The sequence below is a fragment of the Hypomesus transpacificus genome, chromosome 15, assembly GCF_021917145.1.
Source record: "Hypomesus transpacificus isolate Combined female chromosome 15, fHypTra1, whole genome shotgun sequence".
Classification (NCBI taxonomy): domain Eukaryota; kingdom Metazoa; phylum Chordata; class Actinopteri; order Osmeriformes; family Osmeridae; genus Hypomesus; species Hypomesus transpacificus.
In genome coordinates this window covers 10,098,725-10,241,434 of record NC_061074.1, presented here as the reverse complement: position 1 = coordinate 10,241,434, position 142,710 = coordinate 10,098,725, and the positions used below count along the sequence as shown (strand labels likewise).

The 142,710-nt window shown below is 44.4% G+C and overlaps 8 protein-coding genes and 1 long non-coding RNA gene across 13 annotated transcripts; 7 read left to right on the top strand and 2 right to left on the bottom strand.

Annotated features, from left to right (window-relative positions):
- The first annotated feature begins 24,030 nt into the window (after nucleotides 1-24,030).
- Nucleotides 24,031-44,764, top strand: nyap2a (neuronal tyrosine-phosphorylated phosphoinositide-3-kinase adaptor 2a). The gene is made up of 7 exons (XM_047036671.1): nucleotides 24,031-24,178; nucleotides 27,660-27,893; nucleotides 32,764-33,056; nucleotides 33,812-34,927; nucleotides 38,391-38,603; nucleotides 38,967-39,079; nucleotides 41,875-44,764. The coding sequence occupies exons 2-7, from the start codon at nucleotides 27,691-27,693 to the stop codon at nucleotides 42,100-42,102; spliced, it is 2,166 nt and encodes a 721-aa protein (XP_046892627.1). The 5' UTR covers nucleotides 24,031-24,178; nucleotides 27,660-27,690; the 3' UTR covers nucleotides 42,103-44,764.
- A 3,656-nt stretch (nucleotides 44,765-48,420) lies between these two features.
- On the bottom strand, nucleotides 48,421-60,532 carry irs1 (insulin receptor substrate 1). Its single transcript, XM_047036545.1, has 2 exons — nucleotides 56,833-60,532; nucleotides 48,421-50,397 (listed from the first exon to the last, which is right to left on the bottom strand). The coding sequence occupies exon 1, from the start codon at nucleotides 59,970-59,972 to the stop codon at nucleotides 56,850-56,852; it is 3,123 nt and encodes a 1,040-aa protein (XP_046892501.1). The 5' UTR covers nucleotides 59,973-60,532; the 3' UTR covers nucleotides 48,421-50,397; nucleotides 56,833-56,849.
- A 1,788-nt stretch (nucleotides 60,533-62,320) lies between these two features.
- Nucleotides 62,321-63,440, top strand: LOC124478315. Its single transcript, XR_006957223.1, has 3 exons — nucleotides 62,321-62,477; nucleotides 62,708-62,732; nucleotides 63,213-63,440. It is a non-coding gene; the product is annotated as an uncharacterized LOC124478315 (long non-coding RNA).
- A 19-nt stretch (nucleotides 63,441-63,459) lies between these two features.
- On the top strand, nucleotides 63,460-67,366 carry LOC124477953 (zinc finger protein 271-like; the record flags this gene model as incomplete). The annotated part of the gene is made up of 1 exon (XM_047036031.1): nucleotides 63,460-67,366. A coding segment is annotated over one exon (1,167 nt), but the record flags the coding sequence as incomplete, so codon positions are not given.
- A 272-nt stretch (nucleotides 67,367-67,638) lies between these two features.
- LOC124478307 (zinc finger protein 271-like) lies at nucleotides 67,639-79,944 on the top strand. Of its 2 annotated transcripts, XM_047036556.1 has the most exons (3): nucleotides 67,639-67,786; nucleotides 73,141-74,127; nucleotides 76,519-79,944. In XM_047036556.1, the coding sequence occupies exons 2-3, from the start codon at nucleotides 73,411-73,413 to the stop codon at nucleotides 77,587-77,589; spliced, it is 1,788 nt and encodes a 595-aa protein (XP_046892512.1). In that variant the 5' UTR covers nucleotides 67,639-67,786; nucleotides 73,141-73,410; the 3' UTR covers nucleotides 77,590-79,944. The 2 variants fall into 2 exon arrangements, with proteins under 2 accessions (XP_046892512.1, XP_046892511.1); XM_047036555.1 differs by lacking the exon at nucleotides 73,141-74,127 and having other exon boundaries at nucleotides 76,287-79,944.
- A 1,167-nt stretch (nucleotides 79,945-81,111) lies between these two features.
- col4a4 (collagen, type IV, alpha 4) lies at nucleotides 81,112-113,622 on the bottom strand. 4 transcript variants are annotated; one of them, XM_047036541.1, is made up of 49 exons: nucleotides 113,351-113,498; nucleotides 113,134-113,213; nucleotides 112,276-112,423; nucleotides 111,828-111,870; nucleotides 109,379-109,450; nucleotides 100,560-100,694; nucleotides 100,098-100,142; nucleotides 98,960-99,076; nucleotides 98,078-98,146; nucleotides 97,942-97,977; nucleotides 97,772-97,834; nucleotides 97,644-97,679; nucleotides 97,512-97,553; nucleotides 97,018-97,098; nucleotides 96,884-96,928; nucleotides 96,703-96,765; nucleotides 96,266-96,310; nucleotides 96,040-96,093; nucleotides 95,879-95,939; nucleotides 95,542-95,550; nucleotides 95,162-95,266; nucleotides 94,773-94,928; nucleotides 88,870-88,959; nucleotides 88,393-88,553; nucleotides 88,224-88,296; nucleotides 88,034-88,140; nucleotides 87,745-87,928; nucleotides 87,552-87,620; nucleotides 87,349-87,456; nucleotides 87,030-87,248; nucleotides 86,700-86,861; nucleotides 86,423-86,590; nucleotides 86,070-86,213; nucleotides 85,877-85,984; nucleotides 85,583-85,764; nucleotides 85,412-85,475; nucleotides 85,225-85,302; nucleotides 85,028-85,135; nucleotides 84,790-84,897; nucleotides 84,227-84,298; nucleotides 83,759-83,887; nucleotides 83,559-83,666; nucleotides 83,290-83,445; nucleotides 83,049-83,156; nucleotides 82,812-82,946; nucleotides 82,618-82,734; nucleotides 82,304-82,492; nucleotides 81,920-82,203; nucleotides 81,112-81,824 (listed from the first exon to the last, which is right to left on the bottom strand). In XM_047036541.1, the coding sequence occupies exons 3-49, from the start codon at nucleotides 112,320-112,322 to the stop codon at nucleotides 81,567-81,569; spliced, it is 5,013 nt and encodes a 1,670-aa protein (XP_046892497.1). In that variant the 5' UTR covers nucleotides 112,323-112,423; nucleotides 113,134-113,213; nucleotides 113,351-113,498; the 3' UTR covers nucleotides 81,112-81,566. The 4 variants fall into 4 exon arrangements, with proteins under 4 accessions (XP_046892497.1, XP_046892498.1, XP_046892496.1 ...); XM_047036542.1 differs by having other exon boundaries at nucleotides 113,134-113,169; XM_047036540.1 differs by having other exon boundaries at nucleotides 113,134-113,622.
- Nucleotides 91,432-94,183, top strand: LOC124478310 (zinc finger protein 420-like). Its single transcript, XM_047036558.1, has one exon. The coding sequence runs from the start codon at nucleotides 91,447-91,449 to the stop codon at nucleotides 92,737-92,739; it is 1,293 nt and encodes a 430-aa protein (XP_046892514.1). The 5' UTR covers nucleotides 91,432-91,446; the 3' UTR covers nucleotides 92,740-94,183.
- A 29-nt stretch (nucleotides 113,623-113,651) lies between the features above and the next one.
- On the top strand, nucleotides 113,652-140,922 carry col4a3 (collagen, type IV, alpha 3). Its single transcript, XM_047036544.1, has 52 exons — nucleotides 113,652-114,073; nucleotides 120,048-120,104; nucleotides 121,635-121,724; nucleotides 121,843-121,887; nucleotides 122,255-122,299; nucleotides 122,452-122,514; nucleotides 122,641-122,694; nucleotides 123,003-123,029; nucleotides 123,122-123,196; nucleotides 123,315-123,377; nucleotides 123,505-123,540; nucleotides 123,627-123,674; nucleotides 125,040-125,114; nucleotides 125,200-125,244; nucleotides 125,822-125,884; nucleotides 126,046-126,090; nucleotides 126,222-126,275; nucleotides 126,386-126,427; nucleotides 126,531-126,612; nucleotides 126,941-126,976; nucleotides 127,341-127,505; nucleotides 127,601-127,687; nucleotides 127,776-127,871; nucleotides 128,272-128,342; nucleotides 128,442-128,630; nucleotides 128,764-128,932; nucleotides 129,027-129,119; nucleotides 129,224-129,328; nucleotides 129,422-129,516; nucleotides 129,614-129,764; nucleotides 130,168-130,281; nucleotides 130,777-130,944; nucleotides 131,293-131,382; nucleotides 131,709-131,843; nucleotides 132,079-132,177; nucleotides 132,765-132,854; nucleotides 133,098-133,237; nucleotides 133,588-133,714; nucleotides 134,054-134,134; nucleotides 134,247-134,348; nucleotides 134,648-134,695; nucleotides 134,829-135,014; nucleotides 135,414-135,544; nucleotides 135,687-135,759; nucleotides 136,036-136,107; nucleotides 136,229-136,354; nucleotides 136,437-136,535; nucleotides 136,655-136,867; nucleotides 137,071-137,248; nucleotides 137,577-137,691; nucleotides 137,790-137,962; nucleotides 138,054-140,922. Exons 1-52 carry the CDS (start codon nucleotides 113,978-113,980, stop codon nucleotides 138,130-138,132), a joined length of 5,001 nt encoding a protein of 1,666 aa, XP_046892500.1. The 5' UTR covers nucleotides 113,652-113,977; the 3' UTR covers nucleotides 138,133-140,922.
- Nucleotides 140,923-141,000: 78 nt separating this feature from the next.
- Nucleotides 141,001-142,385, top strand: sst1.2 (somatostatin 1, tandem duplicate 2). The gene is made up of 2 exons (XM_047036563.1): nucleotides 141,001-141,519; nucleotides 142,007-142,385. The coding sequence occupies exons 1-2, from the start codon at nucleotides 141,373-141,375 to the stop codon at nucleotides 142,214-142,216; spliced, it is 357 nt and encodes a 118-aa protein (XP_046892519.1). The 5' UTR covers nucleotides 141,001-141,372; the 3' UTR covers nucleotides 142,217-142,385.
- The last annotated feature ends 325 nt before the right edge of the window (nucleotides 142,386-142,710 follow it).

Genomic DNA, 142,710 nt, shown 5'->3' with positions numbered 1-142,710 from the left:
TCCCTCTCTCCTCTCCCTCTCTCTCTCTCTCTCTCTCTCTCTCTCTCTCTCTCTATCTCTCTCTCTCCCTGTCACTCTCGCTGTCTCTCTCCCTCTCCCTCTCTCTCCCGGTCACTCTCTCCCCCCCCCCCCCTCTCTCTCTCTCTCTCTCTCTCTCTGTCTCTTCTTTTTTTACCCTACCCCATACAGGAGAAGACAGGCACCCTACCCCCATACCACAGAGGAAGACAGGAAGACAGGAAGCACCCTTTAACCCACCACTTCTTTCAGCATTCCTTATAATTGCACTTTATCATACTTTGTCGTGGAAAAAGCAAACATCTAAATAAACCCTGTCAGCCATGTCGTTCATCAGATAAGATGGGGAGGAAAATAGACTAACCATGTTCCATAAACACAAACACGAGGTTCACAAATCAGCATTTACGGTTAGCACAACCATAAATTAGCCGAAGGGGAGGAGGGGGCAGTTCTAGTCTGTCCTGCAAGGAGAGGGCAGTGAAAGACAACCTACTCTTTAAATTCCCATCAGAACTGTCACTGTAAAGTCAACATAGCAAGCTTGGACATCATTTGAAGAAGAGAGAAAAACAATCAGTACTGTACGTGACCCTGGCAGAGTTACCAGTAGAACAGTACATGACTCTGGCAGAGCTACCAGTAGAACAGTACGTGACTCTGGCAGAGCTACCAGTAGAACAGTACGTGACTCTGGCAGAGCTACCAGTAGAACAGTACGTGACTCTGGCAGAGCTACCAGTAGAACAGTACGTGACTCTGGCAGAGTTACCAGTAGAACAGTACATGACTCTGGCAGAGCTACCAGTAGAACAGTACGTGACTTTGGCAGAGTTACCAGTAGAACAGTACATGACTCTGGCAGAGCTACCAGTAGAACAGTACGTGACTCTGGCAGAGCTACCAGTAGAACAGTACATGACTCTGGCAGAGCTACCAGTAGAACAGTACATGACTCTGGCAGAGCTACCAGTAGAACAGTACGTGACCCTGGCAGAGCTACCAGTAGAACAGTACATGACTCTGGCAGAGCTACCAGTAGAACAGTACATGACTCTGGCAGAGCTACCAGTAGAACAGTACATGACTCTGGCAGAGCTACCAGACAACACACTTTGCTTTGTGCGGAGCTCTATGTGCATCCCTTTGAAATTAGGTTGCTTTTATATTCTTACATTTCATAGCGGAATGCAAATAAATCTTTCAATTTGAGACAAATATTCTTTAAAACATTCCCTTTGTTTTGCATGTCCAAGACCCTTTGGGAAGACATTACCTTTCTGCACAAGGCACGGCAAAATAAAATAACAAATCGTCAATCGGCTTGTATACCACTCCCAGGAGCCGAACCTGTGAATTACATCCCTCTCCGGGTCTAAACAGGCATCTAGAATCTCAGCGCTAGATTTATCTTATTTTCCCAACTTATTTTCATATCTATTTCCTTTTCTTTGGGAATTAGGCAGTAAATAAAGGCCCAGGACCTAGTGCAGAGTGAAATCAGACGGAATTGCTACATTAAAGCAGGCAGGCGAGGGGCAGACTGAGCCATCCTCCTGGATTTGGGTAAATTCAGCTGATGCAAAACAAGGAATTAATTTGAGTGTAGTGGCCTGCGTTCTAGGCTTGGAGCTCTGACAAAGATGAATGGCATCATTCCAAGCGAATGGTAATTTCACTTTTTGTGACACTGCTTTAGAGCAAAAGCGACTCTGGCCGTACAAAGCATTTGCAATCCCATTGAGAGCCCTCTCGGTACGTACCTATCAGACACCGCACATTGTTTACCAATCATCTGATATTGATTGGTTTCAGACTAAAGTTTGAAGATGAATTAGAGTGAGGGAAGGTTAAGTCCTAACCTTGAAAGATTTAGTGTCTATTGAGCCTCGTGGAGGAGTGTCCTGGACTGGCGCTCAGAAAAGAGAACTTTTACATTCAAAAGGAGGTGGAAGACACAAAACGTGTCACATTCAGCGAGTGAATCCACTGGAAGAAACGCAGAGGAACACCCAAAAAGCATAATCTTTATCCCCAGTTGATAGAAATGGTAATTGCATGTGTGGGATAATACTTTGAAGCCAAGGCCTCAGTCGACAGACCGCCTATTTAGGTTCAAATAGGGGCAACAAAACAGTCCTTCTCAACGCTTTTGTTCCTTTCTGCACTCTTTTAAATGTTTACTAAAAAGAACTTTCAAATCAACTCTCCATTTCCTTGCTCTTTCATGCATGGACACATGGTGCAGTGTGAATAATTGGTATCTACTGACAATTGTCAAGAATCGTTTTTTTTTTTTTACATAAAAAATAATTATAAAAATATAGTACAAAAAATCTCAGAACAGAGGATTTGATCAAATGGATATTATAAGAGATTTGCCTCAATAAAAGAATTACAAAAAAATTGCCTACAGTAATTGTTCAACAGGTCGCAAAAACATTCTCGCTTAGAGATACTTGATAAACATACACTCAATAGAATATTTGTGTTTCCATTCGGTCAGGTACTGCAACATTCCGACCTCCATGTTTGGACAGAACGAGAAGCACCGAGCTACCAGGCCCGCTTCCCGAGGGCCTCTCATATCCTACCATGACGCGGCAGGGGTGGGGGCTCCAAATGGACTGGAGGGCTGCACTTCACAGCTGGGCTATACCACTTAGTACCCCCCTACCCTCCTGCTTTGAGACCCTCCAGCCCACTCGACCCCCGACCCAGCAGAGCAGAGGCGAGAGCGGCGCTAGCTCAGCAAGATGCCAGGGTCAGAGGTCAAGCCTAGGGAGAAGGCACATGGACAGCAAGACAGCAGAGGAGAGAAAGGAACACATTCCTCATGCGGAGAAACACTCAATTTAACCTTTTCTGGAAGTCAGTAAGAAATGTATGTTCTGATGAGGTGCCAACCAACAGCCCGCCAACTGCTCCTGACCCCCTGGAGCCAGAGTCTGATCAAGCACGACCACAAGTCATCTTCATAAGGGCGCAGCATTTACATCGCCCCCGCAGTAGATCTCACCTAATGACTGATGTTACCTTTGTATTGGGCTACACTATGTTCCTAACAGCAGAGAGACAGTGATGATCTGAGGGTTGAGGAGCTAGTGGATTTCTCTCATATTACCCCGCTCCTCATCTCCCTTCACTGGCTACCCATCACGGCCTGTATCAGATTCAAGACCCTGATACTGAACTCCCGTGCGGTACACAGGACTGCACCTGACTACATCAAGTGTCTCCTGCAGCCGTACACCCCCAGACGCCACCTACGGTCTTCTTTTGACAACCGTCTGGTGGTCCCACCGCTCAAGAGCGCCCGGTCCCAACACAAGCTCTACTCCTGTCTGGCCCCCAAATGGTGGAATCAACTCCCCACCTCCATCAGAGACACAGACTGTCTCCCCACTTTCAAGAAAAGGCTTAAGACGCACTTGTTCCAGGAGTACAACGGTACTTAGGAATGATTTGTTGGACCTGATGTTAGTTTCCTCCAGTATCACAATGCCTCTTATTGAGAGACATGTTGCTCTTGTTGGTTAGTTGTAATTGATTTAAAATTCTTGTACTCGCTGTGAAATATTTGACTGTTGCTTGCTTTTTTTTTTACAGGTACACTTTTTGAGGTTCATGTTGTTTAACTGTAACTTGTTTAACTGCATGCTCTTATGGTTCTTCCCTTTGGCACTTATTTGGTTTTTCACAATATACGCTTCATGTTTTGGCTACCTGCAATGTTTGGGGGTATCTTGTTGTTATGATCAGTGACCTATGCTCTTTTGTAAAGCTCTCTCTTGGAAGTGGCTTTGGAAAAAGCGTCTGCTAAATGAATAAATGTAATGTAAATCTAAGTCTGGGTAGATGTTCAGGGGCAGACATTGATTACCCCAGACAGGTTTACCCTTTTAGACACAGAGGGCAGCAGGGCATAGAGACTGATAGCACCCCTTGATAGGGGAAAACAAACTGCTATCCACAGGGTAACCAGCACACAGTCCCTTAGAATGAATTGTTGGGTAGTGCCAGCAATGCCAGGTGTCATCACCTGAGCCACAACGTCTTTAAACACAGAGGCTCTACAATGATCATATTGTGCCAAACATTTGGAATAGAATAGCTCATAAAAAATAAATTTTAAAAAGGCATGGCCTTTCTTTGAATAAAACAAATCAGAAAGTACACTTCAAGTTTAATGTCTGGTTTGCTGGCTTCACATGAGTATATAAACACGGCAAAAAAACACACTGACACTCTGTAGTGTAATACAGGCCAGCCTGCACACACACACACACACACACACCCCATGGCTTAACCCTCTCAGCGAGGCAGGCCCTCTGGCCCTCAATGCAGTCAGCACTTCAAGTTTTCCTTTCTCCACCAGGAGAGCACAAAGGGAGGGCCACATCAGCAGGCTCCGGCCCCCACACACACGGCTGAGCAAGGACAACAGCCAGGTCCCCGAGCACGTCCACACAATGTCTCCTGTCCCCTGTCCCCCCAGAACCCTCCACCCCGACCCCCCCCCCTTCCCCCACGCTCACACAGGGGCTGTCCCAGACGGGCTGAGCACCGCCTCTTCTGCAAGACTAGATACATGACAAGTCTTTGGAGACGGGTGTTAAAGGAACAGGACAGAGCCAGGGAGAGAGAGAGAGAGAGAGAGAGAGAGAGAGAGAGAGAGAGAGAGAGAGAGAGAGAGAGAGAGAGAGAGAGAGAGAGAGAGAGAGAGAGAGAGAGGGATAGAGAGGGATAGAGAGTGATAGAGAGTGAAAGAGAGAAAGATGGATGGAGAGAGAGAGATGGGAGGGTGAGGGGTGGGGTGTCTGAGGGGGGCGGTGGGGGGGGGGGGGGGGGGGGGGGGTTGCTGCAGCTGTCCCGCCAGCAGCAGGTTTCTCCCTTCAGTGAAAACACGCTTCATTACGTCCTCTCTCCCAGGAGCAGCCAGGGCCCTTTCAGCACAGATAAGCCTCTTAGACATCAAGTAGCGCTCAGCGCAGTGTTTGAGTGACAGCAGGAAGGTTTAGCCATTCAGCGGACAATGCTGCATTCTCCAGCTTTAATCTAGGAGGCGGACAATGATCTGTTTTTTAGGCCGCATCCCTACTCTTTTCCCACAGCCGGAGGTGACTGGCGGGAGGAGGAGAGACGACGGGTAGCTGGCTATCTCCACACGCCTCATGTTTCATCACAGCCCCGACTGAGGTGGGTGGGGAGGGAGCGGACAGGCATCGGGGGCAGGGTGGGTGTGTGTGTCTGTGTTTGCCTGGAGGGGACACAATTGGGCGGTGATGGTTCAGTGGAGCTATATGCAGGGGAGGCAGGTGAGCGGCTGGCTGATGGGTCTCTGCTCCCAGCCTTATCTCATCCCACTGATGTCACTCTGCATACCAGACCACTGCCTGGGACTCATACACCTACTGTGGAGAAGTTTAAGGAAACAGTGAATAGATCATGAATACAAGTTAATGAACACAGCTTTATAGAGGGAAATATACAGAGAAGCTTGACATGTCAGATTTGTGGACAAGGGAGGAAAGACATGATACAAAAGTGATGGATGCGATAGCTACACTGTGTGAAAGTGCTAAAGTACCTCAGCTGGATTATTTTAGAAGCGGCTCACACACTCCAGGTCGGTTTGTTTTGCTCTGTTCAGAGCATAAACACACACACCTCTTTTACAATAAACAGCAGCAGCTCTGTAGGAGTGAGCTGGCAGGGCCAGGCGACACACAGAGCCACGTGTGTGTCTGGAGAGGGCCGTGGCTAACGGAAGCAGGTCCTTCTGGATGCATGACCGTAAAACTCCCCAATGTTTGACTGAAGTGTCAATCACCAGGCTACATTTGACTTGACCTTTGACTACAGTTCTGCCCTGTGTATGGTTCCTCACTGGTAATCCTATCTGTGAGGGGATCCGTGCTGGAGTGACATGCAGTGATGTCATGTTCTTACCATCATGGGAAGTTGATGTATTTTTAGCCCCAATAGAAGAATGTGTTCTTGGTCCCAGTAAAACACAGTGTTCTGACTCACAGCTAAATGTACTGTGCGCTCAGCCAAAATCAAAGATTGTGTTTTCGTCCACAGTCGAAGATGTGGCGTTCCAAGCCCCCATTAAGGAGCCTCCATACCTCTGAACTGCTTCCCTTAAAACCCTCTCTCACACACACAGAGACCTGCAGAAACACTGCAGCATGTAGCCAGTACCTAGATCCCCTCAGATCCTCTCCTCCTCGTCACCTTCTTCTTCCCTGTACCTACAGTACCACTTCATCACAGCTTTCCCCACAAACCTATCTTCCACAACCCCCTACCGCTCCAGACACAAGAGGCCCCACACATGCCACTACCTGATTCCAGCCTGTACCACTGAGTAAGGCACAGACAGCACAGACACAGATGAATCCCACAGAATGTAAAAACAGACACACCTGCTCCCAGTCTCCCTCTCCCTCTCTCTCTCTCTCTCTCTCTCTCTCTCTCTCTGTCTCTTTCTTTCTCTCTCTCTCTTTGTCTCTCTCTCTCTCACCGGTCTCGTCTAAGCTTCCCACTCTTTCCTGTCTGTCTTGAACTACAACGTGTGCTTTGAACGCTCGCTTTCTGTCACCTCTCAAGGAGCAGATGGGGCCAGGAAACTGACCAAAAAGAAAATTAAAATGCTTTGGCCGTTGCTTTAATGATGTTATTTAGAGACGTCGTGTTTAACGTCAAGGAACGACAGCCCTGCTCTGGGGCCGGCCAATGAGAATGCTGCAAGTAGACCTGGTCTTGGGATCCCCCCCCCCCCCCCCCCCCTCCAACCATCTTGATCTGGTTTACAAGTTTTGGGGAGCAGTGGGGAAGGGGTAGAAGGGAGCGCAGTCTCTCTCTGATACCACCGTATAAAACACACTGAAAGTTTTCACTAGAACTGGGTAATGAGGCCGACCCTTGACCTCTGGCTGATGGGTTCCATACCTCAGCATGTGCAATTGTGTGTGTGTGTGTGTGTGTGTGTGCAGCTGGTAGTTGACAGGGACATGACTAATGAAGTCTAAGGACTGAAATAATAAGCAGGAACAACACCAACACAAGAGAGAGGGAGGACGAAAGCTAACAGCAGCTGAGAGAGGGAAGAAGTTGGAGAATTCGGAAAGGCAAAGAGAGAAAGTTGAGATGGAGATGATGAGAGAGAGAGAGAGAGAGAGAGAGAGAGAGAGAGAGAGAGAGAGACAGAGAGAGAGAGAGAGAGAGAGAGAGAGAGAGAGAGAGAGAGAGAGAGAGAGAGAAAAACACAACCAGCAGGAGAGAGTTACAGACATGGTGTTTCTGTGTGAGGAATCACAGAGGAAATCTCAATATGTCACAATTACCTTGTTACGCAGCCACAGGGAGGATATCCAGCCGTAGTAGCGTGGATAGTGCCTTTTAATCTCCAACAATAGACAAGTGGCCATTGATAGTACACCGTTACAATTTTATGACTAAAATCAATAGGGTACACTGTCGATCATAAAATCCATTCTGAAGTGACGAGTCCTGGGACCTGAAACCTGTACAGAGAGCTTACATCACATCGTACAGCTACAGTTAAACAGGACATGTCATTTTTTATCTCCATGTCTTTCTCCATTACCCTCAACCACACCTACACATCAAATGACACTCACTACAGTCAGCAAGCCGCAGCATTAACTAAATCATCACACCCCAGATACCGAGGGAGGTCATGGTAGCATTATAAATCAAACCTGGATGTAATAATAATCGGAACAGATCGCTATCAGAAGGACGTTTCTGTGGTCCCCAGGATCCCCAGAGTCATCGTGAGTGTCTGTGGTCATATGAAAACACCTGTCCCTCAGAGCCTGCTCTAGGGCTAGGGCTAGGGCCAGGGCCAGGGTTAGGGCTAGGGTTCCACGCTCCCCTGGCCTGTATGAGACCCATACTGTACTAGACTTAGGCCTTCCGCCCACTCCCAAATGCCTCTTTCCCAGCCGTGCAGACGAAGCCCCTACACCCCCACCCTGAGCCGACACACCTACTCTCTCCCCCTGACCAAGCTCCATGTTCCCTCAGCCCCTACTCCCCCACCCTGAGCCAACACACCTACTCTCTCCCCCTGACCAAGCTCCGTGTTCCCTCAGCTCCCAAACTATAGGCCAGACCAAATGATTCCATTACTCCAGTTATTACATTAACACCAAAAGTGAATGTCAATTGTGCCAACAGGGTCTGAGTAATGTTGTTTTCCCCTCAAAGACAGATGCACCCCTCACCTGTTTAAACATTTACACCTCTGGCTGAAACACACTCCTGGACTGAAACCCTCTCTTGCAACTGATCAAATCAAGACAAAGAAATTACTTTTATTGGAGGGACGATTGAATGTGAATGACCACAACAACAGTTTTAACACCCTGATCCATGAGGAATAGCCTTTGTACAGATTGAATTATCACAGAAACATCAAATCACACAGGAAGACGTGCAGGAAATAAAAGCTGTTTCTGTGCAAAGTCCATCACTAGCACGAGTATGATTTGGAAGAAAAAACTAGTTAAATCTGTTACAAAACACACATACAAAAAAAACTTAAAACACTTTGCTCAAGGTAACAATTATTCTTAGGGTAGGCTAAGCCTAGTCACTAGAGGGGATCCCTCTGTGCTGTTCACAGTGTGTCAGCTGGGCATTATCAGCCCACAGAACCAGGTTTGGAGGGTCTGAACTGGGGGGGGGGGGGGGGGACCCTGGACAGAGGTCCAGATCTGAAGCCTGGTGGAGAAAAAAAACAAAGAAAGAAGGCTGGTGGTAGGATGAGGGAGAGGGGGGCGGGAGAGACTGAGAATGAAGCCTGGTCCTGGGGGTGTCAAGCCGGGCGAGAGGCGAAGGGCCCCGCTTGAGCCTGGGCAGTCTGGCCTTGTCACACAGTCATGGAGACGGACAGCTACTTGGCATCGGGGGACAGGATTCTGCCAAAGACAAATCTATAAAGACTGGAGGGGTGTAGAGTTCACCCTCCTAGCAATGAGTCATCATCACTCAAAGGTGTCCACCCAGGGCAGGGAAGAGGGGCACAGCTGAGAGGGGGGGGGGGGGCCTGTTGATCTGCTGAGAGATAACGCAGGATAAACGAGCAGCTGGATCGCAGACGTCCTCAGGGAGACATCAATGTTGTTTTATCAGAGCCAAGGCCAAATCTTCGGCTGGGCCTTTAGTTCACTGGTAAACATTCCGAAAAATTAAGAACATTGGGGGAAGAGGTGAAATAGACCTTAATTAGTTAAGTGTGGTAAAGACATGAATTTCTTTATAAATGGGGCAGCGCAAAGATAACTGGATCTCCCTGAGTGGGTCAAAACCATGACTGGGTCTTACTGCTGGGCACCAAGGGGCACCAAGGGACACCGATAAGATGGGTGAATGAAGCTGTGGCATTTTCATAAACAAGCTTTTCAGTCACAAGTAGTGATTACACTGCACAGCCAGGACTGCAACCCACAGCATGACTTAAAACGCCATGTTGGCATTTAATTTTCAAACTACACTCAATCAAACTATATTGTGATGAGTATATGTGTGTGTGTGTGTGTGTGTGTGTGTGTGTGTGTGTGTGTGTGTGTGTGTGCTGGGGGCAGTATTTCACCGAGCACAACAGTTAGTTTGTGTGTGTGTGTGTGTGTGTGTGCAGCATCTGAGGATTATCTCGATCTCTCAGATCCTGACAGCATGTTTGTCACCTCTCCAGAACTGACCTTCACTTTCATAACTACCTATTTCCTAGTACACCTCATCCCTCCCCTCGCTCTTCCCCCACAATCTCTCTCCCTCACTCATTCCTTCTCTCTAGTACCCACTGCAGCCTTTGTCATTGATCGTTGATGCGATTGGCTGCCCACATGCTCAGTAATGGCCTGTCTGCTTGCTCAGATTAAACTGTCAGTTGTCATGGATTGATGGGTGGGCAGAGGTGGACTCCACACCTGCCCTGCACAGCACTGCCCTGTCGTGCCCTGCTCTACCTTGCCCTTACTTGGCCAACCAGACCAGGCCAGCAGGGCGATCAGGACACAGAGCAATGGGTCAACACCCCAACTCTCCAAGCTGCCAACGGCAAAGAGACAGACGGACAAACAGGCAGGCAGGCAGGCACAAAACGGAACGCGAAAAGAGAATATCTTAAGTCTGTGTAATTCTGGTTAAGAGTACATGGGTGTAGCTCCCCAGTGGAGAAATGAACTCGTCTGTGCCGAGACAGACCGATTCTCCGGCCCACGTGAGCCCGTCTGTGCCGAGACAGACCGATTCTCCGGCCCACGTGAGCCCGTCTGTGCCGAGACAGACCCGAGTCTCCGGCCCACATGGCCCGTGTTATGCTTGGCCGTCTCTCTGTTTAGTGTCAGCACAGTATCTCTTTACACTGATGAATGGGAAGTTTCCAGTCCATTCCAAAAGCCTTCGGTCCCCCATTCAGACACTTCATCAAGGGGGGACGTCAGGAAAACAAGGTCTCCTCCACCCAGCATCCCTAAGGGGCCATGGCTGCGGCTGGACAGGGGCTAAATTTAAACCCTGACCCTCAATGTGGGGAAAGCGGAGAGACAGAAAGAAGAGAAAGACAGAAAGAAAACGACCAAGAAAAAAAGAAAGTGAGAGAGAAGAGAGAGAGAGAGGATTTGTGTCTGGGTGTGTGAAAGAGAGAGAGAGAGAGAAAGAGAGAGAGAGGTAGGGGGGAGACCTGAGACGGAAAAAGAGGAAGAGAGAACTATGAGGGAAAGAGAAAGGTCTGTGTGAAACAGAGATAAATCGATTAGCCTGTCCACTGACCCGCTGAACACAGGGGGCATCGTGGCCCCAGCCTGCCACGGCCCTGACAGAGACGTCCAGGCCCAGTCCTGGGGGCCCAGTCCTGGGGGCCCCCGGCTGCTGGCTCAGTGGACATGACTGGAACAAGTGAAATCCTCCTATCAGGCTAAGCCCTCAAGCAGAGACTGAACAACAAAGCTTTCCTCGTCGCATCACTGCTCTCCCCGACTCCAAACAAGGGAAGAAAGACAGATAAGGGCTGGAGAAAGAGGGGCCAGAGTCAGACTGGTGCGTGCTCCTAAACTTGGACTGCAGTGTCTCTCCTGGCTCTACCGCACCCAGACCTGCACCTGCTCCAGATCCTGTTGTCATGACGCCCTCCGACTTCCTAACAGCCTCATTATCACTCGACTTCTTGTGCGATGGAACTCTTGAGGTGCACACCTTTCATTCCCGTCTCATCAGGGAGGATATTGTCCCAGGTCACAGAGTGGGTCACCACCACGCTCCTCTGTGTGTTAAAACAATATTTCTGCAGGGTCGGGGATGCTAACCTTAATCAAAACAGGACATCCTGCGGTGAGCCCCGGCTCCTGTTCCCCCTCGCCCTACGGCTGCTTTGTTTTTGTGTTTGCTGAGGAGCCACAATCCCAGGAAGCCCACAGAGCCTCTCATCAAAGTGGGTAACAGGGGCCCTGGTCGCGGGATCATCGGAATGTGCGGCAGAAAGGAATCTCCACTGTCCTATTGTTCCAGCCCTTCCTCTGTCTTGTTACGCCGCCTCAAGTCCAGCCAGCTCGCAGGTATGGAGCACTAATCAGCGCAGCATTCCTTTCAACAGGGACATTCTTTTCCACACTGTGACCCCCGCTGACCGACAACAAACACGCGGACATACACACACACATACACACCCCTGCAGAACGAAGAAGTGCACACCCAACTTCACACCTGAGACAGGCGAGACGCCCCCAACGTTCACATCCCCTTCGGCCCGGACATCAACCACTGAACATGGACAAGACAGGTGCCATCAAAAACAATCAGGTCGACGTTCCAGAGGAACTTCGCCAAGAAGGCCCCCGGCTTTGATCTGTCCCGTCTTGGGGGGGAAAGGTCACAGCTTAATGAGGTTCAGTCTGAATAGTGAGACTTGGTGTGGCGGAGATGAAAGGTGTACAGGAGCCCCTGGCCACTCCCCCTCAGTCCTCCCTGGCCCAGCAACAAATGGGCATGACCTGATCTCCCTTTCCTCCCCTGAGTTAATCATGAACAACGGATACACACACACCCTGACACAGCCCCACCTTCCCTCCCGCTCCGCAACACTGGAACACACTGTTATCACTAGCCTCGCACACTGATTGTTGGATAATTCCTGTTTGTTGCATAGCAGCGTAAGGATAGAAAAGACTGCCAGAACAAACACGTACAGAATATTATCGCAGCCCCATAATGGAATGAATGAAGTGTCCACCTCAACACGTCCGTTTGGTTATTACTCAGGGGGAGTGTGTGTGTGTGTGTGTTAGAATAACCAGGAGATCTGCTCTCCACCTGCTCCAGGAAGCTGATTCAGTTGTAACATGACTGAAGTACTGTGGCAGCCACACCTTTCTTAGACCAACGAGGAGCCCAAACATCATCGTGCTTCCGCTTTGTGGAAACAAGAAGCAATGTGTGGCCAAAACACAACATTTTACTTAAATACCGTGATTGTTTAACCTTTTAATGTAAGTTTTCTAACCCTATACAGATGTTCAGTAAATAACACATACGACATCCAGGAACAGAAATATTACTCCGTCCTGCACTCTGACATCCAATATACAATTAAGAATCTCTCTCTGTCCACCCCATGCCTGCCCTAACACACACTCTCACACAAACATAATCTACTGTATGAAAATATGCTTAGCTCACGAGTGCTGTGTGGAGAATGACCTCAGCCTTGGCTGGACAGCAGACCAGACTGAAGTCAGACTGCAAGCCTTTGTATGGACTCCCTATCTCTAACTCCCTGACCTGTCGGAAGAAAGCAGAAAAGACTTCTTATTTAGAAGGGGTAAGGTTAGCTCATTGTTCTGTGTTGGTGCTGTTTCCCTGTGGTAAACACACAGAGGTTCCCAGGCTTGACGAGTGCCCTCCCTTGGTGTTCCCACACACTGTCTGAGTTGCAGCACCCACCCCACCCCCACCCACCCCCACCCCCTCCCTGACCTTAACACTGCAGTGCCACATAGCAAAATATCACAATAACAAAGGCTTATTTTTCAAACACAGTTACAATGTAGCAATTTCTCTCATCTCCTCTCATCGCCTCTCATCTCTGGCTGGACACCAGGCCAGGGATGAGAGGCCCAGTAGAGTCAGGGCTGGACACCAGGCCAGAGATGAGAGGCCCAGTAGAGTCAGGGCTAAACACCAGGCCAGAGATGAGAGGCCCAGTAGAGTCAGGGCTAGACACCAGGCCAGAGATGAGAGGCCCAGTAGAGTCAGGGCTGGACACCAGGCCAGAGATGAGAGGCCCAGTAGAGTCAGGGCTGGACACCAGGCCAGAGATGAGAGGCCCAGTAGAGTCAGGGCTAGACACCAGGCCAGAGATGAGAGGCCCAGTAGAGTCAGGGCTAGACACAAGGCACCAAAGCCCCTGTCATCCTTCAACAGTGTGACAGAATCACATAAACAAACCCTAACCTAGTCACCAGAACGGTGTTAACAGCCAAATATGTGGTCATAGACTCAGTCATTAACACTAGAAACCTGATGAGAAGGCTGTGTGTTTGTGTATGTGTATGTGTGTGTGTGTGTGTGTGTGTGTGTATGGGAGGGGGGGCTCTTCCCAACGCAACACTAAGACAGTAGACACTCCAGCTTACAGGGGCGTTAATGGTGAGAGAGGTTGTATGAGAGTTGCTTTATACCCCAGGACCAACACACCTTACCATTAATACCTTCTATAGACAGCCCACACGCACACTCATTTCTGACAGATATTTACAATCATTTCCGTCTCAAAAATTACTTTCTTATTTCTCTAATACTACTTAATTATTTCATTATTTACATGTCAAATACTTTGTTATCCATTACTCAAATTCAAACTTGATAAACCAGACAAAATAACCAGTAAACAGTAACATAGGTCGCATTAGTGAAAACTTGGGTCGACAGAAACGGGTGAGAAAAAGGTCACGTGACTGTGCAAATTATGTTAGATTGCTTACTTATGCACCTGAGGAACATGTGTTTATTTTTTAAACAAGCGAAGGAAACATAAAAAGAGTGCTGCGCCAGGACAGTGGAACTTTTCCGCCTCCTCTCACTTGAATGGCCCTATCCATTAACCTTTTATAAGCGGTGCTGTGCACGGCTCTCTACGCAATGCGCTGTCTCTAAGCAGAATGCACTTAACATTCAAATCAGTGAGGAAAGATATTAAATACACGTTACTTCCGTTATTCCGTTATTTATAGGTTATAATATAACCTACCTATAGTGCGATTATATTTTCGCACTTTCTTTGGTACAACATGGTTAAATACCCGTTTACACAGTTGTGACAAACACACATTGAAAACACGTGGTTTATGAGAAGTCTGTGGATTTTAATATTCAGTGATGTTCAGAAGTTCACACCAGAGCGCTTTAGAACATTCTGTCTTTGACTCATGATTTAGAAATCTTCTTACATCTTGAATAAATAATACACTACCCAAACTCTCCCCTCCCCTTTTTTAGATTGTAGGTATGGACTTCCAAAAATGCTTGACAGAGTGATCCAGATTTCTATGTGACACAACCAAACACCAGTTTAAAAATAAACTCTCTCTCGCCAGCCTTCAATCTTGTTTGAATGTTTATGTGGGCAATGGTATAAAAAAGTTCAAGTCCTGATATAGTCAGTATCTGGGCCTTTAGACTATAGGTTGCCAACCACACAGTCATCTTGGGCTACTCAAAATCGTGTCAACATAGTTTCAGAAGAATTAATAGCCTACAGTCCATTATTTTGGACTGATTTCATCAGTTGTGTCTATTTCTCCTTTTTTCTGCATGCGTGGTTTATACAGATAAACTATCTAAATAGCCTATCTTAGACAATGTCAGGGAGCTCTGACAACAAGGCTAGGCAACAAAAAAACTGGTAACATGGTTGGGCTTTATGAAGTTTTAAAACAGGCCTATAGCCTAGTAGCCTACAAATATATTATCAACAGGGGCTACATTCTTCAACAACATGTTCTTAAGACTGAGGTGTACTTAAGACAATAGCCTACTAGGCTACATGTACCGGGAAAATTGTTTAGACATGCTGCGCGCATAACCGTTATTTAGCCTGCAGGGAAATCATCACAAACTTACCTGTGTAGACAATTAGCTACACTTTTTGGTTTAAAAAAATCATAAAAAATAATCTTACCTTTGGCTAAACATAGTTTTACAAACTTTTATTCAGCTGCCGTATTGATTCGGGTTGTATAGGCCTTGTAATTGGCTACGATAAAAATAAAAAAAACAATTCGAAACCAATCGAACATACGTTTCTCAGCAATCATGACGACTTTGATGATTAGCATCCCGTTTTTGGAAGGTCAAAATCAGCAGGCTACACACTTTACACCACCCCAAGATAATCTATAGGTTATGGGAAACACTCAAGAGAACAACTTGTAGGTTATGCTTCAGCTGAGCTATTTTAATAGCCTACCTAAAATTGATTTAAATTGATTTGATCAATGGCAAAATACGTTTAGCTGATCTTCAAAACATTAGCGTCACTTGCGGATTAGACTAATTACATTTATTAGCCTATTCATTTATTCAACATCTTTAAGAAACATTTATCACAGCCTGCGGTTCTGTACAACGACTAATAAAACGACAGATGAAAGTGTATTAGCCTACAACATAATAGCCTACAATGCACTGTATACAGAAGATTAATGTGACACACCGCACGTACCCAGCAAGCAATAATTTCAATGTCCTTTATTGCCATTTCAGACAAACGCGCTACAATGGTACCTGTATATATTTTATTGTCAGTCCCTGCTTTAGCATCTTTCGTTCCCGTAGTCTGTATGAGCGAACCTGCCTTTTCAAAGTTGCTTCTGCAAATTACAGTGGCCAGTCGAAGTGCGTGTAACCACAGCATAGAAGACGGAGGATTGTCCAACGCTACAGCGCCCACTACATGCAACATCGTTTCGTTAGATAATAGTTCGGTATAAAGTTAGGCTCCGCCGTCCGCACAACTACTTTCAAAGTTAGGCGACTAATAAGGACAATTAAATTGTTGTTATACTTTTGAACGGACCGGGTTGTCAGCTTCAAAATGCAAACCCTGAACCAACATGTCCTTTTAACTCATCGCAAGTGTACATTTCAATTGATATAAAAGGCAACTGTAGGCTATATTGCTTTACTCTTTCTAGATGCAAACGCACTGCTACCTGCGGTATAAAATACACACGTACAAGATGGCAGTTTCAAAAGGCAAAGAAAGGGATTTTGCACCTACTCGTGGCCAGTTTCCGTGCCCTGCCCTTGGACCTCATGATGCTAGTCTTTCGGCGTGGGTTTGTTTGATTTTTGCTTGGATGTTTTCCTCGTTTTTCTTTTTTCTGTGTCCTTTTCTCTGTGTTTCTCAATCCAGACTCGCTATCTCTCCAGCATTGTCAGTTTGGACACCTTCGCACATGCGCATAGCGAAACTGCCACCACCGCCAAAAAGTTTGGTACGATTTATCACTTGATATTAGCCTACTGGTCTTGTCAGACTGCAGTTGCACATAGATCCCTTCATTTCAGATCTTCAAAGATTACTGGCTCAAGAAAGGAGTCGTCACGGTCCTTACCTTCGAGAGACGCAAACTTAATTTAAAAAGAAAAATTCTAGGAGTTTTACAATGCTACATTTCGTATTGAAATGTAGTTACGTGTAAAATTATATTGTAAGCTTATGAACAATGTTGTGCTTGCTTTTTTCTGTTTGAGAGACCTCCCGAATTGAAATAATTGATAACTGTACCCCTCCACCCCCTTCACTTAGCCTGCACGCGCGCGCGCACACACACACACTCACAGCTTACTAGAGCGCTCGGGACTAACAGTGCTAAGGCTTTTCAGATGCTGGTGGCAATTATATGAGAATTATTTTTATATCGGCTCTTGTGCTTTGTTTCCAGCACCGGACTGGCTAGCCACAGAAATCACGTGCTATAAAATGTTGGGTTAAAGCCCACTGGAATATAGCCTAAGTGTCACAATTCACAAATTGATATGTTACACTAGGATACTAACAATTCAAATAATATACATCTTTCTAATTGATAGTCCTACACAACAGCATTGCCTATAATAGTCTAAATCCTTATTTTTATGTTTTCATTTCAAATGACACCTGCTCAAAACGTTGCTTGACTTTTATCTGCAAGAACTGTGTCGGACTGTGAATGAATTGAAACAATATAATTAAGTTAATTGCTCATTAATTAGATTTGCATGAGGTAATGCTGACCTACGACGTGAACCCTTTAATAAACTTTGTGAACTCAATTTATCGATTCCAAATGATCATCGAAATGAGACATTGAGACTTTAATGAATACATAAGTTACCTTCCCATATAATTTACCAAGTCGAGGCAGGTTCTCAGTTTATTGTAGTTTACCTCAGCCTACCTCGAAAGTAGGCTAATGACAAAATGTTACCATAGAGGGCCCCTGCCTGCACAGACGTATCGCGCGAAGCAGAAAAGCTACATTTCGGATCTACAGCTGAAGGAAGCGCGCTCAATTAAGTTAAATGGGAACAGAAATGTATTGTTTGAATGGTTCGAGATCACTTTCAAATCCATAAACTACTATAATTTGATACCCTGGTGACGCCTTGAGATCTGGACAACCCCGTGGGGATTGTAATGATAAATAAAATAGTAAATAAAATAATTGGGTTCAAGACCCTTAAAGTAACCTAGTTAAATTATTATCACATCAAAATAGGTCAAGCAAGTCAGAGCCTGGATCTGATGTTAACCTAATTAGATCCTAAATGTTTAATAATTGGCCATTGCTAACATTTTCAGAAAACAAGAAAAAACGATGTGTTGTGCCCATGCAATGGTTTGATGAAGAGCAGGCTTTGTATAGAGGTGGTTTAGAGGTTAAAATAAAAACATTATTTGTAGCATATAGGTGCCAGAATAAAAGTGAAGAGAAAGCCTCGGGCGCGAGGAAATTACTGTGCGCTCGTGTGACCCTTTGAGCAAGGTAATCAATCAAGTGATCAACAGGAATATTTATCAATGCTGCAGCAAGACATTATCAAAAAATACAAGAGACAGGAAAAAAGAATACACTAACTTATAACAAATAATTATAGGTCTATTATAATCATGGTCATGGTTTGCATAGTCACTTAACAAATGTGGCTATGAAGCTTAATTGTTTTAATTCTTTATGATAATCTTTGATGAAACAATGACAATTAGCAAACACATATAGATGCAATTATATAACAGCAATAATTATAACAATAATAAAAGTGTAATCATAAGAAAAATAATTAGAATATAAAAAACAAGCAATTGTGTTGTAATAATGTATTACAACATGGTAACAAAAAGCACAAAACAATAACAAACTCGAATATTTGATACTATAATTATTTCTTCAAATTTAGAAAATACAAAAATACAAAAAAATAATAAGTAAGACCATTTGACATATCGACAGTATCATCACGTCAAATATTTTAAATCCATATCAGATGTAATTTTGCAAATAGGCAAAAACGTTGTCATATTGTCATTCTATTATACCTCGCCAGTCCTTCATACTCAGAACAGAGAGGTAGGAGCTTCTAGAAATGCCGTTTATACCCCTGTACACAGTGCCCCTTTGTGGAGAAATGTAACAGCTTAGCCTTTACTCTTGCATGCGGGGAATGGTTTTGCAGAATGCTATCCAGTTCTATCCTTTCACATTCAATCAAAGCGCATGAACAATTACAAATTAATTCTAAAATATGAAACAAATGAAAAGCATAGACTGCTGAAGGTAGGCTAGGTAGATCTTCAAAGATAAGTAAAAAGATACAAGCCAAAGAAACGATCACACTCTCAAAATAAGAATGATGCTATACATTTCATCATGTCGTCTAGTTTACCAGCCCAGACATTTTTGATTGGCTTTTGTACGGTTATAATTCTCGTAAAAGTTGGAATACACTTAAAAATAAAGGACACAGCCAATACATGTGAGCAACCAACATCACCGTTACAAAATATTCACAGTAAAATATAAATAACACGTGCTTTTTCTGAAAATCATTTTTTTATTTTAATTAGTTGGTAACGAAAGGACTGATAAGTATAAAATCAAGCAATGACAAGAACTGTGATATTAATACTGTGCAAACGCTCACAAATAAACACAATAATGACATTATAGTACCACCTAGTGTTCATACGGCACTGCTACTCCCACTGCAGGAATGAAAAGACGGACGTTTGAATGACAAACGTCCTCCAGGCAGCAAAAGTGCATTTTAACAGCAGCTCTTTGAGAACTCCTAATCTCCTCTCTACGGACAGCAGATGCCTTTATGGTCTTGATGGGGCTGGGCTGTCTAGTCCACTTCATGACCTCTGAGGCCTGATGCATGTTACACGTGCTGGAGATACAGGGCCGTGCTCATTCATTCTGATTGACTTTTACATTGCTGTAGTCTCTTCAACAAACACTTGACGACTAATCAATGTGAAACGTAATCAGGTTTATTTATTTGTGCTTCCAGTATAGCCAGACCATGTGTTGATCTGCTTCCCGGTTGAAGTTCGGTAAATAGTTCAGAGGTGCTGGGCATTTTGAATAAGACGTATATGTTGAGTGACAGTTCATGTTCAAAAATGAACAAAATAACGACCATTCAACTAAACTTAAGATTTCACAAGACGACATTGTGAAACGAAATCAAATTCTATAAACATTGTAACACTATGTTTTGTGTGTCTGTTTCATGACAGTGATATTGGTCCTACAGAGTTTGGAGGGAAAAAATCCTCAACGTAAGCTGTTTCAGACAGTGGTAATATATTTTTGACAGACTCGTTGACGCATTACTGAGTAAGGTGAGAGAAGACAGCTTAAAAGCAAAGAAAGGATTTGTGGTGGTGAATACATAGATGTATCGTGGAAGTTCAAAACCCCGGATGACCCGAGGGAGTCAGGTGGCTGAGCGGTGAAGGAATTGAGCTAGTAATCTGAAGGTCACTGGTTCAATTCCCGGCTGTGTCAAATTGTTTCCTTGGGCAAGGCACTCCACCATACTTGCTTCGGGGGGAATGTCCTTGTACTTATTGTAAGTGGCTCTGGATAAGAGCATCTGCTAAATGACTAAGATGTAAATATAAATGTAAGATGTCAAACTCCTCAATAAACTTGCCGTGGATGTGTCCATGTGTCTTGGTAAATAGGCTTTCAATGAATAAAATAACATATAGAACAGTATTAGAGTCGGACATCACATGTGGTGAATGAAAAACACATGCAATGAATATGAATTGTATTCTTATAATACCTTAAATCATTTGGTTCACACATCAGCAATTGTGGTGCAGCAATTTGTCTCCTCTCAAATATGATGATACCCAGGTAGTGATTGAATGGATCTCGTTAAGGAGAGGAAGGGAACAATAGGTTAAAAGCACCCAAGGTGAATCACTTCCAAGGTTGCCCCGATCACAGTTCATGTTGGGCTGGACTGGATCTTATCCATCATTACTACATGTGCCTTGCTCGCTACTGGTGGATAGCTTGGATACCAGTAGATTCCAGCAGTGTATTTATAGGGGCCACAGTAATTTACAAAGAGGAGTTCGATTTGAGGTGTCATTCTGCTGTTTGGCAGCTTTAGAGTGTTTAGAGTCTGTATGGCCACTAGAGGGCGCACAGAGACGAGAGAAAGCTGTCTATGGTCCCTCTGCTCCTGGGGGAAACTGACTGTGTGTGTTTGGTGTGTGGCGTTGCTTGATGTGTCTGTAGTGTGTGTGTTTGGTGTGTGGCGTGGCTTGATGTGTCTGTAGTGTGTGTGTTTGGTGTGTGGCGTGGCTTGATGTGTCTGTAGTGTGTGTGTTTGGTGTGTGGCGTGGCTTGATGTGTCTGTAGTGTGTGTGTTTGGTGTGTGGCGTGGCTTGATGTGTCTGTAGTGTGTGTGTTTGGTGTGTGGCGTGGCTTGATGTGTCTGTAGTGTGTGTGTTTGGTGTGTGGCGTTGCTTGATGTGTCTGTAGTGTGTGTGTTTGGTGTGTGGCGTGGCTTGATGTGTCTGTAGTGTGTGTGTTTGGTGTGTGGCGTGGCTTGATGTGTCTGTAGTGTGTGTGTTTGGTGTGTGGCGTGGCTTGATGTGTCTGTAGTATGTGTGTTTGGTGTGTGGCGTGGCTTGATGTGTCAGAATGTTGAAAAATATTTTGGAAACAAAGTTTTGAAAAAAAAGTTTTGAAAGGTTAAAAAGTTTTTTAAAGTGTAGCCAGGCCGTGATCTAGTGTAACCAGGATGTGATCTAGCCAGGATGTGATCTAGTGTAACCAGGATGTGATCTATCTAGGATGTGATCTAGTGTAACCAGGATGGGATCTACTGTAACCAGGATGTGATCTAGTGTAGCCAGGATGTGATCTTCTGTAAACAGGCTGTGATCTAGTGTAACCAGGCCGTGATTTAGTGTAACCAGGAAGTGATCTAGTGTAGCCAGGATGTGATTTAGTGTAGCCAGGATGTGATCTAGTGTAACCAGGATGTGGTCTAGTGTAGCCAGGATGTGATCTAGCCAGGCCGTGATCTAGTGTAGCCAGGATGTGATCTAGTGTAGCCAGGATGTGATCTGGTGTAACCAGGATGTGATCTAGCCAGGCCGTGATCTAGTGTAGCCAGGATGTGATCTAGCCAGGCTGTGATCTGCTCCTGGCAGCTGCTGAATCTAGGCTGCAGCCTCCATGGTCATTATGGAGCGCATGTTCATGACCTAAAATGCTCTGTGTCCTGAGCTGCAGTTTACGTCAGTTGTTTACACGGATGTTTTGTGAGTACTGTGGTGCAGTTCACCACCTCGCCCTCAAGGGGTGCTGTAGATTGTCACAGTTCTATTTCAGTGCAAGTTTAGAGCTACCACAAAAAGCTTGCAAAATAGATTACGGAGTCCCTTTTGTTTACAGTAATGGGTGGACTGTTTATCCACAGGGGAAAAAAATCCAAGTGAAGTGATGGGAAAATATAAGCAGATTGTCCCCTTACTCATCTGTGTACAGTATCGTCATCATCTTTGCCACTGTAGAGTGTTACGTAAATACACTTATAATTTATATGCATGTGTAAGAGAAGAGATGGACAGATTGTGTATGTATGTTGGGGTTAACTGAATTTGTGCGTGGAGTAGATGATGTCATAAAGGGAGGGCGGGGTGTCCTTTCCTTGAATTGCTTGGAGTGAGTAATGTGTCTAATGGCCTAGACAGACAGCCTAATCTGCAGCTCTCTCTCTCTCACACACACACACACACACACACACACACACACACACACACTGCATCTCTCTCTCTCTCTCACACACACACACTGCATCTCTCTCTCTCACACACACAAACACACACACTGCATCTCTCTCTCTCTCACACACACAAACACACACTGCAGCTCTCTCTCTCACACACACACACACACAAACATACAGTCTCTGTCTGCTGCAGGAAGGAGTGGAAACCCAGAACAGGGAGTCAATAGAGTGTGGAGGAGAGAAGGAGAGAGGAGGGGAGAGAAGGAGAGAAGAGAGGGGGAGAGAGGAGTAGAGAGGAGGAGAGAGGAGAACTGAAGAGGAGAGAGGAGGAGAGAAGAGTACAGCGGAGGAGAGAGAAAGAGAGAAGAGTAGAGCGGAGGAGAGAGAAGGAAAGAAGAAAGACAACTGGATGAGTCAGTGGCAAGGATGGCTGGTGTGAGAAAGGCAGTGAGATAAGAAGCAGAGCTCCTTGCAAGGTTTGATGGTGGTTACAAGCAAAGCCAGCACAATGACTCCATCTAGCTTACTGACAAGGATGAAAATGATTATGATGATTGTCATGACGATAACAAAACATTGCACTCACAAATTCACAGGTTGGCATGTGGATGGGGGGAATCTCATTGAGCAATGGATCTGTGTATACTGCAGAATGCAGTTGATGTGTACATCTGTATATGTGCCCATATACTGAACGCGTGCATGTATATGTGTGCAATGTTAAGCAACAGACTATATCTGGCTGTGCAAAATCAGCTGCCAACGCAGCAAACCGGTTGTCACGGTGATGGACTGTCGGAAACGAGGTCACTTCCACCTCCAAAACCTCCCTCCCTCCCTCCCTTAGCGACATGCTCAGAGCTGTCCTTGGTCCTGATATACTGTGTGGTGCTGAGAGGGAGAGAGAGACAGAAAAGAGAGAGAGAGAGAGAGACAGAAGAGAGAGAGAGAGAGGGAGAGAGGGAGAGAGAGAGAGAGAGAGAGAGAGGGGGGGGGGGAGAGAGAGACAGAGAGAGAGAGGGAGAGAGAAAGAGAGGGAGGAAAACAGAGCAGGCAGGGAGGGAGGGAGTAGAGGCAAGAGGGAGATTTGCAGGGAGAGATGAGAGGGAGGTAGGAACAAACACACACATGGTCTGTCGTGTGTGCCGCTCAGAACCAGGGATTATTCAGCTGCTGTGATCCTGAGGCTGCAAGAGAGAGATAGAGACGCGTAGGACCTTGGAGCAACACGTCACCTTCAGACCAAAGGACCAGGCAACACCTCCAACCCTGACGCAGGGTGTATCCGCATGTCAGAGCGCTGTGTGTGTGTGTGGAGAAGCATGTGTTTGAGGAGGAACAGCAGAAGGAGGAGCCACCGGGAGAGAGCGGGATGCTGTTAGGTCGCTGTGGCAGCACTGCAGCCATTTCTAGCAGTGACTCGAGGATGTGTGCGTGAACGGGGGTGTGTGTGCGCAGGAGAGAGAGACAGAGACAGAGAGACACAGAGAGAGAGAGAGAGAGAGAGAGAGAGCGCGCTTCAGGAGTTTGTGTGAGCCGTTCTGAGGCGGCGCAAAGCGAGGGGATCCGCTCTGTCGCCAGCTCCTTCCTGTCCAGTCGCCCACCAACTGCGAGGTGGGGGGGGTGTTTTTCTGTCGCCAGACGAGACTTGCTCACACAAAGATGGCCAGCACGCTCCTCCGCCTCCTTGTCGTGCCTGGCCACGGCTGTCAGCAGCAAAGCTGGGCTCCCTCCTCCTCAGTCAGGCTCTGCATCAGGAGGTGCTCTCTGAAGGCTGCACGTTGATCGGACTGAAGCAGCTTCCAGAAACACGTAGCCCGTAAGTACCTCCGCTCACCGCCAGGCTGCCTGTCATGGGTTCTGGGTTCAGCTATGTTAAGTATTAGCATGTATTACAGTAAACTGGGTGATTGTTAGACTGGGGGGGGGGGTTTTCTCTTCCTGATGTGCCGTAATTCGCTATACATAAAATCAGTGTCCATGTAAACAATGTTTCTCTTCTACTGATCTTGCTTTACTACTACCTGCTCGGTTGGTTGTGTTCACATCCAGTCAACTGCCCATATTTACTGTGGATTTAATTTCCATTTGATCTGACTTCATTGTTTCTGCGTTCATCTTGACTGCGTTCTGTTAAGAGTCCATTTTACCGCTTTGTCAGTGTTCGCCTCAGCAGTGCTGTTACTGTGTTTTATGTGGTTACTGTACAATACGACTGTGTTGATAGTGTATTTATGCACTGGAGCAGAACAGATCACTGCAGATAGTGAATTTCATCTGGATCTCTCTGTGAGGCGTGACAAATGTGTCTCAAACAATGAATTAGGAACTCCCTCTGCATTATGTCATCACTTGCCGCGAGATGCTGTTGCCTGGATACAGCTCTGCTCTCTCCTGTTCCATTTTTAGAACGCAGCTGTGAGTGCTTCAGGATACAGGGGCATGAGAAGGTTTGAGGAGGAGGAAAAAAAGAAAGGGAAGAAAATGAAAAGGAGACGAGCAAACTGACCAATGATTAGAGCACATGAAAACACGGACAGAGATGATGAAAAGACAGAGATGATATGAGAAGCTCGATTTCATGCACCACCAGTCCTATTCTGTGTACACATACACACACACACACACACACTAACCCTCCCCTTCTTAGTCTACCAAACTCATCCCCCACACTCAGAGACAGGAGGGGTGCTGGGACAGTCAGGGTTTAGACTAAAGAGAGGCAGTGTTCAAGCAGCGGGGGGCAAAGGGAGGATGGGGTCAGATGGAGAACTGCCCTGCTCTGTCAAACTGAGGACAAGCACATCTTTGGTGTTCCTGGAAGAGGATGTCTGATCCCTTACACTGCCTCGGCTCCAAATAAGAAGGATGCAGAGGAGAGAGAAAGAGAGAGAGAGCAAGAGGGAGAGAGAAGGGGGAGACAAGAGAGCGGCATGATTAAATTGTCTCTAGCATGATGTAACTGCAGCTGAGGAGCGGCTGCTCATCCAATCAGAGCTCTCCATGGTCTCTAGTGTAGCTAACAGGATGATAACATGCCTCCCTAAAGTCACCCACAACACAATGAGTACTCACTCCCTCTACTGCAGAAGGAGTACTCACTCTCTCTACTGCTCTCATTTCATCTGGTGAACACACGTCACATCTGCCACTGTTCTTAATGAACAGTCATTTACTGGTGGCACACACACGCCCACAATATGATTTCCTTCTAAACAGAAGGTGATGTTGTCTGAAATAAGCGCTGGCCATGTTGCTCTTAACCAGAGGTTATTTAACCAATATTATCTTGCTAGCCACCTTCGCATGTGGTCACCACAACCAACAAAATACATTACGTTTACATTTACTCATTTAGCAGACGCTCTTATCCAGAGCAACTTACAGTAAGTACAGGGACATTCTCCCTGAGGCAAGTAGGGTGAAGTGCCTTGCCCAAGGACACAACATCATTTGGCACGGCCAGGAACCGGCAACCTTCCAATTAATAGCCCAACTCCCTAACCGCTCAGCCGTCTGACCCTAAATACATACATTGTGGTTAGCTTAATCCAGTGTAATAACAATAACTTCTGAGGAGTCTCATTGACAACCACAACCTATATTGTCTTCCATTTATATTGATTTATTTCCCACCCTAATTGCTCCCCTGTGTGCACTACATATAGACAAGGTCGGTGTCAAAATGTGCGTCTTGTTCCCGAAAGCGATGCTTGCATCGTCGTGGTTTCCGTTGCACGGTTTAGGCATATCTAAAGTTTTTGTGGCGAAAGGTTAAGCTAACGGTAGCTAATCAGCTAGCCACAAACACAAACGTCCTGACGTCACAAACCTGTGTGCGATTACCAACAGTAGAACATCAGTGCAGTAGCTTGTTAGCTGGGAGCAAAACGGAGCACAGCCGGCTTCTCCTGCTTCTGTACTGTCTACATGATAACTGGCATTTTTGTTTTTATTATCACGCTAGTAGTCGCAAGTTATAAAGCTAAGAAAAGGACGTGGACCTTCCTGACCTTCCTGGAATTCCTGATTCCGGTGCCAGATTTCTCAGTGGTGTTCTTACATTCAGGCTAACTTAGCATTCGATTCCATGCGTTTGCTACCGGCGTACCACATCATTTGACAGTTGGTTAGCTTTGGCCAAAAATGACGCGTTTTATTGTCCCCCCTATCTGTAGCTGATATTCCAGTTCTCCAAAGCACCGCATGTACTGGCTGGTAGCCAGCTAACTAGCAACCAGTTAGCTAATACTTTGTCAGCTTTTTTTCCCCATGTATTTCAGCTGTTGAGCTAATATTGTGATGGGACTGATGTAAACCAGGAGAGGGGCATCAAAGAGGGGCATCAAATGATCATAAATCCTGTAGAGCAATCGATGCCAATATCTAAACGATTGGAGTTGATTACACGAGGCGCAAGCCGCGAGGTGGCTCTGCCTACTTAAAGCGCGGATATCCTGTCACATGACCCCCAAGTCTTCAAACAGTGACATTGTTACTGACGCAAAATGATCATTCGATGGCGCTTCTGGCATTCCTCAATCTTTTATTTACATGACATTTACATTTAGTCATTAAGCAGACGCTTTTATCCAAAGCGCCTCACAAGAGAGAGCTTTACAAAAGGTTCATAGGTCAATGATCATAAACAGCAAGATAGCCCCAAAAACATTGCGGGTAACCTAAACATGAAGCATACATGAAAAGCAAATAAGTGCCAATGGGTGGAGCCAGGGTGGAGTAATTTCCATTTTGATTGTCGGTGACTATTTAATTAGAACTTTTGTTGTCTAACCTTCAATCATTCAGCAAAATATAATTTATTGGCTAAAGGATGCAGTCTATCCCACACATTGTGGGTTAGACTGCAGTTGGTCTATAAATAAGAAGCCTGACATCATCAACATTCTGTAGTCTGACTGATCGCATTGTTGTCCCCAGTCAAAAGTTTAAACACACAGGGACATCAGAAACACACAGGGACATCAGAAACAATGGCCTATAAGATCCAGTTAACCTGGCAAAACATGTAATGTTCTTCATTTATTGTCAAGATACGGTCCAAGTAGCCTATTGTAAAAATGAGAGCGAGTGTGTAAATAGTTTGGAAATTCTAGGCTATAGGATGCAAGCACACCTCACAGTTTCCCCAGAAATTGTACCCTCTTCAGTCTTGTACTACTCTTTATGCAAATTCTACACAAATCTAAAGTCAAACTGCTTTGCATGTGCTGCCTACCACTCCTATTCCTAACATCGTTAGTATTGACTGGACTATTCCTGTTATCGTCTGATTGCAGAGCTTTTCTACTCAACTGCCTTTGAGGAACAATGAACACCAACAAGGACGAGGCGTCTTTCAGCAGGTTTTTCCAGTATGTGGAGGACAGTGGACTCAGGGCGTATGATGGCCTGGTTATCCAGAACGCGTCGGACATTGCCCGTGAAAGCGACCGTGTGAGAAATGAGACCAATTGGGCCTACCTTCAGGAAAAACATGAGAAGAAAAGGAGGCAGGAAGAAGCCATAAAGAGGTAGGACAAGAAATGTTCTCCAAGGTTCTTACCAATAGGCTTGAAATAGGCTTGTTTCCTTGTGTTGGGGGCCACAACACGTGTGAGAGCTGAATGTGACTTTGGAGAGGAGATTCCCCCCCCCCCCCTCCTCTTACGATCTTATTAAGAAGTCTCTGTGTTAGCTAGGAAGCTAGGACGGAATTCTCAGCTATTGAACTCCCTCGTCTGAGATGTTTGGATTGGGAAGAGATACAACAACAGGAAAATACAATGCTGGACATGGTTTGCTTCGGTTTTATTTATCCCCTTGTGATGTGTATGTCAATTGGTGATTGGTGTGAATTCGCTGGAGCACATGTGAATAACCGAGCTGGGATAGGAATAGCTCAGAGGTTGAGCATTTGATTGTAGATCAAAAAGTCCCAGACGTAAACCCATCTCCACACAAATTGCTCACCTCTCCACCGCTTTCCTCGTCAACCCCCCCCCCCCATATTTCTCCCTCTCACGTTGCGTAGGCTCTCCCTCCTACCCGTCTCTCTTCTCTCACATCATTCTTTCTTAGTCCCTGTGGACACCGCTGTCTGCTGACCCCCTTCACAACCCACGCTGCTCACTGTCAACGCTGCAGAACTGAAACGTGAAGCTGTTTTGACAGCAAGCACAACACATGCTGCGCTAGTGCTGCCCTCTGCTCCTCTCCCAACATCCCCTCACTCTTTCCCCTTCCTCACCCTCACCTTCACCCTCTCCCCTCCCTCTCCCCTCCCTCACCCTCTCCCCTCCCTCACCCTCTCCCCTCCCTCTCCCTGTCCCTCTCTCTTTTCCTGCTCTCCTCTCTGGCACAGAAGTGGTCCTTCAGTCTCTAATGGGATAAATGAGATTCACTCTCCAGGATGATGCAGGCTTGGTCATGGACACCCAGTGACATACAGTACAGGCCTAATGGTTTACTTCAGACAATCATCACACCACTCTCAAAACGCATTGTAATACATCATACTAAAATGCACAAAAAAAAAGATCCAGCTGGATTTATTCGGCCTCTGTTGCCTAGAAAAGGATCAGAGGATAATGGGGGTTTCTGATCAAGCAACTTCCGCAATTCTGAAAAAACTCAGGCTTTCAAGCTGAAAATACTTTTGGTAATGAGTTTATTGTGACTTTTTCATTTAGAACAGCACCCGTTTAGATGTGAAGGTTATGCCAAAGATAAGAAATTTTGTTTTTTTTGACAAATGTTCATCATAGTTTTACAGTCTGAGTATGAAGAACATTTTAATATTATTACTAATTTAATGTTTAGGTTTTGCTAAATTACATATTTTGTAATTTTGTCTCATGGGCCAGTATCACTGTGTAATCTATTGGGCAGAACTGTAATTGGCCAAAGAGCCATAATGGAATGAGCTGTGAATACATTTAGACGTTTGACTTGGACAGGATGGAGGAAGAAGCCTGCTAGTGACCACAAACTGGAGTTTTGTCTGTGATTTTGGTGCGTTTGTGTGCAACAGTACGTGTGTCAGGCTGGTATTGTGACAGGGCTGGACCCGTGCTATTTCTGGAACATTATCCCTGGATACCAGCCTCGTCGTCTGCTACCAACACACTGTTCCGCTTCAGCTGACTGTCTCTCTCTCTCTCTCTCTGTCTCTCTCTCTCTCTCTCTCTCTCTCTCTCTCTCTCTCTCTCTCTCTCTCTCTCTCTCTCTCTCTCTGTCTGTCTGTCTGTCTGTCTGTCTGTCTCTCTCTCTCTCTCTCTCTCTCTCTCTCTCTCTCTCTCTCTCTCTCTCTCTCTGTTTCTCTGTTTCTCTCTCTCAAGCAAACAGTGGCTGCTTCCCCTGACACATACACCTCTACCTAGGTAAATGCATAGATGTCTCAAAAACATACCAGCGAATTCATTTCAAGCCCCTTTCAATCTGCAAGTAGCTGCTTACTCCAAGAACAAGCTGCCCGGATATCAGCAACATACATATTACAGTAACATGAACAGTTACGTAATACATTGTTTAAAGGTGGGTGGGGTGGGGTGGGGTTAGGGTGGGGTTGGGTGGGGTGGGGTTAGGTTAGGGTGGGGTTGGGTGGGGTGGGGTGGGGTTAGGTTAGGGTGGGGTTGGGTGGGGTTGGGTGGGGTGGGGTTAGGTTAGGTTAGGGTGGGGTTAGGTTAGGGTGGGGTTGGGTGGGGTTAGGTTAGGGTGGGGTGGGGTTGGGTGGGGTTAGGTTAGGGTGGGGTGGGGTTAGGTTAGGGTGGGGTTGGGTGGGGTGGGGTTAGGTTAGGTTAGGGTGGGGTTGGGTGGGGTTAGGTTAGGTTAGGGTGGGGTTGGGTGGGGTTAGGTTAGGGTGGGGTTGGGTGGGGTGAGGTTAGGGTGGGGTTGGGTGGGGTGGGGTTGAGTGGGGTTAGGTTAGGGTGGGGTTGAGTGGGGTTAGGTTAGGGTGGGGTTGGGTTGGGTGGGGTTAGGTTAGGGTGGGGTTGGGTGGGGTTAGGTTAGGGTGGGGTTGAGTGGGGTTGGGAGACACAAGCAGTAAGAGGAAGCTGCTGCCAGTTACTGAGCTGATAATCAGCCTGGGGCGGATTAAGCACTTCCATTCAGAGTGCCCATGCAGACAAGCCAATAGGATGCAGATATTTAGGTCACATGGATTTTACTGCTAGCATTTACTGTAGTGCTTTACTATGTGGCTGTTGGTGTTCTGTATGTAACCCTGAGCATTGTCACTGCTTTGTCAGTCCTCAGTCATAGGATTAAGAGACTTAGGTAGCATGTTGTGCACATTTGATGTATGTTCGGTTCTGTGATCTCAGCTGAATGTCCTGAACAACCTGAACAAGAGAACATCCTGTTGAGTTTAATTCCATTGTATCGTCATTTCTGAACATGCAGGCATTTGCGTACGCATATATTCGTGCACATTTCTCTCCCGGTTCTGTGTTTCAGGCAGCTACGTGACCTTGATGTGTGCCTGCTTATATTTGTTTTTTTTATTTAGTCCCCGGCACCCTCGTTCCCTCCCTACCCCTTTCATGCATCTCCCATGATGCTCTCTGCCAGGCTGCGGCAAGGCAGTGTTACCCCTGACTCGGTGGCACTGGGTTTACTTCACTATGTGTGCTGTCAGCTTGGACAGCCCTGCTTGCTGCAGCCCAGTTGTCAGAAGTAGGACCTGTTTGTGGATGAACCAGGATGAACCAAGCCTTGGGCAGGGTTAGGCTTAGGGTTCCATCATGCTGAGTTTAGTTCATGAACTGGGGGCTGACCCCTATGAAACACAGCTAGCCCAGGTCACCCCCCACAGACAGACAGTCCAGCAGAACAGACCAATGAAATTATCAGGATGTTTGATTCCTTTAAGCTAGCGCTAATATCCATAGACGGCCAACAGGGAGAGGTGTGATTCCCCACAAGCATCAATCAATAGATGCCACTCCATTTAACACACCTTGGGTGCAGTACCGCTGCTGACTAATTGGTAATGAGGGTATTTCAGAGTCAAGATTAAATGTATTATCCTACAGGGGAATATTCAGTCGGTCAAATAGTACACATCCTGTTTCATCGTAGCATAACTGTGGCTTCTGAAGAGTGCACGTGGTTGTGTGTTGCACAGGACATGCACGCGTGTGTGGGAGGGGGGATTCATGAATGTTTGTCGAAGTGTACATGCGCGTGTGTAAACGTCAATGTTTTCTGATGTAGTGGGCCCTTGCATGGTTTGTGGTTTCTGGCCACGTCTCTGAATGGTTGTTAGGTAATAAGCCCAGGAGGGCAGTGTGTCTGCAGCTGCACAGCTCAAATCATAAACAGATAACCATTCCACTCAATCTATTAGCTGGGCTCCTCCTGTCACCTCCCACTCCCGTAGTAACTGACCAATCACAATCTACGCTTACACAGACCACGCCCTGGCAGAGGTAACCATGGAGAACTGAGGTTCTCATGAGGTTAACATTAAAGGTTGAGTACTTGTTTGTGTGTGTTTACTCTTTTGATGGAGGTTTCCTGGTGATTTAACATGCTGTGGATGACAGTGGGAACAACAGTCCAGATTCTGAGTTCTAATGGCTCTAATTAGCTTCTTTTAGATTCTAATTACCTTAAGAGCAGAACTGGGCTATGGGTGTATCTACTGTATGAAGGCAATGTTTCCGTGTGTGTGTGAGAGAGAGACAGAGAGAGAGAAGGAGAGAGAGAGAGAGAGAGAGAGAGAGAGAGAGAGAGAGAGAGGTGTATTCGTAATTAGATGAAAATGATTTTGGTTGCAGGCAGTTTGATATTATTAGGTTTTTTTCGGTCCCCTAGCCCAACCTTTGATTATCAATCAGACAGACTCTTGTTCCTAGTGGAGGTTTTAACTCCATATCAACTGGAGAGAGAAAATCCCAATCATATGGTTCAAACCAAACATAATGATTGGATGGCTTTCGGACCGAATGCAATGATTGTACGGCCTACTTGTCTGTCTGACTACCTCCTGGCAGTACTCAGATGGAGGTGGAGTGGCTTTCCAAGGAGGGGGTGGCATATTTGGGTTAGAATCCTTTCAAACTCAAGCCACAAATGCTAGGTTCATAAAACGTACCTACCCTGCCTTTAAGAAACTGTCTGTCGTTGTCTGTGGTTGTCAGTGGTTGTCTGTGGTTGTCAGTGGTTGTCTGTGGTTGTCTGTGGTTGTCAGTGGTTGTCTGTGGTTGTCAGTGGTTGTCTGTGGTTGTCAGTGGTTGTCTGTGGTTGTCTGTGGTTGTCAGTGGTTGTCTGTGGTTGTCAGTGGTTGTCAGTGGTTGTATGTGGTTGTATGTGGTTGTCAGTGGTTGTATGTGGTTGTCAGCGGTTGTCAGTGGTTGTGCCATGTTTCCCATCCTCCTCACAGTGTGTGTGTCCTGGCAGGATCGGTGAAGACGTGGCTCGAGCGACAGAGGGAGGCTATGCGGGGAAGCACTTCCGGATGGGCTTCATGACCATGCCGGCCCCCCAGGACCGGATGCCCTCTTCATGCGGCCACGGGTTCACCGTGCGCTCTCAGTCCCTCCATTCTGTAGGGGCTGGAGACGAGGACGGGAGCCCCACCTCCCGCAAGCAGCCCCCGCCCAAACCCAGGAGAGACCCCAACACCAAGCTCAGCATCTCCTCAGAGACGGTCAACGGCGGCTCCGTCCCTAATAAACTGGACCAAATCGATGGTGAGTGTTTTAGAGTGTCAGGGACAGAGCGATTATCCCGCTGTTTGGGTCTGATCAAGTGGTCTGATCTGGTGGTCTGATTTGGTGGTCTGATCTAGTGGTCTGATCTGGTGGTCTGATCTAGTGATCTGATCGGGTGGTCTGATCGGGTGGTCTGATCTAGTGGTCTGATCGGGTGGTCTGATCGGGTGGTCTGATCTGGTGGTCTGATCTAGTGATCTGATCTGGTGATCTGATCTGGTGGTCTGATCTAGTGATCTGATCTGGTGATCTGATCTGGTGGTCTGATCTAGTGATCTGATCTGGTGGTCTGATCTGGTGGTCTGATCTGGTGGTCTGATCTAGTGATCTGATCTGGTGGTCTGATCTGGTGGTCTGATCTGGTGGTCATACAGAGAACACAATGAGGTGTACTGTGTGAGTCTGTGTGGGATTCTCCACCTTCAATAATGAATGTTTGCATCACAGCATAGGCTAGTGTAAAGGCTATGAAAGTCGTATGTTTACATATAGATATTTTACACACGTACACATTTACACAGATGTACAGATCCCGCTCTCTACCACAGTGGGGGGTGGGAAGCGTAAAAGCAGAACTCTGCACTCCCTAGAGTTCGGTACGACAATATACCCCTAAGCTTTCAGCACGCTTCTTGACCAGAGTGCAGCACATGCATTACATCTAAAGCCTTTTATGTGATCCGTCACTTGAGCTCCAGACAGATGACATCACAATGTGTGACTGTATCTCCCAGGTTCCAAGTCCCGCCCCTTCAGCGAGGAATACAAGAGGATCCCTCCTCCCAAGCCCAAGAGGAACCCCAACACTCAGCTCAGCACCTCGTTCGACGAGTCCTACATCAGGAACCACGGCAACAAGATGTCCTCCAAGAGGGAGAAGTCTTTCTCCCAGAGCCAAAGCCCCGCCCAGGACACGGACGAAGACGAGCCCGTTTACATCCAGATGGTGGGCAACATCCTGCGGGACCTGAAGAGTCAAGACGATGATGACCAGGGTGAGTCTGTGTACGAGGAGATGAAGTACCCCATGTTTGATGACTTGGTCCAGGACTCCAGATGGGAGCAGGGGGGCAGTGTCACCCCCTCCATCCTGGACATGGAGCCAGGCCACTCATACATACCCCGAGGCTCGTTCTGTGACATCCCCGCTCCCTTCCCCAACCTGCTGACTCACCGTCCCCCCCTGCTGGTCTTCCCCCCGGCCCCCGTCCAATGCTCCCCCAACTCTGACGAGTCCCCTCTTACCCCTCTGGATGTCACCAAACTGCTCATGCAGGACAACATTGTCTTGAAGCCTGGGGCCTCGCCTACCACTACAGAGGCTGCTCCCTCCTCCTCTCACCACCGGAAGGCAGAGAGGGAGAGAGAAAGAGAGAGGGAGAGAGAGAGGGATAGAGAGAGGGAGAGAGAGAGGGAGCGGGATCTCACATCCGCACACACCATCACCACCTCGGGACGCTCCTCAGCCCCGCCCCTGCCCTCCAACCTGTACAAGTCTTCTGCATTGGTCCACGGCTACCCACGCAGTCACTCGGCCTGCCCGTCCCCTGTCAGCATGGGCCGCTCTCTCACCCCCCTCAGCCTCAAGCACCCGCCCCCGTACGAGGCTGTGATGACGGGCAGCATGCCCCGCAGCGCCTCCTCCGTGGCCCACGCTGCCAAGGCCTTCTCGGGCCAGGAGGGCGGGGCCAAGCTCAGCGGCTCGTCCTCTGCTCATGGATCCATGCAGAACGTGTCGCGGACGCGGACCCCCACCAGCCCTCTGGATGAACTCACCAACCTGCTCAGCAGCGGCAGGAACATGCTGAAGAAGCCTCCAGCGGGGAGGAAGGCAAAGGACTCTGCAGACTGTGAGTACTGAGTTCATTGCGTTGACCGTTCATGACGGGTACATTATGCATCAGTAATAAAAAAAATAAACATATTAATCTAAAGTGCCATACACAGTTCACATAGGAATTACAGCAGAAGATCAAGGATCAGAAGTGCATACATGTACAGCATAGCATTCTGTTGTTCAGGGTCAAGGAACGGTGCGTCCCATTGACCAGTCTCAGAGCAAAGTAACCACATCTCAGATGTGCTTATAATGTGCAATGTGATGTGCGAATAAATAATGAATTGAGAAAATACATCAGAAAAACAAGGATCACAAGTGTGTAGATCAAACAGTATTGATTGGTAACGGTCAAGGAGTCTGTATTTACAAGCCACATCAAAAAGTGACCACATCTAAGCTAACAGGTACGGTAAACAAAAATAATACCTTAGTGCAACAACATCAACTACATTTTTGTACGTTAGATTGTCACGTTTTTTGAATGGTTGAATTAAATAAATGAGTGGATTCAAAAGATGCATTTCATTTGTGGGTATGACATAAAACAGCCTACACACAGCCTGTTCCAGCAAAGGGAAGGGAGGTCGATTTCAGAAGAGATTAGATAGTGACCCAGATTTTTTCCGAACCTCCTCCGCTTTACCCTCGGCTGTTAAGGCAGTACCGCGTCACTGATTTATGTTGGACGTTTACATCCACACGTGGTATGAATGGTCAGATAGAGGTTGTCAGAATGAGTCACTGAGACAACGCGAAAGAAGCTGACAAAGAGACCAAACCATTACAATACAGTTTGAACTGTGCACTTCTGATGCTTGATTATACTTAGTCTACTACAAGCTCTATTTGCATGTCGCTTTGGATAAAAGCATCTGCTAAATGACTAAAATGTGAATATAAAATATTAAAACTTAGTAAAACGCATTCGATTTAGTCCCTTTGCGTGTACACGATTTTGGTAGTAAAGGGAGAAAAGATAAACTGCTCTTTATTGTTTGAACTTTCATACTTTTACGATGGACTAAACAGAGAAAAAATTTCTCCATGTTTTACTTCTCCCATTCACAAACTTAGCTAGCTGCTCGGTTAGCTGGCCAGCTATTGAATTTTGATGTAATTATATTAGATGGCAAGTCAGACATCGACCCTGTTCATATCTGGCATAAACATGCGTCTTGGTGATCGATCACATGCCGACAACTCAGTCCAGGTACAGGTGTAAATGTGAATGCACTCCAGACGAATTGAGGACGCATTGAGATCCGATTAATAAAACCACATTCTGAGGTGGGCCGCATATGGCCACATTATTGTTGCACTGTGTACGTGATTGTGTCCTGTGGGTTGCTCAGTAACTTTTCTAGGTCAGTAGGTTTATTAATCTACCATAGCGGGGTAGTATTTTCGCTTAGCATTGTGACTGTGTGTTAGCTTAATGTGTAGTAGCTGATTTACTAGAGCCTGCGCCTGACACTGCTTGCTTCCTTTGACATACTGAAGACCAGTGTGACTACACCTGAATAGGAAGCGGAGCATACCCGTTTATGTTCACACAAGCACGGAGGTAATATGGTAGTTGCACGGCAAAGTAGTAGTTAATACCTCCAACGTGTTGTTCCCTGCATATTCTTTCCTTCCGTTTGCTTGTGGCTAGCAAAATTGGTGTTAATTCAGCAGGATAGCAGTGCAGACATGAAGACATGTCTGTCCGGGACATGTCTGTTCACCTAGCTGGGACATGTCTGTCCACATAGCTGGGACATGTCTGCCCACATAGCTGGGACATGTCTGTCCACATAGCTGGGACATGGCCTAACCTGATCAGGATCCTTATGTCCTCAGCCCCTGGTCCGTCCACTTGCCTGTCAACTGCTTCATGCTCAAGAAGGTTATTACAGATCATACACTCGCAAGCAAAAATAATTGAAAAGCTTTCATCTGCTAGCAAAGCAATTTTCTTAATGCCTGGAGTGCATTGAGTGTGATGAATGAGAGGGCTAATGGCTAGCCTACGAGAGCAGCACACAGCTCGGTGCAGCGGTCGACAGGAATGGAGTGATGAGGAGGACGAGGGGAAAATATACTTTATGAGCATTGAAAGGAAGGACGAGGTAAATAAGTGATGTGTCGGTCTGAACCACAACCAATGAATGCAGACCTGTTAGACTAGATTCAATATAGGAAGATCCCTAAGATTGTTGCTTATTGTAATATTTCTAGTACAGACACAGCATAGAGGATCTTGAGAACTATATATCTACGCCTGTATTTCTTCTCTCTAGATCAGGGGTGTCAAACATACGGCCCGCGGGCCGGAACCGGCCCCCAAGGAGGTTCGATCAGGCCCGCAGGATAATTTGAAAGTGGAAAAAATGCATAAAAGACATGGAATTAATATTTTTAATTCGCTGCAATTCTTTGCACTCTTTCCATCAGAGTAGAAGACAAGCCGCATCACTGAGACAGACTGAAAACAGCAGACGGTATCAATTAATACCTTGGTCTCTACTAGGGATGGGCGAACGATGCCTTGTGAAGCTTTGATGGTTTCTTCCGGATTGTGCCGGCCCAAAGAGCCGAACTATCGGCGCTTTGAAAATGAACAGCGTCATCTAGCAGCCGTTTAAACTGGCTGAATGAGGCGTAGTGGTTGTCTCCGACGGTAGACTACCCTACGTTATTCAATATTTAATTAAGGCTACATGTGTTCATTTTGATCTGATATTAGTGCTCACACATTAAAATGTTGTGATACATCCGTAGGCCTTTAGAATTATGTCATTTTCTCACAGTAAAAGTTAAAGAATATCGTACGAGATTCACTGGACTGGGGCGCGAACTTGGGATCCAGATTCGCATTAACAATATGTAATCGTACAACGCTTTAACCAACTACACCACCGAAGAGATCATTACTTGTTAAAGCGGTTGGACGGACTTTATACGATATGGTCTTTATATCAATTAAACTAGATAACACAGAAGAAAGACATGATATTTTGGTTATTTATAGCAGAGTATGGTATAATTTTAATGGTCCGGCCCACTTGACATCTCCCTAGGCCGTATGTGGCCCACGATGCGAAATGAGTTTGACACCCCTGCTCTAGATTGTTATAACGAGGCATCCTTTTAACTGAATCCATCAGAGGCATGTTCTGGTCTCCACCCGCTTCAAACACTGATGTGATCAGTCATACAGTGACACCTTGTGGCCAAACTGCCCTAATCAAAATGCCACAGTCATGGTACGGTATTTCATAGCTGAGGGGACTTAATTTTATTAAAATGCTTTATATTCATACCAAGACTCAGTGGAGTGTCACAGTGACTACCTCTTTCAATAGGATCCCACTATTGCACTTCAACAGTGGGCAAACTGTCTTTTGTTGATCTTCGCGGTAGCTATTTCTAAGGTTTTGTGAGGTATGCAGCGTACGCTATGACACAGTAACAAGCGCATGCGTTGGCAGGCTCAGCAGGGGAAGCTCGCTCCAGGAGCCACAGCTCAGAGCCCCTCAGCAGGCATGAGAGCAAGGAGCGGGGGCCCCAGCACGGAGGAACCAGGGACGACCACCACGAGTGGGACGGGCCGTCCGGACAATCATCCGCCAAGAGCTCCACACCCAGTCGCATCGGGCGCTCCTCTGCCAGTCCCACTATGATGCTGGGGGGCGGGGCTTCCGGTAATAGTCATATCATATGTTGGTGGCGTTCGATTCAAGTTCCTCAGGGTCCACTGTGCTGTATGTTTTAGATGTTTCCCTGCTCCAGCACACCTGATTCTCATGAACGGGTTGTTATCAAGCTCTGTGGAAGCCTGGTAACGACCATTCATTTGAATCAGGTGTGTTGGAGCAGCAAAACATCTACAACACACAGGACAGTGGACCCTGAGGACCGAGATCAAACACCCCTGCCATACATGCTTTATGATAATCACCCAAACCCATTATAATGCAGACGGCAGGGTTCAAACCACACGTACAACAGGGAGGGACGTCTACAAAGTCGATTGGTTGGTAGAACATGTGCCTGTTTTGTCCCAGCAGAGCCTAAGGTGGTGTGTAAGCTGGGCCGCTCAGCCTCCACCTCGGGGGTGCCCTCTCCTGGAGGAACGCCTCAACGCCAGACTTCTGAGCCCTACAGCGGCCTCTGCCAGGTACCGCCACGCACCGCTGAATGAAAGAGCAAGAGAGCGAGCGTATGGAACCCCGTCTGTCCGTATTTATGTGTCGTCCACCCCCAGCCCACCACCCCCAGCCCACCACCACCCACCACCACCCCCAGCCCACCACCCCCAGCCCACCACTCCCAGCCCACCACCCCCAGCCCACCACTCCCAGTCCACCACCCCCAGCCCACCACCCCCAGCCCACCACCCCCAGCCCACCACTCCCAGCCCACCACCCCCAGCCCACCACTTCCAGTCCACCACCCCCAGCCCACCACCCCCAGCCCACCACTTCCAGTCCACCACCCCCAGCCCACCACTCCCAGCCCACCACCCCCAGCCCACCACTCCCAGCCCACCACCCCCAGTCCACCACTCCCAGCCCACCACTTCCAGTCCACCACCCCCAGCCCACCACTCCCAGCCCACCACCCCCAGCCCACCACTTCCAGTCCACCACCCCCAGCCCACCACTCCCAGCCCACCACCCCCAGCCCACCACTCCCAGTCCACCACTTCCAGCCCACCACTCCCAGCCCACCACCCCCAGCCCACCACCATCCACCACCACCCCCAGCCCACCACCCCCAGCCCACCACCATCCACCACCACCCCCAGCCCACCACCCCAGCCCACCACTCCCAGCCCACCACCCCCAGCCCACCACCCCCAGCCCACCACCATCCACCACTACTCCCAGCCCACCACTCCCAGCCCACCACCCCCAGCCCACCACCATCCACCACCACTCCCAGCCCACCACTCCCAGCCCACCACCCCCAGCCCACCACCATCCACCACCACTCCCAGCCCACCACCCCCAGCCCACCACCCCAGTCCACCACCATCCACCCATCACCCACCACCCTCACCAGTATTCTGTCCTTCCTTGTCACCTGCTACTGGTGTATTTGTTTTGTCTTGTGTGCATCGTGACGGATGCATTCTGCTTGGTGTGTGTTTTGTGTATGTACGTTCTCAAGCTGCTGCTTCACAATACAGACATCTAACCTGTCTTAGCCCCGCCCCTCACATCCAACCTGTCTTAGCCCCGCCCCTCACCAGAGGAGCCTCACGTTTCAATAAAACATGTTTTAAAACTGGTGCTATTCTCTGGGACAGTTAGTCGTTCCCATGAATTAATTACTGAGTTTCAACTGAGTGGATTAGGTAGGACTCTGTATGGTACAGGATGCGTTTCAAACTGAATGTGAATCTGCACAGTCACCTCATAGCAGCACAGGGTGAATGGCTGTTCTACACGTCACTGTCTGAAGGCTGTGGACGGCTGTCTATTTCATTAGATAAGAAAAATTGAAAGTTTGTTTTGTCTAATATTATTTGTGTGAGCCATGCTAGCAATTTCAAAATAACTACAAATTTAATTTGAGTTGAATAATTTAATATCTCCCTGCACGCTGAGTTAAGTATTCAGTTTATTCCGTATCTACTGAATTTTATTAAGAGCATAAAATGAAGCCACAGACATTTCCTAGCATGACTAGCCGTTCTCTCTATAGCTTTCTGGGCTCCTGTTGGCTCTGCTTGCTCCTGTTAGTTCTGCTTGGCCCATCTACTTACCGTTGGAATTTCAGGAGCTAGATATGGCAGAGCACTAAAGCGCTTATACCATAACGCACATGGTATAGTTAAACGTATACCATAATGCAAATTAATACAGGTATACTGTCTCCCCCTAGACCCATCCCTTCTTGTCATTCCGTAAGTGTTTCACTTTCAACTGAGCCCTTACTTAGACCTTCACTGTGCCAGTGTCTTTACGACAACTAACAAAGCCATCAGTCTTTACAGCAACTAACCCTTTAATATACACTGACATGAAATAACTCTTTAATCTACATCGACATGAACTAATCCTTTAGTCTACGTAGACATGAACTTGTAACTGTTTTGTACTGTCCTTTCTAAAAAATAAAAATAAAACATTTGATGTATAAACACAGCATATGAGGAATGTTTAATAAGCCCATTGTGTATGAGGTGTTTAATTATCTAACATATCACATGTTGTATATGTGTCACTGGGGAGTCAGGATGTGGTCAGTAACCAATTGCATTTCACAGAAAGTCAATTCATCCTGACACTAGTTATTCCACTGGTCTCGAAGCCTCTAATTACACCCCAAAAAAAACAGGATCTTAATGTCAATTCGTAAAACAGATCAAAAAAATCGAGTCAATAAAATCTTGTCCAAACTGTATGTTCCTCCTTTATGTTTGTCTCCTTTTTGTGTCTGTGTCTATGTGAAACAGTGCAACCCAGTGATGATGTCATCTGATTGGCCGTGTGCATGTGTGTAGATGTCTCTGAATAAGATTGGGCGTATGTCACATTAAGAAAACAGCCTGCTTGAAGGTCTTGCTGAACTGAATGGTGCTGTCTGCTTAATTCATGGTGTTCGTAGTGTATGCCTTTTAAAGTACTCACATGATGTCTGGCATAACCATATCTATTACTCCTTAACACACTGTCCAAGGCAACACAGTCTCTGCTATGCACACACTACTAGGCAAAACATTGTTACGAAGATGCTCCAATATAACGCACAGTGTTTTACACAAACCTTGAAAACACTTAAAACATTAAATTTCCCAGGCACCAACCAAACATACTTTTCTCCTAGATATATTGAAAGATAGTCATAGACACACCCATTCTTACTGTGTAAACGCTACAGTGAACCTGTGACGATACCAATGTGGGCCCACTCCTCCTCCTCTCTCCCACCTCCTCCCCTCTCCCCCCCTCCCCCTCCCCCCAGATCCCACCCATGCCTTGGGCGTATGGAGACAGCACCATGATGGACATGATAGAGAAGAAGCGCAGTCTGTGCCGGGAGATCAAGGCCAGACAGAGGCCCGACAGGAACCTGTGTAAGCAGGACAGCATGCCCATCTTGCCCAGCTGGAGGAAGAGCAATGGGGGCAAGAAGCACGGTCCGCCCCCCTACTCCACACAGACCACCGTGTTCTGGGACACGGCCATCTGACCCTGACCTGTCCTCAGACTCGCCCTGCCCCCGCACACATACACGCACACACACAAGTATAAACTCTACGCACACACACACACACAGGTGTAAACTCTACGTGGCATAATAAAAACACAAACAGACATATACATAGTCTGTTTACTAAGGGCATTCAGCTGGCGGCCAATCAGAGCAGAGGGATCCATCCCATTGTAGCAAATCTCGGACATCTCCCTGCTTTCTAATTACTATTTATATTTAATATTTTTCTAAAATAATTGTCTTAATATTGAATATGCTTGTTATGCTTAGATATTTTATAAAAGAAAAAACTGAAACAGGACTAAAGAGGACATTGTGGTCTAGGGGTGAGCTGCGAAATGATTTCGCAAGCTTGTTTTGGCATCTACAGTAAGTCGCAATGACACTTATTTGTGTTGAAAAAGAAAAAAATGTTGAGCTAATTCAGTGATTGCACCATTGTTTTTATATGCAAAATCTAAACGATTAACTTTCTTATTGCAATGGGGGAAAACAATATTTTAAATTGAATATATTTTGGCATCTTGGAATTGCAGTAGGTGTGGTATTGGAATGCTGTTGTGATCTGTTTGAACCCAAATTGTGGGTGTGACCACAGAAAGTGTCAAGGATCATCCCTGTGTCTTCGATTGCATTCTACTGCATCATATATCAGACAAAGATAAAGGATGTCCCGTTATGTACAGTCTGATTCAAAACTGCCAGGAGGACATTCTACAGGTGGTAGCATCCACGATGCTTTTCAGAAAATTCTTCCCCACAACCTTTTGTCACCTGTGGAAAAAGAAATACAATAGTGGGCAAACAAATTGGTCCAACTGTCGTATATAAGGGTGACATAATTTTCTTCATCACAACCCATTTTAAGGTACACTGTGACAAGGTTGTTCCAAACAGATTGCATTTCAACACACTGGCTATAACCACAAGTACTATCTAAGCACATTGACAGTATCTACAAGCAAGTAGGGAAACATATTTTAGCGTTTGAGATGCAGGGTGAGTCAGTGTGTTTGTGAAGGAAGTCTAAGTGAGTCTAAGTCTAAGTGACATCATTAGCAACATGGGTACAGAGCTCTCGCACACTAGACCTAGAATCAGACACACGAGACTAAGAGGGTGAGACAGGAATCATACCATGTTAAAGGATAGGAACCCTTCCCTGCCCATTGCCAGGCACACCTCATGGTATTACCCCACTGACACTCTGGCCAAAGAGTGAAGAATAACAACCTAAATCTATACAGGAAAGAGTGTGAAAGTACGTAATGTCATGGCAGATGTTGGCCGAGGGGATTTCTCTTGCCAAACATAAGCAATTGTATTGAACTTGAACTCCCTCATGTGAAACTGAGGGCCTTGTTTGTGTGATTCATCCACATCGTTTTTGATCCAGGTGAGGAATCTGACAGTCATTGATGATTGGTGGACAGTGTAATTTAACGTTTCACAATTATTTGTTGCCCATTTAACTGATTGGCAGGATGTGTCATTTACGGTAATCAGCTATGGTGTCAGATATGGACATGGATAGGGTTTAACTGGCTGGTGGGAGTTTGTGGGATTTGTGAGACCATAACAGTGATAGATCTGCCTGCTAATAAGGATAGTATCTACTGAGCCGTAGGTGCCTGATGTGTCCTGTTCTCTTGTTCTTCATCCTTTGAGGCAGAATTATTGGGCCCACGTTTGATTTATCAATGACTTTATTATTATCAATTTATTATTGACTGATTGACTCCTGTAACAGTGCCCCCCCCCCCAATGACAAACACACTCACATAAACACTGTCCAGAAACAGACCTTACTTACACACACCTGCACACATGCACAAACGAGCATAGAGTATGTGCTAAAGTCATCAATTGATGAATCAATTGATAAATGCACTGCCTTGGAGACCAGTTTTCACTGTGACTAAGAAAGATGGTCACTTGTGAGCCGAAATGTTACAGATAATCTGATGAGATAATCAGACAAATCATGAAAGTTAGGGTGGGATGACAGGTTACATAAACACATAGCTTGTGTTTGAAGGGGGAACAACATTTATTTATTACATTGATGGCATAAAAATACATTTAAAAAATGCGTCCAGATGAAGACACATAGTTTATCTTACTGTTGAGATCTAGAAAGGCACAATACAGGTAGTTATGCACAAGGTTTGTTTCTTAAAAAATGTAATAAATGGAAAGGACACAGCATGTCAAACACCAAATGATACTATTTTGTGTCTGTAACATTCGGTGCATAACAGTTGGAAGTTTAACAAGTGACTACAATGTCAGTGATGTCCATTCCAACCATTTCAAACAGTATGTTTATCAACTGTAATGTATAAAGGAAAGTTCTGTTATGATTGTCTAGCTTCCACAGCTCCGCTCCCAAGAAGGTAAATACTGAATCTAAGGATGTATATATATTCTATTTTGTGTAAACATTCACACTGTGGATGAGATAAAAATGAAAGCACAGTGATGTCACAGTTTTGTCTTTCTTGCACTGAGAGTGTTTGAGTATTTATTTTTCTGAATATGTCAAAAGACAAAAAAAGATTATGATCATTGTAACAATGTATTCCTTTGAGGAATTAATTGACTATGGGAGAAATAAATGTTTTTGCATTTCAGTGTGGTGTGCTTGTTATGCCCTGGTAACCAGTCTCACTAACAGTACATGGAGAGTTTGAAGCTCATCTGGAACTTAAATCAACATACAGGTTGCCTTGCCAGTCTAAACGATAGCAGCTAGTGAGCACACATTCTGACGACTGCTACTGGACTCATGCATCCTGCCAAGGCCCCCTTTCTCCCTCATTTAGAAGGCTAAACAGTCCCAGGGAGAGTCATTCCTGCCCTATGAGATCACCACAGAAATACCACAAATCTTACAAACTTAAACACCAAAACACCTAAATTATCAAAAACTTTGTGGTCTTAGTTGTAGGAGAGACGTCCCATTTAACGGAAAATTGCATGACAGGACGAAAAACATGTGCAGGGATGTGTAGATTCACGGTGGGGTTGGAAGAGACTGGTAAATTCACAATCAACTGCCAACCACCTTTTGTCATCTTCAATCCTGGCCTTCCCAGCACTGCAAATATTCTGTTGGACAAAGCAGGCTTCCCCTAGGCCTTCTCCCCTGTATGTCCCCTCTCCCTACGCTACGTTTGTCAATAGGCTGAAGGCTGGCAGGCATCCTTTGATGTGTCTGGCCTGTTAAGACTCACTTGTTCCTGGCTCCAAGGGGGAACAACAACCCCCGAATGGGCTCTTCAGGGCTTCGCACCCCAACCCCCTCTTCTGACCAACAACATCTCACCTCACCTGCCCTCTCCCTCACACTCCCATGTCGTCAGGTCAGCCCAACACAGTCACCTAGACGCCAACGAAGGGAAGCTATCTATGTCTATTTGTTTCAACCATTTCCTTTAAATCTTTCACTTTCACACACACAAACACACATTAACACATAAATATGTGAGCTTTTGTTTTTCCCATGTGCAGAGAGAAATGGGTTTAGGGTTCAATATATATACAATATATGGTTTAAAGCCAGGCCTGGATCCTGATGTTGCATAAAAGTTTTTATTTCTCTCTGTGTCTCTGGTGCAACCGAATAGTGTGACCTCACTCCTCAAGTTTAAACACCCCCAACTAGGGCCATTGAAAACCTTGCTTTTCGGTGACATAGCTGGCTAAAGCATTGTTTATGAAAGGTGGTTGTCACATGCTTGAGTCAGAGAACTTAAGTTTTAAAAGACTCATGGAATGTGAATGGTTCGAGCCAACCAAAAAGCTCATTAATGCAATAAAGTTTTACACCAGACTAAGCCATGAATGTTCCAGTGATCATTTGAATGCAGCTTAACTCCCCCTTGAGGTAAAAACACAAAGACGCACCAAGCCAATGTTATGTTATGGTGCATTGCGTTACATTGGTACCCGTTGCGTCACGGTAAATGATCTGCAGCTTAAAAGAGAAACGTGTTATATGTAAGAAGTGTGTGTGTGTGTGGTGTGGCGTGTGTGACACGCATGAAAATGAATGGTAAGTGTTTTATTTTGAGTGTGTGTAAGAGGGTGTGATGCGTGTGAGGGGGGAGGGGGGGGCGTGTGCGCCTGTGTGTGGCATCCGTGTCAGTGGAAGTGGCAAGTGAAGGTTAGCAAAGGGTTAAGAAGCCTGGCTGTGTTGTCGGTATGGGGGTAGCCCTGGAAACGGGAATGGAATGTTGAGACCTGTTGTTCCTGGTGTGGGGAGAGCAGAGGCTTATGGGAGATCTGTAGTGTGTAGGGGGCCAGGATGAGGGCCAGGAGAGTCGCATGCCTGGCGGTCGTCGTGGTAACAGTCTCACCACCCAGAAGGGCCAGTGTCCAAAGAAACTGACCATGAATGTGACACAAACAATGCCGGCTGTCGACTAAATACTCCAGCAAAAACACAAGCAAAGATACAACAAAACACACAAGTAGGAAGAATGCCAGTTTTCTACTGAAAAATGAACTTGACTGGCAAAATGTTATTTGAAACTGGATATGTTTGATTGGTAACACTAGTAGACACCCCTCCCCCCATGTAATGGTGATAACCTACATTACATTTTTTCACTTCACTATAGAAAAACAACTTTTTCCACACTAACAGTCTCTCCTCTAATTCCACCCCCTTTCTCACTGTTTCTGTCTTTGCAACTGTCTCTATCCTTTCCTTTGTCTCAATCCACCATCTCAGAGAGGCTCTTAATCAGCCTTCCAGACTCACAGCCCAGCAGAGCCAAGTTTATAGCTGGACCAAGGCTAGCAGGCTGGTACTGTATGACCTAGCCAGGCTAGCAGGCTGTATGATCTAGCCAGGCTAGCAGGCTGCATGACCTAACCAGGCTAGCAGCCTGTATGACCTAGCCAGGCTAGCAGGCTGTATGATCTAGCCAGGCTAGCAGGCTGTATGATCTAGCCAGGCTAGCAGGCTGTATGACCTAGCCAGGCTAGCAGGCTGCATGACCTAGCCAGGCTAGCAGGCTGTATGATCTAGCCAGGCTATTAGCCTGCATGACCTAGCCAGGCTGCAGGCTGTATGATCTAGCCAGGCTAGCAGGCTGGTATTGTTTGATCTACCTCGGGGCTTCAGTGACTAGATGACATTATATCACAATAATAAACATATGAGAATACTATAATAGTACAGTACTTTTGGAGTGGTGGTGAGAAAATTAATATACGCTGAGACTAGCAGGCAGTTATTGGTTTTGATCCCAGAGCTGGCAGGGTGAAGGGGTTCATCAAGGCCAGAGAGGGTAAGCACTCTCTTTAGACTTCACATGAAGGTGTCTGGGGTAGAGTGCAACTGTGAGCTAATCAGGGTAACGCCGTCATTCCATACTGCCACGACATTGTCCAGGTCACTCTCTATGTGAAGGAGGATGGGGAAAACCATTACCTCTCTACCTCTTTCTGGTCCCCCCCCCCTCCTCCCTCTCTCAGTCTTTCTCTTTCCCTCTCTCTTTCTGTGTCTATCTCTAATTCTACACCTCACTCTGATGTTATTGACCCTCTGTGAAGTCTTTGATGTCTTTTTGTCTGATCAATAATTACATGCGTACAAAGTTATATAACTTGTGTGTTTGTGTTGTACATTGCTCCAGTCATTCTCAAATTCTGTTTCTGCCCACTGACACACGGTGCAGTTGTGTGGAGGTGTGGCTGGGTGCTGTGCAGATGCCAGGCTAAACTTAGACCGAGTGCAGTTGTCGTACTCCATTAAAAGCCAGTATATTATCGTGTGTGTCCAATAAAACTAGAATATATTGAGGCAGTATTAAAAAACAAAAGTTGATTTTGCAATAAAAGGGTGCATAGAGATTGTGATTGTTGGAGGAAAGGTAGATTAAAGAGAACAGAACATTGGGCTGAGATGACTCAGAGAAAATCTTCAAGGTTGACAGTCCTGACTCATGGCTCCACTGGTAGGTCAAAGCAGACATGTTTGTGTGTGTTGTCAGGTATCATGAATGCCCCCTACCACTGTTCTTGCCCCTGTGACCCTGCCTCTTCCAAAGTATGACCGTTTAATTCACTGTTAGCTGCTGCTGCGCCTGATGTTTAGAGCTAATTTGAGTCACCCTCATTCAAAGTGAATTAAGTACAAACTTCCTTTTCCACTTTGTGATCGATGTCTCATGACGGATGGTATTTGACCTTTCGTCTCTCAAGCTTTAAAGATAGAAATGCACACATACCTCCCCCGCACCCTTAACACCAAGCAAATACCGTCAAAAATAAAGACCTCAATGTGCGAAAAAGATTTTATTACAGAGTAAGTTCCAGAAAGTTGAATGAATTTCTTAGACTAAAAGAGAGGCTAGGGACAAGCAGAGCCCCATCTGCTGAATGCATTCATCGTTTCCCATATTTGTACATCCATTCAGTTGTTCATCATCATCTGGTCAGTCAATAGTTAATCCAATATTCATGCAGTCACTTGTCATCCATGTGGATGTTTCATCCCATTCATCCATCATTCAGTTTATCAACTCATCCATTCATGCATTTCACTGATCCATATTTTTTTTTTTGCAATACATTATTTACAGTGCATGATTCGATTGGTGGAAATTTTACAATGTCAATTAATACAGCTACTTGATCATGTGTGAGACCATCTAAACTGTAAGGTGATTCCCATGGTGAGGGGAAGCAGAGTGAAAAGCAAGCAGTGTCACTGCACTGTGTCCCAGTAAGGAGCTAATCTGCTTGTGAAAGTAGCACTGAGGGCAGATGTCTGAGCACAACTAAGCCTGTTGGGTGACAGAAACAGCCAGAGCCTATTAAATGGCACACGGGCCCAACTGCCACTAACAGATGACGTACACACAGAATCAGGAGTTCAAAGTTCCCAGGGTCTGGCCCACTGTGATGCGTGTATGAAATTAATTTGCACTCTATGGAAGCAGTACCTTGAATCAATTTGATTCTTCCAATAAAAAAAACTCAAAAGCAACCCAACTCTAAGTAGATAAGACAAGGCAAGCTTCTATTACATCAACATAAAAATATCAGAAACATAATTGTCATCAACTCTTAAAGCAAAAAAAAACTAACAATTTAAAGCAAGCACTTTTAAATATTGCAATTTGTTAGCAAACGTTAATAAAATGTTATGCAAATGTTGCTCAAAAGTTTTCCGCAGTAAGTATAATTTATTATTTTTCATACACCTTGAATTGTGAATCGGTTACCGTTTCTTTTCTCCTGAAAAATATTATAATAATTTAATTAATTTAATGTTATCACAGCCTTCAAGTCTCTCCAGATGTATCGCTATCGGAGAGACAGGTGGGAGAGACAGGTGGGATAGTCTTTGTGATTCTACAGTACCTTTGCCGAGTAATGTACTAGTGACTGGCATTGTTATAATTCAACTCATTTTGAGCTTAGCCTGAGGTTTCTTGTTTGATATGTCTAAAGAAAAGCAACGCAACACAAAAAGGAGCCCCAAATGGTTATTACTAGCAGTCATTCAGTCAAACACACAAGTCAGACTGACAAGAAAAGAGTTACAGTCTCGTATCATCATTAGTACCTCAAGTACCTTTGCTGTGTCATCCAATCTGTAGATTGGACCCTGATATGTCAGAGTTTAGAATTTACTGATGTAACATTGACATGCTGAGGTTTAGTCCCACTGGAACATGGAACCTGTAAGGCTGTAGATCAAGTACCTCATTTATTGAAAGATGGACTGGAGTCCTAGGCAAAGCACCTTTGTTGTCATGGTAGCAGCCGACTTACGCCAACTTGTTTTTCAATAAAAAGCTAAAAAAGGCAGACGTGACCATAGGGATAGGAGAAACAGTATTCATACTGATACAAATACCATAACTAAAATGGACTAAAGCCGATGTATGTGGAGGAGGAAGAGAACAAGGCTGGAAGGTCTTGGGGGGAGAGGGATTCCAGTGCGGTTCTGTATGGCAGCGATCTGTGTCCTGAGGTGAGGTTGGGCCGACAGTCATCTGGTTCCGCCGCTTCTTCTTCTTCTTCATCGAGGAAGTTGACTGCGGAGGCAGCGTGACATTGACCTGCAGGCGACTGCTACTGACATACGCAGCTCTGCTGCAGCTAGGTCCAGTTTGTGAGGTTGTGAGTGGTGATGGCTATAGATTAGATACGTGTTGTGACGTGTGATCAGCAACACCCAGTGGAAAGATCTGTTCAGGCGTGGAAGGATCTACAGCCTGGATCCATCTGAAGAGCTGGATTGTTATTCTGTAATGAAGAGGAAAACAGCATTAGAAAACGGATGGCACCTTAGATATGGACAACATTTGGGTGACATCACCGTTTGGCCTGACATCAAGAGGATTTGAAAGAATCTGTTGAGTGTGTGAGTGTAAGAATGTAGGCCTACTATTTCTGTCCTTGGCCTTTAGCACATCAGAGGGATGAGAGTCTATACAGAGCACATTTAACGTTTCTGTTATGCAATGACGTCCCTGCCTACAGCGTTATTTTACTGCCTGACGTGGGGCATCAGCAGGTCCACTGACATCCTTACAGACAGGAAGACACCCCCTGATCAGCTCTCCATTGTTTGTGCAGGAAGATACTGTGATGAGAACTACATAACTAACTCAACCTTTTATTTAGGGGTTTATCAAAACGAGTTCCCCTTGCCGAGGAAACAGACATCAGCAAACCTGATCCTTAAAATGTAAATGTAAAGTCAAATCAAAGCCTGTAGACTGAAAAGTGTGTCAGACCAGACCAGCTGGAGGAAGCTTCAACTCAAGAGCTGATTCCACACTGGATGGATATGAGAAATATACTGTAATGCAATAAGTGAAACTGTAAACCTTAGTCAAAAATACAAGATTTACGAGGAGTATTATAAAAGACATGCCCTTCTCCTAGTCTCAGCGCAAAACAAGGATCTGAAAAGACAGCAGCCCCATGCACCCAACCTTACTTTCTTTAGATCTGAAATTGATTTGGCTTTCTGCTCTTTACTTAGAAAACCAAAATGTTGCAGTACACTGCAAAGAATGAACTTGAAAGCCACAAGTCCAAACACATAACTGACAGTTCAGGATGACATTCCAACACTGCCAAAGTATAAAGCTCTAGATGCTGCTATTAGTACAGGAATTTTCCAGATGGTAAACTGTGGTCGCTTGGCCCGTTTCTTCAACTAAGAAGCTTTTCAATGACCACATGCTGCATGTGCCCCAAAATCATACACATACGTACACACACACACACACACACTTCATAATGTCTGAAATAGCCAACATGATTAAGCACCTTACGCTTGCATAGCAATAACAGCAGGCAGAACTGAGAGTAAAATCATGTATGCACACATGCACACGGTACAGTACATACAGTACACTCAATCACACATACAAAAAGGAACCTGGTCATAGATTCAGGAGCTCCTAATAAGGTAGTGAGCTAGGGGTGCTACCTAAGCTCCTCCTGCTGGCATTACAGTACAGCAAGAAGCAGGACCAGGGTTTTTTATTTTGTGTGTGTGTGTGTGTCTGTGTGTGTGTCTGTGTGTGTGTGTGTGGGGGGGGGGGGGGGAGCATGGGGCCACTTCAGCCAGCAGATCCCCAGTAAGAGGATAGCATTACTATTACAGATGAGTGACCACAAAGTGCGTTGACATTCTCTCCGACTTACGTCAGAGCGCAGGTCATGTTCAGCGACAGAACACTCAACGATCCTCTCTCTCTCGTCGCTCGCCCGTGTAGTAGCGTACTGTGATTAACGCACACACTAAAAACAGATGCCAACACGCGGCACTTTGCAATTCAAACGCCCTTTTCAACTACAAACAATACACTGCAATATAAAAAAAAATAGAATATTTTGTTAGCGTAATATTTTATTAGTATTAAACCCATAGAGGATTACATCTACAATAAGCTTTCATACATTTTGTATGAGAATTCTCCTGCGGAACAGGTTTTGTTCTTAATACCATCACTCAGGGATTGTATCAAACAATAAGTTGATTAAAAGACAGCAAGCCTTCATGGGTGAAGAGGAGGGACAGCCAATACGATGAAGAACCAGGAAATACAACCGGAAAATTACTCAGGCAGACAAGACATTTCTGTATTTGGTTTACATCTCATTAAATAATAAGAAAAAATATCTATAAAATCTCTCTCCATTTGATCTCTCACTCACAAGAAACAATAGAAAAAGACATGCATTTTCAAGCAGGCTGTAACGTTAAATAAATATATATATATATATATATATATATATTGAAAGGGGAACTACTTTGGCAGGGAACATAACCCTTCCCTCCACACAGGCTTGCACTCTGTCTGGGTTAGGGTTAGTGAGTATGTGGGCATGTATGTGACCCTTTAACTGACTCCCTTTTCCCTTGCACAGCAGAAACAAACATATTTTAACACCAGTGACAAACACAGACCACACCTCAGCCAAAACCATCACATAAAGGATCACACTGTTTGTTAGGATGTTTGATGCTACTGAGATGTCCCAAACTTAGTTAACACCAAAATTATATAATAATAATATATTGTAAAACGGCACACCTTCTCAATGGCTTTCATCAAGAGATCCAAACACTGGTATCAACATGTGTCTGATGTGGAAGAGAACTGCATGCCTAATGTCATTCTTTTAAGCAAAGGAAAGAGTTCCCACTCCCACACAATCCAGATGTTTTTCCTACTTAAACAAGTTGAGACTGAGACACATACTCTCCCTACTTGGCCCCTTTCCGCAGCAACTCCCAAATACTTCCACAGAGAAACCAAGATGGCTAATCAAATGCCTGAACTGTCCTCTCAAAGCTACAAGTTATTAATTAGTTCAACAACTACATTCTTATTAGGAACCATTTGCATTCATCATTGGCACCGTTTTCTGCATCAGCTGAATTCAGTCTATACAATAATAACATGTAGCATAGAACTGAATAACTCGCATGCGTCTGTGATCCTTCTGAGATCACTTGACTTAGCAGGCAAACAAAAGGCAAAACAATGTGTCTTGTACTCGCTGTGAAATACTTTACTGTTGATTGTTCTTCCACAGGTACAGTCCTGCACTTTTTGTGGTTCATGTTGTTTTAATTTGTAACTTGTATAACTGCATGCTCTTATGGGTCTTCCCTTTGGCACTTGTTTAGTTTTTTCACAATGTATGCTTCATGTTTTGGCTGCTTGCAATGTTTGGGACTACCTCGTTGTTATGATCAGTGACCTATGCTCTTTTGTAAAGCTCTCTCTTGGAAGTCGCTTTGGATAAAAGCGTCTGCTAAATGCATAAATGTAATGTAAATGTAAACAGAATGGGAGAGATTGATGAAAGGGTCACTAACAGCTTTGTGTGTCAGTCAAACAGCTTGAAGTACCTGAGCACAGACATCACAGATCGACATAGCGCTGTGATGTAGTAAGAGCACGCAGAAGAATGCCACGGCCGGCAAACGTCACAAAAACTTTCCACTCATGTTTCTGTGACCTCAAATAGGACATACGCACTTCTCGAAACCTTATACACTGGCAGGACGCCATGTTAGGGACTGCTGGGAACCAGACATAGCAGCCTAGAGGGTAGATCATGCTGAAAATACATACTTAAAAAATGCATTTAGTATAATATACTTTTTCTAGACACTCTAGATCCAAACATCTCACCCACTACTTGTGCTTGGCTTCCAGTTCACCATTATTGTGGTTACTGTTATGAGGGATTCAGGGAGCGGCAAGGATATAAACCAAACTCTTTCAGCTTGTGCTCCAGTCCTGATTAAGGCCACAGGATGATCTCAGAGCTGATCAAACAGCCTCTGTGTGTGGGGGAGGGAGGGAGGGAGGGGAGGGGAGGGGAGGGGAGGGGAGGGGAGGGGAGGGGAGGGAGGGAGGGAGGGAGGGAGGGAGGGAGGGAGGGAGGGAGGGAGGGAGGGAGGGAGGGAGGGAGGGAGGGAGGGAGGGGAGGGGAGGGAGGGGAGGGATGGGAGGGGAGGGGGGGTCCACATGGTTCACTGTCAAACCACATACCTGAAGGACATCGCTGATTCTTGTTTGTTTCCTTTGTTGGACAAGAACTCAAACTATTTAACGAAAAAGGGAAACACTGATCCAACATATTAATTTAGTTATCAACGTTATATACCCATTAAGTAGGAAAGGATTGAAGACAGAAACCTAGTTTACGAAGCACAGCCTGAGGCTGCAGTCTGCACAATTATAAAAAGCCACGACACACAGAGACAAACGCCTGTGCTCAATATTAAGAATCACTCAATAACCGAGTTACAGGAACCTAATGGTGAGCATGGTGGAGACATGCTGGACCTCACGACTCGCAGGACCTCACGGCTAAACACTTAATTGTAGTGTACAGTACGTGTAACAGACGTGGTCTTGCACGTTCCGTCAGAGGTTTACGGGCCTCCGTCCGCTCCCACGGGGAGTCGAACTCACCACCTCTGACTTCCCAAGCGCCACCACTACCAACTACGCCAACGAAAAGCTAGCAATTCGTTGACGCGGGTGGCCTACTACATACTTGAGGAGTGAGTTTCACCACACACCGGCTACATACGCAGTCCAACCAAGCCACCGTCAGCCCGGCACTGCAGGCTGAGGAGGTGATGCGAGGACAATGCACTCTGGGACTTGGAGTTGGCCAGGCAGAAGCATGGCTGCATGGAAGTGAGTCAAGGAGAAAGGTGGGACGGGGTGGGGCCGAGCCTGCTCCCGCCGCTGGCAGTCAGTCCCCTGGTTTAGCAGCTCAACTAACCCTTCTCAGAGCATCAGGTTCACCAGGCAGCAAGCCCTGAGAGCTGAAATGCATGCAGTCTCTATTATGGTCTGTGCTTTGGCACCACATCAAAGCAGCTCTATGTTCAATAAGCTGTATAGCTGGAGGCTTGATCTTACCGTAGAAAACACAGAGTATACAGAAACAGACCAGACAGCATTATACTGTACACCTACTGAGGTATCAGAGGAGAAAGATTAGGTGCTCTTTCCCTCTCTGTTTGTTGTCTTACCTATCCTCCCCCCTCCTCTCAGCCTCGTGCTACTCCACCAAGAAGCTTTAATAAGCCCCATGTAAAACAGGTACAAAAGCCGGTGTAAATTCTAGAGGCAGATTTCCAGCCCTGGAGCTACAAACAATGTGCTCATTTAGCCTTTTACACACATTCCACTGGCTATTTCACTCCCTAAATTTTTTTTACGCGCTTTCCTATGTCCACCGTTCCCCCTCCTGGTTTGCTTTGCGTGTTCTTAAATGAGTGTCATGGCCACCCGATTTTGAGCAAGTTTAGTACAATAAACAGACAGGACTGGGCATAACAAAGGGAGGGCGCCGCAAATGCCACCGTGAGAAGATTCAGCGTGCAGAGCTCAAGCCTTGCAGGAGCACAACCCGTGGCCAAATGTATAAAAGCATTTGACAAAACCAAAAAGTGCACAATATTAATAGGATTAAAGTGATTAGTGCCTAGGGACTGTTTGTGTTTTACAAGACCCGTCTGATACAAGACATGCCTTGCAGGCTACATTCTCAAATACAAAAACATTTTTAAGTCAGTTTTGCATATACCAGGGAAGGTAATACACTTTACTCATACACTCTTGTTACTCATTGTAAAATCAATGACAGGGTGTGTGAATGAGAGGGAAGTTTATTCTCCCACTGGAGAGTGAGAGCAGAGGGTGGAACAGGACCCCCAGGTTAGAAGAGCAAGAACTCTTCTTTCCTCTCGTGGGGAATTTTGATTCATCGGTTTGTTTGTTTAGCATAATTCACTAGTGGCCCAAATGAAAACAACCTATTTTACCATAAATGGGTGTAAGCTATCAATATTCATTAAGAAATGGCCATTGCACGCCCAGTAAATTGTCTTTATCATTGATTAAGCATGATGTCTAAACCGTGCAAAGGTACACCTATTCTTGAACATAGGAGTTTTATTGATATACATCTGACCCTTAGTAGATACAGCCACAAGCATGTTTCAAAGGCCATTTCCTATATGTATGCACCTTTATAGATCTCACCCCTGGAGATCTTCCACTACGATACACAATTCCAAGCACTCATGTTCATGCCTGCACTGTTGCCAAAGATTGGTTTGTTGTTACTAACCCTTATGGACATTTCTTTGCTTTTCTGATCTAGTGATCATGTGCTAATAATGTTGAAACCACAGTCCATGTTCACTTGAACCAGGATCCTCTTTACCCCATCCCCAGACCTTGGCTTAGAGATGGTTATCTAAAAGATGGAGTTAGCTGCTATACTTCCTCATATACACAGTCTCCCCACATGGATCTCCAAACAAGGATGACCTTGTTTTCAGCATGAAGTGACACCCAAGTGCACCAGCCCAGTGGTCTGCTCACTGGTCTACAACTCGTGCTGTGCAGATTCGGACCGAATGTTAACATTTTCAAGTCACGGTTTCTCATAGAGTTGCGACGGCTAAGGCTAACGCAAACACGTGTGGGCCAGCTGCACAGATGACATCCTGTGACCAAGTATGCTTCTTCCGTCAATGAAGTTTACTCACGGGATACATTTCCTGCCTACACAACGACACTGAATGCATCACATCTTGACACTTATTTGTGGTCCAATGATACCAAACAGTTTACTGTAAGCCCCACGAAGCCTCGTGAAGTAAAAAAAGTCTCTCACCTTGTCTGTAGGAGTTGTTACTCTTCAGCTTTGTTAAAGCTGATGCTGGCATAGGCACTTAAGTCGTCCGGCCCACTTCTACCCAGGTGCTCCTGCCACCTTGTCTGGCTACAACCCCACCAAGGAGGGGGCTGGTCTCTGTCCAGGTCCAGGTCCATGTAGTTCAGCTCGTTAGGATTCTTGGCACCGGCGCCGAGTGAAGACTCCCTTTTCCCGTAGGCAACTTGCGAATCCTCCAACTTAAACCACACGTTTTCAAATGAGGCAGAGCTGTGACGCTTCACTTCCTGCGTGTTGGTCGCGGTCGAGCCGACTGTCCCCTTGTTCCCCTTGGAGGAGAACGTCTCTGAGCTATGACGACGCCGGCCCTGCTTGTCTGCCCGGATTACTTTGGCTCCCTGGTTCCAGTTGGGGCTGGACGTTACCCTGGTAAAAGCGCTCAGCCCCGACAAAGGGCCAAGAAGGCCTACATGTCCTGAGCAAGGACCCGCCCCAAGCCAGGATAGTTCCGGACCAGGCAACACACAGGATGAGCTGGCTTCATCGTTGGACACTGAGGTGTTTAGTATTCTCTGTGTGTCAGAGCGCTCTTTGCAGGAAGCCTCTGGATTAATAGTGCTGTAACCCGGGCCTTGCGGGCTCTCACAGACCAGAGCAGGAGAGGGAGGGGCGTAATCTTCTCTCTGTATTGCATAATCATCTGAGCTGAGTGGAGATTTGTCTGCGGTCCTGGGCATGCTGCCCTGGGTTCCCAGGTGTATGTTCATGTACTCTGACGGGGTGTTTTCTGAGAACACCTTGTCACTGAATTCAATATTAACATACTCCCCGGGGCTTTTGGGCTCTGAGGGTAAGGGGCCATCTTGGGCACTGGACAGAGTGCTAGACTTGGGTTCCAGAGAGAGGTGTGCTGGTCTATCCAGTCTTATCCGTTCAGCTGTCCTGGGATTGGCTGCAAACTGGGAGTTCCCGAGTCCGCCCACACTGTCAGTACTTGTGGATGACGAGTCGTCGCCGAAGGCCAGGCGTCCAGAGCTAAGGGAGAGGCGCAGGGGGCTCGCTTCTGCCTCCCTGTGACCCTTTTTGAGGGAGCGAGGCAGAGAGAAATAGGCGTACATGGACCTGTTCGGCTCATCGACAGAGTTAAAGTAGCAATCGGGCGGCGTGCTGGTGGTAGAGCCGCTGGCTGGGGACATGTTCATGTAATCTCCACACGATAACACCTTCTCGTCTATGCTGTCCACAGAGGGTTTAAGATGATCCCCGTGAGCCCAGATTTTACCAAAGGTAGTTATATCTGGAGAACAGCTGTCACTGGGGGACATCATCATGTAACCGTTAGGATCCATCCTGAGGTGCTGGCGGGGGTTGATGATGCGCTGGGGTGCGGACACACACGCAGGGCTCATGGGCATGTAGTCTGTGCCTTTATCGGAGGCAACGCTCACACCGGGAGACATGGGCATGTATCCATCGTCTTTCGGCACGTTTTCGTTCCCCTTAGCGAGGTCGTTGAGGCCCTTGTTTGCACGCGAGGCTGAGTCTGGTATGGACTCCTCCCTGTGAGTCGACCCCTGGCTGAAGGAGTTAGCAGGCATCATCTTCGTGTACTCCTTGACAGAACCCTCAGACGACTGAGACGGAGTGTTTCGCTGGTTAAGTGTCGGAGGAGGAGGAGGGGTCCCCGAGGAGTGCGTTCGCTTTCTGAAACACTTGTCCTGCTCTGGATCCTCCAGATAGTGGGATGCCCCACAAGGACGACTGCAGCCAGACCTCCCTTCAGGCAGCGCTGCCGGCTTGTCCATACAGATGTAGTTGTTCAGTTCTTCCTCCGTCGTGGGCGGTGTGTAGCCTAGCAAATCCGGTGTGACACTGCGGAAGGAGCTTGTGAAGTCATAGGGGCTCGAGCCGTACTCGTCAGAGGAGATGAACCCTCCGTCACTCGGGGAGCCAGACATGGAGGCGCTGGAGCGGCGGGGGTAGAGGCTGTCAGAGGTGGAGCCGTGCCCGCTGGTGCAACTGGAGGACAGGCTGACAGGGCTGATGGCAGAAGGGGAGCAACGGGAAGACCTGGGAATAGACCGGCTGTGATTCAGGGGAGGGTGCAGCCGGGATGCCCCTCGGTGTCTGTGAGATTGGGTCCTGGCAGGACTGGGGCTTCCTGGTCCCGTTTCCACAGAAAGGGGTCTGGACATGGTTCCCTCCCCATCACTCGATGCTCTGACTCTGAAAGACTGGCTATGCTTTGGACCTAAAGGCGAGGTAGCGGTGACAATCTCTGCCCGGGACCTCCTGCCCAGCCCAACCTGACTAGGGGGTGGGTTGTGGTGGTGATGTCGTCGCAAAGGCACTGTGATAGGGTTGGAGCAGTTTGAGGAGGACTGACTTTTGCTCCTGGGACGAAACTCTTCACTCATTGCCTTCATGGCCTCCAAAATTGTTTCATGCATATTTTGAGCAACTACAGAGTCATCCACCTGCATCCAGAACTCTCCAGGGCCGGTGACTGCTGATCTTCCCACTTCAATGAAAAAGAAATGCTCTGAATGTCCACACCTACGTATGTTCATTAGCTGGAGCACGACAGCTGCAGCATCTGAATTTAATTTTACAAAGCTGATATTTTTTTTTGTGAGGCACAATCTGTAAATCCCAATCAAATTTTTGGTTTGTCCAAGGCCCTTTGGTTTTAAAATAACTTGCCAGACTTCTGAAAAGGCTGGTCCTGGCATGTGTTCTCCAGAACTCTCTTCCCCAATCCTACTGCCAGCTACAACGTTGTGAACCTTTCCTCTATTATGTAGATCCACTAGTGCTTGGTACCATAAATCTTGCTCCTGCTCGCTGTCTGCAGCAATGGAAAAATACTCTTCCTTGGTGTAAAGGGCAACTAGGTGTTTGTTTTTAGAATCAGCCCTTTTGTTGATGTTGAAGCATGTCTCAAGAGGAATCACCTTTTTGGGCACTCCAGACTTATGTCTCCATTTCTTCTCGTTCTCGTAGTACTCGAGCCTCGAGGGTCCTGCATCACTAGCCGCGCGCAAGACAAAAAACCTCTTGTGCATGCTTTTAGGTTTCCTTAAATAGCCCACTTTTCTTACGTCTGAAAAACAGTTCTGCTCAGTAATAAGACTGGCCATTTTGGAAAAATGTAAATCCGGGTGGAAAAACAGGTATGTTTTCTCCAGATCATATGGTAGCCTGGACTACTAGTTGTACATTGAACGTAAGTTCGGTTGCTTTCTATGAACGTACCATGGTTGGAAATTCACCTCTCCACTAGGCTTCGGAGAATTTCTCTTAAGCCTTGTTATGCTATAAAGTGGTCCAAGCAGCCAGAAAGGACGCTGTCAAACTGTCGCCACTGATGTACAATCTCCAGGCTCCACATCTTTGAACATTATGCTCCATGATATATTCAAACAAATATATTGATGGTGTACACTTACACTTCAGTCCAGAGTTCTTATCAAGACTATCATTGTTATTTTGGAACCCAAGTTTGTTGTAGCTATTCTGCAAAACTGCAAGATAAAAAACATATAGCTATCAATGTAAGCAATCTCTTCCTAAAAAACAAGTCCATCGTAATAAAACTTGAGCGGGCGTGACGGATCCAGGTATAATTCGGCTACCGATTTGGCTGGCACCGTGGTTGTTTGTGTGGATCCCTGTCCACCGATCCCAGTCTGAGCTCGAGATTAGTGAGTGACAAGTCTAGGTATAGGTACACACGTTTTGTGTCACAGGAACAGCCGCTTTTTTATAGAACGAGGTTCATGAGATTCCACTCCCGTCAAAATCCAGTAGCCTACACTGGAGATGCCGGTGAAGGGTGTAGCCTACACCTAAATAAAATGTACAATACTAAAGAATGAAATATGCCTACCGATGCCACGTCAACATGTAAGCTACATAAATTACCTGTCCAAAAATATCACAACGAAAAGACATGATCTAGTTGTTATAATCTATACTTTTATGAATAGTATAGGATTAATATGATTGGTCCTCCTTATTAGTGTCAACACCGGTGCCTGCTGTTTCTCTGGGCGGGTCTCATCTATATTGTACAATGCACACGGCGAACGCCGGCTTACAAAACGTGTTGACTACATTGGAAAATGCCTGGGACACAACCTACCGTGGTACCAAAATCTTAGTAGCCTTTCCCTATAGGTAGAGAGACTCGGTGTAATGATCTCATTGGCCAAAAGTCAATCAATCACAATTGCAGATATGCGTTTTGTGTAAAAAAATAAAAAGAATAAAAAAACGTCCTACATAACATATATAATTTGAACAGAATGTGTGAACTAGTCCATAGACCGGAACTGGCAACACATGTGAGAATGTGGTCTTATATAGGCCTAATAATTAAATTATTTTTTATACATTTAGTCAAAATGTACCCAATTTGCATATGCCACCGAGTAGGCCTAGATCTTGACAGCAAGCCTTGTTGAAACATGATCAATTCGGGGACCACCGGCGTTAACGCATGGCAACTATTAAAGTCCTATGAAAACGCATTCATATAGCAGCCTATTATTGTACACTAGGCTATATGCTGCCATCTACCGTTCCATTTCCACGGGCTCACGTGTGACCAGTAACTTCAGTGAGAGGCGGCAGAATACGTTTTTTTCCCCCGGCTTTTGATATTCCAACCCAATCAAAGACACCTTTGGCGTCCCCCACCATAGGTATTGAAACCCTACAGTCACAGTCACCAGCACTACCTACAGACACCAGGACACACACACCTCAGTGTTCACCCCACACACTGCAACAGATGTGAGCGGTAGCAATGATGTGAGTGTGTCAAACGTAAATAGATCACTGACTGGAGACATATCGACTGAAATGTAAGGGAAAAGTTGTTTATGTGAATTTTTCCCATTTTATTTGGAACTGATGCTGTCATGGGAAAGATGGGGAGGCCAAAAGCTAACTTTGTAGGCTACTATTGACATGATCAATGACATGTACTAAACAAGGTGCATGAAAGATAAGTGAATCAATCAACAAACGAATTGATAAATAACAGAAAGTCACCTTTATAACCTGGTAACCCTCTACCACCAGGTGGACCTTGGTCTCCATCTTGTCCTGGTTCCCCTGGCTCTCCTGCTGTGCAGTAGGCCTACAGACCTGCAGATATCCCAGAGCACAGGCTATGGGTTCCCAAACACCAACTGAATGACCAGTAATCATTTTAGCAACCCATCCACCACATAAAATACATAACCAGTAAGGAACACATTTTGGTCAACTTTTTCTCAAATGTGGTTACCAAGGCTACCATCTTGACCCGCAAGAAAACCCCTTCAACCAGTATGAAATCTAAACTGATTCATAGAGCTATTGATATTGTGTATGAACAGTGATCTGTGAGAAGAATACTATCGTGGTAGCCTTTTTACCGTGCTGGTCCCACCTGGTGTTTCAAATGTGCAACTGCATATTGAGTGTTTGTATCATTGACTTTTTGCAGTCATTGGTTTGTATCCACGGTTACGTGAGCTCTGAATCAATGTAGTTTATCATGAAGATACCTAAACTTAGTGTCCTTACGTTTTAACATTTTGAGACCTAATGCATTTAAAGATTAAAGCTCTGTTGCAGTTCTATCCGCTATGAAGGTAAGTGCTAGCATTATATGCGTTGCTTTTGACGTGTATCTAGGATTTGCTACTTTGTGCTAGGTTTCGATGCTATCTAGTAGCTACTACTACACAGTTTTAGCTAGCTACTAGTAGTGCCTAGCTTTACTTCGATTGTGTTGTTAGCTATATTCAGTGTTTTTCTTCATTAATAGGGATATGTTAGTACGTTGTGAAAAGTGAATGTAATATTATTTCATGTTATTTAGATGCAGACAGTCGTGGAGTCTCAAGGTACGTACTCCAGATTTGTAAACTTTCATTTGACCGCCCTTGTCGGCAGCATCGAGATAGTGTGCTGTGTTCTGTATTGCTGCAGTCGAGCCAATATAAATTGTGCTCATAAACAGTGCTCATAAACTCAATGATTTATTTTCTATGTTTTGGCTACATTTACATTTAGTCAAACGCTCTTAGCGACTTACAGTAGGTACAGGGACATTCCCCCCGAGGCAAGTAGGGTGAAGTGCCTTGCCCAAGAACACAACGTCATATGGCACAGCCGGGATTGAACAGGCAATCCTCCAGAGATTACGTTGTTATCACAGTGATGTGTTTCTCCACTAAACATAAACCTGAGGAACATACACCTCTCACCAAATGATCAACATTACATATGCAAAGTGGATATTATGACAGACACATTATTTATATAAAATAATTATTTTACATGTGAAAGCTGAGTTGTCATTAACTTGGAACTGTTTCTTCCAGATCCCCTACTGGCCAATCATACTTGATGGGTGGAGGCTAGACAGAGAAGACACCTTAAGGCTCCAGAGAGACTACAGAGACTCAACCAGAGAGACTACAGAAAGGGACTCAACCAAAAACAGCAGTAACGAGACAGAGGATCAACTACATAAAAAAAGCTTCCAGAGACTAGATCCAGGATCCAGAGAGAACAGACAGAGAACAAAGAGAGAGCTGAGTTATGGAGACACATCACTGTGATACATGTGGAAAGAGCCTTTCCTCATCCAGGATCCTCAAGATGCACATGAGGATCCACACTGGAGAGAAGCCCTACAGCTGTGATGTCTGTGGTAAAACCTTTAGCAGTGTTGGCGCTTTCAGAGTTCACTGCAGGATCCACTCTGGAGAGAAGCCCTACAGCTGTGACCTATGTGGTAAAACCTTTAGCCATGCTAGCAGTGTCACAGTTCACAACAGGATCCACACTGGAGAGAAACCCTACAGCTGTGACCTCTGTGGTAAAACCTTTAGCCAGGCTAGCCATTGCATTAGTCACCAAAAAATCCACACTGGAGACAAGCCTTACAGCTGTGACCTCTGTGATAAAACCTTTAGCACAGCTAACCATTTCAGAATTCACAGCAGAATCCACACTGTAAAGAAGCCATACACCTGTGACATCTGTGATAAAACCTTTAACCATGGTAGCAGTTTGAGAACTCACTGCAGGATCCACACTGTAGAGAAGCCATACACCTGTGACATCTGTGGTAAAACCTTTAACCATGCTAGCAGTTTGAGAAATCACTGCAGGATCCACACTGGAGAGAAGCCCTACATCTGTGACGTCTGTGGTAAAACCTTTAGCCAGGTTAGCAATTACATATATCACAGCAGAATCCACACTGGAGAGAAGCCCTACAGCTGTGACCTCTGCGGTAAAACCTTTAACAGGTATGGAAGTTTAACAGTTCACCAACGGATTCACACTGGAGAGAAGCCCTACAGCTGTGACCTCTGTGATCAAACCTTTAGCAATGCTAGCAATTTCACAGAACACCGCAGGATCCACACTGGAGAGAAACCCTACAGATGTGACCTCTGTGGTAAAACCTTTAGCAGGGATGGAAGTTTAACGGTTCACCACCGGACCCACACTGGAGAGAAGCCCTACAACTGTGACATCTGTGGTAAAACCTTTCGCAGTGTTAGCAGTTACACAGTTCACCACAGGATCCACACTGGAGAGAAGCCCTACAAATGTGACATCTGTGGTAAAACCTTTCGCCATGTTAGCAGTTACACAGTTCACAGCAGGATTCACACTGGAGAGAAGCCCTACAGCTGTGACCTCTGTGACTATTCTGGTAAAACAAATGGCCATCTGAAGAGTCACCTACGTGTCCACAGTAGAAAAACCCCAAAGCAGTGATGTGTGGGACCAAGCTGTCCCAGCAGTCGCCACCTGAAAAAAACTTCTGTATGACCCACAGCTGGAAGAACTACCGGCCTACAACATAAAAATCTAAAATCCTCTGCTGTTAGACTGCTCCTCCTATGGTTTCTTCCATTTTGTTGTCTAACTTTTATTGACGTAAGACTGTTTAGCCTGTGTTACAAACCTTGTCTAGGGGGAAAGCCTGTAACACTAGACAAACACACAAGACGGAACACACATGCAAACAGAGCGAGGGACGTTACAGCCTGTGTTCTCTTTTACCAACTGTCTTTGGAGGAGGGGAGCACTAAACTGCTCCTCCCAAGGTTTCTTCTACTCTTTTCTAAAATTGTCTTTGTCTTCCTTGAAGGTTTAGGTTGGTTGAGGGGTAGTTCTATGGGCGTACGTGAAGCCCCTCTGTGACATTGCTTGTAAAAAGGGCTGTTCAAATAAATTAGATTTGAATTTGATGATCACTTGTGACTCGTCCAATGCAGAAAAAGGCAGCCTACAGAGAGGGTGACAGGGGAAGCGCAGGCTCGTACAACGGGAGCTGAAGAGGAGCCTGAAGCAGGCCAAGGAGGAATATATAAAGAAGGTGGAAAGGAAGCTGCAGCTCAACAACACCAGAGAGGTGTGGGGGGGAATGAAGACCATCACGGGCTACAAGCAGAAGAGCAGTCCGTCTCTCCTCCAGCAGCAGCCTGTCCCCCTTCACCAGCTCCCTCCACAGCTACAGCCCTAACTTCATGGCTGAGCCCCCTCCCCCACCAAGCCTCCCCTGTGCCTCACAGCTGACAAGGTAAAGCTGGAGCTGAAAAAACTGAACGCGGGAAAGGTGGCCGGACCGGATGAAGTGTGCCCAAGGGTGCTGAAAGTCTGTGCCGACCAACTGGATGAGCTCCTTCAAGAGCTCTTCAACCTGAGCCTACAGTCAGGGAGGGTCCCAGTTCTGTGGAAAACATACTGTCTCGTGCCGGTACCCAAGACTGGGCGCCAGGCCGTGCTCAACGACTACAGACCGGTGGCCCTCACATCACACATCATGAAAACACTGGAGCGGCTGTTTCTGCGCCACCTGAGACCTCTGACCGAACATGCACTTGACCCCCTGCAGTTTGGGTACTGGGAGAGTTTAGGGGTGGATGACGCTGTCCTTTCCCTGCTCCACCGGGCCTACTCCTACCTGTACGAGCCGGGAAGTCAGGTGAGGATTATGTTCTTCGATTTTTCGAGGGCCTTCAACACCATCCAGCCTCTCTTACTCAGAGAGAAGCTCGAAAGGATGGGGAAGGATCCCTTCTTCACATCCTGGATTACGGATGACCTGACAGGACGTCCGCAGTTTGTCAGACTGGGGAGTTGTGCCTCTGACATTGTTTTGAGCAGCACTGGGGCTCCGCAGGGGACTGTGCTGGCTCCGTTCCTGTTCACCCTCTACACGTCAGACTTCACCTACGACTATTTCTGGACTTGACAGGACTCATTCATTCGACACGGCTATAGTGGCGTGTGTGAGGAAGGAGCAGGAGGGGGGAGAGTACAGGGACCTGACGAGAGCCTTCGGCGACTGGAGCGAGAGGAACGGTCTTCTTTTTAACACCAGCAAGACCAAGGAGTTGGTCATTGACTACCGTAGGACTAAGCCACATCTGCAGCCTACATCCAGGGCAAGGACATCGCGGGGGTGCAGACCTACAAGTTCCTGGGGGTGCCTCTGGACGACATGCTGAACTGGTCGGCTAACGCAGGTGCACTACACAAAAAGGGACAAAGCAGGTTGTTCTCCCTGAGGAAACTCAGGTCCTTTGAGGTCTGCAAGGAGATGCTGCTCATGTTTTATCAGTTAGTAATGGCGAGCGTGCTCTTCTATGTAGGGGAGGCAATATGTCCAAGAGGGACACTGGGCGGCTGGGCAAGCTGGTCAGGAAGGCAGGCTCAGTGGTGGGGCAGAGCCTGGACTCACTGGGGACTGTGGTGGAGATACGGATGCGGGGCAAGCTCTTGGCCATCATGGGCAATGTCAATCATCCCCTCCACCATGTCCTGGCTGGACAGTCCAGCAACCTCTGTAGTGGGCAATTCGAGGTCATTTGTCCCAGCTGTCATAAAACTATACATGACTCCACACTGATTTGCATGACCTGATCTACACCACATAACCTTATTGTATTGTCTGTTTGTATTGTATTGTATCGTCTGTAATTATTGTAAATATGAGAGCTGTGAGGGGGGGCAAGTGAGAAACTCGCCCTGGGCGCAGAATGTGCTAGGATCTGTATGTCCTGAAATGTACGTCATCACGGTACAATTTTGTAGCACGGGCGGTAATGGTAGGCTAGTATGTATCACAATATGAGTTTTTTTTTACATAAAATGTTTAGGTAATTTGTTTAAAAGGAATGCAATCCGCACCGGCCATAATCTTCCGCACTCTGCCGGGTTTGGATGGAGTAGGCTACGGTAGGTTTGTTGCATGAATATATTGTCCATTTGATCAATTAAAAGTCTGAACTTTTTAGTTTCGAAGCATTTGTTTGAATGAGTAACGTGAGTTTCGGACAAAATTATACGATCAGTGAGCTACTATAAAGCCTTGTATTTTTTCAGATTTCTGCAAAACCTTTTAAGCTAAATATCTATTGTTTGTTTGGCAAATTTGATTGTGGACAAAATTATGTTTCATATGCTGTAAGTTTTCCTCTATCTTGTAATAAAAGTCGTTGAAAATGAAGTTGTACGGACGGAGAAGATCATTGTAACAATTGCTGTTTGAAATCTTCTTGATAAAGGAGAATTTTCTTTAAATAATCACACATACAATCATATAATTAGAAAAGCCTTTCAGTATGGTCTAAACAGTTCAAGTGTACGATTTAATACGAAAATTACTGAAAATATGATGATGCATGCCTAACATTGTAGCGTATTTACCGTGCTTGTGCCACCAGGTGTTTCAAATGTGCAACTGCATCTCGTGTTTGTATCATTGACTTTTTACAGTCATTGGTTTGTATCCACGGTTACGTGGGCTCTAAATCAATGTAGTTTGTTATACGTGAAGTGAAGTTTCCCTACGTTTCAAACTTTATTGTGAGACCTAATGTATTTAAAGATCAAAGCTCTGTTGCAGTTTTAACAACTAGCTATGAAGGTAAGTGCTAGCATTATATGCGTTGCTTTTGACGTTGTATCCAGGATTTACGACTTTGTGCTTGGTTTTAAACTCATTTCGGTGTTAGCTAGCTAGCTAGAGCTAGCTTTACTTATATTGCTAGATTCAGTGTTTGTCTTGGGTGTATGTTATTATCGTACGTTGTAAAAAGGGTATATAATATTATGTTAAGTTATTTAGACGCAGAGTCTTGTGAGTCTCAAGGTACGTAGGCCTACTCATGTTTTGTGAACATTAGTGACCGCCGTCGTGGGCAGCATAAAGATAGTGTCAGAGCCTGTTTAAGGAGAGCCTGCCCACTCCCTATTAATCCACATTGTACCGAATTTTGTTGCAGTTCCACAGAGTTCCACTGGGAGTGATCGCGGTCGAGTGCATGTTGAATGGGAGTCTATGGAGCTAAACGGCTAAATTTGCCTCTTTCGCCTGATTGTTGTTGATAAATCTCAGATTTGATTATTGTTTTTGCAAGTTCAACATGGATTACAGGTCAAAAGTTGAATGAACGAGTACTTATGTCCTTTCGATTTCTTACAGGGTAAGTCGTTGTTGCCCATAACACGCTAGCATTCTGCTAACGAATGTTGATTGGTTAGTGAAGGACTGACTACGACCAGAGCCATAGAAAAAGAGAGTTGCGACACTTCCATAGACTCCCATTGTCATCGAGGAATGCGGAAGTAAAGCGTGTCCCACGCGACCTATAGTTCCAAACATTGTATTTTCCACCGTTGAACCCCATTCATTTTCAGTGTCTCCGAAGTAAGTTAGCTGGTAAATTGATGAAAATCATGAATTTTTTCATATTTCAACCACCACATATCATTTGTTATGAGTAGTATTTCATATGGCCAACTTAAGATAAACATTTTCGTAAGATAATAGCTTGTTAGATTCTAAATGCAGTTAGAGTTAGACTGTAAGTCTAGTATCTTACGTACAACTAAGCAACACTTTTACTGTAGTTAACTAAAGAGCATTTGTATCAGAACCAGAAGTCCGTTGGTTTATAGTCTGTCAAATTAGTTCTAGTTATTGGTGTTCGTTGGCGTACAAAGTTTGTCTTCTCTTACTTGCCTATAGAGCTAGCAACAATGAATGGCAGATTATGGGGTCCGAAGCAAGTGAGCTGGTAAATTGATGAAAATCCTGCATTTTTTCATATTTCCACCACCACATATCAATTGTTATTAGTAGTATTTCATATAGCCAGCTGTAGAGAAAATGTATCGTAAGATTATAGCTTGTTAGATTCTAAATGCAGTTTGCGCTAGACTATGGGTCTAGTATCTAGAGCTAAGCAACACTTTTACTGTAGCTAGCTAGAGAGCGCGTGTATCATAACCAGAAGATCGTTGGTTTATAGTCTGTCAAATTAGTTCTAGTTATTGGTGTTCTTTGGCATACAGAATCTGCTCTTATTAGCCTATAGTACATCTGATTAAGCTAGCAACAATGAATTGCAGATTAAAGCCTTGGGTCCCATATTGTCTAGCAACGCTCGGCAGGAATTTCAGGTCCACTCAATAGCTAGCTAGTTAGCTCAACTAGATGCATCTACTACTGCTGCGGTCTAGGGGTTGTGAAAAGCAGACATTTAGATCACCTGCTCACTACAAACAAAAGGAGTGGAAGAACACTGGACATATTGTACAATAAAATGTTTTATTGAATTGCAGTTGGTTGCCTTGTAAATTCTGTTCTATTTTTTTCTAATGAACAGTTGCTGGTGATCATGGTTAGATTCAACTTGCATCAAGTACTACAAACATAAGTGTTGTTAATGTGGTAAATTGTAAGTGGGCTGATGAAGAAGAAAAAAAACAGTCGAAGGTTAAACGTTAAGTGGAACAATATAGGCTACTGCTAGCATAGCCATTTCTAGCTCTGCTTCACAATATTGCGTTATGTATTTTAAGTTAATGTTATACATACATGTTAATAAAGTAGCATACATACATGATACAACACACCAGTAACCAATTGACATTGTGTTAATATACCGAAAATATCCGTGAATCGAGATGGTGCTGCTGTCTGTCCCGCCGAAAACCATTCACACACGTTGACAGCAGTGTTGTTGTTTTTTTTTACCACAGCGAGCTACCGGAACCACGTGACAAAAAAGCTCTAGCTTTTTTCCTGCGTTTCACTGGCAGTGAGTGTTCACAATGTTGTAGTTCACTCTATTTTACACCAAAAACGTCAGGGAGGACTGCCTTATGTAGATACGAGTCAGCTGAAGATAGCCAGAATATCAGATTTCTTCAACCGAGCCTGTTTCATTTGTCATTTGCCTAAAAAAGCGACTTCCGTTGGCCAGCTCAATTGAAAACCATTCAAAAAAGTTGACAGCAGTGGGGCTTTTTGGAACTACAGCGAGCTACATGAACCACGTGATCACGTGTCGGCGAGATCAAAGCGTGTCGCAACTCTCTTTTTCTATGGCTCTGACTACGACTAGAGATCCCGCTTGATGGCATCCGCAGCAGAACCAGAATGTCAGAGCATTAGCAACATTAGCAACAACATTAGCAAGCCAAAACTCTTTCTAGCATGTGTATTGACAGGGAGAGCCTAACCTGTCAGCTGTGTTGTCGATGCCTCGAGAGTAAAGTGGAAGTAACCAGAGCTTGTCGTCAAGCAGTAGCTCTGGACGAACGATGTGTGTGACGTCAATGCCATTTTCAAAGGCTTTTTAGAGCAGAAAGGCGACTTCTAACACCCAGTGGTGTGTATTTGTTTTGCCTTCCCTTTCGATTTCAGAATTCAAATTACTAGACAAAAAATTATATCCTGAGAAAAGTGGATTTTGAGGGGTACAGGTCCATAGACCTCCATTCATTCTGCACTCGCCCGTTAGCGCCCTCATATGGAACTTGAGTGGAACTGCAACCAGTTCAGAACCCGGAAGTTTCCCGAGAGCGGGAGTTCTCTCTTTATTAGATATTCTCTGATAGTGTACTGTGTTCTTTATTGCTGCAGTGGAGCTATTATAAATTGAGTGCTCATAAACATTCCGTGATTTCTTCTCTATCTTGTAACTATCCGCTTTTATGTAGAAAATGAGACACATGCAATAGATATATTAATATTATTGGATTAAAAATTTTGTAATTCCTATTCAAAGTAATTTTATTGTTAATTTATATGTAGGCTTATGCTTATTGTGTAGTAATTAAAGGCAGGGTAGGCCATGTTGTTGAGAAGCAGTTTTTGTCATATTTGACGAAACTAACCATGTCTTGATAGCAACCAATATATCTAAAGGTTTGACCGTAATATGAAACCATTCCGACATCTGTGGGCGTCGTAATACTGTAATAAGCACGACCAATCATCAAGGGGTACACTGACTAGTGATTGGACGGATACCTGTCTCTCTACCTGTCTGTGCACTAGGGATGGGGATTTGAACTGATTTCACTATTCGAATTGTATCCGAAATTATTTTTGAATATCCGGATAATCTATTTTTCTTAATGCGGTTCTGTTATATAATTAGCCTGACATGACGCAAAGCAAATGTAAACACATGAGCCACCACACATTCTGGCAATAGTTGTGACTGTTAAACTATTATATTACATAAGGGTCAAATAAAGAAAACAAATGAAAGATCAATTTATTAACATGATGAAAAGACAATGAACTTGAAAAAACGCTGCGTTTTTAGACATAGGCTCTTAAATTGCGGAATAACGCTTAGCCTTTTATAATTACGCTTATTATTATGTGAAATAAAAAGTTTTTAAAAAAATACATTGGACGAAATTAAAACATTGGGTGGGCTATCCTCGATAAAAACGAAAGACGCATGGAAAAATAGCCTATTGCATATTAACTTGGAACCTGAATCCTAGAGGGTTTTCACCGACGCCACGTTCTGGGTGGTAACCCGGATGCGCGGCCATATTGGAGGCACTCGGTGTGAACAACTGAACGGAGTACAACCAAATAACGTATATTCTATACTCTTTGGTACAACTGTAGCCATGTCTAAACGACCAAAATTGTCATCAAAACAAGTCCAAGATCCAAAGGCATATAGGGAAGGACTTGGACCACAAGAAAAGGGTCGATATTTTGAGAAATTAGGATTTATCGGCGGTGCAGATCCCTACAAGTTAGCTCCCTCTACTTGGATCCGTGACGACCCGGTGATTCTGCCTTCAGTTGGATATCCAGACATTGTTTACTACCTGGTTTTCTCGCCGAACCCATACACATGCAGTAGTTTGATATGAATTATATTATGTCAATGTCAGCTTTACAGTCAAATAAGCGCACAGTAAAAACAATAAAAGCAGTAATAGTTTTTACTATTGACTATTACAAATATTATCATTACAATAGAAAATTTGTTTTGAGCCACTGAAATAAACATTTCACAATACCTGACAAGAAATGTGCAACAAATCCGTATGTTGTCCAGATTTTTCCCTTGTAGATCTTGGTTGAGCTTTGCCAACCACAAGTGCCTCCTTTCCTCTGACAATCTCTGGCATTCCTTTCCCTGGTTTTTAATAACTTTTGGAGGTCGATAATATACCAAATGTTTTTCACGATCTGTCCTATTTGTACAACCTGTAACACCGCAATAATTCACAATTTTCCTTGACGACGTTCGGGATATACTTCAGTGCCAGTGCTTTGTTGTGATGCGGAGGATATGGTGCGCCACCACACAATGCAAACATACATAGCCGATTACGCTAGCTCTACATGGCTACTGGTAAAAAATTATAATAAGCCACAACTGCATTAGCCATACGCATTTTTATTCACGAAAATGAGCATATAAACATGCTCAGGGGAGAGGCGAGTACGGAGTCGATTTACGAGCAGGCCGGCTTAGAAAAGAATCTCCGCAGGAACTGAGGTTGCAGGTATGCCTACTGCTTAGCCAGGACACTGAACTTCTTGTAGCGCCAAATGAAATGAAAGGAGGCTCGCAGCAGAACGTAGTAGCCTACCTTTTTATTGCCTGATTATTTTCATAATTTCTAACGTCACAACTGTTAGAATTCACAACACAACGCAACGGGTTTTCACAAAAAAATATATTTTTAAATTAAACTAGGCTCATAAGTATTTGAAAAAAGTATTTGAATACTAACTTACTTTAGGATATCCGGGTATTCAATTAACCACGCCCATCCCTACTGTGCACACTCTGCCCCTCCACTCAACTCTTTACTGTAGTTTTGTGGGAGTGGCTTTGAACGGAGGAGATGGGATATTTCGGTTTGAATAGTGTCAAACAGAAACTAAAATTGCTAGCTTTGCTAAACTTGCCTACCCTGTTTTTAACTTGGAAGTGTTCCTTCCAGATCCCCTACTGGCCAATCATACTTGATCATGAGCGGAGACAGAAGAGACACCTTAAGGCTCCAGAGAGACTACAGTGACTCAACCAGAGACTACAGACCCTCAACCAGAGAGACTACAGAGAGAGATTCAATCAGAGAGACTCAACTACAGAGAGACTCAACCAGAAACAGCAGAAACCAGACAGAGGATCAACCAGAGAGAAAAGAGCTTCCAGAGACTAGATACATGATCCAGAGAGACCAGACAGAGAACAAAGAGAGAGCTTAGTTATGGAGACACATAACTGTGATACATGCGGGAAGAGCTTTTCCTCATCCAGTAACTTCAAGAGGCACATGATGATCCATACTGGAGAGAAGCCCTACAGCTGTGACTTCTGTGGTAAAACCTTTCGCCAGTCTGGCCATTTCACACGTCACCTCATGATTCACACTGGAGAGAAGCCCTACAGCTGTGACCTCTGTGGTAAAACCTTTAGCAGTGGTAGCAGTTTCACAATTCACCGCAGAATTCACACTGGGGAGAAGCCCTACAGCTGTGACCTCTGTGATAAAACCTTTAAACAGACTGGGGAATTGACAGCTCATCGCAGAATCCACACTGGGGAGAAACCCTACAGCTGTGACCTCTGTGGTAAAACCTTTAGCCATGCTAGCAGTTACACATATCATCGCAGGAAACACACTGGAGGGAAGCCCTACAGCTGTTACGTCTGTGGTAAAACCTTTAGCTGTGGTGGCAGTTTCACAGTTCACTGCAGAATCCACACTGGAGAGAAGCCCTACAGCTGTGACCTCTGTGGTAAAACCTTTAGCAGTGCTAGCAATTTGACAGTTCACAGCAGAATCCACACTGGAGAGAAGCCCTACAGCTGTGATCTCTGTGGACAAACCTTTAGCCAGGGTTCCAATTTGAAAACTCACAGCAGAATACACACTGGCGAGAAGCCCTACAGCTGTGACCTCTGTGGTAAAACCTTTAACCAGGCTGGCAATTTCAGAGATCACTGCATGATCCACACTGGAGAGAAGCCCTACAGCTGTGAACTCTGTGACTATTCAGGTAAAACAAAGGACCATCTGAAAAGTCACCTACGTGTCCACAATAGAAAACCTCCAAAGCAGTGATGTCTGGGGCCAAGCTGTCCCAGCAGTCACCACTTGAGAGAACTTCTGTACGACCCACAGCTGGAAGAACTACCGGCCTACAACTAAACAATCTAAAATCCTCTGCTGTTAAACTGCTCCTCCTAACATTTTGTTGTCTATCTTATATTGATGTAAGACTATTAAGCCTGTGTTACAACCTTGTCTAGGGGAAAAGCCGTAGACAAACACACAAGACAGAACACACATGCAAACAGGGTGAGGGACATAACAGCCTGTGTTCTGCATCTCTTTTTCACCAACTATCTTTGGAGGAGGGTAGCACTGATTGTATGTTATATTACAATGTATTGCTCTCCCAGTATTTTGTTATGTTTTGTTGTACATTTTCGAAATTTTTATTTTGTTCATTGTGTTTAAATGTTTACTGTTTGCACCTGCCCACCAAAGTAAATGACTGGTTTGTGACCACTTACTTGGCGATTAAACACAATTCTGATTCTGAACTGCTCCTCAAGGTTTCATCTTTTTTTATGTTCCTTGTCTTCCTCGAGGGTTTAGGTTGGTTGAGGGGCAGTTCTATGGCTGTATGTCAAGCCCTCTGTGACATTGCTTGTAAAAATGTCTATACAAATCAATTTGATTTGAATTTGATGATCAGTTGTCCAATGCAAACTGATCTTACACACTTTTCTGTATTTACATCTGCAAGTCAAGGGTCAAGAGACTGGATGGTTCTGAAACAATAGGGTTTATTGTCCTATTTACCAGATGATAGCCTGATAACAGAGCAGTTTACACCCTTTTCTCCTACCTAACTGGAAGATGAAGGCCGAATCCCAATACTCCCCCTTACCCCTTCCCCTTAGTTTAGCGGGTTCCCGTGAGAGCTAGTGGTGTCCCAATACTCTTTTTGAGCTACGGGTAGGGCTAAGACTAAGGGGTATACACCCCTTAAAACCAAGTAAGATCTCGAGCTTTCAACAGTAGCCTACTTTTATGGGATCAGAAGAAAACTTTGTTCAATATTTGTAGTAAGGAAGTGGTAACAAATCTCTACAATAAACATTTCAACATTGACTTTTTACAGTCATTGGTTTGTATTCACGTTTACGTGTCAATAGACGTGTCAACTAATCAATGTAGTTTATCATGGAGATAAGTAAACTGAAGTTTCCTTACGTTTTAACATTTTGAGACTTAAGTATTTAAAGATTAAAAGCTCTGTTGCAGTTCTAACAGCTATGGAGGTAGGTGCTAATATTATATTCGGTGCTTTTGACGTTGTTTCCAGGATTTGCTACTTTGTGCTTGGTTTTAAACTCATTTCGGTGCTGGCTAGCGTTAGCTAGCTTTACATTTACGTTTTTACATTTACTCATTTAGAAGCTTTACTTCGATTGTGTTGTTAGCTAGATTCAGTGTTTGCTTTTATTAATGGGGATATGTTAGTATGTTGTGAAAAGTGTATGTAATAATATTTTTGTTATTTGGATGCAGACACTCTTGTGAGTCTCAAGGTACGTAGCCTACTCCAGTTTTGTGAAGTTTAGTTTGACCGCCCTCGTGGGCAGCATAAAGACAGTGTGCTGTGTTCTGTATCGCTGCAGTGGAGCTGTTATAAACTGATTGCTCATAAACATTCCGTAATTTATTTTCTGTTGTAACTTATCCTTTTAAAATAGAAAACGAGACACATACAGTTTGAGACCCAATAGCGTATATTAATATGATTGGATTTCAAACTTTGCAATTCCAATCCAAAGTAATTTATTGTAAATGTACATGTAATGCTTATTGTGTCGTAATTAATCGTATAGGCTATTATTCATTTGAAGAAAACCAAATTACTATGAGGAGTTGTATATGCCAGAGATAACGTTTGTATCACAGTGTTGTGTTTCTCCAGTAAAAATAAACCTGGGAAACATACACCTCTCACCAAATGATCAACATGCAAAGTGGACCGTATGACAGACAAAGGAGTTATTTTGTATGTGAAAGCTGAATTCTCATTCACTTGGAACTGTTTCTTCCAGATCCCCTATTGGCCAATCATACTTGGCGGAGACTAGACAGAGGAGACGCCTCAAGGCTCCAGAGAGACTACAGAGACTCAACCAGAGACTACAGCGACTCAACCAGAAACAGCAGTAACCAGAGAGGATCAACCAGAGAGAAACAAGCTTCCAGAGACGAGATACTGGATCCAGAGAGACCAGGCAGAGAAGCTGAGATATGGAAACACATCACTGTGATACATGTGGGAAGAGCCTTTCGTCATCCAGAAACCTCAAGAAGCACATGAGGATCCACACAGGAGAGAAGCCCTACAGCTGTGACCTCTGTGGTAAAACTTTTAGCAGTGATGGAAGTTTAACAGATCACCGCAGGATCCACACTGGAGAGAAGCCTTACAGCTGTGACCTCTGTGGTAAAACCTTTAGCCAGGCTTCCACTTTGACAAATCACCTCAGAATCCACACTGGAGAGAAGCCCTACAGCTGTGACCTTTGTGATAAAACCTTTAGCCGTGCTAGCAGTTTTACAGATCACCGCAGAATCCACACTGGAGAAAAGCCCTACAGCTGTGAACTCTGTGATAAAACCTTTAGCTGTGCTAGCAGTCTCAGAGTTCACCACAGAATCCACACTGGAGAGAAGCCTCACAGCTGTGACCTCTGTGATAAAACCTTTAGCCAGGCCTCCACTTTGAGAAATCACCTTAGGATCCACACAGGAGAGAAGCCCTACAGCTGCGAACTCTGTGGTAAAACCTTTAACCAGACTTGCTCTTTGAGAAATCACCTCAGGATCCACACTGGAGCAAAGCCCTACAGCTGTGACCTCTGTGATAAAACTTTTAGCAGAGCTAACCATCTCACTGTTCACCGCATGATCCACACTGGAGAGAAGCCCTACAGCTGTGACCTCTGTGATAAAACTTTTAGCAGTGGTAGCAGTCTCACAGTTCACCGCAGAGTCCACACTGGAGAAAAGCCTTACAGCTGTGACCTCTGTGATAAAACCTTTAGCCGTGGTAGCAGTCTAACTGTTCACCGCAGAATCCATACTGGAGAGAAGCCCTACAGATGTGACCTCTGTGGTAAAACCTTTAGCAGTGGTAGCAGTTTGTCAATTCACAGCAGAATCCACACTGTAGAGAAGCCCTACAGATGTGACCTCTGTGGTAAAACCTTTAGCCAGGCTGGCCATTTCACAGTTCACCTTAGGATCCACACTGGAGAGAAACCCTACAGCTGTGACCTCTGTGACTATTCAGGTAAAACAAAGGTCCATCTGAAGAGTCACATGCGTGTCCACAGTAGAAAAAAGCAGTGATGTCTGGGGCCAAGCTGTCCCAGCAGTCACCACCTGAGAGAACTTCTGTACGACCCACATTTGAAAGAACTTCCGGTCTACAACTGCTGTTAAACTGCTCCTCCCAAGATTTATTCAATTTTTTTGTCCAACTTTTATTGATACAAGACTGTTTAACCTGTGTTACAAACCTTGTCTAGGGGGACAGGCCGTAACACTAGACAAACACACAAGACAGAACACATGCATACAGGGCGAGGGACATAACAGCCTGTATTCTGCACCTCTCTTTCACCAACTGTCTTCGGAGGAGGGGAGCACTGATTGTATGTTATATTACATTGTATAGCTCTATTATATTTTGCAATGCATGCATCTTCTACATTTTTATGTTGTTCATGATGTTTAAATGTATACTGTATGCACCTGCCCACCAAAGCAAATTCCTTGTTTGTGACTTGTTAAACATGTGCAGGGTGGGAGGCATGTCCTAAAATTGACATCACAAGAAAAATGTTGTATCACAGACGGTAATGGTAAATCATTTGTGACTGAGTTTTTCAAAAAAAATGTAGTCCATTTGTTTCAATAGAATGCATTTGCACTGGCCATAATCTGCCCCACTCGGGTTTACATGGCGTAGGATACGGCAGGTTTGTTGCATGACTGGAATTGTTCTGCAGTGGTTTTCCAAGGAAAGAGACATGTAGATTTCAACAGTACTTTTATGTGATCAGAAGAAATCTTTGTTCCAACAAGTGGTAACAAATCTACAATAAACATTTCACAATTATAAGTAATGTCGGAAGTTGTGTCGTTTAAAAACCGAATGATAAAGGCAGAAAACGATGGTCTAATCTACCTCATCTATACAACACTGATTATGAGGATGCGGAAGATTGAATTTTTTATTTGTATAGCACTTCTCGCAGATAAAATCACTGATCAATGATAGCAACATTTGCGTAGATTGTTCGCAATTTGGGGGTTTATGTTCCGTACGGTAGTTTTATGCCATGCCCGGTGTGAATGGGGCTGTGACAAATACAATTTCTGGAAGGCTCTACTGCAGATTTCACAGTCTGGTCAAGATTCATATTGTAGGCGTAATTCATACCAGCATATTTCTATGATTATTTGGGGACTGTCACAACACAGTAGGATATGTGAAAACAAACGGGGTATTTCTAGAATCACACAAGGACGATTCATCTCGGGAATTACATGTATTTATTTACCCATAAAACAGTCCACGTATAATGTATTTAATAATACTGTTTGATTAGGAATATGTTTGTTAGTGAAAGGGTTATCCTATAAGGATTGAAGAGTGCTGACAGAACTGTCATCAATGGTTCAGAGATCAGAGTGTCTTGGGGGGCATCAGTCTGTGTATATTTGTCAGTTCAAATGAGAAAAGGGCATTAGCTGAACTTTTGTTACAACTCTTAAGTTTGGGGAAAGGGAAATAAGCTGTGAAGAACTCTGATTCGTAACTCAAACTAAACTCAGAGCTGCTGCGTGTGACATCAAATACACTCAGGACTCTGCTTTGTGAAGAGGAGGGTGTATTTATGTGATCTGATATGAGAAATCAGCTGAGTGGGTACACCAAGTACAAACTACATTCCAGTGACACTAGAATGCTCTAGTCCAGCCTTTTACTCTGCTGCTCTGAGGAACAGCCCAAGGAAGAGGATTAGAGTTGGATAACCCCTTCCCAGGCAACTATGGTTATAAAATACACCTGTAATCTCTAATAGACTTTCACAAATTATGTGAATGTTTTCATTTTTCTCATCCGCAGCCTAAAGTCAATTCAAACATTGTCAGTCACCTAACATTATACTTGATTTCTCTCGTCGTGAAATAACATCGTTCACCATTTTAAAAAATAGCACCACAATAATTCCTACCTAAATAAATACTCTTGACATTTACAGTAAAAATATAAAGCAATCCTGTACTTTCGACAGTTCAAACATATTTACATACAACAGAAAATAATGCCAAAACCTACAGGAAAATATTTAAAGACTCAAATTTCAGTCTCACTCCATGTTATGTAGAATATTGCAAAGTGTACTGAATTATGTGTGTGTATGATTACATATGTTGTGTATCAAAGGTCTGAATGGAACAGAATGGGGAGTACAATAAGGAGGATTTTTTTAAAGATGGGTAACAACTGAAAATAACCTAGTTAATCAGTGAGATGACTGAAAGCTAAATGACTTACTGACCACAGCCCTCTCATTAACAGCTTTTACAATCTAAAATGAAAACAGAATGGCAACTAATACATACATCTCTACATAATTATGAATTAATGATACTGAGTTAAGTACTATACACACATCAAGATAGTAAAATAAAGTATTTAAAAAGAGCATTTGGTGGCTACAACATGTTCACGTCTGACAAAGCAGGGGAGTGAGGTGACGTCGAATAATTTAGAATAAACTTTCTAAAATCCCCTGTAGATTTTCTGTAGATGCTCAAAAAGGAAACCATTTTTATGCAGAGACAGCAACTGTTCAGTGTTAAAGTTTTAGATGACTAATTAATACGTTTCGATAGTTAGTTGAGAATCTGCTGTATATAACATCTGCAGATGCAATATTATCAAATAATTTGATGATTCACTATTACAATGTATAACTGATCTGATTCAGCAACACAGCAGTGTAATTAACATGAGAGCAGAGAACTCTTAGTTTAGCTGTCTTTGAATTGTGCTGCTGAGGTATCAAACCAAGAGAGACTGAACATTTCATCATTTCAGCCACATGTACTACTGTTTACTTTCAGGATCAAAACCAATTCCACATGAGACGTTGTACATACTGCATGTAATAAATGATGTCATAAACTACATAGCACCAGTTCACTTCTGTTTTAAACAGTTATACTTTTTGGGATTCTTCAAGTCTTCCCTTCAGTTGACTTCAAGTTCTTCAATGAGGCACTGAAAGCCTTTACGTACTAAACTGTACTGATATATACTGCTTGGTGAAGTGTTTCCTACTACCAAAAGGTGGTTATGTGCACCATCCTTGGCAACAGACAGTTGAATACATTTTCGATAAGATCTATGAGTACCACATTTTGGAATGGCATTTCCAACCTGGAATAAAACTATATAAAATGTTACAAAAGATTCTTGAAAAAAAAATTGACTGCTGTTATGTAAATTATTTCCCCCATGTATTGTTCATGCATCCATGTTTTGTTTCACTCAGTGATATGTTTCATTACTCTAGTTCAGGAGTCCATACAGGCGTATCAACCAGTATTTCTCTCACAAATACAAGCACACACTTGCGCACACACACAAACAAACACTCTTGCACATAACACACAGAGTAATTTTGTAATTATATATATGTTGTTGCTGTTAGTTTGTCATCACTTTCATGTAGTCATATAATTTCTTTCTGTCCATAAATTTTGTGTACTCTGTACTATTGTGATTTATTTTGCATTATGTATGGGTATTCTGCCTCTCCCCGCACTGTGTAATATTGTTTGTTATCTTTGTCATTTTTGTGTATTTTTAAATCTGCTAAAGTTTGTAATCTAATCAACTTTTGACATATTATGATTGGCCACTTGTTTTAAAACCTTTCCATTTTGCTAATCTGACATAAATATTCAATCCTGGGTACATAATACATGATTATTAGCTTGTAGCCAATTTACAAAACAAAATACTGCAGTTGCTAAATCTAATACTACTGTATCCTTGTAAATGAATCAGCACAGGATAATATAAAGGATAATAATCAAGTATGTTTGCTGAATGAGCTTTGGATAAAACAAATATAATAGTAAATGTTCACAGACTTGCAGGTAACCAGCAAGCACGGTCACAGCCTCTGTGACCAGTAGGGTGTGAAATTGCCTCTTGTACCAATCGCAGTGCATTTTCAGTGCAGTTCTTGTTAGGATGTTTGCTGGAGCCAGACCTTAAAGGCACCCGACCAAGAAGGACTGGACTACTCCTTCATGCAGACGTTGCAACGCCCCACATTCAGGCGCTGCTGACTCTCATCCTTGAGCATGGCCTGTGAGGAGGAGCTGAACTGTCTGCTCCTGTCAACACGCGTCAGCCAGAAACTGTAGACGTTGGCAAAGTAGTGGCACGTGCCACGCGGTCCCTGGCATTCCACAAAAGGCTGGGCACGAAAGTCTCGAAGGCAGCTTCCTGATGATGTCAGAGACTGCCCGCCCCCCTCATCACCAGCACCTGTGTGCTGCAGGGTTCATTGCATATGCGTTATAAACAGGCACTTCCACACACATAAGGCGTCAGGTAGACATGTTAAGGCCAAAAATACATTGTACTTACCATAAGGAAAGAGTACCCCATCCACAAACTCCTCCATTTAGGGGGGCACTGAGGCGTGCTGGTGTCCTGACTGTGTATAGCTACGGCCGGGGAGGTCACTTCACACACCACACAGCGGCTGATGTGCTCCTTTATCGCTTCGCCAGCCACAGGCATCATGGGCACAGCTGCCGTAGTGGAAAGCCAGTAGGACTTGTCGTTGCGGCTGGCATAGTCACAGGTGCCCATGTTGCAGTAGGAGAAGGGCATGGTGCTGAAGAGGCGCATGCAAGAGCCTGCCTGGCCTGGTGAGGGGTACACAGGAAACACCTGATGACTCCACCTCGTATGGTTACTGGTTAGATACACTGAAGAGTGAGTGAGTAGTGCTGTAGGGCCACATACCAAGGTCCTGTGTGTGAGCTTTTTCCTGGCCCTCCAGGTAGAGGAGGCTGTAACCCGTCCACAGCTCTGCCATGTCAGCAGGACACGAAGGGAGACTCTCTGATTGGCTGTGCATCACTAAAAGGAAGCCAGCGTTGAAGACAGTGCTTGGTCCTGGGCTTCCAGGGTCTCCAGTGGGGCCTTGTTCCCCTGTGATGAAACATTGACTGAGAGACTTAAGACTCGAGGCCAGTCACAATGCATGTGTCAGGAACAAAAGCATGGTTATATGATGCTGTGATCATTTGTGAAATGCAGAGGCTCCTGTGACTCACCCTGTAGACCCAAGACCCCCCTATCTCCCTGACCTCCTCTGTCTCCAGGGGTTCCACCTGGACCTGGTGGACCATCCGGCCCAGGAAAACCCGGGGACCCCAAAGGTCCATTCCTCCCTGCAAGAGTATTATGCAAATCGGTGCATGCAGTCTTTTAATAGAGATTATGTTGATTCTGTTTTTTTAGACCTTACCTTTAGGTCCGTCTCTACCATTTACTCCTGGGGCTCCAGGAAAGCCTGTTTGGCCTGGTAAACCTGGGGCTCCTGGGGGCCCGGGAGGGGCAAGGCTATCCAAAATGATCACTGCCCCTACTTCTCCTTTTGGTCCTGTGGATAGAGAATTATCAGTCAGACAGAGTGGAGGGGGGTAGTAGTGTTTCGTTAGTTCACAGTTGTGTCCATTGTTCAAAATAACCACCATTGGCTCACCTGGGTCTCCCTTCTGGCCCTGGGCCCCCTTACATCCAGGTGGGCCACAAGTTCCAGAGGGTCCTCCTCTCCCTGGAATCCCCATTAACCCAGGACTACCAAGCTCACCTAATGCAAATGCCACACACATGTTTAGACATGATACAGTATATGTCAACATCAATATATTTGACAGCAATGGTTAAACTAATAGATGAGTAATTACAAACATAATACCAGTTGGCTTCAGAGTAAGGGTTACCTTTGAAGCCAGGTAATCCTGCAATGCCAGGTAGCCCATAGACTCCTAGAGACCCCTTCTCCCCCTTTAGTCCAGGAAACCCAGGGGCACCATTATCCCCCTCGTCTCCAGTCATTGGCAGAGCAAGACCAGGAAGCCCAATGTCACCAGGTGGGCCTGAATTAAAATAACAATAACATTGCATGACAAGAAAACGGTATGGGATGTTTGTTTATCGGGGGTGGGTGGGGTGGCTGGGTGGGTGGGGTGGGGTGGGGGGGAGTTCTGACCAGAGTTTCCATCTCGCCCAGGGAAGCCTGTCTCTCCACAGTACCCTGGAATGGGGTTGGTACAGTCAACACCTGGCTGGCCTGTGGCACCCATAGGTCCTGGACTTCCTGCAAGGGGAGATTCGGTTGTCACACCATGTCACAGAAGTCCACTTTACCGACACACACCTCTAGGTTGCCAATATGTTTGATATCTGTACCTGTGAATCCTGATTGGCCCTTTGGACCCAGTGGCCCAGACTGGATTGGCCCTTGGGGGCCTTGACAGCCTCTGGATCCCTTGTCTCCTTTTGGCCCCACGTACCCTGGAGGTCCTGGCACACCAGGTCCTGAAACGTGTGTGTGTAATTCAATCAGTCAGTAAGTTTTAATACAATTATGTCTTCTTCAGAACACACAAATGCTGACTCCTACTCAGAGATGGCAGAAGTACACACACATCCTTCACTCAATAGACGTCAAAAATAGTTTCAAAAAATTATTTTTGGGAAACTTTCTCAAAAATATTTTTAGAAACGTTTCCCAAATTTTCTTTCAGTAAACTTTAAAAAAAAAATGTTTTTGCCCCCCCCAAAAATGATTTGTCACACAGACAAGACAAAAAAAGTAATGTGCCTGGCTTGAAAATGTAAGAAGTAGAAAGTACAGATTTCTGTGCTCCTCCTTACCTCTTGTTCCAACATCTCCCTTCACACCCTTCAGCCCATCCAGCCCATGCAGGCCCAGTGGCCCTGGAGGACCTGGTGGCAAACACAACAACGGTCCAGTCAGGACAATGTCAAGCTCATTGAATGGGTATTTACGGTTGAGTTTTACGGTAGAAGTGCAACTTCCTGTTGACTGTACAGCTTCATTTGCAGAGATTTGTGAATGAGACTCTTTGAGACTCTTTATCAGTTGGCTTGACAGACCCATTTTTCTATCTGAGATTATTCAGTCTGTTGGCATCCATTGCTTTGATGCTTTTACCTGAGTTGATTTTGCTTTATGCATTTTCTGATTTGACAGTATGGCATATGTTTCAGTTTGGGCTTGTAATAAAAAGTAAATACCAACAATTAATAAAAAAAGTTTTTGTGTACTATTGTATCAGTTAATTTGATTGTAGTTTTAAATGAGTAAACTTTGAACTTTTGTATGTAAAATGTTTTTTAAATATGAAGAAAAAAAATGATTATGTGAATATAAATGATGTGATATTAAACCTCAGCTCAACTCTACTCAAACAAACCTTTGAGTCCCTGGGGCCCCTGCTCTCCCTTGGGACCGGGCACTCCCGGATTTCCTTGGGGGCCCTCGACTCCCGGACTCCCACCAAGTCCTGGTGGTCCGAAGACACCTGCCAGTGAGAAAGGAATGAGGACACTATTGCTGCTCCACGGGCCACCGTGTGTCTGTCTGTCTGTCTACCAGGCTTTCCAATGCATGTTCTTACCTGGAAGACCAGGTGGCCCGATGCATGTTCTTACCTGGAGGACCAGGTGGCCCAATGGATCCTGGAGGGCCAGGCAACCCTTTAGGCCCTGGTGCGCCTGAGAATCCTGGTTCTCCTTGATCACCTTTCTCACCAGATGGAGCTATGAGAGGGGACAGTTATAGATCCCATAGAGATAAAACTTCCTTGTTGCTGTCTATTTGTCATGTGCTTCTCCTACTTCTACATTACCAGGTATCCCGTCTTCCCCACGGGGTCCCCTGTCACCAGGTGCACCAGGTGGAGCACCAATGGAGTCCCCTCTGTCACCTGTAAAGGAGTGTACTCTGTGTGACCCTCAGCTAAGCACCCAAATCTTGGCTGATGATTCATTGTTGGTACATAAACAGTATTCCCAGTGTTGTAAGAATGCTCATACCTTTGATGCCAGTGTATCCTGGGAAGCCAGGCGTGCCAGATGGACCTGTTAACCCAGGGTCACCCTTTGGGCAGAAACATAGTTGCACAAGTTGCACAAGGCGAACCCTCCAGCTAAACGAACTCAAACAGGAAAGGAATGTGTTAACCACAGTTAACTGTGAGCATCTACCTGGTCTCCGGGTTCTCCAGGGAAGCCTGTGATGCCCCTCTGGCCCGTAAAACCTGGTAGGCCAGTGTCACCTTGCTGCCCACAAGAGCCAGATGGCCCGCGAGGTCCAGCCTCCACACCTGAGGGTCCACCAACCCCGGCATATCCTGGCTCACCCTGTCTTCCCATAACACCCTTACTCCCTGAGAGGGGAATGACAATGTTTAGCTACCTCAGACCATGCTAAACACATACAGTACATACTAATTAAACTGATAATTAATCAGGGTAAACAGATTTGGGTCTTTCTCTCACCTCGTTGCCCAGTGAAACCATCAAGACCAGGTGCCCCAGGAAGACCTGGTGATCCTTTGATGGGGATAACATTAGTGTTTCCAAGGTCCCCAAAGGCCCCTCTGCTACCTGGAAGATAAGCTCCTCACATCAGAATCCATTCTATTCCATTTGCCCTGATGCTAACTAAAATACTAAGATAAGATAAACATACCTTTTCCTCCTTTGACTCCTTCTTCTCCAGGGAAGCCTGGTTGGCCATCGAAGCCCCTCTCCCCTTTTCTCCCTGGAGGTCCTAGGGCCCCGTTCCTCCCTGGTTCCCCTGAGGATCCTTCTCTTCCAGGTGCACCTCTCTGACCTTCACGTTAGAAGTCACATTGGGGCAATCAACCCAGGCCTATTCTCCTGTCACGTTCTAAATGCACGATTGGTATGTCGCTTTGGATAAAAGTGTCTGCCACATGAGGAAATTGTGATTTACTGTGTATTATTCATAACTTTCTGCAGTTGTATGACGTTGTTGGGAAAGCAAGCTCTCTTCACTTGGTACAGCACAGTTTTTCTAACCTTTCTGCCCATCAGCTCCTGGTACACCCGAGTCCCCTATTGGGCCGGTGGGACCCTGTGCCCCGGCATACCCAGGAAAGCCCGGAGATCCATTTTTCCCAACCATCCCTTTAGGGCCAGTGCCCGGCAAACCTTCTGGTCCGACATCACCTCTCACACCAGTGCAACCTGAGACACCCATACACAAAATGACCTGACTGCTTGCCAACAGACCAAATCTTAGTTTTACTTCATCACAGGTGCTTGTAATGAACACATACATGTAGGCGGTATTTACCTGGAGGGCCGATGTCCCCTGCTGGTCCAGGGGGCCCTGCGATGCCTTTGGCCCCGCTTTCACACTCCACGGGGGGGAGTCCAGGAGATCCAGGTCTGCCTGTAGAACCAATCTCTCCACGCTCCCCTTTAACCCCTGGGTAACCTGGCAAACCTGCTTCACCTGTGCAATGGCAGTCCTTCAAACTATGCAAGTCATATAATACTATTTCGTCAATGATTAACAACTGACACAATCCTTACGGTATAATATAGTAACCAGCATCGGCACCTATAAAACTAAAGTTGAGATACCAGGAATAGGGATTTGCATATTGTCTGTTTCTGGTACCTGTTAATCCAGTTGGACCAGGTGGTCCTGGCACTCCCTTAGGTCCTGATAGGCCCAGTGGTCCAGTGAATCCTATTGGCCCTGGAGCTCCGGGGACTGAGTCTCCAACTGGGCCCTTGAGCCCCGTAGGGCCCCTTAGGCCAGGGGACCCAGGAGAACCATCATAGCTCAGGCCTTCTTTGCCTGGATCTCCTACGTCTCCTTCACACCCCACAGAGCCTGCATGGGGGTGAGAGCATAATGCATTATTTAACCATATTCCATCACATATTAAGTATATGTTTTATTTGTTTTATTTATAAGTATATACAAAATATACCTTTGATTCCGGTAGGTCCTGCCTGCCCTAAGTCTCCTTTCTGTCCCTTTGCGCCGTCAGGTCCAGTAAGTCCTCTGTACCCAGGGGGACCTGTCCCACCAGCAAGTCCTGGAGAGCACATACATTTTCTTTAGACACGGCCACTGGATTTAAATCAAACTGACCCCAACCCCAGTGAGAAGACAGTGGTTAGGCAACGTTACCTTGTTGTCCAGCAGCTCCCTTCTCTCCAGGCGCTCCGGGGTTACTGGGCACACAGGGCCGAGTATCTCCTTCAGTCAACAAGGGGGCCGGGGAAGGAAAAGACAAAATGGAGGACAGTCATTAGTACAGATGAGATAATCACAATAATATCACACATTTATTACAAAGTGAAGCATTGAGCAGGCTCCTGACCTTGGACTCCTTTGGGGCCAACAGGCCCCCTGAATCCTGGGGGTCCCGCATCCCCCGGAGGCCCCCTGAGTCCCACAGCACCTATGACATCCAAACCTGGGGAACCAGCGGGTCCGGGGAATCCTTTAGGACCATCGAATCCTGGATAACCTCTTTCACCAGGAAACCCTGAATAGCTATCCCCCTGTTTCAGTCAGACGGAGAACCAACAGAAAAACATTTCATTTTTGGTCCATGTACATTTGTAGACTGGCACACTGAACCCAGCTAACAGACCTGGGAGACATACCTTTAGGCCTTCGTCGCCAGGTGCACCTGGGAAACCATCTTGTCCCCTCCTTCCTGTGGCTCCCTGTTGACCAGGAGGCCCTCGGGAGCCAATTGCTCCCTTCTTTCCTAGAGACAATATAGACCAACATATTGCCATTCAAAGTCACAAAAATCTGTCCAAAACAAGATTCTTTCACATGTGCCCTTACCTTTGATATTCATTATGTAGAGGTCCCCTTTCGGACCTTTGAACCCTCGCGCTCCTGGAAACCCAGGCAGTCCCTGACAGAAAAACACACGGTCCAATAAACGTTTTTGTTCATGAACGAGAAAAGATTGGGTGATCTAAGGCACATGAGGAGCGATACCGCCACTCACGGCTGGTCCACGTTCTCCGGGTTCTCCTGACAAACCGCTGTCGCCTCTCAGTCCAGTCGGCCCTGAGATGCCAGGTAACCCAGGAAACCCCGGGGGCCCAATAGAACCAGGCTCCCCCACCAGAGGTATAGAAGCCCCACAGTCACAGTCACCAGCACTACCTACAGACACCAGGACACACACACCTCAGTGTTTTCCCCCACACAATGCAACAGATGTGAGCGGTAGCAATGATGTGAGTGTGTCAAATGTAAATAGATCACTGACTGGAGACATATCAACTGAAATGTAAGGGAAAAGATGTTTATGTTAATTTTTCCCAATTTTATTTGAAACTCATGGTGTTATGGGGAAGATAAGGAAGCCAAAAGCTAACTTTGTACTATATTGACATGATCAATGACCTGTACTAAACAAGGTGCATGAAAGATTAAGTGAATCAATCAACATACACATTAATAAATAACAGAAAGTCACCTTTGTAACCCGGGAACCCTCTACCACCAGGTGGACCTTGGTCCCCATCTTGTCCTGGTTCCCCTGGCTCTCCTGCTGTGCAGTACACACCTGCAGAAATCCCAGAGCACAGGCTATGGGTTCCTAAACACCAACTGAATGACCAATCAGACTGATCTCTCACAAGCCCATCCACCACATAAAATACATAACCAGTAAGGAACACATTTTGGTCAACTTTTCTCAAATGTGGTTACCAAGGCTACCATCTTGACCCGCAAGAAAACAGCTTCAACCAGTATGAAATGTAAACGGATTCCTATTTATATTGTCAGCTGTATCAACAGTGATCTGGTGAGAAGAATCCTATCATTGTAGCTTTTTTACCGTTCTGGTGCCACATGGTGTTTCAAATGAGCACCTAGTGTTTGTATCATTGACTTTTTACAGTCATTGGTTTGTATCCACGGTTACGTGAGCTCTGGAGCTAGCCTGAAGTTGTCATACTCATAATTCTAGTCAGAATCTGAGTCTGATAACTCTCCGTTGGGCTGTGAGTATGGGGCGTGTTTCAACCTAACTCGTATAACAAATGCCTCTTCGCTCAATTGGATAGACCTACAACCAATCAGAGCAACTTAATATGTTGTTTGTTGAAAACGAATTCAACCCAAGCCTCTTTGGTGACGTGGTTGATTACGTTACTGTTGATCATCTGTCCATCATTGTATAAAGCCCGCCCTGACAATGTCATTGGTCCGAACAGCTCCTGTTCGGACATAGTTTTTCCCCAACTGAGCTTCCCCAGACCCAACTTCCCGACCATTTTTTTAGTTGGCGGGGCTAAGTTGGGCTGGCAGCCAGGCTACTCTAGAACTACATCAATGTAGTTTGTCATACGTAAAGGGAAGTTTCCCTACGTATTCCCCTCAAAAAAAGGTTTTTCCACTTATTACTAGAATGGTCATAACTTTTAAACAAAAGGATATATTTCGAATCTGTCTGCTGTTCTACATTGCGCACATAATTATGTCATAAGGCCCGATGTACGTTTTCCTCTATTTTGTAATAAAAGTGGTTGAAAATGAAGTTGTACGACGGAGAACATTATTGTAAAAATTGCAGTTTAAAATCTTCTTGATAAAGGATGATTTTCCTTACATAATCACGCATACATTTATACAATTAGAAAAGCCATTTTCTTCAATATGGTCTAAACAGTTTAAGTGTACGATGAATACGAAAATTAATGAAAATATGATGACGCATGCATGCCTATCATTGTAACCTTTTTACCGTTTTGGTGTCATCTAGTGTTTCAAGTGTGCAACTGCATCTCAAGTGTTCATCAATGACTTTACAGTCATTGGTTTGTATCCACGGTTACGTGAGCTTCAAATGAATGTAGTTAGTCATGCGTAGTAGCGAAGTTTCCCCTACGTTTTTAACATTTATTGTGAGACCTAATGTATTTAAAGATTAAAGCTCTGTTGTAGTTCAAACAGCTATGAAGGTAAGTGCTGGCATTATATGGTTGCTTGTGACGTTATAAACACGATTTGCGACATTGTTCTTGGTTTTAAACTCATTTCGGTGCTAGCTAGCTAGCTCTACATCCATTGTGTTATTAGCCAGATTCAGTGTTTGTCTTTATTAATGGTGATATATTAGTACGTTGTGAAAAGTGTAGGTAGCCTAATTTTTATTTATTTAGATGCAAACAGTCTTGTGAGGCTCAAGGTACGTACTCCAGTTTTGTGAACTTTTTGTTTGATCGGCCTCGTGGGCAGCATAAAGTTCTATGTTCTGTAATGCAGCAGTGGAGCCAATATACAAATTGAGTGCTTTTAAACATACCATCATTTGTTTTCTATGTTGTAACTATCCCTTTTTAAATAGAAAACGAGACACAGAGTATGAGACCCAATAGAGTATATTAATATTATTGGGTTTCAAACTTTGCAATTCCAATCCAAAGTCATTTTATTGGTAGTTTACATGTAGCCTAACGCTTATTGTGTAGTAATTAATCGTATAAGTTATTATTATTTTGAAGAAAACCAAATTACTATGAGGAGTTGTATGCCAGAGATAACTTTTTATCGCAGTGTTGTGTGTTTCTCGAGAAAAATAAACCTGGGAAACATACACCTCTCACCAAATGACCAACATGCAAAGTGGACTTTATGACAGACAAAGGAGTTATTTTATATGTGAAAGCTGAGTTCTCATTAACTTGGAACAGTTTCTTCCAGATCCCCCACTGGCCAAACATACTTGGATCATGGGCGAGACTAGACAGAGAAGACACCTTAAGGCTCCAGAGAGACTCAACCAGAGAGACTACAGAGACTCAACCAGAGAGACCACAGAGACTCAACCAGAGAGACTACAGAGAGAGACTCAACCATAGAGAGACTCAACCAGAAACAGGAGTAACCGAACAGAGGATCGACCAGAGAGAAACAAGCTTCCAGAGACGAGATACAGGATCCAGAGAGACCAGACAGAGAACAAAGAGAGAGCTGAGTTATGGAGACACATCACTGTGATACATGTGGAAAGAGCCTTTCCTCATCCAGTAACCTCAAGAAGCACATGAGAATCCACACTGGTAAAAAGCCCTACAGCTGTGACCACTGTGGTAAAACCTTTAGCCAGGCTAGCAGTTTCAGAGCTCATAGCAGGATCCACACTGGAGAGAAGCCCTACAGCTGTGACCTCTGTGATAAAACCTTTAGCAGAGCTAACAATTTCACAGCTCACCGCAGAATCCACACTGGAGAGAAGCCCTACAGCTGTAACCTCTGTGGTAAAACCTTTAGCAGGGATAGCAGTTTGACAGTTCACCGCAGGATCCACACTGGAGAGAAGCCCTACAGCTGTGACCTCTGTGATAAAACTTTTATCCGGCTTGGGGAATTGACAGTTCACCGCAGGATCCACACTGGAGAGAAGCCCTACAGCTGTGACCTCTGTGGTAAAACCTTTAGATGTGGTAGCCATTTCAGATCTCATAGCAGGATCCACACTGGAGAGAAGCCCTACAGCTGTGACCTCTGTGGTAAAACCTTTAGCCTGACAGCTTTGACCGTTCACAGCAGAATCCATACTGGAGAGAAGCCCTACAGCTGTGACCTCTGTGGTAAAACCTTTAGCCATGCTAGCAGTGTCACGGTTCACCGCAGGATCCACACTGGAGAAAAGCCCTACAGCTGTGACCTCTGTGGTAAAACCTTTAGCCGGGCTGACCATTTCAGAGTTCACCACAGGATCCACACTGGAAAAAAGCCCTACAGCTGTGACCTCTGTGGTAAAACCTTTAGCCATGCTAGCAGTGTCACAGTTCACCGCAGGATCCACACTGGAGAGAAGCCCTACAGCTGTGACCTCTGTGGTAGAACCTTTAGCCGGGCTGACCGTTTCAGAGTTCACCACATGATCCACACTGGAAATAAGCCCTACAGCTGTGACCTCTGTGATAAAACCTTTAGCTGTGCTAGCAGTGTCACAGATCACAGCAGAATCCACACTGGAGAGAAGCCCTACAGCTGTGACCTCTGTGGTAAAACCTTTAGCCAGGCTTCCAATTTGAGAACCCACAGCAGAATACACACTGGAGAGAAGCCCTACAGCTGTGACCTCTGTGGTAAAACCTTTAGCCATGCTAGCAGTTTGAGAAATCACAGCAGAATCCACACTGCAGAGAAGCCCTACAGCTGTGACCTCTGTGGTAAAACCTTTGGCCAGGCTGGCCATTTCACAGTTCACCTCAGGAGCCACACTGGAGAGAAGCCCTACAGCTGTGACCTCTGTGACTATTCAGGTAAATCAAAGGTCCATCTAAAGAGTCACCTTTGTGTCCACAGTAGAAAAACCCCAAAGCAGTGATGTCTGGGGCCAAGCTGTCCCAGCAGTCACCACCTGAAAGAACTTCTGGACGACCCACAGCTGGAAGAACTACCGGCCTTCAACTAAAACATCTAATATCCTCTGCTGTTAGACACATGCAAACAGGGCGAGGGACGTAACAGCCTGCGTTCTGCACCTGTCTTTCACCAACTGTCTTTGGAGGAGGGGAGCACTGAACTGCTCCTCCCAAGGTTTCTTCTATTTTTTCTCAAATTTGCTTTGTCTTCCTTGAGGGTTTTGGTTGGTTGAGGGGCAGTTCTATGGGCGTATGTGAAGCCCTCTGTGACATTGCTTGTAAAAATGGCTATACAAATAAATTGTATTTGAATTGATGATTACTCGTCCAATGCACACTGATCTTTATCCATTGTTGAAGAATACGGACACACTTCTCTGTATTTACATTTACAAGTAAAGGGTCAAGAGACTAGATGGTTCTGAAACAAAAGGGTTTATTGTCCTATTTTTCAGATTATAGCCTGATAACAATGCAGTTTACACACTTCTTGCCTACCTCACTGGAAGATGAAGACTGGAACAGAGATGTGTTAAACATAGGGCTGGGCAGTAGGCATATGTCCTAACATTTACAAAACTGTATAATTTTGTAGCACGGACGGTAACTAGGCGGTAACTATCACGATAGATGAGTTTTTCTTATTTTTTTTGTCCATTTTTTTTCTTTAGTTTCAAAAGAATGCAATCTGCACCGGCCATAATCTGCCGCACTTGGCCGGGTTTAGATGGAGTAGGCTACGGCAGGTTTGTCACATCAAATGGAATTTGTCTGCAGTGCTTTGCTACGGAAGAAGAGCTAACATGTAGCTTTCAACAGTAGCCTACTTTTATGGGATCGGAAGAAAACTTTGTTCAATATTTGTAGTAAGCTGGTGGTAACAAATCTCTACAATAAACATTTCACAATTCTAACAAACCTTTAAGTCTCTGTAGACGTCGGAAGTTGTGTCATTTAAAAACGGAAAGATGAAGGTAGAAAACGATGGTCTCCATCTATACAACACTGATTATGAGGACGCAGAAGATTGATTGCAAAGTTTGCGTAGATTGCTTGCGATATTTGGGTTTAAGTTCCATACAGTAGTTTTATGCCATGCCTGGTGTACCCATTTCTATTTGTAAAAGGACACTGAAACGCACATTCATATAAGCACATAAAATGAATTATGTAAATGCTAGTGTTTTAACTTCAGGATTCATTTAAGTGGGTGTATACAGGTTCAACAGCATGGGCCTGGGGCAAGGCCCCCTGATGCAATCACCCATCCCTACCCCCCACCCCTTCCCGAGTACCATATCGCTGGTGTGTTTTAGTCAAAATATATATATATATACATATAGGTATTCAGGGGCCTTAAGCAAAATTGATTTGGGGGCCCCTCTGCGTCGCTTATCGTTGCCGATAAATTTTAGGGTTAGGGTTAGGGTTAGGGTTAGGGTTAGGGTTAGGGTTAGGGCTAACCCTAACCCAATATATATTTTTACATAATAAATTAAACTGTAATTTCATTTGCTCTTGGGGGCCCACTGGTAGCCACAGGGGCCCTAAGGAGCTGCTTAGTTCGCTTATGCCTTGGGCCGGCCCTATATTTATAACTGTATTACTCAAAATGTTAACTGTACCTGTCTCCACAGCCCCATCCCATCCAGGAGTGCAGCTAAATAATTTACCAGTGTAATATGGGGAGTCAGGTGGCTGAGCGGTTAGGGAATCGGGCTAGTAATCCGATGGTCGCTGGTTTGATTTCCGGCTGTGCCAAAATGACGTTGTGTCGTTGGGCAAGGCACTTCACCCTACTTGCCTCGGGGGGAACGTCCCTGTACTTACTGTAAGTCGCTCTGGATAAGAGCGTCTGCTAAATGACTAAATGTAAATGTAACATATTCAGGTTCACCATTTCACACTGAAGTCATGTAAGTATATTTTACGGAATGTGTATGTGAAACTGTGAGAGCCACTGTGAAAAAAGGAGGGGAAAAAAACGGAGTCAAACCTGGCAAGCCCCTCCGTCCTTTTTGTCCTTTAGCTCCTAGAAGGCCCTGTTTACCAGGCTCCCCCGCTGAAGGCCCTTCAGAATAAAACCTCCCTGGTTCTCCCTGAGACCCTGTTTCCCCAGGGACTCCACGTCTACCAAGCTCCCCATCGGGACCTTAGCAGAGTAGCAACAAACACTGGTTAAACACAAACCGCTGTTTGAATGCTGTTTTGTCCCATTTCATTGCACTGTTGTTTAAGTTAGTTTTTGTTTAGTTTGGTTTATTTAATTTTGATTATCGTATCTTATTTTATTGTATAGAATGTGCATCTTTTAAAATTACGTTTCATACTTCGTATCCCTGTACATGCTGCTGTACATGCTGCAGGTGTGCCTGATACACTCACCTGGGATCGATGTTCCTATACGTCCCGGGGGACCATGCATCCCCATCTCCCCCACGTCTCCTGGGAGACCAGGTTGTCCCGGTAACCCCGACTCTCCCATAGCTCCTGTGAGAGCGATGGTTACGACTGTTAGAATTTTGAGGCAGCTCACTGATAATGTTAAGATGTGAATGTGAAATGGTACGAAAGGGGGCTTTGTTTATGTGGCACAGCTATACACAAGAATAATGTTTTGGATGGCTACTGATCATCTGTTAGATGGGTACAGATCAGCAGGGACACAGTACACAATCAACAGTTATTCGTCCGCTGGTACATGTTATTGATTAGTATTGTACAGGTGTGTCTTAGGTTGATGTCAGGCAAAATGATGAGCTCACCTCTACAGCCTGTATGATGCCCAGGGAAGACACATCATGACACATGACACACATGATGGTGATGCCAGGGACAAACAACAACGACATCATATAAAGAGACAAACAGCCACATCATGCCAGCATGCAACACAAACAACATGAACATAAACAACCTGACGTGACAATGGAGGAAAGCTGATAGTGGGGTAAACAGAGGTAGGGAACAGACATACATCTACATGGACATGTCTCACACGAGTGCATGAGGTTCCATGCTTGATTATGTTCTAGCTACAAAGAAGAGAAGATGGTTGTTAACACCAAAGAGAGTGAGTCCCACAGAAAGGGGGCCCCCGACCTGTATCATTGATGTACTGGTACGCTGTGTTTCCTTTGAGGCCTGGATCCCCTGCAAAGCCCTGGATAGAACCCCAAAACAAGTCCTCTTAATAACCTGGGCATTAAAAGTTGGGGACTAATAGTGATGATGGAGACACCAGGGTATAGTTGTTTTTTTACCTTCGGTCCTTCGTTTCCAATCAGACCAGGTAGTCCAGGGCTCCCGAAAAGCCCCTGGATAAAATCACAGTTATTAAAGTATAAAGTATATAAAGTATAAGGTACAAATAGCTGTGTTTCCATAAGCTAAACATTTACATTGAATTTAGATCAATATTTAGAAATCATCTTCAGAATATATATGCATATGCAAGGGTGTTCAAGCGGTCTTGGCAAGGACAAATACCTTTATTCCAGGTAAGCCAGGTAGACCAGGGAATCCAGTGGCGCCCTAAACATTATAATAGTTGTGAAGATTTGAGGATGAGAATGGGTGCTGGGTACAAACATGCAAACGTGCCTTTATATCAAGCTTGTACAATTGGGAACATCTTGACAATTTGTATTGTACAACAAATTGTAATTCTGGCAAAGGAATAACAATCACCCCAACGATGTCTGAAAACACGGCCCTTAAGGAAAAGAAAATGTTCAACCATGCAATGCTAATGCTGGGAAAAAAACACACGATGGAGACAAACCATGTGCTTGAGTCAACTTGAGGGTCATGCATGACCATCTGAAAGGCATCCCATTGGTTGTGCCAGACAAGTAAAACAAAACTAGTCTTAGGTAGCTGAAAATAATTATTAAAGTATTTAAACCAAGGTTCACTTCTCTTACCCTGACTCCAGGAAATCCAACAATTCCCATTTCTCCTTTAATTCGTAGGAAAGAGTCACGTCCCTGGAAAATGAAAGGATAATTTACGAATATATTCGGCAATTGAACAGATACACCAACAAGTGAATCTATACACCCATGGACACATGCTCATTGTGTATCGTGTTGAGCACCTACTTACATTCATTCCTCTGGGACCACACTCCCCCTTCGCACCTCGGTCCCCCTAAAATACACACAAGCATCACATGAAAGCATGAAAGAAAAATGTGGAACAAAGCAAATAGGCATGTCTTTATGTCTTGTTATATTCACCTGGCTTCCTTTGATATACAAATCTTCTGGAGGGTCCACTACTTCAAATGGCCCCTGAAGCCCCTTCATTCCTTGTGCTCCCTGTCAGAGAAGAGGGGGATGTCAAACTACTGTCTTTGTCTATGATATCTTAACCGATACACTAAGAGACTTAGTACAGATGGCTGAGCGGTTAGGGAATCGGGCTATTCGTCAGAAGGTTGCCGGTTTGATTTCCGGCCGTGCCAAATGAAGTTGTGTCCTTGGGCAAGGCAATTCACCCTACTTGCCTCGGGGGAATGTCTGCTAAATGACTAAATGTAAAAACGGTCCAATGAAGAGCAGTGGTCGGTGTGCCCATGCCTTTGGGCCAGGATTTCCATCGTGTTTCCATGACTTGAAACATAATTTCCTCAATGTTTGTCTTATTAAAACAAGGTTTGGCAGTTCCATTACTATTCTGAGATTTTATTCCAGGACTTTACAGGCCTTTAACCACACAAACAAGGATTTACCTCTTCTCCTTTTTGTCCTGGTAATGATCTTCCTTTCTCTCCCTAGAAGAACAGAGAGATAAAGCACAAGGATGGAGCAGATCTTGGTATGTAAAACGTCAACCTAAACACAAAAGTATTTGGTGAACTTACTGGGGACCCCCTTAGTCCAGGTGCACCAATGAAACCCTGCATAGAGAAAGACATGAAGTATTATGCCTCTCAAATTCATGCTCCTGAACCAATATAGTTCTTGACTTGACAGTAATAGTACTACTCACATCTTCCCCATCATAACCAATTGGCCCAATAGAACCTCTTAAACCTGGACGGCCTTGTTCACCCTGCCAGTGAGATAGTTTAAATATAGTTGTGTGAAATACGCAAATGACCAACTGTGCATACACAATACAACGACAGTACAGTATCGTTAAGTGGTCCTCATACTCACAGGCAGGCCAAAGACTCCTGGAGGCCCAGGGTCACCCTATCAGAGAAGCAAGTTTACTAATACAGTATATCCTGGACATGTGACAGTGAAATAATTAATAACGGTAAAACTACAATATTTAGGAGAGAATGCTTACAGGTATGCCAGGGTACTGGATGAACTGAACAACAGAATCTCCTTGTGTTCCTTTAATTCCTGGAAAACCCTGTAGATACAAATGTCAAAATCCTCAGGTTAAACCACCGGGGCACAGTAAACCTACTCCAATGCAGCATTCATCGCTAAATTAAATCAAACCAATTTAAATAGATGAGTTAGCTTTTTAATTACTAGTGCCATTTTAGATTCGTACATTGTATTATTTTGTACTTTTTATTCAAGCATGTTTCCTATGTCACATAAATGGTAACCTTTTCTACGTATATCTGTCTGAAACCTGTAGCCCCTGAACCAGAAGAGGAAATATGCTTTGTTTTCTACTTCAATGGGAGTCAGATGGCTGAGCGGTGAGGGAGTCGGACTAGTAATCAGAAGGTTGCCGGATCGATTCCCCGCCAAGCCAAATGACGTTGTGTCCTTGGGCAAGGCACTTCACCCTACTTGCCTCGGGGGGAATGTCCCTGTACTTACTGTAGGTCGCTCTGGATAAGAGCGTCTGCTAAATGACTAAATGTAAATGTACTTCCACCTAGTGGACAAATGAAGCTACTGCACCTACACACAAACATTCAAGGAATGTAGAAAGAAGTTTCTTCAACTTCCCGGCCAAGTGATTTATCCAGTCCAGTGATGCATACTTCCTCACGATACCAATGTTAAACAACGGACATTTATGTTAGCCTTATGGACATTCATGTTAGCCTAGCGGACATTCATGTTAGCCTTATGGACATTCATGTTAGCCTAGCGGACATTCATGTTAGCCTTGTGGACATTCATGTTAGCCTTGTGGACATTCATGTTAGCCTTGTGGACATACATGTTAGCTTTATGGATTGAGATGGGGGTCTTAACTCACCACAGCTCCAATAGGTCCGTTAAGGCCAGGGATGCCTGGGAACCCGGGGTCCCCCATAGCCCCTTTACACCCGTCCAGCCCTGGAAGACCTGGGATACCTCCTGGCCCAGGATAGCCCTGCAACACAAAAACAGTAGACCTATCAGGATGAACCCAGGCTCCATTCCATGACCTTAAACACACCGAGTACTGATTTTCACAGTTAGTCACATTATGACATACTTTTTTTACAATTACAACCATATTATGAATTACAGTTGGGCAAATGGGAATGGTCTAAACCAGGGGTGTCAAACTCATTTCGCATCGTGGGCCACATACGGCCTAGGGAGATGTCAAGTGGGCCGGACCATTAAAATTATACCATACTCTGCTATAAATAACCAAAATATCATGTCTTTCTTCTGTGTTATCTAATTTAATTGATATAAAGACCATATCGTATAAAGTCCGTCCAACCGCTTTAACAAGTAATGATCTCTTTGGTGGTGTAGTTGGTTAAAGCGTTGTACGGTTACATATTGTTAATGCGAATCTGGGATCCCAAGTTCGCGCCCCAGTCCAGTGAATCTCGTACGATATTCTTTAACTTTTACTGTGAGAAAATGACATAATTCTAAAGGCCTACGGATGTATCACAACATTTTAATGTGTGAGCACTAATATCAGATCAAAATGAACACATGTAGCCTTAATTAAATATTGAATAACGTAGGGTAGTCTACCGTCGGAGACAACCACTACCCCTCATTCAGCCAGTTTAAACGGCTGCTAGATGACGCTGTTCATTTTCAAAGCGCCGATAGTTCGGCTCTTTGGGCCGGCACAATCCGGAAGAAACCACCAAAGCTTCACAAGGCATCGTTCGCCCATCCCTAGTAGAGACCAAGGTATTAATTGATACCGTCTGCTGTTTTCAGTCTGTCTCAGTGATGCGGCTTGTCTTCTACTCTGATGGAAAGAGTGCGCCCCTTAGCGGATAATCCATGAATTACAGCGATTTAAAAATATTAATTCCATGTCTTTTATGCATTTTTTCCACTTTCAAATTATCCTGCGGGCCTGATCGAACCTCCTTGGGGGCCGGTTCCGGCCCGCGGGCCGTATGTTTGACACCCCTGGTCTAAACGGTACTCACAGGAAGACCATCTACTCCTGAATGTCCTGAAGCCCCAGAGACACCCTGAAACAACACCAAGAAATCCCAGGTAAGGATTAAGGAATAAAAACGTTTTTCTTGTTGTGTTTATAATAAGGTCGGTAATAAAGTGATCTGAATCAGAATGGGTTTTATTCGCCATGAAAGTTTGCACAGACAAGGAATTTGCTTTGGTAGGAAGGTGCATACATTAAACATATAGGAATCTTACTTTTAAATATGAGGACTAACTATTTCTAAAGGTAAATAACTAGCAGTAACTAAGTGGAATTAGAATTAAGTAACATGTACAATAAAATATAAAATATACGTTTTTACAATATAGAAATACAAAATATACAAATGGTGCAAGATGCAATTGTGAGATGCAGTGCAAAAAAAGCAATGTGTTTAAAGGACATTTATTCATAAAAGTCAAGCGTGAAACCTTGGCCTTGTTACCTCATCTCCTTTCGGACCGGACACCCCATGGAACCCCTCGTCCCCACGATGTCCAAGTTCTCCTGGTGGCCCCTGAGGGCCGTAGGAGCCTAGGCCCCCCTCCGGGCCCTGGTTACCTGGAGCACCTGGGGGACCCTAGCCCACACAGAACAACAAGTTATTTTAAATGGATGAGTCATTTAAAAAAAAAATTTGAATACCTATATTTTTCTGTCACAGACAGAATGACACAGAGGGGCTTAGGCCTTCTTTAGGCCAACATGCCAGATGGTGGAAGTTTTGACCCTTCTAGAATAATCATTTTAGAATGTGTGCATGAGAGAAAACTGTATATATAAAATCATGATCTACTTTTGATATTTTATCCATTTGACAGATATTTTTATCAAAATGTTTTCCAATATAAAAAGGACAGAAAATCGTGCACCATGACTGCAAATGTCAATCCTTCTTTAAGTTGACTCTATTGAAGATGAATGGCTTTCACTTACTAGTAATCCTCAACAACATACTATGACTTTTTAAATACATGTGTCAGCTAAATTACAAAATGTAAAGTACAGTGTTTGAAAAGTTGACACATTTTTGACAATAGGGGGCACTAAGTGGGTATAACACACAAACCTTCAATCGCACACCTTGCAGCGAGGAGGGGTAGAATTAGTCTAATGGTAGGTCTAACAGCTGGTTGTGACAGGAGAATAATGCAAAGTTTAGGCTGCACTATAGCACAAATGAACACGCACAGACAACTATGACTGAATTACTTTGTGCTTGTTGACTTTTATCCTGTTTTATTCTGATTCTGATTCTCTAAACTGAAACAGCGACCAGGCTGTATCCAGACAGACAAGCCTGCTTCACTTGGTTTTGTCTACCTCTTAGGCTGTATCCAGACAGACAAGCCTGCTTCACTTTGTTTTGTCTACCTCTTCTGACACCAGATACAGTATACCTTCCAGAATCAGAATCAGAATTGGTTTTTATTCGCTATGAAACTTTGCACAGACAAGAGATTTAGTTTGGCCGTAAGGTACCGACCGAGGCAGCCATCATCGGCGCCATCTTGAAAATGTCAGCAGAACATGAGGAGAGGAGAGGAGAGAAAAAAGTCAACCCCCAGACTATGCTCCTAGAGGAGTACAGTGTGGGAACAGGAGAAATAACATCTCAGCACATAAGCACAAACATTGTCCAACATTACAGAAACTCATGACTTGCAACGGAGGGAGGGGGTGGGGTGTAGAGGTAAGCCAGTGCAAACAAGCAGCATCTGTTCCTGCAGCCATAATAGGCGCTGGCCACAGACCCGCCTGCCACACGGGGGGAACGAAGCGGGCGTTGGATGGGGGACGGTGGGTGTGATGGCATATCTGTAGTAGGTGAAAGTTGGTGTGTGAGTAGGCCTGGGTTGTCGCCTTCGCCAAGGCCACAATCAGTCAGATTCTCAGTTCGCAGATTGTATTGCCATGGAGACAGCCTTGATCAGGTCCCAGACAGAGACAGCCATCCACAGGTGTCTGTTGGAAGGGGGGAAGAGGAGGGAGAAGGGACGACAAGAGAGTCTCGCAGCAGCACTCTCCAGGGGAGTTGTTCTTCCAGCAGCGGCCTTGGCCAAGGCCTGTGCTGGGTACGGGGCCGAAAGCAGATAAGATTGGGGTTGTTTGGGCGAGTAGCTGCATTCAATTTTCACGTCTACTCATATTCTTTATCCAACATCCAAGTCTCAGAGTCGGTCCAACTTCCTTTGCAGAGCCCCGAGCTTCTCCGTGTGGTTATCCATAGTATGGTTAAAAAGTAAGGGAATCAGGTGGCTGAGCGGTTAGGGAATCGGGCAAGTAATCAGAAGGTTGCCAGTTTGATTCCCGGCTATGCAAAAGGATGTTGTGTCCTTGGGCAAGGCATTTCTCCCTACTTGCCTTGGGGGGAATGTCCCTGTACTTAGTGTAAGTTGCTCTAGATAAGAGCGTCTGCTAAGTGACTAAATGTAAATGTAAAAACCACAGTCTGAGCTGCAACAGCTCTGCCCGGCGCATCAATCATGTCGGTCAGCCTTAGGGGGCTTTTGACAGCTGTTACCGTTTCATCAATTTTCCAATAAACCAGGGCAGCGTCCAATCCAATCAGCAGAAAGCCTGTAATCATGGTTCCAAATAGGAAGATGTCTTCAATGTCATCCACGGAAAGGGCCTCTAGGCACACGACACGCCAGTTCTGCCACGCGTCCATCGAGTAGCCGGCTGCGAACGTCCCGGAAGGACAGTCAAGTTTCCCCGAACCTAAGCTTCTCGTCGAGAAGATGGTGTCGTTGAGAGACCAGCTAATCAATTCCATGATTTTTTGTTGAGAGAGTGGTTGCGGAGCGAGTCTCTCACTGTATGACAAGACTAGACAATAAGATAGAAGCCAAGCAGGGAAGGTCAGGGGCAAGAGAGGGAGAAAATGCGACAACCTCACAGAGTAGGCAACTGTAGCATGTTGAATCCATAGCCCAGTTCAGTGTTTAACTTCAGTATGAATCTGTATAAAAGAGGGATGTATGTAAGTATGCGTGTGACTGAGTGTGTGTATGTTTGTATATATGTGTGTGTGTGTATTTGTGTGTGTATTTTGGTCAATGTTTAGAAAGAGTGTGTGTTGCTCCAGGGGTTACAGCCGGTGTGACTAGTGTGCTTGAAGTGGATGTGACAGCAGCTCTATGCTAAGCATGCTGTCTTTCTCCGGGTGCGCAGGACTGTGATAATCACTAAGACCCCCTGATTCCCCCCTAGTCCTTGTCACAACAACCATTGTGTGGGCTTGCCCAGGGTGGCTGGCACAGCGAATTACAGCCGCGCCGAACACAGCCGTATTTGGACAGCCAGCTGTCCACGTACGCCTCCAGAGATGCGACTTCTCACCCGGCCTTGGAACATCTCTTCATGGAGACACTAGTCATGGTCCTAACTAGAAGCATCAAAGGACTGTTGAATGTTACTCTCTTCACAAATCATATATAATTACACATTGGCTACAGTGTTGTGTAGAAGTGAAGAACATAATGGGGAGGTCAGGCTGTTGCCTCTTGTGGGAATGTGACACACAGGTCAATGTCTGGGTCAGAGTGTGTACGAGTGTGTGTGTGCGTGCGTGCGTGCGTGCGTGTGTGTGTGTGTGTGTGTGTGTGTGTGTGTGTGTGTGTGAACCAGCACACACAAGCCTGTGTCTATTAGGGTCAAATATTTTTTCCCAGGAACAAGATTTTCTTTTTGAGCTTTCAGAACTAAGGCCTACAGAAGCAGATATGTTCTCTCACAGTTATACTTAACATACTATACATACTTTGCTAAACTACAAGCTGTATAAGTAGTAAGTACCAGTATATTTTAGCTTTTTTTCAAACCGTGAAGCATGTGACTGTGTCCCTGTGTGTTCTAGTGTGTCTAGACTAAGGTTTTCCAAAAGACACGTCAACACTTTCTTCAAATCACATTCCCCATATCGTTCTTTGAAAAACACACTCCTTACTTTCTGTGCTTATAGTACACTTAGTCTCTGCATTTCTCTTAGAAAATGGTACATCACTTCCACAAAGGAGTGACCAGAAATTCAATTAGAATTCCGACCTCTAGACTACTGCACAAACATTCCAGGGTTTCTGATCAAAAATGCCATCAGACTCCTTCATAATCCCAGGCATTTCTCTGGCTTCCGCCCTCTGGGCCAAACAAACACTCGTGACACTGCGCCACCATACCAGAGACCCTTCCTCATCGACCCCCATTCATCCTCCCACTTCCTGTATGCTAAACTGCTACTGTTGGGCCAAAATACTGGCTATGTAGCTCTCACAATGGGCGCAGTTGACGATGAAAATATTAGTGTTCTTGTTCAAATGATGGTTTGCGCGCGTCGTACTGACGCAAAAACACATCGTTTTCAAAGAGTTTAAAGAGTACGAAGTGACAACGAACTACTCGCACAGTCCGAGTCACAGGACTTTAACGTCTTTAACACAAAGTTTCCATCTTGTGATTTTGCATGCTTTCCTCTTCTACAAAATAGTTGAAATACTATACAGTATTAAGGTGGAATTTATTTAATCTACTTTTAGCATTATATAGTGTTTTAAGTAGGCTACATTTTACAAATTCAATCTTCATCACAAATTAGCTCTGTAGCCTATTGTGAGTTGACCAGTAATCTCCCAAGCTAAAGGGGCTTCCACATACATACGTTTCTTAATCTCCCCCCCAACAGTAAACACAATAGAATTAAGATCTTCAAATGTCAAAACATCAGTCAGCCCATTTAATTTAGTGCATTTAACTCTTCTCCAGAAGCCTTTCCTCGTAGCACAACCTGATCTAGCTAGTGGTAATGATTGTGTCAACCGGCAAATCACACATCCTTTTTCAAAGACGACCAAAAAAGTGCAAATGGGACGAGAACCACTACAAGTAAGAACATGCAGAGAAGTCGTGCCTCTATGCTGGTCTACTTATCAGTACTGTCAGGGCTAGCATGAGGGGACACGGTCTATTGAGTGCCAGCGAGTGAAGTTACCAAGAGGGAGTACTATTAGTGTTCTAAGATTATCATTATTGACCAGGATGCTGGTCTGTTATTAACATTATATGATAATAAATATCACCTAACACATAATAATAGTAGATTTAACTACTTTGTCCAGCTGCGCTGTGTGTGAGTTTAAAGAGGGTAGGAGATGGTGTCCTCATCTGATCTGTCTAATGTCATGTTTATATAATGTCATGTTTATATAATGCCATGAACAGATATTAGAAATTCTACCTTTATCGTGTGGTGGGCCGGAAAACTGGTATTAACACACACTTGACCTATACAAGCATCTTAAGCCACAAAACCAAGGAGGGTACAAAGGTGCCCCTTTTTTAACACCTCCTTGTGAAAGACATGCTGATGCGGACGCACAGTCATCCAAGTAGGCTGACTGCTCCCACAGCCAAGGTCAACAATCATCATTGATTAACCTGAAATAGGGGACACTCAGCTGACATTATCGGGAGACTAGAGGTAATGGAACACGGACAGATTAAACATCATTGATTAACCTGAAATAGGAGTACTAGCTTACTAAATACCAAACACAGGGATGCAAACACATGTATGGTCAAAAAAGAGAGAGGTAATTGAAGCCCTCGCCCCGTGGCAAATATCCATATTTACATTGCCACCAACCCCCTGACATCCCTTGCCCATCCCTATATGCCCAGAGTAAAATGACATTCTGAAGATCAAAATACTCTGACACCAATTTGTAATATTCAATTTCATTTTTTATTCCGAGACATAAACTCTTATTAAATTATCTGGCACTTCACTTTGTCTGGTTTTACTCCTTCTTCCTCTTCTTCCTGGCCTCCTCTAAGGGCACTAAATGTTGATGATCCTAGCCAACTCCTTCAGCTAAGTAACAGCCTGGGAATGGCCCCTCACCACGAGATCAATGGAGGACAAGGCCTGTAGGTTCTTACCTTTGAGAGATAATTTGTTCTGCTTGACACAAGTTGTGTATGCCTTGGTCACCTTCCTAATAATATCCGTGACAGTAAGAGATTTCTTTAAGACTGCAATGGAAGCTCGGCTTCCCCTAAAACAGAGGTACTCAACAGTGGCTGAACCAGACTTTTATATATGGGGTGGCCAAGGGGTGGCCAGGGCTACGTCAGGGGGTCCACAGACCAAGACTGAAAATGTGTGTGTAACCTTAGCCTGGCATCTAAGCAGTGTAAATAATGATTGTTGATGAGAAATAGAAATTAAAATTCACTTAAGCCTGAGTTCTTCAGTGTGGCCTAGTATGGTCCACTAGGGTTACTTTAATCAAATTATACATTTACTATGAATAGACTGTCTCTACATCTGAATTGCAACTCATTTCTTTCTTACACACACTGTAGTGTAGGCTACTCACAAACTGGAGAGACTTTGGTCACTCTGTTTTCATGAATACACTGTATAATCTGGGTCTAACCAGGTTAGATCCTTCTTTTACATTAAAACATAACTTTTAGTGTATACTCACACAAAAAATGCCACAGCCATCAAAACAAGAACACTCATAAATCAACAACCAACATTTTAAAGTGAGGCTTAATCTGGGAAAAAAACGTTTGTGTCGGCTTACATGTGTGGCCTACAAACACAGGCTAAACTTGGCATGTAACTGACTGACTAGTATGCTGCTCTGAGTTCTTGGGGTGGTGCAAGGACTGGGGTCTATTTCCACCTGATCCTGTTTGCTCAGCTTTTTGAAGAAGTCTGCTATCTCACCGTTTCTTTTAATGTTTGAAGTGAACACTAAGCAGAAATAACATGTAGGCTTACACATCCAATTACCCACATTTGAGTCCAATCTCAGTCATAAACATATTCCCATTATTATCTTCAATCAACTAATTGATCATGGCTAGCCCTACTCTGAAATACGTATTTCGAACAGGCGTTATACAATAGCAAACAGGGTAGCTATCTGACTGCAGCGTTAATCTTTTGTATTGTTAATAAATTGATAAGGCATTTCATCAAGGAATCTAAGCAGTTAAAGTACAAAAATAGTGTAGCGACTGACTGGTGAACTGTGGATATATCCTCTATTGAAAAAATGCACTGCCAGATGTCAAAAGAAACGCTTCTTTTAACAAGATAACTTGAGATAAATTAAATGTCAATCAGCATCCAATTGCCATGGATAGCGAATTACATTTTGGGTTGGCACCTGGGGTGGCCAGTCGGATATCAGGGGGGTCCAGTGTCACCTCGGCCACCCCTTTGGCTACGCAACTGGCCAGGAGGAACTGAAAAAGCCAGGTAAAAAAAAGAAAGATCTAGCTGTCACTTTATAGGTTCCTGCAAGGGTGGGAAAAATACATTTTCTCAAAAGCCCTGAATCTTTCAGGTAAAAATGTGGGTTGTAATTTCCGGAAAAAATAAAACAATATGAGTCCAACGTAGTGTTTACATTAGGCTAGATAAAACTCCAAAAACTATTTTGCACTGAAATTAATCCAAAAAGTCTTGCTCCTGCGCTATGCGCACTCGCATTAATTTTCGATTTCAGTTCAACGTATGGCTGGGCCCCTGGTGGGGATGGGCTGGTTTTGGCCATTTAATTGCCGGACTGAAAATGGGGTCCCACTCCGGCCCTGATAGTACTTAGATTATATATAATATGAATAAATGACTAAATGTAAATATATATAATTGCAGCTCCCCCTGTCAATGATCTGGCACCCCCTCAGCACCTGCATAATGATCTGGCGCTGCCCCTGGCCATGGATCTTGCGAGAGGCCAACCGGCACTGCACAAATGTGCCGCCAATGGGAATTGCACTGGTATGAACATGTCTTTATATAAAAAATATATATATAACACTCCCAGATGTTGGGTGACTGCAGAGCAAGCATCCTGAACTTTGCAGATGGCTGTGTCTGCAACTTTCCCCGTTAGGTCACTAGTCCCTCATTCCCAGACCTGTTAAATGGCTGTACCAATTTCCAGACCCTGTTAAATGGCTGAACCCACTTCCAGGCCCTGTTAAATGGTTGAGGACTGGTGAGGTTGTTGGAGTAGGTTGCTGGTGGTAGCAGGAATCTGGGGAGGGGATTTTTAGGAGGATCATCACTAATTTATGAGCTCCACATTCCAGAGATGTCTCCGGTCTTCCTCAAACAGGGGTTCTGATTAAAGAGGGAGACTCTGGAAAAGGCTCTCCATCACAAAACAGGTGTGTGAGAGTGTGTGCGTTTGTAAATCGAGTGCTGTACATTTGAATATTGCGTGTGTGCCTTGTTCGTCGTGTGTCAGTAACACGTGTAAGTGTAAGTGTGCGTTTATGCTCTTGAAGATTCTCCGGGCACCTGTGTGCACTACTTTACTGCGGATCCCACTGTAATTGTGCACCTCTACTTTACAAGGGGGCAGTAAATATGTCACTTTTCCGTTAAAGGATATCATTGGGGCTTTGGCCGTCTATGCAACATCTGTGTACTCACATTGCCACATTCCAGCAAATGGAAACCAGCACGCTTATGCTTCGTCACACTGTTAACGTACGGAATAGACGAAACATTTCAAAGTACGAAACTCAACAAAATGGAATGAGAAAGTGTAGCGTTGTACGGACGCACATCTCACTGAGGCACACCTGGTTGTGTGAGTGCAGCGTTGGACACGGGCACCTATGTACCTTTACCTATACATGGCCATATAAGTGTTATGAGGCATGGCCCCCTTGACACAGAAGCAGGTCAGTGTGCCAACATCTCACCAGACTCGGGGGGCCTGGAGAAGGCTGGGCTGTTTCTGCTCAGGGATATCGCCTCCTGACACAGAATACTGCTAATCCCATTAGCTGTGTCTCACACTAATCCTCTTTACTCCATTAACACACCACTGGGCAATGCTTCACTTCCTTCTCCTCAGAAACACACATGGAGAAGTTTGACACCTTTCTTTGTTCTCTAGGCCCTCACATAAAGACCCCTGTTAATTTATGCTGATACGCCTAATGCCAGATTGAAATCACAAGAACCAATTTCAATGTTTACAATAGCAAACATTGTGTACTTTGAAAAGGGTGGGTGGGTGATGAAAATATGGATTTACAATTATAATATTTACCTCTGTCTATCTGCAGCCATGCTGCCTCATAGCCCTAGTCTGACAGTAGCATAGGGCAACAATGTGGAGGATGATTCCTCTGTAATCAGGTTAAGGCTGGAGTTGTGCATGGTGGAAGGTGAAAGTAAAGGTTGGGGTGATGGAGGTGTGGATGGTGTTGGGGGTGAAGTCCTACCCGTGCTCCTTTGGCAGGGGAACACTGGCAAGTGGTGCAGTCCCGTCCACCACATTCTTCCAATATGTCGCCCTGCAAGGCATAACAGATCAGTATCATACAGAATGCAACAACAGAAACATACATTTGGGAGTAAACGTAACTATAACTTAGAGTCACACATCATCAGTAAAGTATCTCTTTGGAACTTCAAAAACAAAGAACATTTGTAATTAACATGAGAACATGAAGACAAACAACAGTACTGTTGTTAACAAAGGGCATTAATATCTAGTGCTTTCAGCTGTTACCCTTGTGTTGCCCATATGACCCAGTAACCAGAGCTTAGTAAATAATCATCGAGGATACAATGTTGACAATCTGAGAAACTACTGTTCAGGTGTTGTTGCTATAATCCCAGAACAACCTGAGCCAGAGAAGGTTATTAGTGACACAGTGGCCCAGTTGACCCCTTTGACCTCTGCAATGAGCTCAGACAGAGCTCAATCAACTAACTGAAAATCACGTTTTATTTTATCTTCCATCACTCCATCTCCTGGATCCGTTTACCTTTAATTAGGGGGTAACTGACTGTTTGCCCATCCTTGGCATAATATGTATGTGCAATTGTGTATACATTTTACAGTGGGTTCTCTTTGTTTATTTACTAAATCATTATTTCTATCTTCTTAATTTAAATTCCTTTGAGAGGTTTATGTTTAAATATTCTTGCTCTTGTGGCTGTCTGAGAGTTGCCAAACAACATTTTGTTGTATTCAATAACAATAAAGTATTTTACGGGGTAACAACCTTAGTATTAGACTTAAAACATAATAATGAAAACAAAAATAATGAAAACTTTGAAATTAACGGCCTAAAGTACATAATGAAACACAAAAAAAATCCCAAACAGCATAGAGCACATGCTTGTTGTAGCATATGGTACTCTCTACCCTAAACAAAGCGTAGTGAATAATGAGGTGTTGACACTTAAGTGTGGAGAAGAACCGTTTTCCTCTATCCCATAATTACCACAGCATTGGAGATGCCATGGCAACAGCCTTAGACACTGCTACCCACAACGGTGACAGTTAGGCCCTGCTGCACACCAAGCTCTGCTCAAAAAACAGCCTGCATCATCATCTCACACCATCCTAACGGTACGTGTCCACTACAACGGAGCGGAGCGTCGGCTTCCAATCCATTTTCAATGAAACCGGGCGTTGACGCTGGTGTAGGGCATTGTGGGAGCGTACGCGAGCGTCAACGCCCGGTTTCATTGAAAATGGATAGGAAGCCGACGCTCCGCGCCGCTCTGCACCGCTGTAGTGGACACGCACGGTAACACTTCTACACTAAACAGAGACAGATGTTTATGGAGGATCTAATGATGTAAGTATTCTTGATGACATCACCTCTGTGGGTTTAGAGATGTGAAGGTCGATGAATCTCAAATCATTGTGATTGCACGCCTCACTTTAAAAATCTCTCACAGATTACTGATTAGAGGATGGAGAGAACACGTGTGGGCACATGACGGACAGTCATGGTTCCCTCATTACACACACATATACACACACATATACACACACATATACACACACATATACACACACATATACACACACATACACACCACTCGACAAAGGTAGGTAGTCTTTAGGATTAATGGCACTTAATCAGTACAATCAAAGTACAATTATTCTGTACCCCACACCTTCTCTGCACCTTCCTCCCCACCCCCATCACCTCCCGTTCTCCATTCCCACCACCCCCAACACCTACCCCAGTATGTAGGGTGGTAATGGGGGATCGGAGAGGGTTTTAACCGCCAGACCAGTGGAACACCTATGTGGTACAGCAACATGTTCCTTAGCCTGCCTGTGTTAAAAGAGGCTTGTAAAATTCCTTGTGCTTGTGGAGCACTAGTCAGGCATGCAGACAAGATGGCTTTATCTGGTTAGATTGGCGATAAGCCTCTACTCTCAAGGCTTAATTTCCATATGCAATGAAAGAATGTGCGTATCTGGAGTTCTGTCAAATCAGGAGTAATGTTCTGTATCCATCCTGGTCATGCTCTCACTCTTTCTGACGTGTTTGGACATACAGGGAAATATTTAAAATATATAATACCACATTTGGTTCTGTACATTGTCTTTCATAGGTCCTCCAAAAAGGTTGCACTGGTTCAAATCTCCCAACACCTAACCTAACTCAACCTGTGTGAACTAAGGACGGGAGTCAGGAAGTAATCATGGGATCTTATTTTCCTTGGCAAGACGGTGCGGAGCTAGGTTGACACATGCAACAAGAAAATACCTGGCAAAAGGTGTCACGTGAATCACATGTATTAAACAGTCACGTGAATCACATGACTGCCATCAATAATTAGGCCTAAATACTGTAGACAAATCATAATGCATAACTCTTGTGTAAAACCTTGGTCATATACTAAAATGCATCCACTCACCCCAAACACGGTCTGTCCAGCCACCAACACGAACACAAGCCACCTGGACAGAAAAACAGGCACAGGAGTTAAGACAAAATATTATTTTTAACTGAAATGTAGTTTCATTACATCCCATCCCTGTTCTGTCATCTACAAAAATCCTGAATGTTCATTCTGCTATGTAGCCTATGCAGATCCTCTCTGTTTATAACATGAAGCACGGATGGATCAGCAATACAAACTGGGCAAACACATTGTGCAAAAGGACAATTTCAAATACAGGCCTCTATTCAGTGTACACGCATTCACGCCTCTTCTTGGATTTAAAACAACTAGGTTTAGTGGAGTGCATGAACCAGACACAGTATCTGCCAACTATTTCTTTCCGATTCAAAGAGAAACTGACCAGTGAGAGTACACAGTCAGTCTGTCGATGGGAGAGAATATGAAAGCTTATGCATCTCACCCCAGATGGAGGCTGCAACAGGTGGTCCAGCAGATAGAGAATGTCATTTGAGCCACTCGGGGCGTTTCCCGTTTCAAGTCCTTGGCCCCTTGTGTTTAGCCTCTGACTGTTCCACAGCCAAGGATACGACCCCACCTCCTGTCCTCTCCTAGGATGCGGACACATATGTTAAGCCTAATAGATTATCTCCACACAGGAAGCCAGGTAGATTGACTGATCAGGGTATTGTTCAAGTCAATGCTGTTTCAACAATTATATAGGTAACCATCAGCTAATGTCTCAATAAACTGAATGGCATTACAGAAAAAATAATTTAGGTCTTGTGATTGGTGCACAGATTGGGTTTATCACAAAAGGGCACTGGATTAAAATATTTAGCCACTGATTAACAGATCACAAACTGAGATAGAGCCCATCTCATCGTTATGATCCTCCTCTTCAACACAAACATGATCTGTACACTTCACTCCACATAACTCTAAGATGTAAATGACTTCAAATTGCATTGAAACAGGAAAGAAACAGGAATTTGCTGGTTTTGTAAAAAATCTGGTTTTGCAGAATAGAAACGCATATAAATTGAATGCTTTATAAATGGCCACAAAATGCCTAAAAACCAAGTAGTCAAATCTAGCTATGTAAAAATGTAACAAGTAACATGAAAATGGGGAGTATATTAGCCTACTAAATTGAAGAATTCCACAAAATATCAATGAAAAAGACGCATTCACTGAAAACTACGTAGCCTAGAGGAAATTCAGACCATTGACATACAAAACAACTAAATAATGTGCGTCGAGGCACGTCCATACACCTTGACAAAATAAAAAAAATTCTTTAAAGTTAAATTACACTTACCCTAAACGTTGTCCACTGTGATGTTCGACGCAGACACTGTTTCACAAGTTTAAATATCACTGTCGTTGTCCTTGCACTTGCTTTTTGAATAGAAAAGCATCACATTCGCCTATGATTAAAGTAATAACTTATTTAAAATGACTAATGTCCAATAGTTTTATGTTGCAGAAAAGAAAAGAAAACAAGAAAAAATTAACTATCAAGCCTAAAACCTTACAGAAACACTTGACTTCAACAAGTGTGAAGGAAGTACTCCATCGCTGTGCAACCGCACTTGTTACCCTATCAATCCCCCAGAGCGCAAAGTATCTTGTCAGATCATGCACACTTTAATTCTATTTCACATCGGGTTACTTCATAGGGCACTTCGTGTGACATGTTGGAGTAGGCAATACGGTGCACAGTACAACATTTGGAACAATTTCGTCAAAAAAAAAAAAACCTTGAGAGTTTAACAGACAAATCGGATCTTAGTTAGGTTATGGCATTACAGAAGCTCGGCCAATGAGCTGAGTCTTATAGCCGCTCAATCTTCAGCAGGTACTTCACACACTCACTTTTCCAACATTGGCTATACATAATTTTTTGGACGCCTGAATGTTGCACAGTATATTTTTGGACAATTTCGTCCCAAAAGACTTGTTACATAGCAATTTCAAGATACTATCACGAAGGAGATAAAGCGCTCACTGGATATACAGATGTGATTGCCATTTATCAATACACATCAACCTGTATAGAGAAAGTGTGGTAATTTAATGCGATTCAGTGTGGACTGCGAAACTGCATACCAGCTTAAGGAAGATTACACAGGGGTTTGCATGGGACCGCTGTTGGCTCTAAAATGAAGGGCTTCCACTGTGTGCCGGTCGTGCTCCAGTGTGTTTTCCCTCTATGCTTGCTGCTCGGGGCCAGTATCCCACCTGGGGTGACAGAGGATGTGAGTATGAAATATGCTCCAAGGAAAACGTTGAGCATCACCGACATGTGTGAATACTCTAGATGTTACACAACACTCTGCATGTTTAAGTTTGTAAAATTGTAGCCTGCATTTGTTGTCACAAATTGTCACAACCTATGGGCTGCCTTTTAGGGTAGTGGCGTAAAAAAGATTTTTACAGTTCTTAATGATACAGAGTTTGAAACTGTGTTTTTACCGCTTGATGTATTTTCACGAATACGTCTATTAATTATTATGTGTTTAATGACAGTTGTGACAGTTGTGATGGAGTTCTGAAAGTTGTGATGGAATTCAATCAGCCTCTGTTTTGTCGATTGTGTCAGAGGGGGCGCTGTTATTTATTGCTTTAGCTACCGGATTCTTTTTGTGGGTTTCAGAACAGAAACTTAAATCCACGAGGTGAAGTTAAGGATTTGACGTGGTGTAAACAGAAATTGTGTGTTTTTTAGTAATCTCTTGAAATTCCCCCTTCTCATGATCTTCATCATCATCCTCTTTACAGTAAACTTAAAGCACAACCAGGTGACAAGGAGACCAGAATTGACTCTACTCACATTTGATTGAAACAATACACATGCAACAGTGCAGTAGCCAGTAGGCCTGTTAACACAAAGTGGGGACAAACCAATAGCCATCTATACTGGAGCAGGCTCAAATATTAAGTAGCCGTTTTAACAACAAATGAATTGCATTTGAAATACATCCTTATTACAGTAATACAATGTGCAGAGAGAAGGAAAGAGGGTGATACAAAGAGAGACAGAGAAGGAGAAAAAGAGAGAGAGAAAGAGAGAGACACAAAGAGAGAGAGAGACTGCAAGTTTGCTGTGAGAACCATGTCTGTTGTCTGTATTTGTTTAACAGGACTGTTATCAGGACTAGACATCTGTAAGGCACAGGCTCAGTCTTGTCACTGTTGATGTCATGATAACGAGAGTGTGCTGTGTTCACACAGCATGCCCTGCTCTACTAAGAAGAGGGCCACTGGTGCAATTACACCTACTGTATTTAAGGGATTTATGTCATTATTCCTTTATTTCACCAGGGAGTCACACACACAGTGACTTGCCTTAACAGTAGTGAAGACCACACAGAGAATAACACTTTAGATATACTGTGCAAGTGCACATGCTGGCAATATTTGCCAGTATAATTTAACCGATTCAGATTGGTTATAAGTGCACCACTCAACCATTTCAAGAGCTCTGTATAGCACGGGCCTGGATTGGAGGATGGAAAGAATGAAGCAGTTACTCAAAAAGAACCATCAGAAAGCGTGTATAGAGTCTAGTAGAAATCATGAGAGTGAAGCTTCCTAGGTGCATTATGGGAAAAGGTTTTGTGGTCAGGTGAAACCAAGATAAAGGTTTTTGGCCAAATGTCAGAGCGCTATGTGTTAAGCAAACCTAACATGACATGCCAGCCTTACAGTGAAATAAAGTGATGACAACATCTTGCTGGGATGGTCCTTCTCATCTGCAAGGACTGGGCATCTTGTTCAAAATAAAGGCAGAATGGAGGGTGTGAAATGCATGGAAATACTGCAAGATAATCTGTTTCAGTGCACAAACAAAATGAAGCTTGGAAAGAAATTAAGAACACCAAGCACAAGTACAAGGTCTAATAAACTTTGGGGTGGCACAAGAACAAAAATAATAAACTTTGGGGTGGCACAAGAACAAAAATAATAAACTTTGGGGTGGCACAAGAACAAAAATAATAAACTTTGGGGTGGCACAAGAACAAAAATAATAAACTTTGGGGTGGCACAAGAACAAAAATAATAAACTTTGGGGTGGCACAAGAACAAAAATAATAAACTTTGGGGTGGCACAAGAACAAAAATAATAAACTTTGGGGTGGCACAAGAACAAAAATAATAAACTTTGGGGTGGCACAAGAACAAAAATAATAAACTTTGGGGTGGCACAAGAACAAAAATAATAAACTTTGGGGTGGCACAAGAACAAAAATAATAAACTTTGGGGTGGCACAAGAACAAAAATAATAAACTTTGGGGTGGCACAAGAACAAAAATAATAAACTTTGGGGTGGCACAAGAACAAAAATAATAAACTTTGGGGTGGCACAAGAACAAAAAGGTGAAATTAAACAATTTCCCGGTCAAGGTTCTGTGTCTATATTTGAAAATGGGGTCGAGAAGTGTTGTCAAACTAATTTGAACAACCTGGGGTAAATTGGAATGGGCTAAAATCAATGAATCCATCCACTGTAAGCAAACCTGTTTCAAACATTCCCCAACAGAAAGTAATCGTCACTACATTTTTGTGACCTTCACAAATTCAAAATGTGGGAAAACCACAAAACATAAAACATTCCGTTTCGAAGGTTGTTTCAAATGTGGAGGAGGATGTACTACAAAGAATATGACGCTTGTTAAATTACCTATTTTTCAGGAAATTCAGGAAATGCAGGAAAACTCTTGGAATGTGAAAAAGGAAATTATAGTGAGTAGTAGACCAGGGAACTATGCGCCCCCGCAAAGGAAGTGAGATGGACAAAGACATATAAGGAACAGAAACATTTATCTGACATGTCATTGTCTGTTTCAAAAAGTCACACAAGCCAGTGACCATTTTAACATGATAGCCAAGTCAAATTGGGTCCTTAGCAAAACCTTGATTTGGTATGAGCATGTGGTCTTAATCAACTCGCCTCTGTCCCTCTTCCTTTTTCTGGCCCTGGCCCTAACCCCGGGCCCTAACCCCGGGCCCTAACGCTGGCCCTAACCCCGGGCCCTAACGCTGGCCCTAACCCCGGGCCCTAACGCTGGCCCTAACCCCGGGCCCTAACCCCGGGCCCTAACCCCGGGCCCTAACGCTGGCCCTAACCCTGGCCCTGAACCAGTTTTTATAGCCTTCTCATTCAGGCCTTTGTCATTTTGGACTGTTATTTCAGAGTCCCCCCTATTCAGCTAAAGCCTGCTTCTCCCATCGTCGCCCCAGGGATACCCAGCTGTTGGTTTTCCGCGTGATTTCCTCGATGGAGAATGAGAGAGCACAGCCAAGCCCCTAGCCAGGAAGTGCCCCGATGGGGTACCATGGGATCCAGTCCCCCCCTTGGCTTGGACCCCAGGACTTGGTCTAGGGCAGAGTAGACCAGCTTTCTTATTCTCTAAAGCTGTGGGGGACACCAGCAGGATTGTCCCTGATCCAGAGGTTGCAGGGACACTATCTTGTAAGCCCCCTGGTCCAGAAGACACCATCAGGGGTGTCTCCGGTTGCTGCCAGGAGGACTGTGTCTTGCACATGCCCAGACATGCTGGTCCCATGCTTGCACCAGAGACTGAGTGGCGTTTAAAAAATGTTCTGTTCATACAGACTCACATTGTATTGCTGGTTTCAAAACTAGACAATGTGTAAATGTAAACAGAACACATAGCTCTGGAAGTGTATAGTATATATTATATTGTATTGAATATAGTAATGCCCAATGGCATATACTTTTTAATCAAATAACAGTGGGGGAGTAAGGCAATGATGAGACAAAGTGAGAGGGAAGAGGGAAGAAAGGACATCTGAAATGTTGAGAACACGAGATGACACACTCAGGGTTCTAAAAGGCTTGACATTTTATTGTTCAAATGGTTCTGGAAGTGAACCATTGTTTGATGTAGTAACTGTATGTGAATCTATTAAAGAAAAATTGGGGGAGAGGGATTGCCATAAAGCAATAATCATACAAGCATAATGGTTATGGATGGAACCTTTTTTCTGAAGGAGAAAGAAGAAATTCACTCTTGTGAAGTTTCCCCTCAGAACTAAGGTGGTGTTGGGGAGGAAGTGTTTGACCGTAATAGGCCAGCAGTCACCTGCATACTAGATGCCCACATGTGAACTCTCACATATTGCATTTCTTCTTGTTTTGGAATGTGCTGAATTTACAGCTTTGAAGTTCTGCCATAGGTCTGAAAAAGGTTCTGTTCTCTGGTATTCTCAGAGAAAAGAAGATTGTAATCTTTTTGATCTTAAGAGGGCCACATACCCGCTTGTACCCACTTTGACTGTGTTCAAAAGCAGAATGTCTGTGGGCTGTGTTAGAAAGACGCGGACCAAAAGGTTTCAGTAAATTCGAGGTGTTTGTTTATTCTGAAGATAAATTAAAAGCAAAAAGGAACTCAAGATCTTCCTCTGCAGAGGGAACCTTCTCTCGGTGGACCGGGGACTTGGAAAGGAAACCCCACTTCATCCACTTGGTGATTGCTTCAACCTAGTGGTCCCAAGACCGCACACAACTTCTGACTGAGTTTGCTCAGTTTTGGATTAGCTGTCAAGGCATCTCCCCTCAGTTTTCCATGATTTCAACTCCACCTGCTCAGCAATCATACCTTTTTCTAATCTTCAATCAGCTCCCCTTTCCTTACTTTGACTCATCTTCCCAGTAGTACAAAGACCGGGTTCTCGCCCCCAGACCAGTCAGAGCTTTGTTTCAGCACCAATGGTAGCGACAAACTATTGACAGAGTAGCTCCGCCCAGCCATAAACCAATTCCTGGGCACCCACCTGGCCCTGGGAGGTCTTCGAAATGCCCAATTCCAGTCATCATGGCAGAAGATGCAACCTACACTTGGGTTAACTTACCAACGTGCCACCCTCTTCATCTCCTGGGAGCAGGATTGTTTTGGTGCAAAAACATGTCTTTAGTTCTCTATCTTTTTGTTTGCCCTCGATCTTTTCATGTTCTACATTCTGTCAATCTCCTTTCTTTCATGACCCATGTGGTCACCCTGCACCCACTTATCGGCTCTTCCGTCCTGCAGGTGTGTGCAGGTCTGTATCTGAAGATGAATCAGTGGATCTACTGTTTGCTAGGTCACGAGACAGGAACATAGTCTTAACATCATCCCCAGATGCTGTCAAGACAATAAGAACATAATAAATAACACTTCATCTCCCCCACACACACACCCACACATTCAATTTCAGATTTACATAATCACAGAAGTAATAATAAAAAATGATAATAGACAACAACAAAATCTGAATTGTATACTCACTGTACGTGTCAAGGTTCAGAGTTTTGCCAGATCATGTCAGTTTTGACAAGTACTTTTAATCTGAGAGTGAAAATTACCTGGTTTTAAAGACAAAAAAGACAAAAAACTATTGTCTCTACATTCTTCTACTTTAGATTTAATCTTAATCTTGCTGAAGCATCAAGTTCACGTCTCTTTTATGCCTCTTGGAGAAGTCAGAACCAACTTCGCTCTTCTTTTTTATGCGTTGTGTACCTGGACGGATGCTGTGTGTCTGGATAGAAATACAGATAAGACCCTGTATGGAGGGGCCTGTCTTGTGTCTAACTCTTACCCTTGCCATCAGTGTTGCATGTCTTGCAAAACCCAAACAACCCCTGTGGACAGTGTGTCTATCTTCCTGCATCTCTCTGATTATTCTGTCTCTCCTGCATACAGACAAGCTCATTCATTAGGAACACGCTACAGTCAGTCAACAAAGGGACATTCCGTTACTATAGGAAACAAGGCGAATCAGGCCAGAAGAACCTAAACTTCATTTGAGATTGTCTGCATTCTTGTTGTGTCTGACCTACTTCAGGATGGTTGGTACCTGAGATAAGAGGTCCTGGGATTACATGGTAGACCGAGCCAGAGGCAACACAGGACAGGGCTTTGGGAAGAGAGATGGGGTTTGCAGGAAAGATTGAGACATTGACAATTATTTTATCTTGACCTTGCACATGTATCGTGGTATATACCTGAGAAATAAGTATATAGTGGTATATAACGGAGAAATAAGTTTGATACGGTAATGCAGTCGATTAGGATACATGTTTAGCAAAACAAAATGTTTTTTTTCTCCATTATACAAACATGAAACAGACTACATCAAACTACAACACTTGTGTCACCAGCTTTACTTCTTAAGTTTATTTTTTTCTCACAAAAATTCTTGTTTCTATTTGTTTGTTGTAGTCCTGTAGCTGTGCAGGCGTCTCCAGGTGTCACTGCGATGGAGTGAAAGGCAACAAAGTAAGTTTCCACATGTCCTATTCATCCATCACATAGCTAATTAGCGCCCTTGTATCATTAGTCTTCCTTGTTGTACTTCACACGACCCAGTATAAACTACAGCCCAGCCAGATGGTCTCCTTTCTGATACTAGCCTGAGTCTTGACCTGGGCAGTGCTCTCTGCTGGAAGTCTGAGGTACCGCATTGAGAGGTACCACCTGGACAGAGCTGCTGGCTCAACCTTCACGCACCAGCCAAAGAATATTATTATTGTTTTTATTTTTTATTTTACTTTTGGTCATTATGGTTTTGACAAGAGTACAATCAACACATTTACATACTTGATCAGGTCAATACTTTGAAAACACACAAGTTTCTTCCTGTTTAAGGACTCATTATACCAAGCTATATTATATACTTAAAGTATGCTTACAAAGTATGAGTTCTGACATACTTACATATATTCAAGTTGTCCGTTAGTATGTGAATATACACAATCATACACAAGTAAATTTCCAATTTTGTAGAAAAACATATTTAATAACAATGTATAATGCTCTCATTTCATGTATTTAATTTAGATTTAAGAATACTCTTTTCCCACCTTGCCAAACTCTTCTTATATTATATGACAGGAGTGCTTTTGTTGTTGTTTTTTTTTACAAAAGTAAGAACTGAAATTCAGCTTCTTCTATGGAAAAATAACAGAAATATACAGTTGACAAATGGATACAGTTCCCTCACTTATGTGGTACAACTGCAGTAGCAATAGCCAAGCATTATGTTGTTTAGACCCGGTGACAGGCAGGGCCACCCAGGTGGGAAATACCTTGGATGTGTACAGGTATGTGGTGATGTGTCATGGCACTGGCTGCCAAAGAAATATTGTTATCTGACTGTCACGCATCTGCAGCCTTGTTTATGAATAAAAAAGAGATAGAAAACAAGATTGCAATAAGGAATCTAAAATACTGGTAAAATACATAGTGTGATGACTGTACTATACTGATATCAGTCACAATATTTTTTCCCCATATATTTCATATTTCGATTCGAATTGCCAAGGAGTGCTTTACAAGAGGGGTGTGAAACTTTTGTTTGTGAACAAAACTGGAGATTTCTACAAAGCAAGAAAAAATGCTACCTTCTAATCCAGTGGTTCTTAATCCTGGTCCTCGGGACCCCCTGTCCTGCATGTTTTAGATGTTTCCCTGCTCCAACACACCTGGTTCAAATGAATGATCATAAGCAGGCCACTGCAGAGTTGGATAATGACCCATTCATTTGAATCAGGTGTGTTGGAGCAGGGAAACATCAAAAACATGCAGGACAGGGGTTCCCTGAGGACAGGGTTAGGAACCACTGTTCTAATCTAAATGTGTCTTAACCCTTAAACATAATTTTCTTAATCAGAAGTATTATCTGTTGATTATTGCCATTGAACTGTTCAAACTGAAAATTAAGTGAATAAATATAAAAGCAAAGAAATGTGTGTTTAGTCGATTTAATTTTCTTTTAGTGGGTCACTCTCTCACTGTTCCTCCCTGTAGGGTGAGCGGGGCTATCCTGGTTACGATGGATTTCCGGGGGTTAAGGGTTTCCTAGGAATGGAAGGTCCTCCGGGGCCTCTAGGTCCAAAGGTAGGCCTCCTTCAAGTACCTAAATATGACACTACATCACTGTGTGTGTGTGTGTCTGGGTGAACATGTAGAAGTTATTAACGTGTTTGATACTAACTTTGTATGTTTTTATTCACAGGGAAACATCGGCTTTCCTGGGTTATCAGGATCCAAAGGTTCCCGGGTATGACTGTTTATGTTTCGATACTTGAATTTACATAATAACAGTTTGTGTGTGCAGAATTCTCTTCTGCAGCCATTCCTAAACTAGGGGTGCGACTCCATGAAAGGTAACCTAAAATAAATAAAGGGAAAAGTATTTGTATCTCAAAAACAAGCCAAGAAAGACAGCGAATTGAACTGTAATAAGACAGAACACTGCAGAAAACACAGAAGTTTTGGTCTCTAAATCAACCACCTTACTACACTGTAGCATGTAAAGTGATGCATTGCACATTAGTGAAATTACCAATATTAAAAGTAAGTCAGTCTAACTCTCTGACTTAATCACATCTATAAGACATGCTAACAATTATAGTTTTTTTCTACAGGGACTGCCTGGAAAACCAGGATTTCCTGGACCTTTTGGACAGCCCGTAAGTATGTTAGAAGTATGTAGCCTACACAAATTAGAAGCAAAAACTTTGCCTGCTATTGTTGCAGTTGTAGTTTGAACTTCTTAACTTTTAATTATGGCTTTAGTGTACTGTTGTTTCTGAAAAATGGATATCTGTCACATCGATGTCAGGGTGTTCCAGGACATGAAGGACCTATGGGGCCAACAGGAGTACCAGGATGCAATGGGACCAAGGTGCAGTTTCAGTCCATTTAATATCTAATTACATGAATATTTGTATGATTTCTCCCTGCGCTCCCTTTCACAACCCATTATCAACGTGCCACGTATTTAACAATGACCCTGTCTTTTTTATTTCAGGGAGATATTGGCTATCCAGCACCTCCTGGGTTACCTGGGACTGTTGGATTAACTGTATGTAACTGCTGTCCCTCATTGTGAGCTGTTGCTAAGCAATCAATCAGTCAGCATTTATTTATATAGTACATTTAAAAAACAACACACGTTGAAAGTGCTGTACACACTCAGATCAACACACAGTCAAAGAGTAAGCAGACAACCATAGCTGTCATAGTCGTCTCTCGTTATTGTAGCTTTGCATCAGAGTATCTACCAGCAGGCAGTGGGTGAGTCAGACTCTCTCCACAGTGCTGGTGCCCGGTGCTATTTAGGTGTCGATCTTATACATAGTTTACATCTGCTTTCCTCATGTTTTCCTGCAGGGTGTTCCCGGTGTCCAGGGGCTAAAGGTACCTGTATATATGGATGCACTGATAAATCATTCAGTAATTGTAAGATATAGGGGAGAGTGTTTGTGAGTGGTGTTTTGTTGTCCTCACAGGGAGACTCCTACTACTTCCCAGTACCCCTTGGTTTGAAAGGGCAGCGTGGCGTGCCGGGGAGAAATGGGGGGAAGGTTAGAAGGCCTTCCTGTCTGTTGCTATTTTCACTCCCTTATGATATTACAGCATCAGTAGTTATCTTATATATACATCTTGATATGCTGTGAAACTCACTCATTTTGTGCTTCTTAGGGTCAACAGGGGTTTCCCGGACTGACAGGCCTCCCTGGATCTGAAGGATTGAGTGGGATTCCGGTCAGTTTTCACTTTCATTACTTGAAGGACTTTCATGGACTGCATTATTTTCCAAATACCTGTCCTTTTACAAACGATTTCAATATTTTTACAAATTGCAGCCTGTTCTTTGAATTTTATTTTGCAGGGATTACCAGGGTTACCGGGGTTAGAGGGAGAAAAGGTCAGTTTCTGAGTCATATGTGCTGTCCATGGTTACAGTTGTCCATGATGTCTATCTGTGTCTAACTGCTCGTTGTTCCTCTTTAGGGCCAAGAAGGTCCTAGTCCTGCTTTTCGAGGACCAACAGGACAAAAGGTATACAGGTATTCCTCCCAGTCTCATGGTATACAGGTATTCCTTCCTTTCACGTAGTATGCAGGCTTTCCTCTAAGTCTCATGGTATACAGGTAGCCTATACACCAACACCATTGGAGTATGTGGTACAGAAAACCCCCAAAAGATTAGGGTTTGGGGGGATGGGGGATATCTCACCTTTCAAACAGCCTGAATGATGCATTCACGGTTTATCAGCTAAAAAAAAACATTTCTTTTTACAGCGTAAATAAAACCACAGTAGACATTCTCAAACCACTGGTTGCTTGTCATTCTGATAGTTGTTAAATAATAATATAATAATGTAGCCTGACATAAAGTAGCTTCAGCCTACAGTTTATCATTTCTACTGATTACTCTTGGCTCTCATTTTTACAATAGGCTACTTGGACCTGTGTCTTGACAATAAATGAATAGCATTACATGTTTTACCAGGATAACTGGATCTAATTAGACCGTTGAATGTTTATGATGTCCCTGTGTGTTTATACTTTTGACTGGGGATAACGCTATAGTCTATACAATAATTCTATAGTCAGCCGACTATAGAATGTTGATGTCAGGCTACTGCAGTCTAACCCGAAACGTGTGTGACATTCTTTAGCCAATACATTACATTTTGCTAAATAATTGAAGGGCTAGACAACAAACGTTCTAATGAAACGTTTATCAACCAACTATCCAGATGGAAATGAATGACAAATTGACGTTTGAAGAAGGCAATTTCATATTTTTTCAACCTTGCCATTTCTCTATGCAAGAAGCGCCATCTTTACTTTTTTTTCTTCGTTTTTTTATTTTGATTTAATGGCAGATTGCAACCAACGTTAAGAGGTGCATCACCACCACCTGCTGTTCGGGAGTGTGAACTACACACTATCTAAAGCCAAACAAACATAGACACCACATAACAGGAGGACCCCCTATGTCCTCACCCCCACCCCAGACTCCCAAAGAAAAGAAAAAATAGCCTTTTTTGTAAGAAGCGCTTGCATATCTGATCTTTTGGACAGATAACGTTGTTTGCAGGAACCTACACCACAACAACAATCTCAAAAGACAAATACGATAATAAGATATAAATAAGATAATACCTAAAACGAGCAGCTCAACAACAGTCTTATGTTATAACACAAACGTATATACCCACCAAATGAAAAATACCTGTAACCATACAAGTATCCCTACTTTCCCCTAAAATAGGTAGACTGGACAAAAACAGAAATTGCTCAATCAATAACGATGTAGAAGAATATTCCCGTTGAATTAAAGATGATGGTTTTGCATTTTAATCTGTGTCATGTGAATTGTTTTAGTGCTTACAATAATGGACACATGTTTTGTCAGGGCGACCAAGGGCCTCCAGGTGTACCTGGGCAGAAGGGCATCAAGTTGTATGCAGAAGGCCCCAAAGAGCTGAAGGTATAGCACTTAATTAGGGTTAGTTTACTTTTATGTTTTGTTTCAAGACTCAAATATCATATCAATTGGTTGTTTTTTTTTGCAGGGGGAGCCAGGTGATGTTGGGGATAAGGGGTGTCGAGGCCTGCCTGTGAGTACCACTGAGTTTCCCCAGAATCCACTTTGACTTGAGAGACTAGGCCTTGTCCACTAATTCAAATCCCAATGATTTTTGTGTTTTTATTTGATGACATTAATTTCAGTTCAGTCAAGACAATCACGTATTAGATTTGAGCATTTATTGTTACATGACATGGACATGTAGATTTGACTTTGGCGGAGTGGATGATCTAAGGGAAGCACTCCCTGCCTCCTCGATGCAACACATACATACATGACATATGAGGCAGGGAGCAATAGAGATATAATCCCCCTGTTGGATAGATACACAGACAGCATGGGGGAGAAGGGGACGGTGGAGGGTGGCAGCAGCACTGATCATACAACGACCGGGGTGAGTGTGTGCATATCCGCGCGTCTTTTAAAGACGCCTTATTGGACGTGGCCCAATGGATATGCGCTGCTACATGGGTGTGGTAGTGGGTGGAGTAAGGAAGGTGGAGTAAGACGCCTTACGTCCCCGATAACGCGCGCTGCCCGATTGCCCTGCCAGAACTAGCTGCGCTTATTTAGTCTTTTTTCCATTAAACGCTTCTGTTTCTCCTCAGGGTTTTCCAGGTCGCCAGGGTTTTAAAGGAGATAAAGGCGACCAAGGGGTCCCAGGGTCATTGGTAAAACAAACCTTACATGTGTTGAAAATCATATTTAATAAACATTAATCATGTTATGGACAATGTGATTGTGCATTGGTAGATGCTCACACCGAAGCTTAGTTCACTCTGGTGGGTATAGTCACACAAACTAATTTGTTTGAAACCGGCACGTCTTTTAGGGTAAACCAGGAAAGGAAGGCATTCAAGGGGAATATGGATTTCTGGTAATTACGCAGTTAACTGTCATTCAGTCAAGCTAACATACTGTAAGCTGTCATCTAGTACAACAGAAATCATACAACCTGTCTGTTTGTGTAATCTCTGTCTATCTAACATGTTTTTTTTCTTCACTTAGGGTGAAAAAGGTGAAACGGGCTACCTGGGGCCTCCTGGGATTCAGGGGTCAAAGGTTAGTTTTACCGACCACATTCAACCAATCCAGAATTCCTTCACACAGCGAGTTATCCTTTGCTAGCTGTTTTCGGTACTACACTGACTGTATGGTGACTTTGTGTTCAGGGGGTGAAAGGAGACGTTGGTTCTTATGGACCTCCTGGAGATGTGAGTGATAAACCGTCAACATTATTATAGTTGTATCATTTATCAGACCCATTATCCCCAGCTTAGTGAGTGTTGACTAACATTTGAAGTCATTTTGATTCAGGTGGTCCGTGTGTTGGTGAAAATAAAAGGGCAACCAGGTTTTCCTGGTCTCACTGGCCGTCCTGGCCGTGTTGGTGATCAAGGTAATAATATTTACTAAGCCCTATGGGTCCTATAGTTTCCCAATATGGAATTATGGGAACCATACTTTAAATCTGACAGAAGCACAGAAAAGCATTGAAATTTGATCATTTGATAACTGTAATACAAAGGTGGCAATGTGTCGCTCAGATTTAAATCACTACTGAGCGTCTCCATAAATCGTATTACTTCATAATCCATTAGACTTGTTACCAATTCAAAAATGATGGCCTTAGTTTTGTTGGATGAACTAACAAACCTGTTGCATGTTTCCCAGGTGATTCATGAATTCACATTTGCAATACTGTTTTTCTTACTGTTGTATTACAGGCGTAGTTGGTTTTCCTGGAGTGAAGGGTGCATCAGGTAACATTGTGTTTGTTCTTTCTAGTGTCATAATAACTTATGCTTGAGTGATCGCAGTGAACATTTAGTCATTTAGCGTACGCTCTTATCCAGAGCGTTTTACTGTAAGTACAGGGACATTCCCCCCGAGGCAAGTAGGGTGAAGTGCCTTGTCCAAGAACACAAGGTCATTTTGCACGGTCGGGAATCGAACCGAAAACCTTCTGATTAATAGCCTGACTCTCTAACCGCTCAGCCATCTGACCCCCCAAACAGATGCATACACTCACAGATGTTCTTTCTCCGCGTGTGACTTTCCCATCTTCTGTTTTGTTTCTCTCTCTATGTCTCACATAGACACATTGATTAATGCAGTGTTTTTTAGGGCAGTCCATACCTGGACGCCCAGGAAAACCTGGTGCTCCAGGAACGCCTGGTTTGCAAGGGACAAGAGGAGAACCTGCCCCCAATATCATCGGACCCCCTGGGGCCACCGGCCCTCCAGGAGACGAAGGTCCTCTTGGTGATCCTGGTGACCCCGGAATCACAGGTAACCAGTTTTGTCCTTCAGTAGTGGCCATACTGGGACAGCGAACTTCTTACTCACAGAAGAGAACCTGTAATTGGACTAAGCTTCATCCACAGATAACAGTAACAGTGCACCACCCGGTCCTAAAGGCCTCAAAGGTATCAGGGGAGTTACTGGCATTACAGGAAACATTGGTGAAGGAGGTAAGCACCCTGACTACTATCCCTATGGTGTAATCTCATGTGTCTCTTTAATTTGGACATCATAATCAGCATGTTCTTATGTTACTAGGTGAGAAAGGAGATGTCTGTCGAATATGTACTGAGATGAATATGCAACCGGGGCCTCCTGGTCCTACTGGGGAACCAGGCAAGCCAGGGGAGACAGGTAAGACACCTGGACACATTTACATTACATTTACATTTAGTTATTTAGCAGACGCTCTTATCCAGAGCGACTTACAGCAAGTACAGGGACATTCCCCCCGAAGCAAGTAGGGTGAAGTGCCTTGCCCAAGGACACAAAGTCATTTGGCACGGCAGGGATTCAATACGGCAACCTTCTGATTACTAGCCCGACTCCCTCACCGCTCAGCCATCTGACTCTCGACAGGACACGACAGTAACCTAGCTCTAATGGATCCTCATGATTCTTTGGCCTTCAGCCCATAGTCTGTATGAGGCTCTGGGAGGTCAAATTGTCAACATGGTTAGGTTGTCACAGTGTGGAAAGATGTTGCCCATTTTTCTCTACTGTGGACGTTACTTAGCTTTATTTATGTGTCCAGGTCAGAATGGCCCTCTGGGGACGAAAGGGTACAAGGGCACGAGTGGTCTCACTGGCCCCCCTGGTCCTCCGGTACGTTAACCTTTATTAATTGACCTGTATTTCCCTGTTTAATTTGACTCATATTTAACTGACGTTGCCGTGGTGAAACACTTGGTCCTTTTCACACAGGGTCCCTTTGGAACCCCGGGTATGCATGGATCAACTGGATCCAAGGGAAATCCAGGCTTCATCGGCTCGCCAGAGAGTCCAGGTCCGACAGGCTCCCCTGGAAGTCCAGGGTTTCCTGGCTCAGATGGAGATGAAGGCATCCCTGGATATCCAGGCATCAAAGGCCCGCAAGGCCCGAAAGGAAACCCTGTAATCACATTCCTTATTCTCTTTATGAGTACAAATATGAATGCCATATTCACTCAACTCTTATCATATGATCATTACTTTACACATTTTGTGTTGTATGTGCAGCAGAAAGAGACCTGTGTGTTTTCTAAAGGGACCTCCAGGAGCCAAGGGGGACCGGGGCACCGCTGGGGAGGATGGCCCCCGTGGACGAACAGGGCAGATAGGGGTCCATGGGCCTCCTGGGTTGGGGCTACCAGGGGACCCTGGAGAGAAGGGTAACCTTGGAATACAAGGCCTGAGAGGGAGAATTGGAGACCCAGGTAGGTTTGGCTCGACTCATCAAATCTGTGAAGGTCACCCAGTTGTCTATTACATGACATAACCCACCCCCCCCCCCCCCTCCCCATCTCTCAGGAGAGAAGGGCGAACAAAGTGAAACCATAACAACGCCAGGGGACCCAGGAAGGAAGGGAGAAAAAGGGCTGGCAGGCAACCCTGGACCTCTAGGTGAGTGCATCTTCTTTCTGTCGAGGCTCTCGCAAACAAGAGAAGGGAAAACACACTGCATTTACCATTACCTATGATCTGCGCTGTTATCATTTGCAATGTAGGCAATCCTGGTATCACTGGGTATGTTGGCTTCCCTGGCCAGATGGGGTTGAAGGGGGAGAGAGGACTGTCTGTGCAAGGCCCTCCTGGAGAAACAGGCTTTAAAGGTTAGATAGTTATTTTCCGTAAGCTATGCTCTAATAGGCAAACTCTCATTCCTGTTTATCTGGTGCTTATCGACATGTCCATCCATGTGGCAGGTGACAAGGGCCAGCCAGGCGCTCCTGGTTTCCCTGGCTTTGGGATCATGGGACGGCCTGGCCCTTCAGGAGCACCTGGGATGCCAGGTCCCAAGGTGTGTGTGTGTGTGTGTGTGCACACGTGTTAGTGTGTGTTTGTGCACTATACTGGTTATCTGTGTTTCCATTGGGTGCCATCATGTTGTTTTTCAGGGTGATTTCCGCACAGGCCTCCTAGGGCCTCCCGGTCGGCAAGGCAGCCCAGGAGAGGATGGGGCTCTGGGGGCAACGGGAGATTCTGGCCTGCCTGGGCTGGGTGGTCCTCCAGGTATACCTGGAACAAATGGACAACAGGGGGACAGAGGTTCGTTTATCCACACAGGAATATATTCAAATCAAATTTTCCTTTGTGCAATCAATGTCACAGAGGGCTTCACATACGCCCATAGAACTGCACCTACACCAACCTAAATCCTCAAGTAAAAGAAGAAAAATTTCCCAGGAAAACTGGTCAACCCCAAAAAAACGTGAACAAAAGTTTCAAAAGGTTTGAAACAATATTTGAAACAAATGTTTTGAAAAGTTGACAAAAAGTTGGTGAAAAAATGAAAATGATTTCCCCTCAAAAGTTTTTAAACTAAAAGTTTCAAAAGGTTAAAAAAATATAAAAAAATGATTTCGATCAAATGTTTAAAATAAAAAAAGCATTAACCCTAACCCTAACAAAACGGAAAAATGATTCTAAGAATGTTTTTGTTGCTCTGCAGGCAATACGGGACTTGTTGGGTTGCCAGGTTTGTCTGGTGAGTCTGGGGGGTGTAACCCGGGAGCCCCGGGATCGCAGGGACCTGTAGGCATCAGAGGAGTCATCGGCTTCACAGGTACAAACCACATGTACGGATACACCCCCCCTGGAGAGACAACTACAGTACAGTATTCTTTACCCCAGAGTTTAGGCACACTGTGTTGCAGCTATATAAACAAAACCCTCTTGGTCTGAAGATACTGAACTGTGTATTTATGTCAACAAAACATGTTTTTTTTTATTTCTTCAACACTCTGTGGCAGGGGTGTCCAACTCCGGTGTCCTGCATGTTTTAGATGTTTCCCTGATCCAGCTCACCTGATTCTAATGAATGGTCGTTATAACAACCCATTTAATTGAATCAGGTGTGTTGGAGCAGGGAAACATCTAAAACATGCAGGACAGGGGCCTTCGAGGACCGGAGTTAGACACCCCCTGCTCTATGGTAACACTACAGTGTGCAGAGCAGTAATGGTCCAAATCATGGTCCAAAATCAGTGTAAGGTGAAGTTGAGAAGATAATCAATCATCAGCTATCTGTTGGCCCCCTGCCTATCTGTCCCACCAACAGGACCCAGGGGCTTTAAGGGGCTGCAAGGGGATCAAGGCCTGCCTGGGGAGGGGATGCCTGGGCCTTTGGGCATGTTTGGACCACCCGGCTTTGATGGTCCTCCAGGCCCAAGAGGGGCTACCGGCCTAAAGGGCTTCAGAGGAACAGATGGGGCACCAGGGGTTACAGGTCAGACAACAATCACGTTCATCCATTCAAGCAAGGCCGTAATCATAATACATATTGAGGGGGACACATCCCACCGAAAATATTCAAATCTGGTCTAAATGTCCACCCTAATATATTAATAATGAAAATATAAATGTGCTACGCTACGACAGGCAACCACGCACGCTGTCCGAAATGATCATAAAAAATGTAATTCGTCCCCCCCAATGTTGACTACATGGCTACGGCCTTGCATTCAAGATACAGTATATCTCAACTGGTGTTGCTTTGTGATGCTAGTTATTAATCCTTTTGGGATTTGAATATGAACCACCGTTATGGAAAAAGTCTGTTTGTGTGTTCTGGCAGGACCTGCGGGAGATGTGGGGCCGTCGGGGGTCTGTGGTACTCCAGGAACAGATGGCAAACCTGGGGTTGTTGGAAGACCTGGCCCCAAAGGTAACTCTTAACCTGAGCCAAGAGGTTGCATGTGCCTGGTTGTCAACACCGGGGTGGAATATTATATTGTATATGGACTGGCATTGAGGTGTTTAATGAGACTACAGTAAATGGGATTTTGTTTTTTGGATTTTGTTTGTCGGGTTAATTTGACTGTTGTTGTTCTATTGTGGAACTGTACTCCATTGTGAATGCTGAATATTATTGAATGAGGTGGCTTTTACTTTTTTTATGTTCCTGCACTAGCACAAGCCAAACCATTATAACACACACACACACACATGCACGGAGGTTGGTTGTGATGCTAGTTCTTCCTGTCCCACCAGGGCTAATGGGGGTAGGCGGAGCCAGAGGGCCAGCTGGACCACGGGGCTTGGTGGGAGACGTGGGGCCGAAGGGTTCTAAAGGTTTATCAACTGATTTCGAAACATTCGGAGATCCCGGAGAAGCAGGGCCTCGGGGTAAGCATCTCATCATTCCAACCCAATTTTACGGCGCGACGGAAATTACAGATTACAGAAATTACAGATTACAGAAATTACAGATTACAGAACTAGATAAAATCCTATTTATAAGACAAATTTCACACGTGCTGTGGCTTCATTGCAATTGACTCGATGACTTGACGATTAAAGACCACAGATGGTTTGTATAAAAAGTTGAACAGGTTTTCTAAGCCCTTTGTGATGTTTTTAGGATCCTCAGCACAAAATGGGCAGAAAGGGGAGCCAGGACTCGCAGGACCGAGAGGGGAAAGCGGGAGGACCGGAAACCCAGGGAGCAGTGGGCCTCCAGGTTCGCATCAACACACAACCTTACATTTACATTTAGTTATTTAGCAGACGCTCTTATCCAGAGCGACTTACAGTAAGTACAGAGACATTTTCCCCGAGGCAAGTAAGGTGAAGTGCCTTACCCAAGGACACAACGTCATGTGCACCGGCCGGGAATCTAACTGGCAACCTTCAGATTACTATCTCAATGCTCTACCCGCTCAGCCACCTGACTCATCTATCCCAGGGGTGTCGAATCCTGGTCCTCAGGGGCCCCCTGTCCTGTATGTTTTAGATGTTTCCCTGCTCCAACACACCTTATTCAAATGAATGGGTTGGGTTATTTATCATTACAAAGGTAATTAGTGTGCAGCAGGGGTCAGAAACACAGACACAGAACAGCATTGCCAAATGTCAACAACATTATACAACACAGGACACACAGTGGAGACACGCCTTCCCGCAAACCCAATGACAGGGTCCAATTGGGACAGTAGCCTACAACAGGAATCCAACAAAATGGCCATAGACAGGAAAATAAAATAACTTGTCCTCCTGTTATGTGTCAACCATGCCTCATGTGGTCCTCCTACCTCACATCCTGTTTAGGTCCCCCTGGAGATCCTGGCAGAGATGGACAAAAAGGGGCTCCAGGTTTACTTGGAATTCTTGGTGCTCAAGGAGACATGGGGTTGCCAGGTAACCATCTAATCTAGGGATGCACGATATATCGGCGGCCGTATCGGTATCGGCCACAATTTCCATATCGGTGCATCCCTAATGTAATCGAAATCAACATAATGGACTTGCTTCATTATATAACATTATTCATAATATAATATTTATTACTGATTGCATCAGTTGTGCTGCCATGTTAGCGTTAATGTAATCTCCGCTGGTTACGTGCTGATGCGTTTGGTACGTTGGTTTGGTCCTGACCAGGTGTGAAGGCTGAGAAAGGTGCGACAGGTGTCCGTGGAGCAGCTGGCTCATCTGGTACACCAGGAATGAACGGACCTAAAGGGGCTAAAGGAGAGGCCGGCCTCCTTGAACCAGGCACCCAGGGGAGACCTGGGGAGAAGGTACAGAAGTATAGCCCACAGACATGGCAGTAGCATATGTACCTGAGGACTGACAAAATATTATACATGTACTGTATGTTGGGGAGTTTATAAGTGATACATAAAAACTAATGTTTAGATCATATTGTAATTATATTTATACAGTTTGAAGATTAAACACAGCATGCAGTTTTTATAAAACATGGCAGCAGTGCCAATGACTTCCATAACGAATGTGATCTAGATCAAGAAGGGAATTCATTGATAATCAACAAAATGTGTTTCGAATGAAAATATATATTATACATTATTTGACTGGAATCAAATCCTCTGCACGTACCATATAGTAATGCATCTTCTCTGTGTCCTAGGGCGAGCCAGGGTTGCCGGGAGTGACAGGAGAGATGGGGGAGAGGGGTGATACTGGAAGGTTTGGGTCTCCAGGACCTTTAGGCTCCACAGGGCCCAGAGGGAGAGAGGGAATCCCAGGATCTCGAGGTTTTTTTTTTTTTGTAGCACATGTATCTGTTATACCAGCCAAATGCACAGTATGCTATTCAATCCTGGCTTGCATTACAAGTACTAAGTCCTTTCTGTCTGTATGCCACATTTCATATCACTTTAGGAATACTTATCATTATCATGTGGTGCTGAAATGACAAAGGATACTATTCTGTCTGTCTTTCTCCCTGTCTGTCTTTCTCCCTGTCTGTGTTTCTCCCTGTCTGTCTTTCTGTCTCTCTCTCTCTCTCTCTCTCTCTCTCTCTCTCTCTCTCTCTCTCTCTCTCTCTCTCTCTCTCTCTCTCTCTGTCTCTCTCTCTCTCTTGACTCTACTAGGCAGCCCAGGGCCCTCTGGGGAGAAAGGTTTTGATGGACTTCCTGGTTCTGGTGGTTGCCATGGCCAGAATGCCCCGCCAGGTAGATCACATACAAAACTACCAAAGCTTCTGCTGCATAACAATATGGCGCCGTTGCGTTTGAGCTTCTGGTGTTCAGATCTCTGACCATCAGCCGCCATCACTCTCCATAGGGAACCAAGGGCTTGCAGGGGACCCGGGTGCAGCTGGGCCCAGAGGGAGCCAGGGCAGGGACGGCATCCCTGGACCGGCAGGAGAGAAAGGGGACATGGGAGGTTAGAGAACTGTCTGATCATTCACGGCGCAAATCCGACAGGCATAGACCCAAACTTCTAGTTCTGCGATATGTATGACCCTAAACATAACATGATTTTGCATCATCATCATCTGCATGCTTGCTTGCTGTTTTGACAATTCACGGTACAGAGGCAGCAGGCATGCATGTATTCGTAAAATACGCCATAAACAGTATATTTATACAATATATCAAATACAGTAGTGTTAAATGAAATACTGAATGAATGTGCATCCCCTGCCTGCTTGCTTGCTTTTTGATCATCTGTTTTCTCCTCAGCCCCCGATGTTGGGCCAAGAGGAGCAGATGGACAGACAGGCCAGCCTGGTGGGATCCCACACACTAAACACAGAACATCTGATTTGCCGTTCATATGCACCATTGCATTTCCCACCTAAAGCTATTAGAACTGCCATTACTAATCCAAATGGAAATTACATCTAATTAAAATCCTTCACAGGACTGAAGGGGGACACGGGCTTCCCTGGGCCCTATGGTCCCCTTGGTCCCCCCGGGTCTTTAGGGGACATGGGCCCCCCAGGCCTGCGTGGTCCCCCAGGCCTCCCTGGTAGTCCTGGTCAGAATGGAGTCTGCTTTGAGGGGACAAAAGGGGAACGTGGCCCAAACGGTGGCCTTGGAGTCCCAGGTACTGTAAATCCAGTTACTTACGGACACACACACAAACACATGAACATACACACACACACATACACACACACAGACACACGTACACACACAAATAAGCCCCTCACATATTTTTCCACTTACGCAATTAGTAAGTGGAGAATTATGCAATTTGTCCACCCACATGGTTGAGCCGATCTCACCAACTTCCGGATTTATTGTGTGATCAAGATACCAAATGATTGTAATTTTGCAAGCGATGGACTATATAGTTACTCTCTACATTGGAGAGATGGACTATATAGTTACTCTCTAGACCAGAGCAATAGCTGGTACCACACCACTTTAAGGTTTCCTTGTTTGCACTCTTTGTCTTTTGTGTAGTTGTTGATCCTTCTGATCCCTGTCTCCCTGTGTGTAGGAATGCAGGGCCCTCGTGGGCCCCCAGGTCCTCCGGGGCCAGGGTTCAATGGCGATAAGGGGAACAAAGGTGCCATGGGCCTTCTGGGTACGCCAGGGTACAGAGGAGACAGTGGAGAGCAAGGCAGTCCGGTGAGTTCTACTACTAAACCGTCCTTTAGCTCTCTCTTATACATGCAGACTAAAGGATAAAAGGTATACGTATGGTGATAAGTTGCAACAGGGAAGAGAGACACCTTTTTGCAGTGCCACTAAACACCATGTTTCCTGATAGGGTGTCGATGGAAATCCTGGTTTTTCTGGGGACAAGGGTGCAATGGGTGTTGTTGGAACAATGGGGCCCGATGGTAATTCACAATATGTAGCACCATAACAGTCTCCCATCCAAATGTGTGTTCTATATGCATCCAAGTTCACCATTATCCTTTCAGATCTCTTAAAATAAAATGTTCTAAAGGAATAAAATATTATACTCTGAAAACTAGACATTCACTGACCCTAAACACATTTTATACTATTTTATATATTCAAATGATACTAAATAATGGCCACATGTCAGATATGTCCTGAGTAATTACTTTTATATTGAATTTGGTAAAGACTTGCTGGTTTCCTCTCCTCAGGTCAGAAAGGAGACGCAGGACTTCCTGGGGGAGCAGGTGGTCCTGGAGAGAAAGGATCACCGGGACAAAAAGGTGCAGGACGAACATTTTCACAGTACATCAACGTATTTTCACACCGTCATGAGCAACCACTTACAACCTAAGATTTCTGAACAGGGGATTTTTGTTTCTGTTATGTGCTGCTGTTCCGCAGGAGCAAAGGGCCGTGCTGTCGTGGTTGATAAGAAGGGGGTCCCTGGAGATCCGGGTGTGCCAGGGCTTGCAGGGCCCAGGGGAGAAACCGGAGTTCCTGGAGCTCCAGGGAGACAAGGATCAGAGGGTACGAAGAGCTGAACCTTCATCAGCATGACTTCATTAAGATGGGTGCTTTAATATAAATGCATTTTCCCTCTCCCCCATAGGTCTCCAAGGCCCTAAAGGGGACTTTGGTTTGAGTGGGCCAAGAGGGTATGCCGGTTTCCAGGGAGATAAGGGAGACAGAGGCATCCCTGGACCACAAGGTGGCTAAACAATGCCTCTATTTTAATCTTTACTCAACAACAAAAAATCAGCTTTGTTGTAGACGAAGACAAACGCATTCTAACCCAAAAAAAGATTCAAACTACTTTGTCTTTATCAGGTATACAAGGTGAGCCAGGGTCTTCAGGAGCTAAGGGCCCCAGAGGGACCCCGGGCCCCTACTACCCTGGCCCCAGAGAGGACGGGTTCCTGTTCAGCAGACACAGCCAGGGCAGGACCGTTCCCCAGTGCCCAAGAGGAAGCAGCCTGATCTACTCCGGATACTCTCTCCTCTTCATTAACGGCAACAACAGAGGACACGGTCAAGACCTTGGTACGGTCTCTCTTTCTCTAACACACAACATCATCATTATATGGTACGGTCTCTCTTTCTCTAACACACAACATCATTTGTTATATGGTACGGTCTCTATTTCTTTAACACATGCGCACATAACATCATAGTTATGTGAGTTATATCACAACAAATCATTATAACCATCATGGTGTCCTCGTTCTGCTGCTCATCCTCTATAGGTACCCTGGGCAGCTGCTTACCTCGCTTCTCCACCATGCCCTTCCTCTTCTGCAACACCGACAGCACCTGTCGCTACGCCTCGCGCAACGACTACTCCTACTGGCTGTCCACAGCTGAGGCCATGCCCAGCGACATGGCCCTGATATCCGGAGACTCTCTCGAAAAATATGTCAGCAGGTGAACTTAACCCTGGTCAACAGTTTAACTGCTATTTCACAGATGCTAGAGATACCCATGATGTAGGTGTAAATGAAAAAAGTTATGTTGATAAAGAAATCCTTAATGCAAATACATAATAATATAGTTTGTGTTGATTATATATATATATATATATATATCCAACCAAGGGGCATTCAAGGCATGTACAACCATTTTGTGGTAGTTGTGACAATATTTTTGTGGTCATAAATTGTTGTTAAGGATGCACGATATATCGCCGGCCATATCGGACGAAAATGTTCATATCAGTTCATCTCTAACTGTTGTGTTTCCTGTCCTGCCTTAGGTGTGCTGTGTGTGAGACCAAAGCAAACGTGATTGCTGTCCACAGTCAAACCGTACAGGTCCCCTCTTGTCCGCTTAGTTGGGTCCCCTTGTGGACTGGCTACTCATTTGTCATGGTAAGGATGAAGAGAAAGATCGATAAACGCTACCAAGACACCACACATTCTGAAATGTTGAAACGTATGTGTGTGTGTGTGTTTGCGTGTATGTTCAGCAAACGGGCGCTGGAGCAGAGGGTTCAGGGCAGCCTTTGGCCTCCCCAGGCTCCTGTCTGGAGGAGTTCCGGAAAATTCCCTTCATCGAGTGCCACGGACGAGGGACTTGTAACTATTACACTGACTCTTACAGCTACTGGCTGGCTTCCCTGGACCCTAACAACATGTTCAGGTAAACATCATATTGCACCCTATGCATCTTTAATTCCTTTTACTGAAGTGTAACTGAACGCAAGTGTGTTCTCCACCCTTCCTCTGTACAGTAAACCTACGCCTCAAACAGTGAAGGGGGATTGCCCAGGAAGCATTGTCAGCCGTTGTCAGGTCTGTATGAAGCAGTAGCAGCCTTAGCAGGCAGCCTGGAGACTGGAAATGCATTGCTGCCCTTGAGCCACAAAGGGTCAGCACAGAAGTCAAATCAGTTTATGACCTCACTTGTATTAGGAACGTTTCTGACTTGACTTGTCTGCAATAATTTTCAGTACGATTGTCCGTTTGTTTATTTTAATATGTAAAGGGTTTGGACTACTCATGATAGCTTAGGAAGTAGTCAAGCCTTTTGATTACGTTTGAATGAAAATTAACTGCCTGTCAAATTGCCTGACTGCTAGACTAATGTGGGTGCTTCGTAATCCTGGTGCTATGAGTACTATACAGGTCACCTATGGATGCCTGATAGCAGAAGCAATACAGAAGTGAAAACAAAAAGCTTTTGTTGGAGTTTTCTTTGCGTATTTTTTGTTGTTTGTTTTTTTTTGCCCCTCAAATGTGCTTCTAGAATTGCCTCAACTCTTCAGGACGGACTTCCAATGTGTGTTGTTACACTAATGCAGGATTTGTTATCATCGAGTCACAAAAAGCACACCATGCACAGAGGTCTATACAGAAATGTTTTGGAATTATGTTGTCAGTTTTCTGTGAATAACTTGACTGGCCAACACAGATCTCATAGCTCAATGCCACGTCCGAACACCGTTCGGATGGTTTCTAACACCATCTGCAAGTCAGCTGCAGTCACCTGTGCTCAGCTTTAGATTTAGTTGCTGAATGGAAGAAAATCCTGCATTTATGTTTCGACTGTCTGATGTCTGTTTTGAAAAGAGGAGTGAAGGCAGTTATAGAAGCAAAGTGTTACCAACTCTGTATTAATGCCTATGATTTTGAAATGCAAGGTTTGTCAAGCAGGTGTCCACATAGTTATTTTGGCCATAGGCTATAACTCAGCTCATTCCGTCTGTCTACATAGACTGCACTGCCTTGATTTGGTTTTGATATTGCATCATCTGGACTTTCCAGATCAACCAATAGTGTTGCAGTGTTATAGAGTAATATAATAATGTGAATTTAATCACTATTGAACCTCTGGCCAAAAGACTACACATGGGCAGTACCAGAATTGATGATCCATGCATTATATGTCCTCACCACAAATTTAACATGTTGGTGGTAGTAATGTTGTATAATACTTTGAATTTAAAGGTTTTTATTGCTGAGGTTGGTTTAACAGAGTTTGTAAAAGAATGCCTGACACAGTGAAACTGTATTTGTGTTGGATTTACTTACATTTCTTAACACTGTAAAATGTTATACTTTTGTTTGTATTTAAAACATGTGTTTTTGACAGGAAAGTTTAGTAACGTTATTAAGAATTTCCTACCAAACATGTCTATCATTGTCTAGATTTGCATTGCCTAGACAAAGTATCCCCCCTTAACCTTTCCCTGTTTTTGTTGTTCCACACACAAGGCTCCATAGTAACAAATAAAAAACATATTTTATAAACGTTTGCAAATTTCCCAAAAATAAAATATCATTTTAAAAAGTATTCAATGATTTAGATCTTTCAATGCCTTCTTTGTAGAGACAGTTTGGCAGCAGTAAATCTGAGTCTTCCAATGACTGTGTGCACCAGCTTTGTACGGCAATTTCCTTCATGCAGATCCTTTCAAGCATTTCTGTCTTAAGAGACTTGTCCTGAATCCATTGGGCTGCTATCTAGTGCGCTTCATGTCATAGTCATGCTAATTAATGCATGCAGGATTAATCTCAGAAGATTACAGAAGTACCCAGTGTCAAGCAAAACGTTCAAATCAGACACTTCCATGTTTGTCTCATCAGAACAGATCATCTTTTTCCTCATGGTTTCAGTTAGGTGTAAGAGTTCCAGAACTCCAGTAGGGCTATCGTATGCCCTTGCCTGCCCTCCTACTTGAAGGCTCTCCCATCTCTGCAGAGGAAAAACTCCATTACAGTGACTATTGGCTGCTGACCAATTATGTTATTGCCTAGTTAATTTGTCTACTTCAATCTATAGGAAGTGTATTGTTGGTTCCAAACTTCTTGCAAATATGAACCTTTGGAATTTTCAGAAGGTAATTTTTTAACACCCTTTTTTTAAGTAGTGTCTTACTTTAGCAAAAAGTTTTGATACTTTTGTAACTAAAATATTGATATAAAAAAAATAAATACATTTGTAAAACCGTGTTCACAGTTCGTTAGTATTTGAATATAGATTTACATAACTACTCTTTCATTTGAATTATAAGTCAAACGGAACTAAAGGTGATCTGTTTTGAATGTATTTTCTCTGGTCACTTGTCAACTTAACATATCTTTAGTTGCTGATAACAGTGGATTATTTTATATGGCTTTTGTGATTAACATAATAATTAAGGTGGAACTAGACTGAGCATCAATGGTTTATGGAAATCCTTCACATGCCTGATAGTTTGGTTGCCACAAGGTGGCAGTCAAGGCATAAGTATTGTCTGCGGTTAAGATCTCACCGCAAACAAGCACATCAGTACAGCACAGATATACAGCTTCCGGTGTTTAGTTGGAAAATTAAACAAAATGTCTGTTGAATACCAGCTTGAATTTATCTTTTTTTTTTATAATTATTTTTAATAGTGATAGGAAACACAGTGTAAACTACTGAAAATTCAAAATGTGTATGTGCTTAGGGTTCAATTATATTTCCAACCCTGAGTGTGTGTCTAACATGGTTAGTTTGTTCTATGATTTTAGAAGACTAATAAGCAGATCCTGCTGAATTAAGATGTCTAAGTGAGATGTGTGGAAAACTATTTTAATTATTCCACTTTAATTCTATTAAAGCCTTGTCTTGCAGTGCTCAGTGATGTCATCCCTTTTGTTGATTTTTACTCTACGCCTCTTGCTTCTTGTCTTACAGTCCGTTTATTATACAGACATTTTCTGGTTGTATTTGAATTAGATTAGCAGAGAGTGCAGAATCTATGTTGGCTAATTGTTTCATTGTGGGGTCGTGTTTAAAGTTTCTACATCTCCCACAGCTGTCTTTGTGCCATAATTGAAGAGCAAATATAATCTTTGAGTTCCTCAGTGTTTTATGACATGAGATTCCATCATCACTATGCAGCAGGGGAAGTTCACCATTCCTGATACGCCACATGTCACTCCCAGAAGCTAGGTGACGAGATCGAAGAAGCTTTAAAAGAGCTCTGTTTCCCAACCAGTCTCTACATCCACAACACCTCATTTTGTACCTTTCTCGGGTCCAGTTCAGCTCCGCTCAGCCTGTGCCGATACTGTTGTGTTACGATGAAGTTCTGCCAGATCCAGTGTGCCTTGGCCCTACTAGGCCTTGCCCTGATGCTGTGTAACCATGGCGCCACCTCTCAGCCTGATCTGGACCTCCGCCATCGCAGACTGCTCCAGAGAGCCCGTGCCATTGGCGTGGCCACACAGGTGAGGAAGCTCACAGCAGAACATTTTACTACGATTGATTGGATTCGGGTCATATTGATCTCATAAGATGTCTCGGACATGACAGGTGTCGCTCTGTTTTGTGTGTGTTTCGTAGTACAGTGTCATATCCTGTTATGTGCTCTTGGTGAGGAGATGGGGAGATGGTATTGCAGGAGCTGTTGTGACTTTTTAGGGGATTGAACTCAAATAGTTCAAAAGCTGTGAAGTGTAGTCCTATGACCAACCATTTACTCTTTCTGATGGTCTAATGTGTCACTGCTGTTGAAAATTCATTTTTAGAAATCTAAACCCTACTGGGAATAGTTTCCTATTCTAAAGAAAAGTACCTATATACTTATAATATAAGTACCTAAGTATATATATATACTGTACATATATTTCACATATATATATTTCACATTTCATAGGGCCTGTTCTCAGATAACAAAACCTGGACATTAATGATGAATGTGTGTGTTTGTTTCAGGACTGGAGTAAGCGGGCAGTGGAGGATATCTTATCCCAGCTGTCCTTGCCTGAAGCAGAAGCCCAGGAGAGTGAGGTCTCCACTTCGGGGGCTAAAGACGACCTGCGTGTCGAGCTAGAGCGATCGGTGGACAGCCCAAACAGCCTTCCTCCCCGTGAGCGTAAGGCCGGCTGCAAGAACTTCTACTGGAAGGGTTTCACTTCCTGCTGAGATCCTGCCTACCTTCAGAGATCCTGCTGCTAATCACTCCACATGACAGAATCCTGGACTTGCACCTGACTAATGCAAAACAATCAACATATGTTTTGAACTAAATTCCTGAAATCAAGAGAATGTACCTGTCTAATTTATGAATTAAAAGATAAATAATTGAATGTCATTGAACATGTGTGGTTTTGCTACTACTCATAGGGCGCGTGGCTTGCCACATTGAATGTGACAAACACTCAGTCTCTTACAGATTGTCATTCTCCAACGGTCTCTACTGTAATTCTCTGCCACAATTGTTCTGTCTCTCTCTCTCACACACAAACGCTCATTTACACTTTAATTATACACACTAAAGCTTTACATTAGTTGATACAAGGGGAGAACAATTCTAGGAGGATGATCACGGATGTCCACCGCCAAGCTAAGAGTGTGGCCACATTACCATGATTAGAGATAATTAGCCCCCACAAGGGATCCTTTTGTCGTGTTAAACA

Excerpts from the sequence above, each read along its gene's own strand:
- nyap2a (XM_047036671.1), top strand. The coding sequence starts at position 27,691 with ATGAACACCAACAAGGACGAGGCGTCTTTCAGCAGGTTTTTCCAGTAT. Across the intron at positions 27,894-32,763 it reads CAGGAAGAAGCCATAAAGAG|GATCGGTGAAGACGTGGCTC; the intron begins GTAGGACAAGAA and ends GTGTCCTGGCAG. Across the intron at positions 38,604-38,966 it reads GCTGGGGGGCGGGGCTTCCG|CAGAGCCTAAGGTGGTGTGT; the intron begins GTAATAGTCATA and ends GTTTTGTCCCAG.
- irs1 (XM_047036545.1), bottom strand. The coding sequence starts at position 59,972 with ATGGCCAGTCTTATTACTGAGCAGAACTGTTTTTCAGACGTAAGAAAA.
- LOC124478307 (XM_047036556.1), top strand. The coding sequence starts at position 73,411 with ATGGAGACACATAACTGTGATACATGCGGGAAGAGCTTTTCCTCATCC. Across the intron at positions 74,128-76,518 it reads GTGGTAAAACCTTTAACCAG|AGCCTTTCGTCATCCAGAAA; the intron begins GCTGGCAATTTC and ends ACATGTGGGAAG.
- LOC124478310 (XM_047036558.1), top strand. The coding sequence starts at position 91,447 with ATGAGAATCCACACTGGTAAAAAGCCCTACAGCTGTGACCACTGTGGT.
- col4a4 (XM_047036540.1), bottom strand. The coding sequence starts at position 112,322 with ATGACATTCTCTATCTGCTGGACCACCTGTTGCAGCCTCCATCTGGG. Across the intron at positions 97,978-98,077 it reads TCCAGTACCCTGGCATACCT|GGTGACCCTGGGCCTCCAGG; the intron begins GTAAGCATTCTC and ends CTTCTCTGATAG. Across the intron at positions 81,825-81,919 it reads TGGGGTACTCTTTCCTTATG|CACACAGGTGCTGGTGATGA; the intron begins GTAAGTACAATG and ends TGAACCCTGCAG.
- col4a3 (XM_047036544.1), top strand. The coding sequence starts at position 113,978 with ATGAAGGGCTTCCACTGTGTGCCGGTCGTGCTCCAGTGTGTTTTCCCT. Across the intron at positions 129,329-129,421 it reads TGGAGAAACAGGCTTTAAAG|GTGACAAGGGCCAGCCAGGC; the intron begins GTTAGATAGTTA and ends TCCATGTGGCAG. Across the intron at positions 135,015-135,413 it reads CGGTGGCCTTGGAGTCCCAG|GAATGCAGGGCCCTCGTGGG; the intron begins GTACTGTAAATC and ends CCCTGTGTGTAG.
- sst1.2 (XM_047036563.1), top strand. The coding sequence starts at position 141,373 with ATGAAGTTCTGCCAGATCCAGTGTGCCTTGGCCCTACTAGGCCTTGCC. Across the intron at positions 141,520-142,006 it reads CCATTGGCGTGGCCACACAG|GACTGGAGTAAGCGGGCAGT; the intron begins GTGAGGAAGCTC and ends TGTTTGTTTCAG.